The 121,896-nt window shown below is 38.7% G+C and overlaps 2 protein-coding genes and 1 long non-coding RNA gene across 4 annotated transcripts; all 3 read right to left on the bottom strand.

Annotated features, from left to right (window-relative positions):
* Positions 1-4,432: 4,432 nt before the first annotated feature.
* On the bottom strand, positions 4,433-83,473 carry LOC128517964 (uncharacterized). Of its 2 annotated transcripts, XR_008357547.1 has the most exons (5): positions 83,281-83,473; positions 57,630-57,711; positions 45,424-45,521; positions 22,025-22,136; positions 4,433-4,574 (listed from the first exon to the last, which is right to left on the bottom strand). It is a non-coding gene; the product is annotated as an uncharacterized LOC128517964 (long non-coding RNA). The 2 variants fall into 2 exon arrangements; XR_008357546.1 differs by lacking the exons at positions 4,433-4,574; positions 22,025-22,136 and adding an exon at positions 42,506-43,235.
* A 3,794-nt stretch (positions 83,474-87,267) lies between these two features.
* Positions 87,268-89,416, bottom strand: mycb (MYC proto-oncogene, bHLH transcription factor b). Its single transcript, XM_053505535.1, has 3 exons — positions 89,239-89,416; positions 88,387-89,029; positions 87,268-88,131 (listed from the first exon to the last, which is right to left on the bottom strand). The coding sequence occupies exons 2-3, from the start codon at positions 89,018-89,020 to the stop codon at positions 87,587-87,589; spliced, it is 1,179 nt and encodes a 392-aa protein (XP_053361510.1). The 5' UTR covers positions 89,021-89,029; positions 89,239-89,416; the 3' UTR covers positions 87,268-87,586.
* Positions 89,417-97,602: 8,186 nt separating this feature from the next.
* ankhb (ANKH inorganic pyrophosphate transport regulator b) lies at positions 97,603-120,009 on the bottom strand. The gene is made up of 12 exons (XM_053509980.1): positions 119,629-120,009; positions 115,237-115,453; positions 111,520-111,638; positions 111,007-111,090; positions 110,644-110,814; positions 109,491-109,625; positions 107,376-107,468; positions 106,669-106,764; positions 104,382-104,511; positions 101,060-101,183; positions 99,414-99,513; positions 97,603-97,950 (listed from the first exon to the last, which is right to left on the bottom strand). The coding sequence occupies exons 1-12, from the start codon at positions 119,923-119,925 to the stop codon at positions 97,819-97,821; spliced, it is 1,698 nt and encodes a 565-aa protein (XP_053365955.1). The 5' UTR covers positions 119,926-120,009; the 3' UTR covers positions 97,603-97,818.
* Between the last annotated feature and the right edge of the window lie 1,887 nt (positions 120,010-121,896).

The raw sequence follows: 121,896 nt of genomic DNA, 5'->3' as shown, positions 1-121,896 counted from the left end.
TGCGTAAGGCTGCAAATGCCTAAAAAAAAAAATAAAAAAAATAAAAAAAATAAAAAAGTTTTTCCATGTAAAAACTTCAGCAGCAACCTCATTTCCACTCTAATTTGTTCCAACCACTCTGCATCACCAGTATACTAATCACCAGCCTAATCATCTTAAGTTAGATGTATTTTTATGACTGAATAATTTATAGGTCACAGTGTGGTTTAACAAACACAAAAAATATATATATATTTGAAACTGGTCAAGTACACGGACAGTGAAGGCTAAAACAGCCCTTCTGGGGGCCTGGCAAACTAAAAATACAAGAAAGTCTTTGGACATAAAATATTAAGAAATGTGTGGCTATTTTTGATTCAAATGATTAAGCAAACACTCATTCCCACCAGCACAGAAAGTATTATTTCCTTTTATTCGACCATATACAAAGGGAATACATCTGACTTGACCACAAACAGAAACAAAGTCTACGAGTAACTGACCTCCACTTCAAGTAGTAGTGGGTCAAAGAAAACACTGGGTGACTTGACTGTGACCCAAGTCTCTTTCTCCTAGTCTCTAATTCTGGCTTCCCAAAGCTAAATCACTTTCATCTGGTGTAACAGAGTCTCTGAGCAATCTTGTACTCAGTTTATCAAACACATAAGCACATAGCAGACTCTTGGCCAGATGTTACGTAAGCCTCTCGGGTTTACAGGGTCGTTTTAGTCTGTCTCGCTTTTGGAGATGATAGTTGGTTAGTCCTGGGAGAATATTTAAAAATCCTTAAACTTAAAGCGCTTGTGAAAATTCTCTAATCTGATTGGTGAGTTTAAAATCACAGCAGGTCAATACTAACAATACTATCAACTGTTGATTGACTTGTGGGACACCTTATTCCAACATCATAATAAATCTAGTTTAAAAGGTGTAAACGCAAAAGTTGTTTTAAGGATATGTTTAGTTAACTTTTATGTAGAGAGTCCCTTGTCTCAGCGCTTTGTAAGAGTTAGTAGTACGTTTTCTGCACAGCAGACACATTTTCTAGGCGACATCACAAGTCGTGATATGAGATCTTGTCTTGGAGATAGCTATAATTATTTTAAAAGTATAATGTCTCTCATGAATAAATAAATTATAGGTAAATTTAAACTATATATAACACAATTTGTTCCTGGGTAGTATGCATTATTTTTTTAATTGCTTGTGTCCTCCATTACTCTTCAAATCTTTCTTTTGGAACTTGGAAAATGAAATTTAAAAATGAATCTATTTTCTATGTTAAACTTGACAACTTTTTCATTTTTTCACCTGGCACATTTTCATTTACATAGGTCTTAATTAAACAACATACGAATTAAGATGTCCATGTATTTATACTACGGTTGTACAAAAAAAATGTACAGAATCAGGTAATTTTTCAAAATGTAATGTTAAACTTTTACATATATAAATATATGCGTTCAAATATAGCCTCCCATCATGTTTTCATTATACACCCCTTGGTAGCTTAGTTTCTTGACGCCATCTATGATAAAGTCAAATATTTTACGTGCTACAAAATTCTAGAAAGTCCTTGAAAAATCCTGTAAATTCTGATACTCTGCACTGAATCTATCTGAACATTCTAGAAAATGGACCAATTTGAATAGTTCATTAAGCATGTCACAAAAGCAAAGTTTAAAAATTTTCATTTACTTACAGCAATTGGGAAATACATAACACTTTCTGCCCAGGAACCAAAATAATAATAAACATTTTGTAACTTTAGTACTACTGTAGTGAGTCAGAGAAATACTTTACAGGAGACACCCGGATATTGGAAAATAATCAACTTCAGGTAGGAACAGTGACAGAGGCCACATTGTACCACTCATGCAATAATTATTTTAATAGGACAGCTTATAAGTCTCATCACAAACAATAGAAATGCAATTATAAGTCAATTTGACAACAGGCACAAGTTAATAAAAAAGAATAATAATCTTAAAAGTAAAGGCTTCTCATATGCTCAGTAAAAGGTTCTTGGTGCAAACTTCATCAGCAGCCCATCCCACTCATTGCTTAACTACTTAGAATTTTATAGAGCCATGTTTCGACTTGCATACTGTGCATACCTAGTATGTGGGAATTTTAACAATATGCAGTGTACGGTTTATACTCCGTGTGTAGGTGTGAAGTTTTTTTGAAAATAAAATCATCATCAGCCTGACCAGGGGAGGAGAAAAAAAGAAATTAATTTATATTTTTAAGATTGCTATAATGTACTGTAGAAGCAAAGTTTTACAGATTTACTGCGTAACTACATTAAAACAGGTAGTAAAGATAAACAAACCTTTGTTTTTAAATATAGAAGTATATGACCAATAAACTAACTTGTTAAAAGTAACATGGTACCAACAGGATGATGCATTTCCATTAGTTTAAATACATCTTCCATCCATTTCTGTGATAATATTCAGGCAGAAGACTGTAAAGCAAAGTCAGTTCATACCCGGATAGACTGCATATTCTATATTCCTGGCTGTAATGTGGCAGCTGCACATCCATGCCTTGTAATACTAGATGCGGAAGCATGCAAAGGGATATATGTTCATCTATAAGATATGTGATATAAGATCTGTTTATCTCCCTCACTTCCAAGAATTTCACAGCACCTGCATGACCATCATTGATTCTATTCTTGACTTGGTCTACTCCAGTTCAAATTCCAAGTAAGTATAATGAAACCAGTGCATTCTAATCCAATGCTGAAAATTATCCTCACCAAAGGACAACCCAAAGCACTAGGAGAAGCAAAGTAAAAGCACAGCTTCAAATGTCTTAAAGGTGCTGAATGGGCACTCATCAGTTGAAAGGCTTCAAAATTCAGCTCGATTCGTCCTCCATTCTTCAGGCAAAAGTGAAAAGAGCCATGAAATGGAACTGGCCGCATGCATGCCTGGTTGCCTTGGTGAATTACCGATAGCATCAAACAGAGTTTTGTCAGGGACTCTGAAGGGGATTTCACACACACACAAAAGAACTATAGACACGCACTGGCATCGGAGTAGGAACGGCAACGTTTCCCAAAGTTTCAGCCATTTTGGGTTTTTAGAACACATTTAGAACGAGAGGCCATCAGAAAACAGGATGTGTCTTCAGTCTGAGAAGTTAAACCTTCCATGGGCTAAGTCAGGCACAGAAGCAGTGACCTTGTCTAAACGGCTATAGACAATTAGCAACCCTGCTACCCATAATTACTGCTAATCACTTCACCTTTGACCCCCCGTAATTGCTTCCTATCAATCCGTGTTGCTGACACGGTCAAGCAGTAAGGGGTGAAACATTCTATTGACCCACTGCTCCAAACCAAACAGCGCTAACACTATTACTCCCAAAGACTGACCCCATTGATTTCAGCTCTGGAGAAAAGTGTAGTCAAAAAAACTGAGTATTCTTTTGTTACACATCTGAAAAGCACTGCATTGATAATATAGTCCATATGTGGAAGGTGGTGAAGCCTAAAAGAAAAGATCATGCAATCCAATATTACATTGTTCTGGCCATCTTCTGACTTACACCATGTGTATCCAAAAAAATAAAAAATAAAAATGCGTAACTGATTACCTAACCTATTTTCTCAGATAACTAATGACACCTTGGCAGATACTGTACATGAAAAGCTCACATCTACTGTAAGCAGGACAGTGTTATTCCCCACTAATATCTGGGTAGAAAAAAAGCAAGCCAGCTAGTAACATTGCTTAGTAAATAAATCCAAACTTGAATCCAAACTTTTGACTGGTACAGAATATATAAATATTACTTACATCTTGAGTAAAAATTTTATTGTGTCTAGTAACATACTAAAACTTTTAAAATAATCTTTTCATGTCACATTAATAGAACTACCGCAATATCTATCAACTCACTATATCTAGTATTCTTTACATGGCTGAAGCTAATCTACAGTATAATGAATCGCCTCAAATAATTTAAATATCTTTGGTGCAAAAACAATATACCCTGGCATGGTGGTGGCAGCATTATGCAATTGGGCATCTTAAGCTAGGACTGGGGCTCTAGTCATTATAGAGGGATTCATGGATAGCTACAAATACTGTACCAATCTATTTTGGCACCAAGCTTAAAGGCCTCTTTAGAATGGTTGAAAATTTATAAAGTTTTCAGCAATCGAACCACAACTTTTTACAGGACACTCCATTACAATTTGATAGATCCAGAATAAAGCCACCAATCTATGATCTGCTTAGTTGGTACACCCTTTCCCAAAAACAGACTAAATTCTGTTACAAGGTGTATTGCTTTTTACTTAAATTTTGTTTTGTTGGTTACTATATTACATTTAAAGTGCAAATATACTGTATGTGCCATGACTTATTTTGTTTACAATTTTCACATTAAAACAGTCTGCAATATTTACCCAAGTGTGCAGATTTTTATAGCCAATATATATGCTTGCGCAAACAGAAAAGCTGTTCAATCATAAAAAAGATTCAATCATACCTTGTGGAAAAATCTTCATTCTTTTTCTTGAAGATGGAAAGATTCGAGGAAACGCTCCTTTGTGTCTCATGCAGAGGTGTTCATAGCTGCAAGCGATAAAATGCAGACAATGTTCAGACGACTTCTCATTCACAGCTCAGTTATGGCAAACTATGTCATGTTTTATACATAGATATAACGTTTTCTCTTAAAACCTTGTCTCCCCCTACCTAATTGTTATTCGGTGAAACCAAGTCAAGTAGAATATCAATCATTTTCCTACTGTAGCAAACTACTAAATACAAATGAAACAATTACTGTGTATTTTTAAGTACTGAATATCATGTAATTGAATGTATTTGCAGTAGTAGTATTTCTTTTTCAATAAATGTGGCGCTAAAGGTACACATTTGGTGGATAGAAATCACGAACATTGTTGTTCTTCAGAACGAGAGCTTTAAAGCCTGGTTTTCCACATACGTATTATGGATTCTTATTTAAACCTGTGTATAAGATGCCCTTATCCCACTATATAGTCACAACTGTATACCGTTTCCCTCAGCTGGAATGTACTGTATAACCATTCAGAAAATGTATAACTAGATTGCCTATAACCTCTGATGCCCATGCATTTACGAGCAAAGTTGCAATGCATGGTTAGCTTTAGTATTGTACTGGCAAATGATTACCTTTAAGTATAATCAAAATACAGTTGTTGTAATAGTAGCAAAGTGCACTGGTTAAATCCAACAATACAATAACGCATTAACCAATGTGAAGTCAAGGGGAGACAAACCATCATTACTGAAAATGGCTCTCTTTTGGATAGGTTTAATGATGCGTAAAATAATGTTGCAAGGGTTTATATGCTGTAGTGGTAAAAAATAATGAAAAACACAAAGCAAAATTACCTCCATATATAACTTTCTATCATCTATAGTAGTCCCGCAAAGGTAAGTATCCTATCGATTTGTCACTATCCAGGATTTATTTTCCTTTTGCGAATGTAGTCAAGACAGCACGTAAAGGTCTACAGAGCGTTCCATTATTAAAGAGCAGGTTATAGAATCATTAGACAGGCCTAATGTGCTACTCATTACATATTAACACCACTCAATGCAGCTAGGGTAGAGACCGAGTTAAACTGTCTCACGGTGCCCATGGAGATCTTGTACTGTAAAACACACGGTCCAGACATTTACAGGTCAGGCAGGATACAGAAGGTGTGCATTGTCCTACTCTGAGAGGTTTCGATAAGAGAAAACCATCGATTAGAATCCAAAAGTCACACCTGCCCTGGGGTGTGCCTGTTGTCCCCAGAAAAAACAAAAAACAATAGAAGAACAAAGCCTAAGATGATATTTTGGAGGTTGTTGTACACTGGTTTTCATTGCCGGCGCTCTGTTATTTGTCACGGTTGAATGCGAGTCCCCTCCACATCCCGCTCTGTTTGGCACAGAGAGAAGGAATCCTGACGTCGTGCTAATTAAACGGGGAGCCTTGCAATATTTTTAGCCGGGGCGGCCTTGATACAACTGCACGCTTTTGTTCAGGGTGCACGAGCAGAGTTCGAAACCCTCGTTAGGTGCCCTCGCCGCGGCGCACTCACACAATGCCGTCCCTGTCTCTGGCCTCCTGAGCGGCGGCTTTGTGGATGAGGCGCTGAGCAATAAACCCAGCAGCCCTAGGCACGCTGCCTAAGGCACTGATGCGGTTTTGGTCCTAGCCAAGAGTCTCCTAAAAATATATCAGCAGTCTTTCCCACTGTCTTAGTCTTTCTTCCTTTTCCTCATACCACTTCTTCCTTTGTATCTTCCTTCTCTTTTCGTCCTCATCCTTCCCTTTTTCACTTACATAATATGGTGAAGCATGAATTGGTCATAAATGAAACAGACAGGAGGGGGAACGATTGTGTATGTGGGTACTTGCACAGACATAGACGCTGGAAAAAACAGATACTATCTTTGTAGCACTCATAGGCTTCAGAGAAGTGAAAAAGGCCCTGCATGCGCTGTGTCAGGAAAGCGTGACAAGGGAATAATCCAACATTTGGTAAGAGCCCACATGTGGTGGTCTGTGAACACTCCTCAAAAGTGAAGTAAATGCTGTTTTTTTTTCTCACTCTTTAAAAATCTACATCTGCATATCAAGATTTGGATTTAAACTTTATTTATGATGGCGTTACTGGTAATCAGGGTATTCTGTAACCAGACAATATAAAACCAATAAAACATTTCTTGCTTATCCACATTCTATATCCATAGACGGTCCAGAAAGCATTCGCATGACCTCGTAGAAAACTTTAAAACTTGGGTCTGAATTCTGGTTCATAAATCAGAATTCACTGATGTGCATGTCTGTTTGGGCCGTAAAAGTGCCGGACGCTGTAAAAACTCCCATTGTGTCTGTATTTCCTTTGTTATTTTAGTGTCTGGAGGCTCTCTGCAATAGCTGCCTTACTGATCTAGAATGAGAGTCTAAGCCTGACTGCGAGCTCTGCAGGGAAACAATAAAATGTCTTTACACACAAATTAGCAAGGATGAAGAGCTTTGTTAATGATTTTGAAGTCACAAACCCTTACGTCAGTAACCGTTTGTGACGAAGCTCAAGTCTTGTCAAAAGACAGAATGCTGGATATTTAAAATAAAAAGTGTTATTAGAAAGCTGTCCCTACTTCTGTTATTCATTAAATAGCACGGAACCAAAAATACACTCACTGACCAGACCTCTCGATGAACTCTACCACGAGTGAGAGGAAAAACTATCAATTAAATCATTATCAGAACTGTGATATGACTCCATTGCTCCCATCTGTCAAAAGTGCTCCTCCTCTGTGGCTTTAACTGGCTGAAACACGACCATCTGAAACCAATGAAGGCGGCCTGCAGCGCGCCGTACTATTAAGAGCCGACCACATAACTTGCAATGTGCAGAACAATGGGTGAGAGGGTGGTCCAGATAAATACAGAGCACTGTTTCAGGTTAAGCTGGCCTAAAAAAATGCAGAAGAGGGGTTGGCTGAACCGTTCCTCCGACTGTACGTTACCACTAACCCACTAGCGCTGCTGAAAGATGAAAGGCTAGGGTAGTGACTATTTTTGAGAGTCAAAATGCACCCCTAAATTTGGAACTGTTTGGACAACTGTGCCAAGCCGGCATTAGCTAGCACTTTTGGTGCCCTTTGCAGTTTTATTCTTTTCCAGGATTCCTGAGGTTTTCTTTCCAGTTTTAAAACCTTTTCCACATTTTAGCTGGAATCTTTGCTTGGAGTGCTGATCAGAAACCCAGCCAGGAACATGCAAGACCATTAAAATATATATTACAAATTCTATTCTATATGGATGATTTATTTACCAGAAGAAAAAAAAAACACTTTTTAATTAACTTAGCAAGATGCCATAATGAGGCAAGCAACATCTGTGAAAGTCTCAACCAAGTCCGAAGAAGAGCTCTACACCACAAGGTTAAGCACTTTCACTTTCATGTGGGTCTCAATCCCTTAAAAGAGCATATGAATATTACAAACAATAACTGCATTATGTCTGGGATGACCTCTCTATAGGGGTGACGGGTCACTTTCATATGATGTGTTTCCTACTATCTACTACATATGGTACATGCATTATGTCCTCCCACCATAGGTGTGATTGACACAGAAAATACAAGCGTGGGAAGGCAAAGAGCATTCGAAGGAAATGGCTGATTAGCACTGTCCTTGTGACCTCTCTTTGGTCTAGCACTGATGGCAAGTATGCTCGCCCTGTCCAGATGGATCAGCATGAGGAACTCATGCTTCTCACCAGGATAAAGAGCTCCAGCAGCTCTGCATTGTACTCACAAAGTAAGAGGCACAGACTGATGGAACCTCAAAAAGCCCATACACACATCCTTACTCCTTGCAAGAGTCAGGAATGCTATCGAGGAAGTTTCTATAAGCGACATCTAAGTTAAGGCTTTTTGAGGCCTCCCAAAAACCCCTGGCAACAGTGATACCTAGATGTCAAAAGCATTTAAGAAATCTGTGGGTGGAGACAGTAAGTGGCATCTGAGTATCTGAGTCACTGCTGGGAAACCTTTGTGCACACTGTTAAACTTTCATCAGTAAGGCCATTATAATCCATCTATAATCCTCGCCTCAGGTGTTTTCAGATGCCTAGCCCTTTAGAGACTAGTCTCAGGGTACTCTGGGAACCGTGCCCGGACCTCCCAGCCAACAGGATAGGAAACAACCAGGGGTCTGTCTGTCTGTCACAGGGTTAACCCTGAACTCCCACAGCAGCAGCCTGCTGAGAGGGCCGCTGACCTTAGTGTAGCAGGAAAGCAATGATGATGGAAGTAACAGGAGATTCCCAGCCACAACTCCCTTCTCTCACCCCCAGATCTGTTCGGGATATGCAGGAAGCAAAAAAAGCAAAAAAACAAAACTGTGGTTTTGAGAATTACATCAGAGGCGGAGCAGCACACAGTTAAAGGACGACCGTTACGCTGGGCCAGGAGCTGCGCATGCCGAAGCTACGACAAAGCCCGCGAGCTCTCAAACAGTCAGTCATTCAGGCTCCTGTATTACGCAATGCCGAACAAGGCACGCCCTTAGTAAACTCGCACTTGGTGGATTGTGAGGGGGAAAAAGCTTCCTATTCCCATGTGAACACACTGATAGTAACATTTCTTTGCTTTAGGACAAAGCGTTCTTCTCTGAAACGCTGAGTCATGTTGATACATGCAGAAATGTGGAAATGCTGAGGTGTCTATGGTGGAGGCGCGGACCAAGAGGCAACATTCTTTCAACAAGGCTTTAACTGTTGTACCTGAGGAGTATTGCAACATAGAGAAATAGACGATATAACAAAATTAAAAAGCTCGTCGTAGGAATAATAGTGCAAAACAATGTCAGATCTCGATACAGAGCAAGTAATCTACTTATTGATGTATTACATGCTTGTTATACATGATGTGGGCTTGATATCAACAGCGGTAGACGGTTACTCAGCAAACAAGCAGATTCAACAACCAGAAAACTAAATGGTCTCATTTCATATTACATAACCATTTTCATTTCATATGCAGGCCATTTTAACTTAAAGCTCCTTACGGTAATACGACACACCTCGATACTCCAAAACGAGCGATTCGTGCTGAGGCATGATACAGTATGGCTGATGATCGAAGGAGATTTTTACTAGGTGGGTTCATTAGCTTTCCTGCGGTTAAATATACTGTGTTAAAAAGTAGAGTGAGCAAGATGGGACAACCGAACACCCCTCGTACATCTCACAGCTGACTTTTTATTTCATTTTTTTATTATTGGTCAAGGTATATGCTATATTGAAAAAGTTTGTTAGCAAAGGATAATCCTTTTATATAATTATATATTTGTTCATTTTCAGTATTAGAGCACTTATCTAGCTGGCTCACGACACACTATTACATTATCTACTTTCTAGCTCCGATGATCAGGTTTCCAGATGATCAAACATTGAAACGGGGGGCTTTTAGTTGCCTGGGGGGATAGCTTGAAGATATATAATTCGATCAATAATGGATAAGAATTGAGTTTTATCTAATAACCTTTTAACAAGAGATCACTACTTGTGTATTAGCACTACATCCAGCTTTGTCAAACCTGAATGGAATCTTTTTATTATTATTATTATTATTATTCCTCTCCCTTTCACAACACACTACATAAGACGGGTTGCTATTCTGCCTTTGCACAAGATGCATGTCTAATTGCCAGAGGCAATAACAGCCTAAAACGAAATAATTACTCATGTGAAATTAATGCTTCACACTTCCTTGGGAAACAGAAATTCTAAGCAGGCTCTTGTAAAAAGACTTGCCTTTCTGTTCGTCAGCCTCACAAATATTAAACGTTTTTTCTCCTGAACATGCCTGTTGACCTTCAACCTATATCCAATAACCATTAATCGTTCCCTCTAGGCACATTTCAAAGCAGAGCTAATAAGTACTGAAAGGAAAGGGGAAAAAAAAAAAACCACCACTGGTGTGTATGTAAGTATTGGTATCTAGAGCAAACAGAGACAGGATCTGAGGCTGGTTATTTAAACATTGCCACTTCTCATTCTGTTTGATGCACGTTTGATATCAACCGCTGAGTCACAGGAAAGCACAAGGACATTTTCACAAATATTTGTTTTCTCTTCATGACCTGTGTGGAGCTTAGCCTGGCCATATACCACTGCAACTATACTAGCAGCATGGTGGTATAGCACCTCCAGGATAGAGGGGTTTAATTCACGTTTCGTTTCTGTGTGCATGGAGTTTGCATGTTCTCCCAGTGCATGGCGGGTTTCCCTCCGGGTACTCCAGTTTCCTTCCACAGCTCAAAAACGTGCAGATTAAACTAACTGGCGTTTCGCCTAGTGTGTGAATGAGTGTACTGTATGCGCTTGAGTGCCCTGTGATGGATTGGCACCCTGTCCAAGGTGTATCCTGCCTAGTGCCCAGAGCCACCTGGGATAGGCTCGAGGTCTTCCACGATCCTGTCCAGGATAAGCAGTACAGTATGTCCCCAACATACGAACGAGCTTGTTCTTGTTCGTAAGTCCAACAAACATTGTCTAGGTACTAGGATACTAACACAATTAGCTGTACGCTGTATAAAACTAACAGGTTTCATGATCTGGTCAAAAGATCTTAAATTTAAAGCCACAACAATATTTCACATTAATACATTTAAAACTTTGACAAGTACCAAGGTTGCATACTTCAAGCAAGAAAATCGAGACCAAAGCACCGTGAAAATTTTATCATTGGAGAAAGGGGGGCGGGGATGAACTTAATATCAAAGTTTAAAAAACATCTAAGCAAGTATCAAGTGTGTGTCAAGTGATTCATCTGCCATTTGTTATTGAACCTCTATTGCACTATATTAAAAATGTTTGCAAACTAAAACATAACAGACTTGTGCTGGCTTCTGTTTATAAGAATGAGCAGCAGGTGAAGGAATTGGGAACTCTCAGATCTTCAGGTGGGACAGTTTATTACTCAGTCTTTCACCTGTTGGGCACTGAAGATTAACCAAAATGCAAATAAAAGTGGAAACCCCCTGTGCGCTTCTGTACAGCGTGTACTGTTTAAATTCGCAGGTGCCAAGATGTTCAGATTAATTGTGCCTGAAAATTCAAGCCTGCTCCGTTTTATTATCTCACGGCAAACACTTTCACACTCCAGTCTCCCATGGCAACCGTGCCACACTTATCTAATTTGAGGCTGTCTTCTGAAAGCTTTTTTTTTTTTTTAAAGAAAGAAAAACTTTGGGGTAACAGGCAAACCGCATGCCTGTGTCGTGTTTTTTTTTTTTTTTTTTTTGTCAAATGCTGTATTGTTATTTATAATGTGTAGTCAGCAAATGTGCATGAATAAATTTACCCTCCATCTTCATCCCAGCAGCGGCACACCTGCTGATAACACATTTGTGTGAAAAGATCCAACACTGTTTCCTTTTCAGTCTTTCAATATGACCCACTTTCTAGGCAAAGTCAGACCGATCTTTATCACACCTGCTTCTGCTGGAAGACTGGAAGCTTGAAATGATGGTCATGCTGGTGGATGGGGGAGCATGTGACAGAGCTAGAGCGACACGGTTACATCGTACCGCACTCGACCACATGGTGTCCTTAGTAACCTTCAAGAAGTATCTTCGGGTGCACTTATCACGAGGACATATGCTTTCTAGAAAAGACAGGTACATCTGCATATTGCTGTACAATATTCTTTTTATACGACAGTTAATTCCGGTCTACTGATTTAATTGCATCAAGAGTGCTCACATTTACTCTAGCCACACTGGGCCATTTCACAATTTGCACTGTATGTCATATTTGCCATATAAAATTCCACTTCCTAGTGCAACTCCCAAATTCCTAGGACCTACAAGAATGTTCGTGACATCATGGTCTGAAATTTCAGGTACTCGATTTTAATGTCTTGTTTAAAAAAACCACATAAAAGCGACATTGCTGACTACAGCTTTGTTCCTACTCTGAATCACGACCGTTCAGAATGACTACATGTGCAATGAATAGCATAACCTGACAATTAAATCTGCCGTCTATCAGTTTATACTGTATACACCTTTCTGTATTTTTATTTACTTATGCATAATCATACAATCAATAACAATAGATCGCCGTTCATTTAATTCTAGTTTTGCTTCTTTCAATTGCATTGCTAGAGATAACTGATGAATCATTACGAGGCAGAAATGAAAGATTAAAAGTAACACGAATGATTCGAGACAGACGGTCCGTCATCACAGAATCATTTCTAGACACAGTGCCAATTTAATTCATAACTGAATCGATTTAAAGTGGGCCGCCATCATCTTTTTTTTTTAATATTGGGTACGAGGCAAGAGCTAGAGCATTAGATAACGGTTTAAAAGTACACATTTTGCACACGCACTTACACGCATCCATGAGTTTGAGTAAACACATACAGGCATTAAGCTCCAAAACCCAAGTCATGTGTGAACATTCTTAGATCTACACACAGAGAGCTTAAACACAGTCAATGGTTTCTTATAGTAGCTGGCAAGTGCAGATGAACATGTCTGGCACGTCACTTCTAAAGCTTCTGTAGGCAGTTCCTGATCTCAGCCAGTGATTCCCAGCCTCTCCCTCTCAATTAACAAAGGATGCGGAGAAAACTAATGAAACATCACAGGCTCATTACTGAAAAGCTGTGCAAGTCTGAAGCATTCAGTCGTCAGTCGGACATCGTCATGGTGACCACACATGTGCACACACGTGCGCGCACACACAGTCTATCCACAGAGCAGCTGGTGGACGGGAAACCGGCTCTGTTAGAGTCAAGGGCCGTGCGCCTGCCACAGCAAGTGAATAGAAGGAAATTTGTCGCCAGTGGGAAACCAGAATCAATTGACTTTTATTTCACGCACAACAAACCCTTGTATCGGGGCGCTGGGTAGAGGACTTGTAGCAGCAAACGTTGGTGGTGTGTTTCCAGCGTTGGCAATGCAGCTGTCAGATGTTTAGTCTCCTCGCTCTGTTTGTTATGCTTTCATAGCTGAGCGGGTCAACATGGCCTTGTGTTAGAAAATTTCCTTAAGTCCATTACATGTAATCGCCAGGTACAGTAAGCGGCAGGCATCTGTGAACCAAAACAGTAATGTTTCCTCGAGAGGTTTGCAATCGCAACTCCTTAGTAATAGCACTAGTGAGTGAAAGGGAAAAAGGGAAAGGAAAGGAACTAGACTTGCATCGTCTGCAATATGGTCAAGACTGCAATGGTCAAAACATAAACATACTTTAAAAAAAAGTTTTTATTTATAATAATAATAAAATTTAGCAAAGAAATCGAAAAGGCAAACTTTAATAGTATGAAGCCTTTCAAAATACAGGAGTGCGCTGCTTTCAAGAGCGCTCGCAAACATAAGACAGTTCTCATCAGCCAGATTCGACCAGTAATTACAGTAAGTCTTCATTACCAAATAATGAATTCTTGGAAGCACTGCTTCAGCTTAAATCTCACTACAACTGAGCTCACCTGGTTGTGTCATTTTTAGCTCCTAAAAATTTGATATGGCTCCTAAATATTTATAATATATATATAAGGCCCTGTAAGGCCTTTTTTTGGTACAGTAACTGCAAATGACAAATTCAAGCTGATCGAGGAGCAACTCAAAGAGCTGTCTCAGAGAAAGGAGGCAATTGATGAGGATGCCCTTTAATCCTCCTGAGGGCCCTTTTCAGTGTGCTATGACAGCAGCAGCATTTTCAGGGCTTGTAAAACCTTAAAGCGTTCATCGCTGAGGTTTAAGCATTGACTGGATGGAACTTTCGCTGCACACTTCGTGTTCTGTGCCGAGCCTGTCTGGACGCCTCAAATAAATACATAAAATAAGGTGACGAGCTGCAGGCATGAACCCAATGACTCTTACATTGTCTGCCGCGTTTATGTCACAGTACAATCACTGGGAAGCACATACATACAGACAACTGCCTGCCAAGTGATAAATCTCCAAGATTAGAGATTGGGTGACAGCCCAAAGTCTGGCCAATGCTGCCATTGAATAGAATGCAATAAATTACAATTATTATTATTAAACTGGCTAGCACATATCTAGATGGATTTTCACCATTCTTACAAGCAGAATGCTTCGCACAATACTTCTACATTATGGAACACTAGTCTTCCACAGTTGCTTTGTGGAGATGCCTATAATGCTGAATCTTGTCTCTGGAGCAATACATCACTCAGAATAACAACTCACTCTTATGATGATGAATATGGAGATGACATTTTTATTGAATGCCTGATCCTGCTCAGCAGGCAGGGGGAAAGAAGAGAACCGTATTAGCAGTTCCATAAAGAGACTGCTCTTTGACACAGTTAAGGGGCTCACAACGGCAGAAGCAGGAAAGACGCCATTAGTCACTGTAAGCTGCTGCTAGAGGGGCGTCTGAGGGATGATAGATTGTTTGTATATCAAATATTAGATTATAAAACAGTCACACTAAAGTTACTAAGCAAAATGGACTATGAGGGACTTCCCCAAACTGTGGCCACAAATTTGAAAGAACCCAGTTGCCTAGACTTTCTTTTTATTGGGATTGAGAGGCACGGACATGTTCCCTTTGCAACATAGCTTGCCAGAGTTGGAATGGAAGAACTTGACCACAACCAATGCTTATTATAACAGCAAAGGCGGACTAAATCAATCTGGTCCATATACTGCAAATGGGTTTCATTTATATAGTACATGTCTCATAACCAAGGCTGTATTGCAAATGCACAGAACACCACAGAATTGGATTCACTGAACTAAAGAGCAAGAGAACATGGGTATACTGCAGCACAGAAGGCCAAGCAGTCTCGAAATCTCTAAGGATCATGGCACCAATCCAGCTGACACACTTGAGCCTTAGCCACTAGACACGCTTCATAAGTGGAAGATCACAGGCAGGAGAAATCTGCCGCTCAAGCTTGTGCTTGGAGCTCGGACACAAACCGACAACAACGTTTGAGAAGTGAAGAGCGGAGAAAAGAAAAGAGAGAAGAAGAGGTGGACAGTTTTCTCAAAGTTTTACATGCCACACATCTACAGTGAAACTTGCTCCTACTGTACCTGCTCATTTCAGTATTCAAAAACAGTTTCCTTATCACAGTGGTGCTACAGATGAGAGATTTATCTTCTACAGTATAATGGACAACTGGCAGAAAGCTGGTCAAGGAAAACTCTCTCATTAACACTTGTTACTGCGGCTGGGTTATTTGGGTGGCTCTGAAGTCTAGAGACATCTGGTCTCTTTATGTTATGTTTGCAGGGAAAGTTGCAGATAATCATTCAAGGTGGACTTAAAAACTTCAAAAGTGGGATTTGTCTCCGCTCCTGCTTGTAGTTTAAATGGACATGATATCAAGACACTGCCTTGGTTGGAGGCTTCTTTCAGTATGGTTTACGGAAATAAAAAAAATCCCTGTTTGCACAACATACAGACAAGGCAATGGAAATGATTTTTATTTTTCCACAGGATTGTTCTGTTTACTCTCAATGAAAGCACGGGGAGCTTTCAGTCAGCTATAAGGTGGTTTGGGTGCAATCCTTTTCAAGGATGCCAAATAGTTGGCTCCTGATAGAACTGTATCTAGAAATGTCTAAGAACTACTTCCAAGATTAGATCTCAAAGGTAGCCTGGCATTATCAGGGTGTCCCCCAAAAGTATGCTGGAATCTGTGGCTAATAATAGTAAAGACTTAAAAATAAGGAAAACTCAGAAGCATGAATAAATGAAAAGATTTAGGCACAATGCTTACAGGTAAGTGATTGAATAAACCAGGTTCAGGAAAATAAAATATTCAAGTGATCAAAGGAACTGCTGCAAACCAAAGAAATTAATAAATATATTAAAGGGTCTGTTTCACCCAGCAACAATCCATGAGGGTCTACAGAGCTATTAAATAAGAATGGATGCGAGAAGACAAAATCGTGTGAATATTTGAAGCTAAACCATCCTACATTTGGCTGAATATGATCTCCAGGGGAGCCTGGTCCCATGGGAGCCAACCTTTCCATCTGTGCGAAACTGGGTAGTAGGACAGGCTTGGGCTTGCCCTTTCTCTTGTAACTGATGAGAGCAGCATTCTAACAGAGGGACATGATGCGAGATGTGGGAGATAATACTAATCCTGCTCTCATTCTACAGATAGAAAACCTTTAAATTGGCCTTCAAAGCTTGCCCTCTTGCAGTCCCAAGTGTGAATGAAGCAAACATCTGACCCAATTCCATGTACAGTATGCTGTAGAGTTTTTATCGGATTGCAAAAAAAATTCTCTTGAAGTTTAGTAAAGAAGTGAATGATGCATGCTTCACTTCAAAGTCACACTAACGTTCACGCCTGCATGTAATAACTCTTAGGACACAGCGTGCCAGTCCGGTTGGTCTATCAAGGATGCAAAAATTCAACCTTGGCTACAACTTCCATGTTTCCAAGTTCTAACTCAAGGCCAGTCAAGGCCATCTCTCACTGACAAATACAAGGCATCTCAAGGTTATCACCATCAAAGGAGGCCTAGAGATCTTCTGAAATATTGTATCTAACGATGGAAACATGAATATTCTGCCTGAGTACCTGCCACCCACTGTGCCACAAGAAACCAGGCTCACATGTACAGATTGCCATTGACAATGACTATAGCCGGAATTGTTTTAATTCTTACCCTTATATCACATGTGCTACACTAATGTTTATGAATGTGTAAAATATTCATTGTAATACTCAATTTAACACATTCCTATAGGATGTTACAGAGCCAATTTCCATAGCCTTGTTTCAGATTTCTCTTGACATGAAAGCACTCCTTCTAACTGGAAAATCTTTAAATTGGCTGTTCATAATTCATTGCATACTCTCTCTTTTGCTAGTATACCACTGATGTTTGCTTTCCACTGCAGGGTTATATAATGCATGTGCGGGCCCTGAATCTGGCCCAGTTCCATTGCAACACAGGCCTCTCTATACACTGCCTTTCTCTCTCCGCTCTCTCTCCACAGCTGCCTCCCTCATTTGCCCCCCCCTCCTAACAGCAGCTGACTCTCTGCATGCCCCCTCAGCGTTCCTAATGAGCGGCTTTTGGGCAAGATTTGCGGCTTTCACTCTCCTGCTCTCCCTGGCTTTCAGTGGCTTTCCTCACAAGCCATTTGTTTCTGTTTTCTTGGCGGCAGGAAAGTGTGAGTCCAGCTGACGCACACCTGCTTAGTGGCCATGAACAGGACAGCTTTAGAGTCAGAAACATATCTCCTTTTTTTTTTTTTTTTTTTTTACCCGCTCCACAGGCCTCCTCAGTCCAGGCCATAAGGAATAGAAATCTTTTCAATAGATGCATCAAAAACCACTAGCGGAAGTATGCATTTGAGCCTGAAAGCGCGGCAAAGAAATGACACATGTACAACAAAACTAGCCCATTCCCCAAATGGCATAGTTCAGTTTACTAATGATGTTAATCAGATGATTACAGAATATTAATTTGTTCACAAACCATTTCCAACACACAGTACTCTGCAGAAGTCTTGAGCCACCCCTCAGTTTCTGTTGCCTCCAAAAAGCAAGACTTTCCTTTTTCATCTAGTCTTGAGGAATAGTCCTCCAGTCTTCCAGAAAGACTTTTTTGTCTCTCATCTTTAGTCCAGTCCCCTGTACCTCAGCAGATCCAGAGAAATATTTATTTGTTAAGCCACACAGTGACCTATGAATCATTCAGGCATGAAAAAAGCAGCGAACTTAAGGCATGAACCAGTGAGAAACGTGTCCAGATGAATGACAGATGATGAGTGTTTAGTATAGTGGTGATGCTGGATGGTTGGAAGAGGGAAGTAGGGAAATGAGGTCGCTGCTGAGGTTGTTACAAAATTTTAAAAGAAGAAGAAAAAGAAGTTGTATCTTTAGACACTTTGCAGCCTGTCACAGTCAAACATTTGTTCCTATATATATTTAAAACGTAATACCAAAACATCTTAACCTCTTCTTCCAAACTGTTAAGTAAAACAATTGCTCATACAGACATTCCAAGTCATTTACTTTTTTCATTACTTAACCAAACATAAATCAGAAACAAAATTGGTGTGTTACAAATAAATAAATAAATAAAAATTGGATGCCTAAAACAGTAAGAGGAGTATTTATACACCCACAAAGTGTTCTGAATGTTTTATGCATTGCACTTGTCCTACTGGACATAACACAAGCTGAGCTGTTGTCCAAATGGGCTTTCATGGTCTGATTGATGAAGAGTAGCCATCACATGGGGCCAATTCACCCTGTCTCCTCTGCAGGACATCAACCACCAAAAGCGCAAACAATGTCTATGTAAAACCATTCCTAGAAAAACTGCCAACACAGCAATAGACCCCATTTATTCAACACTAATAATGCTCATAAATCACTTTTCTAAATGAAAAGGGAGCTGTACAAGCACCATAAGACCAGGGTGAAACAAAATTTAACATTCAGATCTTAGAGAAAAAAATGTAAATAAATAAATAAAAATTGGTGCAATGACTTGGTATAATTTCACTTCAGTTATGGTACATTTATTTGGCTAATAAAATGCATGGTAACTTTATTTCCACCTTATATAGCCAATGACAATGCAGCTATTTAAAGTGTAGGACAAGCACTGGTGTGCAGATCGACCTGTCAACTCTGAGAAACAGCTGGATTTGATGGAGTAGAGACCCCCAGCTGGGTATGCAGAAGGGGAAAAAGTGTAACAGGAGAGAGGGAGAGAATTGAGAGATTCAGCAGGAAACAGCTGAAGCAGAAGGCAGGGTGATCCATCACATTGACTAACTGGCCCAGGTGCTCTACATCCTGCAGAGATGTAGGCTTAAGAATGGGCTCCTGTACTTTAGGGCAGAAAAGCCCCTGGGGCACGGTTGTCTTTCAGTTCCCACTTCACACATCCTTGGCTGGCTGTTCAAACATGGTGGACTATTAAGGAATCTGTGATGACAGCAAGGACAATGTTGACCTCTCATGTCCACTCTTGATTGCTTCATCCCATAGGTACACAAATGAAGACACTAGAGCAGACAACCTTCAGAACACAAGAAGTCCTAAACACTTTTGGCTAATAAATCTTCGTTATTGCTCCCTCTGGGATGCGAGAGACCTCCTTATTACTAGGCATTCTGTATCCCTGAACTCTCTGCGTATAATGAGCGAACGGTTGCTTATGCTAACATGCTTACACACAGAAACACACAAGCACACTGTCTAGACAGATCTATTGATTATGCCATTTCTCATCATGTCACTGTCAGAAGTTGACCTTACTTTCTGAAACCGGAGTTGACACAGACAGACCTGGAAAAGTCATGGAAAATGAAAATTATCATATATATTTTTTAATTCAACATCTTGGGTTTTAATAACAATGATCGCTAGTGTGTTTGTACATAATGAGTCGTGGGTGCCAAGTGTGTGCGTCCAACTTCATACAATCACCTTACAACTTTACCGGGCTACAAAACCTAAAGTTTTACTATAAACTGTTCAGTTATCTTTCTGGAGCAGGTCAATACGCTGTGGACTTGGGTGTCTGTGCGCACTGTGCGGCAGCAAGAATGTTTTTTTAGCGTGGACACTAAAGAGTTAAACAGTTAAACAGCTGCTTTTCCTGGTAGCAAGTTAATCTGCAGAACAGAGGTTTTGACTGTGACTTTATCCACACAGCACATGGGCAAGTGTCAATGAGCTAAACATGTAGCAATTTTACAAAGCGAGCATAGGAAGAAAAAAAAAAAAACAGCTTTAATAAAAAATAAATCCAACACAACAATGTTTAAAAGGAATGATATGAAGCCAAATAAAAATAAACGTATTGAAGCACACAAAGAAAACGTATTATTATTACTGCTATTATAAATCATAGTCTTATAGTAATGTTTTTTTATGGTTAATAGTACAGAAGGTTCCTTTCATAGAGGAAGTCTTTAACACAGAAATATTCAAATACCAATATTTCATTTCATCTCATTGCTAAAATCAAAAGATATTCTAACTCATCTTAAATGCACATGTATCAGTTCCCAGTGACCACCCCTATGTCTAGAAGATCCATTTAAGTGTACGTTGGAATTTTAAAGCGTTTAATCATCAAATCTTCACAGCTGTTCGTATAATCTTGCCAGAAAGTGTTTTTTATTTTTTTTATTATAAAATAGACATTTCAATTTGGCGGATAATCAAACCCACATGAATCAGTTCCCACTGACCTTCGTCACTCTTACAACAAAGATTAATGATTTTTTCCATAGAATTTTAGAAGCAGTAAATGCTTTTCAATGCAGAGAATAAATCACTGGCTATCTGGTAACATCCCAACAGGTGACATCTTGTCCAGCTCACCATTATTAGACCAGAAGGAGAAATAAAGCATGCAAAATTTTAATTTAAATAGTGCAAGTCTGAGCAAAGAGAGAAATGCAATATATAATTAGCTTTTTAAATAGTTTACTTTGCACCATTAATGAAACGGTCATCAATATTCAAAGAATAACTGCAATTACAGCTATTTCCTCTGCAGAAAGTACGTACACTAATGATTAGAAAATCAATTGTTATTATTAAGTCTTAAAATTTTGTTATGAATTTCTGAAGAAGTCACAAAATTTTTGTTGACTCATGTTTTTTTGTTAGTAAGGGGTGCACGATTACCAGATTTGCCATAAGGGTTGCTTTGTTGCTTTATACAAGACAGATTTCCCAATTTCCTAACGCAACTAAATACAACTTTGCTAATTTACAGAATAATTATAATCTGAAGTACAGCGCAGAACATTCTCTCACGGCTCCTCACACCCAATGTTGTGAAAGAAAGAATGAATGAATAACTGGAAAAGATGAATAAATGCAAATTAGGAAAAAACATTAAAGAGCACTGCAACCCAAAAGGATGTTTTAACTAAAAACACACTTAAACAAAATTATTACTGCTGTGCTCTGTTAATACGCGTGCAGTTCTTTGTTAACACAAAGAAAAATAGATAAACGTAAAAAAAAAATAAAAAAAAAAAATACCATGCAACACAGAAGCAGCTGCATGCTTTGGCTTCGATCCATGAATACAGAAAAAGCTCAGGGCACCAACTATATACACACATTTTGTTTATCTGATATTTATGGGCTGATTGTGAAGATGTACGTTATTTTCATAAAAAATTCTTCACATTAATGTTTAATATAAACAAGAAAATGCAAGTGAAAGCAAACAAGCATTTAAACAATGTCAAGGGTTAAAATAGTGTTATGAATAGCAAATTTATGGGCATCAAGTATATACTTATCAAGTATTTTAATTTCACTAAACCTTAAGATTATATAGCAAAAAGTCTGTGAACACCTGGCGATCCCTGCTTTTCAAACATCTCATTCTAGAATTCGGCTTTGCCTGCTGTACCTCTACTCTTTTGGGAAGGGGTTTCACTAAATTCTGAAAATCTTTTCGCCCATTCAAGCATTAAAGCAGTTGGGTGAGGACATCTGGTATGCAGTTGGCACTTTACTTACGTCCAAAGACGGTCAGTGGGGTTCAAGTCAGGGTCAATGGGATTCCTTCTCTTCAACCTTGGCAGGATGTGTCCTTCATGGACCTCGCTTTGTGCACAGGGGCACGGTCCTGCTGGAACAGGTTCGGGAATGTTTCTTTTATTGAAGTAAATTTGTACTGTAAGAGCATACAAAATCATTGCAGGCAATTGTGCAGTCAGGTGTCCACAAATATTTGGCCATATAGTGTAATTGTAATACTCTTTAGCTTAAGCAAATTAGTTTGTGGTATAACCATAACACTGCTCCGGAAATGTGGAAAGCCAGCTGGCCCAAGCAACAATCACTTTATTCATTAGTCAGAGGTGTTGCATCAAACATTTCCTAATTTCATAACTAAATCAACTTTAAAGAGAGAGTATTTTTTACTCTATAATTGAGAACTATGGTAAATTTTAGACCATCCGCAGAAAGAGCAGGTAATAGCACAAATGAAGGTTTGACACACTTAAAGATCTCTTACAATCACCAGCCTGGTTCCTGATCTGGATTCCAAATCATACTGAAAATATTACCAATTTAAATGTGGTATCTTTAGATGATGTTAAAGCATTTTGCACCATCAATTAGGATCCCAACGCATCATGTTACGAATTCAGTATAAACTGATATTACTTTAAGCAAAACAAAAATAGGTGGGAATTCATTACACTATTTTCTGCAGTCAGAAAAAACATAAAACCGAGCTAAAGAAGCTGTCCCTGAGCTTCTAGGAAATCGTTTTGTTAAATGCATTAGGTAGTCGGTAAGCATTCTGCATCATGGGGGGGGGGTTGGTGCTGATTCAGCAGGAGCCGTCTAGCCAACTGAAAGAGGCTGCGCAGAACCGAGTGTCAGCACATCAGCACATTCTGCTGTGGAAAAGGGGTGGTATTAGGACTGTGGACGGAACGCAAAACTGGTTGGCTTATCATAAACCATCATAAATGCCATGCTAAGTTTAGCCAGTTCCATTATCCCATGGGCAGGGCCGAAGAAATGTTGCTTCGGTAACCTAATACAAAATGTGGTAATATTAAGAAAGTAATAAAGACAGATAAATTGTAAACGTGTTTATGATCGTTTCAATGCTGGACCTCAACAAGCAATGCAAAACAGAGCTGGGCCTGATGGAGACATCCATCAACCAGTGACACACACAATGTTCAGCCAGTGACAGCTGTGTGTAGCCAAGACAAGAATAATGAAAGTGAAATTAGTGCAGCGTTGCAGCAGCTGAGTCAGCTTACTGCCCCTCAACATATGATCAATGTGAATGAGCATTTATTGCAGTCCTCAGACGACTCCCAGGAGGCTGTGCTCCTTTAGGGACGACGGCTACCGCTGTAGAGAGTGATGTACCGATCCAATGGGAATTATCATTGGGGGGAAAAAAAATAAAAAAGTGAAGACGAGTCAGAAGAAGGTGACGCTAAGTGAAGGAATGATGGAGTGGCTTGTGCTGTTCAACCTTGTGTAACCTTTGTTGTCAACAGTCACTATGAATCAATATCAGGAGTCTGGGTTTGTTCACCTGAGAACTCAGCCATTTCTGGAATAGTGTCTCCATTGTGTGTGTGCAATAGTGTACAGTGTGGTTCAGGACATTGCATGTTGCAAGGTTAATAACCTGGATATACACCATTCAGCCATAACATCATGACCACCCGTCTAATACTGAGTAGGTCTTCCTTCCGCCACCAAAACACTGGAACCAACATTAACCTTCCCACAATTTGAGTTATAGTAGCTCTTTTTTTGGGATATGACTACACGGGCCAGCCTTCGCTCCCAAAGTGCATGAGTGAGCCATGAACCTGTCGCCAACTCACTGGTTTCCCTTCCTTGGACAACTTTTGGGTTATCCTGACTAGTGGCAAGCGGGAACATTCCACTAGAGCTGCAGTTTTGGAGTTGCTCTTATCCAGATCCTTACTCTTTCTTATTTTTTCTGCTTCCAACACATCGACTTCAGGGATAAAAATATCCACCCACTTCCAGCTGCCATTGTAACAAGATATTGTAACGTTAGCTACTGTGACAAGGGCCCAATTGTGATGGCTAGACAGCAAGCTCTTGCGTGATGTTCCCTGGTCACGATCTGCAGTGGTCAGGACCTACCGAAATTTTTCCATGCAAAGAAAACCAATGAATCAGCGGAAAGGTCATGGGTGGCCAAGACTCACTGATGCACAAGGGGTGTAAAGGCTGGCCTGTGTTGTCCGACCCAATAGAAGAGCTACTGCAGCGGAAATTGCTAAAAAGTTTTTTGCACTCTGACAGAATTTACATATATAGATTCATTTTTGGTAAAGGTTACTACTAAGGAACTGCTCTATGCTTGAGCAGCCTCCTATTGGTAATGTTTACACGTGCATCCATAGGAAAGATTGCATACAACTTTTCCCCCCAGTACACTGGTGTACATTTAGTTCCATCTAAAGCTTAAATCTGAAAACAATTTCCTGACTTGAAAGGAATGAAATAAAAACAGTGCTTATATTTTACCATCTGGGATATATTCCCTTTTTTTTTTTTTCAGTATCCCTTTTATATGCTTGCGAGTCTTTTACAAGGCTGCTGTACAAGAGGAAGAATAAGGGAGGGGAAACCTGGGGTTGAAATGTCTTGTTTAATTACATAATGGCTTCTGAGGTCTACTGGAACCTCAGGAGCTCCAGTTCCATGCCAAGGTGCCGGGCCCCCACCTGCCAAACAAAGCAGGAACTTTCTGACTCAATAATGTCACAGTTTTTGTGGTGTGAAATGTATATATGCAATATAATATACTGAGTCTGCTAAAGACTACAGTATCTGGTGCTTTCTTAGCTAATACTTTCCCACTACATGGCAGCCATTAGCGTGCAAGCCATTAGAAAAAAAATGGCATTAAAAATTCACCAGTGACATCACTGTATCTGGAGAATTCCCAATAAAGGAGTTTGGGGATGAAAGCCCAGCTAAACGGAAGAGGAGAATATACTTTAATACAGAGGTCAAAGGTGTAATCATCTGATCTGATCAATAATTAACCAAGGTCACCTTTAATGGCATAGTCCTATGTATTATTCATACATGTTGCATCTACTATCAGGTTCAGGGGTAAGACCAGGGCGCTAAAGTGAAGGAGGGATGATGGGAAGACCAGAGACGGGATTTAACTATAGCCTGTCTGTGCTATTTGAACAGAGGATTTGATTTGTAAATATCAAAGTAAAGCACGGAAATACTAGAAAATACTCCTGCCACTTAAAGAGTTAACATGGACTATGATTCCGTTTAGGTATAAAGATCGCCGGTAATAACGAGTTGAACTATCATTTAGTCATTCAGCGCTGATTACAGAGAATTTGGTTACATAAGAACAGTACAATGCTAAGGATGACTGCCAGCAATCCAGCACAGAGGGAGTGTACAAGACAGAGTGAACTCAAGTTTATTCATGAGCGGGAGCAGGCGCTTAGCTCCCACGTGGCAGGAGGGGGAATTCCTAGTTTCCACACACGCGCGTGAGGTAAGTGATGCAACTGCGAGCAATCCAGAAGGATCAAGGCTGCCCATGCCGTCGCATATGGAGAAAAAGGACAAAGCCTTGGCTCTGTCAACAGGCTGAACTCATTGACACCCTAACCCAAGCAAATCATATTTCTCCGTCTTCCCCTATGCAGTTTTACCTCATACCCATCGTTTGCAACACAGTGTTAACTTCACGTAACGTAACAATGCTACAGACCCCAAAGGAGAAGTAACGCATATACTTTACACTTATACTGCCACAAACTTTAACAACTATGTTAGGCAGCGATAAAACCATTTCTGTATCAGTGTGCCAGCTGCTTCTTTTTTTCTTCTTCTTCTTTTTTTTTTTTTTATACACGTGGTGTTTTCTAGGAACTGAATATCTGTTTCATATGCTAATGGCTCAAGAGCTTATCTGAAAGCTTCAAGCGAGCAGATGGGACAAGACACGCATTCATCTGTTCATGTACCACTCAAACACTTCAGTGACTGGATGTTTTAAATGAGGAACCAATTACAGGAATACAATCAGTGAACCTTGTACAGAAGGGTCATCATAATAACAATAATAATAATAATTATACCCCTTTTTATAAGGCAGAAGTTACATCACAGTTTTTCAGATATATAAACATAAAACAATTCAGTTTTATGAAATACAGCCAGTCCTAAACAGCTGCTGTACTAAACATCTGCTTATGGTCGGCCTTGGCGACCATTTGTAAAACTGGGAACGGACTACTCTGACGTCTAGCCTTATCTTCTCGCTATCGCACAGCCACTACACTTTCACATGTAACGCATTCCGCCCGAGTCCAAATTTGGACAGTCCGCCAACTTCAAACGGACGAATATTTTTGAACCTGCGGCCAAATATTTGCCGACATTGAGGTGCCTGTGTCCTTTGTGGAGTGTTTGCTTGCCAGTTTTCCAGAACTGGCTTTTCTCAGAGCCCTGGGACACGTGCACTTGGCCTAGGGCCTTTAGATAACGCCTGGAGAGAGTGACAGGGAGAGAGAAAAAGAAAGGGTAAGAGAGAAAAAGAACAAAAAAAAAAAAAATGGAAAATGAGTCCAAAGGCCACTTTTAAAATCTACAGTGGCCCTGTGGGTCTGACAAATTTCCACACACCATAAACACACTCGGTACTGAAAACTGCCTGCACGTGTCAACATACACCAAATGACCCACAGCAAACACACACATGTGCACGCCTGAATGCAAACCCATATGTAAACCTCAGTGTGTGTGTGTAGCCATTCATCAAGGAGCAGCGGATCTCTTGACAGCTGCCCTCAGGGATAGAGCGTGGCTTATGATATTCTTCCTGATATTGATTTGTAAAATGTAAGCTGTGGCAAAGAGAGTAGCTGATCTTGCTCTAAAACCATATAGAGTATCGGTGTAAGAAGCACTCAACAAGATGACACAATGAGAAAGATAAAAGACTAAAGAGATTCGTTAGGTGACCATTCACCCCATTACACTGACCATGACCCTGCTATGCACTCTCTCTCAAAAAAGGAGAAGCCCTTCATTCAGAGACATTCAATCATTAAACAGTAGTATATAGTATATACCATTCTTTTAAATTGGAATGATTATAATCCTTTAACAATGTATAATCCAAAAGACTGTTTAAAAAAAAAAAGTGACCATACATAAATTCTTCAGTTTAACAAAATGACGCTATCTGTATCTGTTTAGTGCTCCAGATATTTATATCTGTGCAATTACTGTTCACTTCTGCATTCCTATCAGTTTACAGGGCATTATCTGTTCACTCAGTATGCGGTTACATCCCTAGTGTGTAATACTGAACCTTGGTTTGTTTACAAGTTATAAAGGCACCAGGTCTCCTATGAACTGTCATGTTACGGTGTGATACATGAGCAAAGAGCACTATGGCAGGACTGAGAAACACCAAAGTGTAGCCAGATTGGCCGTGCCTTTAGATGAGCTACTTTCTTATTAGTGAAACTGCAGGAACGGTCCTAATATCCCACAAACCTCTAGGTCTCACATTAATCTCAGCAGCATCGCTGCAATCCCAGGTGCTTGTTCCAGTGCAATTCAATTAACCCGAGCCTCCCTGAGCTGCCTTCATTAAAGCCCTAATCCTGAACATCCCTTGTAGATACCTTTACTTTAGGTTTAGTCATGCAAATAACACTTTATTATAACTGTTATAATATGAACTAAAAGAAACAGATATTGGAAGAGGAAACAACTAACTGAATTAATCAGCAGTTATTTATTTCAGTAGTGATGAAAGGGCAAACCGATCAATTTAGGGAAGAGATAATGATGAGGCTTGTATTTAAATGGCAACAAGTGACTTGCAAGTCTGGCGATGAAACAGATTATATCAGTGTTGGGTCAGGTTGTTGCTTAATAATGTTCCATGGTTACTGTTACACAGTACCTTTTTACCAGCACAAGCCAAATAACAGTTTCTTTGTCAATTTTTTAAACTACAATACTTTTGGGGTTGTCAGATTAAACTATTCCATAATTCTATCTCAAGGGAAGAAAAAAGAAAAAAAAAAAAAAAAGTACCCTTCACAACATTAGAAATTACAAGAAGCAAATCTGCACAATCATTTACACCATGTGACACTCCCAATTCTGCCTAAAAACTCATTTAGAGAATCTGTTAAACCTCGTTTCCTTTGACTCAGGTCTGTGTCGTTAGTTGAGTTTACGTCATGTCAACCAGTTTTCAGGTCATGGACTTCTGTTCAGTTCTTTGGCTCATGCTGGTAATAAAGTACAATATGAGCAGTAAACCTGGAACATTATTGAGCAACGACCTGACCTAACGCTATCAGATCAAGCAGCAATAGCGGCCATGCAGTGTCACTTACTCACACATGACAAATACCAAGAAGACTTGATAAGAACGTGGGTTTTGGTGTGAAACGATGACCGTTTATGAGGTCAAAAATATAAAAAATAAAAATAAACAACAGTAAAAATGATCAGAAATACCATGGAAATACCAGCTAAGTGTTTTAGATTGACTCAGGAGAGGTGTGGATTGACTGTGTGATGCATTTGACTGAGGCATCAGACTTGGTGCCTAGTCTCAGCACCTTCCATTGCTGGCTTTGCCATACGGTACATCTAGATTCAGCTGAGTTTATTTGATGTTGTTGTTGTTGTTTTGGTGTACCATCACTGATCCGTATTCATCCGGGATTTGACGCAAGTGTTGTCCTATACACTGATGACATAAGCTTGAACAGATGAAAAAAAAGCAATCTACACACACACACACACACACACACACACACACACACAAACATACCAGTATGGGGACGCGTGTAACCACTGGGATTATTCTTTTCAAAAACAATAAGCACTTCTATACTGACCTACATTACAATGGACAGCCAACCCACCCTTCCTGTTCTGACATTGATACCATGACAAGCTAGGGCTAAAACCTGAACGACTTCCAGAGCTTAGAAAAACACTGACACAAAACCAGTAAGCACAGGATGAGGAAAGGGTTTGTAATAGATGCGTAACACAATGTCACTATCTGCATCTGTTCCTGTTCAGTGCTCCGAATAGATCACAAATCTCTGTATTTGTTTTCGGAGTTAAACCTCGAAGTGGCCTGGTGTAAACAAGGAGTATTTCTGCTTTGTTCTCTTCTTAAACCGTATCACATCGCCTCCACTAACAAACCCTTATGTGTAAACAAACAGTCCGGTTCTGTCCGTTACTCAACCTCAGCTACATCACTCCGGTACATATTTATTCCCAAAGCAGTAGAGAGGAGAAAAAAAAAAAAAAAGGGGGAAAAAAAGATTACCTAAAAATTACTTCCCAGATGCTTTGTCATGCCGATAAAACAGTAACCTACTGTAGTGGTGATAGATAGCTTTAGTTCTGTTGATTATTTTCATATGCAGAATGTTTTAGTGAACTTTGCAGAAAAATAAGCACGTCAATATGGATGGTGAAGGTAATAAGGATTTTAATTTGCAGAAGTTTGATTTGTTATCATAACGCGATTGCTTCAGACGGTGTAGAAATATGTGATTCCTGTGGCTTTTGCTCGCGTTAGCTCATTTAGTGCTTGTGCTATTGCAATAGAGACGATACTATGGAATATGCCGTGCTTTACACCTCATAAAATGACGTGCGGTTAACGTTTCAAGCTTTCTAAGTAAAAGCTAACTAACAGTTCAGAGGTTAAATCACAAATAGCATAAAACAGAAAGCTAGTGCGCTATATAGGTTAAAATCCCTGGTTCCACACGGCAAGTAGTGCCCTTGTTCAGGGGTTATGAGGAGGGATTTGGGATTCAGCCTTGTGCAAGAAGCTAGGCAGTTTTGTAGCTTGTAAGCTGTGAACAGCACATCAAGGATGTTTCGGAGGCAGTTCAGAATAACTTCGAGGCAGTTACTAAGAAGACAAAGCATTGATTAATGAGAACACGATCGTAAGGTGTGTTTTCTTGCTGAAAGTGCTTCGTGACTGGTTTTGTTTGTGGGTTTTGGCACTGCCATACAGTAATTAACACCACTTTTGCCAGAAGTGGGCAGGACGTTGTTACCTCAGGTGTAAAAATGTTTAAATGCATTGCTTACTGACATTCTGGTCTTTCTTTGACTTATAAGCTTATCTGACTGCTCACTTTTGTGTCATGTTCTTTTGAGCTCTGCAATTTAATCAATTATGCAATTTAATCAGTCATTTATTGATCGATTAAATTAATCGATTACTTGTTTTTGACTGAGAAATGTTAAAATCTCCTTTGAAATATACCACGGTTTCTATCGCAAAATGCCCTTATCCTCCATATTTGGTCAAATTATAAATTTTTCTTCTACTTTTACGTTAATGGACTAGACTGGAGTTTGGCACAAAAGATCGGCAAGGGAAAAAAAGGGGATGCGACATTACAACAAACAAAACGTTGCACAGCATTTCAATGCATATTAAATACATTTAGCAGTTATAATACGTTAAAACCTGTAGGAAATACAGCTGCTTGAGACAAATAAGAACATAAACATTAATTCTACTGAATCGAATTGAACTGAATTGACAAGCAACCTGCGGTTGAATGGAATCCCAGCCCTGATGCACATGTCGAGTCTCAGCCAGATGCTGCGTGAACATTCTAAATCAATCAACTAACTAACGATGTGCTTCCTGATCGTATCTGCATATATCTCAGTTTAGAACACACTCTGTTTACTCTGAGTAATGTATTTGTAAACGGTTACATCAATTGTTAACACTAAGGGGTGTAGCTGTGTACTGCTGTAGAGATCTGAATAGGGAGGAGAGCAAACAAAAGAAGCTTTAACATAATTAATGACAAAATTTAGCCCTGAAGGAAACTGCTCCACTTTGAAATCTGCTTGCGTGCCGGTCTCAGCCGAGTTATACACAACATCCGTGCTAAACCTGAAACAAGGTAATGCCTTTAATGTAATGATCTGCGTAAACACAGCTACTCGTGATTAGTAACTTGGGTATGTAATGAGGAATAGGAGGTCGGGGTGAAGAGAGATGAAATATGAACATGTACTGAAAATAGTGTCAATGTTATCAAACTAATTCAGTGCAAAGGTGGAGATCATCGATTAACATGAGTGAATGGGAACAACAGCTAATGGCTAGAAAATAGGACAATTCAAAATGGTTGTCATTTTATAGTGAGTTCAGGTTCCCTTTTCTAAAAAAAAGATTATATAAATAAATAAAAGCAATCTTTGGCAATTATATATGAAATAAAAATAATTGAAGGCTGTGAAAACTCTTCCCCAACATCTCTACTGGTGTAGTTAGTCTCTGCACTAGTCTGCACTATAATTGAAATAAAAGCAAACAAAAAAATAGAGATCATTAAACAATCGTCAATGCTTTTTTTTGCCTTAAGTACTCAGACTTTGGTTTGCTGAATACATACCTAGATCTATTCCAGTGCTTTATTCACAATTCCCAACACCACTGGTGGACATACAGAAAGAAGCAGCGGTTAGTTCTAGAGGGAAAAAAATTAATAAATAAAACTACCCACATGTCTCCAGAGAGAGAATCCAGGAGTAGGCTTTGCTCTGTAACTAATGCTCTTTGTCTATTTGGAATCGTCTCAGGAGCTAAAATTGTAATCCTCCGCTGTGTGCTAGCGCTGACCCAAAATGCTCGGCTGGCCCAGAATATTTCATCACTGTGACACGGTGCACCACAGCAGAGCTTTTCCAGCTGTGCTGCACGAGTTTCACACAAACGCAGGTGGGGAACGTTTCCAGCAAGCACTTAGCCAGAGTTTGTGTTGGGCGACCATGTGCTTACTCTGCAAGATTACGGCGGAGCGAGATAATCAAATCGATTTCGATGACGTTTAAGATGTATACCTCCACATCGGACACCCCTGTAAAATGAGATTGTGATAACTTTGGCGCCTTATGCACATTTGTCAGATGAAAAATTTGGCTGAACATGACTAAAAAAAGTTAAATTAAAATTTAAGCCAGCAAATGTATAAACCATATTTAAAATAATAATAATAATAATAAAATGTAATAAATATTACACAACAGTCTAACACTGCCTATATATTAGCTCAGCCTGGATTTTGTTGCTATGACGATGCAGTGTGATGTAGTAAAACTGTGAGAACGAGTAGCTCGAGGAGTATGTATGTGAGAGAGGGTCCAGTGAGAGAGGGTCCAGTGAGAGAGGGTCCAGTTGAACAACTTGTGCAGTCTTTTTTTTCTCTCTCAGCCTCTCTCTCTCTATTCCAAGAAAAGCACTCTAAGAATTCGAGGCGTCCTCCTTCTAAAGAGTCTCCGTATGGTGGAATGCTAATTACAAAAGCTGATTTACTAAAAACAACATCTTAAATAGGCAGAAAACCAAATAAGGGTTCGAGCACGTCTGAACGGACAGCTTTGTGGAAACCAAGATACTGACACAGCAACCGTGACAAAAAAAACTCTACTCTCCCACAAAGACGTAACGAACAGTAAGTGGTCAACGTTAAGTGTGTGACTGCATGCTCACCTCATATAGAACACTTACCCAGGTTTAGCTAATGAACAAGACCAAGGAAAGAAAGAGAAAACAGGGACAGAGGCGCATGTGTTTCTACGGTTTATTGATAAACACAGCAAAGTGAAAAACTTTCCACAAAGGTCAGAGTAGCTGAACCAAACACACAATTGCTTCTTTACTAGAAACGCAGCTGTTAGCACGCTGTACTGTAGGTATACTGAAGACAATCTAGAAACTACATTTTGTGTCTATTGTTTTTAAATCCAGGGAAGCTTAACATCATGAGATCTTCATAATCAGAAAAAGCAGAGAACCATAGGTAGCAAAGGCCCTAGACTCGGACTTAACGATACAGAAAGCGTGATAAGTAAACACAGCAACACCAAAATTTAAGAAAGCAAACTAATTAGTTAGTAAAATGGAACAGGTTATCACAATCAGACAACAGATTAATCAGGAAGATAAGAACAGGGACATGACCAGAATAAAAACTAAAGGGGGAAATCCATGCAGCAGCATGATCTAAAATGGAAACGAATTTATTTAAAAAAAAAAAAAAATTCTGAACAATTTCAGAATTTCAATTTCTGTGGACTAGTGCACTGTTTAGTGCAGTGCACAAAACGCAGTGATCCTTATAACTTACACAATAAACAAATCACGCATTCAAGAGTACTGTAGGTCTGACCGATTTAATTATTTATTTTTTTAAACTCAATTACATATCAGTACATATGTGACAATAAAACTGACATAAGGGTATTTGGAAAAAAAAGGTAGGTAAAAAAAGATGCGATTCTATTCAGAATGATTAATCTGGGGGATTGGCGCTTGATCATTAATGGACTTGGTTTATATCTAGCTTTAGTTTAGATCTGCATCATGGTGGTTAGAAAGGTCTACAAGGTTAGCCTGGGCATTGGGTTATAGGGCAATTGGGGAAATTGTGGTTACTCTGCTGTGAGGAGCCATGACAAACTGTCAGTGCTCTCTTTAGTCATGTTCTAAATGCTACTACCACTAACGCTACTGCTATTAATGCTGATACTACTACTACTACTATTACTACTACTACTATTACAACCTGTACTATTGCCCCTACCACTGCTACTGTACAACTACTACTACTGCTGCCATTAACACTTCTACCATTGCTACTGCTGCAATTGCTGCACTATTACTACTACAGTATTACCACTTGTACCAGTGATAACACTAATACTTGTATAACTGCTTCTGCTATTACTACTACTACTACTTATAAAAATAACAACAACAGGAATTATAACAACAACAACAGACCACTGGACAGGGTGGGACAGGACTGAAAAGTTATACAGTAGTAAATTTTACAGCTCTTAAGTACTTACTACATTTCTGAATTTACATGTTATCATCTTCTGTAAAAATAAAAGAAAGGTTTTGCCTGTACATTGGTTAAATCTCGCTCTTTCAAAAATATCTTGACGTTTCATACATTGAAGGGCCCAAATCCAGTCTCAGAAAATTGTCTCGGTCTGTCCAGCCAGATTTTGTCACAGCATCACGCAAAACTGGCTGAACAGAATTTAATGAAACGTTGGCAGTGCTACGGTATTTGCCTGAAGTTAAGCCTGCGCTATGAATGAAGTCAGAGGGGTAAATGTTGTACAGAGGGGAAGCCGTGAGTTTTGGCAGCGTACAGCGGGTGTCAATTACATCCAGTATGTGCATGAAGTTTAACCTGCACCATAAGTGAAAATAAAGTCTTGACTCTAAAAGAGGTTATGAACAGCTATGTGCCGGATTTAATGATCTACTTTAAAATGAGCTTCTAATAAGCTACTTTTTCTGTAGAATTAGCTGAAATAACAGCGCTAAAGTGGTATAAGTCTATTTTAATGCGCTGGAGTCGTTTTAAGACTAAAGGTAATCTTTATCCAATCTACTTTTTTTTTTTTAAATCCTCATCTGTGATTCACTCTCCGATTACCTAACAGGGAGTGTACTGTACTTGGCTGACGATGAAAGAAGTACAACTTAGTGTAAACAAGGTTAACATACTCAACCTTACAAAGTTGTATTTTTAAAAGTTTTAGTTTAAGTTTTATTGAGTTCTGCTGAACAGAAAGACAGGCGCGTATACATGGAAATAATAATCTTCCTGATTACATTAAGGCTGATCAGCTTTACCATTTCTACAAACTCTTTTCATATCTACCACCGGTATTTACGTTAGTTATTATTACATCCAATTTCCAGTCGATACATCTGTTGTTGTGTCATCGGATCAGACTTCATGTGTCCTGTGTAGTGTTTAGGTTTGGAAGAAAGAAATGTGACCTTGTTTTTTCACCTTGATATTCAAGAGGTCTATGGAGCTCATGTTTACTCAAAACAAATCAACAATACAAATGGTGCGTTCAAGCATGACCAAAAAACAACCCTGTTGGACCCAAAAGGAACACGGTATGGCCAACCAGAAGCCAAAATAAGGTAATTTTTCACTACTGGAGGAACAAAGGACCAAGTTAAACTCTGTAAAAATGCCTTGTACCTAACGAGTCAGTGTTTTTATCTGTGAACGCCGTGCACACTGCAGGGTGTGAAGACGGTCCGAGTTTGGGCATACACAAAGAAACATAATATTTAAATACGAATGAGAAGGACGCGAGTTTTGTTTGTCTCCTGAAGGTGGACGTTATTTAACAGATTGTCGGCTGGCTGGACTGATAGCAGAGAGATCAGCATTTGCGGTATCCCGAGATCGTCTGTTCAGGAGGAGCCACCAAGATTCTGTTCTCTGTAAACAGCGTGGACCGTTGCTCATGCTTCAGCTGAGTCAGAACCCCCTGTGCCCTGTGCTGGAGATTAGAGCACATCCTGAGAACACTATCTCAGCACAGCAGCTTAGTGCTGGACAGAGATACCACATCTGGTCTCAAACCTTTCTGTAATCAAGCTGGGCTGTTCTACGCTCAGCTCACCTGCAGTCATACAGCGTGCACAGTCACTAAAGCAGGGGTGAACAAATACATTTATTGTTCTTAGACATTAATTACAATAATGTAAAAGTCCAAGATTAAATGATGTACCGTAACAATCCGCATGACTGAATTTATTGAGCCTTTAGCTAACCTAACTTCAAAGGGTGGGGGAGGGGGGGGGGATCCCTCAGCATCAAAATCCAATCACAGGCTAATGCAAAAGCCCCAAATGTTCAAAATAGGAAGTTCCAAGTATAGAAAATAAAATACACAAGTCTATCTTAATGAAAAGTAAAGGTGTAAAAAGCAGTCATCACTATTTCCTCTGTAAACAACCCATGTCACTTCATACTTAATTACTTTAAAAGCTGTCACAAAGGCAGGCCGACCTGTCCCATTACTGCTTTCGCGTTGCGTCATATATTGTAGTGTAACATTTCTTTGGCTAAATGATGGGTTTCTAGAAAAAGCAAGGTTTTTTTTGGCAGCTTTCTCTGCAGAGGTGTAAAACGGCAGAACACACAGGAAACAGCCCCCTAAGGTCACCTCTCACTCGATACTCTCATAGGCTGAGAGGGTTGAGGTTTCCCGTAAAGGGGGGCCCAGCAAAGAAGAAAGAGGATCTGAGCATTTCATTGCTTTCATAACCCCTCCCACTGGTTCAGAAAGGATGAGAAAACTGTTACAAATAACGTAAAAAAAACACTTCATTTAAAATAATACTCTCTATTACTCTACATCAAACAAATGGTTAGAGTAGGGTAGAAGTATGACTTTCACTTCTTTTTAAATTGTGGCTATTCATGTTCATCCTGTCTAACTGCAGCTTTCATGATCAGTAGGAGTATTAAAAAAAAAAAAACATCTGATTAGACAAGATGCGATTCCTCTCTTCTTATGAATGGACGGTATAAGAAAAGCTACTATATCTGCTACTATACTAGCACACATCTGAACCCAATGACTTGTTGCTAGCAGATGTAGCATGGGGAAGTTTGCTTCACACAGGAAATAAAAAGCCTATTTCTGTTCTGGTAAGATGGCCTTGGCTTAAATGAAATGATTTTTTAAATTTTTTTTTATTTGTCCACTCTTCTATCAGACAAAACATGCATTACAGGTATAAGAATTAATAATCTGAATAGTCTTTTTCAAACTGTGGCGGTAGGTGGATTACTTAAACATACATTAAAACACTATTTGAAAATATTCATCCATATACAGTACCGCTTCCATATATGCATGTCCTTCATAAAAAGTTTAGCAACATGGCAGAGTTGATTATAGATATAGAGCAACACTTAAAGCGTTGCACAGTGCTAGTGTATTTTACATTCAACCTCGTTTAGAAGAGTTGGTGGAGCAACGATCCAATAACTTATATATATATATATATATACACACATACATACACACACACACACACACACATTATATATATATAATAATAATAATTCAAGAATACTGGCTCCCTATTTAGAACCATCAATGAATAGTTTCTTCCATTAATGAATAAGTTGGATGAATATAAAAATATATTTAAATACTAAAACATTTATTTAAAAATATTACTTTCCAGCATTTAAATCAACTAGCACTAGTACAAAACCAAAAGCAACACCAAATGGGTGACATTTAAATAACCTGTCACTTCATGTGATTCACGAAAACCTAAGGTCACGGTATTTGTTTGATGATTTTTTTTTTTAACTGGTTCTGTATACTTCCATAATGCATATTGTGGCGTAAATGTCTCAATGTATAGGCAAAAACTTATTACGAAGTATAAATTATAGCAAATGCTTAAACTGACTGCAGAGATGATTTCCTCCTTTCATATGCAATGGTTTTTCTGGGAAGTTATGTTTGTCGAGTTACCTGGGAATTTGCACATCAACTTCTGTTTCAAACTCGAAAGAAGCCATTAGGCAACTACAGGGGACACGTGCTTAACTCTAGAATCACTTTTTAGTTCTTGTGTCCGACAGCTTAGCAGGTTGCGCAACAATCGTTCAAAGTGGCTGATAACCTCAAATGAAAAACCAGAAAAGAAAAAAAAAAAAAAAAAAAGGGTACATCACTATATGATAAATATTAGTTAAATAAAATGTAAACAAATACAACAAAATTATTTAAGTAAGATTAACACATACTATTCAATGAACTGTTTAGCAAACACGACATTATACTACATTTTTTGTGAATACATGAAAATTACACTTAAACAACAATTACATAACATAAGTTATAAGTGATCTGTTTCTGTCTTGTATTGAGCACTATAGTAATTAAATCAAATATCAAATAACTCAATCAGATTTAAGTCAGATTCGAGGTCTATTATTATACGATCTTCTATCGTCAGTTCCAAAGCCATGTTGGATATGTTATTTTAAAAGATTTTAAATTTCATACAAGAAAAAAATGCCCTTATGACCAAATTTTGAAACACCCTGTATCTACTGTATACTATAAAAATATACCTTTACTTATATACATAATTTATATTTAGTATACATATTTTGCGCACATATACATATATATATATATATATATATATATATATATATATATATATATATATACAGTGGTGTGAAAAACTATTTGCTCCCTTCCTGATTTCTTATTCTTTTGCATGTTTGTCACACTTAAATGTTTCTGATCATCAAACACATTTAACTATTAGTCAAAGATAACACAAGTAAACACAAAATGCAGTTTTTAAATGATGGTTTTTATTATTTAGGGAGAAAAAAAATCCAAACCTACATGGCCCTGTGTGAAAAAGTAATTGCCCCCTGAACCTAATAACTGGTTGGGCCACCCTTAGCAGCAATAACTGCAATCAAGTGTTTGCGATAACTTGCAACGAGTCTTTTACAGCGCTCTGGAGGAATTTTGGCCCACTCATCTTTGCAGAATTGTTGTAATTCAGCTTTATTTGAGGGTTTTCTAGCATGAACTGCCTTTTTAAGGTCATGCCACAACATCTCAATAGGATTCAGGTCAGGACTTTGACTGGGCCACTCCAAAGTCTTCATTTTGTTTTTCTTCAGCCATTCAGAGGTGGATTTGCTGGTGTGTTTTGGGTCATTGTCCTGCTGCAGCACCCAAGATCGCTTCAGCTTGAGTTGACGAACAGATGGCCGGACATTCTCCTTCAGGATTTTTTGGTAGACAGTAGAATTCATGGTTCCATCTATCACAGCAAGCCTTCCAGGTCCTGAAGCAGCAAAACAACCCCAGACCATCACACTACCACCCCCATATTTTACTGTTGGTATGGTGTTCTTTTTCTGAAATGCTGTGTTACTTTTACGCCAGATGTAACGGGACACGCACCTTCCAAAAAGTTCAACTTTTGTCTCGTCGGTCCACAAGGTATTTTCCCAAAAGTCTTGGCAATCATTGAGATGTTTTTTAGCAAAATTGAGACGAGCCTTGATGTTCTTTTTGCTTAAGTGGTTTGCGCCTTGGAAATCTGCCATGCAGGCCGTTTTTGCCCAGTCTCTTTCTTTTGGTGGAGTCGTGAACACTGACCTTAATTGAGGCAAGTGAGGCCTGCAGTTCTTTAGATGTTGTCCTGGGGTCTTTTGTGGCCTCTCGGATGAGTTGTCTCTGCGCTCTTGGGGTAATTTTGGTCGGCCGGCCACTCCTGGGAAGGTTCACCACTGTTCCATGTTTTTGCCATTTGTGGATAATGGCTCTCACTGTGGTTCGCTGGAGTCCCAAGGCTTTGGAAATGGCTTTATAACCTTTACCAGCCTGATAGATCTCAATTACTTTTGTTCTCATTTTTTTCTGAATTTCTTTGGATCTTGGCATAATGTCTAGCTTTTGAGGTGCTTTTGGTCTACTTCTCTGTGTCAGGTAGCTCCTATTTAAGTGATTTTTTGATTGAAACAGGTGTGGCAGTAATCAGGCCTGGGGGTGACTACAGAAATTGAACTTTTAACTGTGATAAACCACAGTTAAGTTATTTTTTAACAAGGGGGGCAATTACTTTTTCACACAGGGCCATGTAGATTTGGAGTTTTTTTTCTCCCTTAATAACATAATCTTCATTTAAAAACTGCATTTTGTGTTCAATTATGTTATCTTTGACTAATAGTTAACGGTTTTTGATGAGCAGAAACATTTAAGTGTGACAAACATGCAAAAGAATAAGAAATCAGGAAGGGGGCAAATAGTTTTTCACACCACTGTATATAAAGTAATTTTAACAGGCAGCCCAGTGGTTAAGATGGTAGACTACTAATCAGAAGGTCATAGGTTCAAACCCCAGCACCACAAGCTGCTAGTGTTGTGCTCTCAACCCTCAACTGCTGAGAAAAACAATGACAAATGTACAGCAAGTTGGTCACCACCAAATGGCATACATCTTATTGTAAAGTTTGTTTGTGCGGAGTTGAATCCAAAGTTTTAGGGTCGATTATTTTAACATTTCAGTTCCTGAAATCAGCGGATCCAATATTTGAGATCGACATCAAAAGCAGAATGGAGATATGATGACTTGACCCTACTTTACAATACTACAAAATGCACACACTTAATGACACAGATGTGTTTTAAAGCGAGAAAACTAATCAGCTATTTATTTGAGACTTGATTGTGTAACAGACTGGAGCTGATCTCTGATCCATATGGATCTCTCGCCATAGTTCAGCACACTGCAGCAAGTTTAAAGATCATAGTGCAAAATTACATTTTCCTGCCGTTGTGCGGCGTTATATTTGGGCTAATATCACAATGTATTTTATTCGCATATAGATATTATACTTTAATTTTACAACTAACAATTGTTTTTATGATTGTATTTAAAACATTGAACTTATTGTTTTCATTAAGAACAACAGGCAGAAGCTACGTGTTGTTTATCACTGTAAGTAATACATGGGATGTAAAATGTGATTTCTGTGACCAAAAATCCGCAAGTTTTGTGATCCGTTACACTCCTACTGTATAACATGTTCAGTCTGCCACAAAACAATCTGACTTGTTCAAAGAAGCACAATAAAGTGGAAACTATATACAATAAATAATTATCATAAATGTGCACAACTAAAAAAAAAAAAAAAAAAAAAAAAAAGTGTTATGATTCAAAAGAACAGAAGATCAGTTAATATGCATATCATCCGGTTCACCACGGTTCTGGTGTTTTCACAGGTTGGCCACAGGCAAAGGATTAAAATTCACAATATTACTCAGATGATGACACACAAGATTGGTCATACAGCCTACACTGTATTGTAATGTAAAACCTTCCCATACTTTGAAATTCACTTTTAAAAAAACTTTTAAAGAAAGTTTTTTGTAACTGATTCTCTGTAATGTGCTCCACCATTTCCGCCAAAAAGAATTTTTTATAAGCCATGTGACATCACAACTCATTCATAACACAACCTGACTAACTGAAAATGAAATTTGTTGACAAATGTTTGTTTGATTAAGTTTTTCCCCCCAAATAGCCGTTTCAATCCTATTTAAAAGAAATCAGATGTGACTTGTTTTGAACCCTTGCGATGGGTTGGCAGTCCATCCAGAGTGTATCCCTCCTAGTGCCCAAAGTCTCCCTGGGATAGTCTCTCTCCAGGCCCCCCCTGTACACCCTGTACAGACAGGATAAAGCGGGATAGACGATGAGCGAGTGAATGAATGTCAACTGAAGTTTGGTGGCGATCAGAAAAGATTCCAATACAGTGAAACGATAAGATATTACAGGCAATTCAATTATAAGAAATCTTCAGAGATTTTTCTAGTAAATGGTCAAATTTATTTTGAAATACAAAACAAGGCTTTTTACACTGGAACAAGTTGAAGCAGTTTGAAAATCCTTTAGAGGCCCGTTTAAAAAACATCCACTTAAATGCATAAAAAAACCTTTAGGCATGTAGGCATGCATTTATTCGTTATTCATTTATTTATTTACTTATTTATTTACATATCTGTTTGTTCACCATATTTTCTTATTTACTTTTCAGTGATTTATTTATTTCACTTACTTATTAATTAATTTATTTACTTACATTTGTTTGTCTATTTAATTAGTTTACCAATTAGTTTCTTTATGCGATTGTTTATTTGTCTATTTGTTTACCCTATTTATTTATTAATCCATTTGTTTATTTATCTTTCACTTTGATCTGATTTTAGGAAATGATTTGCTAATGATCACTAAACCGGGGTTCATTAATACACCTGACTTAAAGTTGTCACATCCTCTGATTAAAAAACGGAAACAAATCCTACACGCTGCTTCAAACCATTGAGGGCATGCTCAAAAACAAAAGTGTTAGCTTGGGGATTTGCTATGACTCAGTCTGTTTGACAGTATATCTGCATGGGTTGAGTATCAACCTGGTCAGTGATAAGTTTTACTGCACTCGTAAAGAGTTGATCATAAACAAAGACACAAAACAAACCACCATAATCTTATCTTTCCACCATCAGCATGACGGTGCCAGAGCGGCACACGCACTCATAACACAACAAAAAGAAGCCAGACTGTACTTTTTTTTTTTTTATATACTTATTTTATTTTCCATGTAGAAATTTATATTTATTCTAACAGCCTAACAGGATGCACAGGCAGTAATAGAGGGTTAAGGTGTTAGCAGACTTACTTAATTTAATAATAAATAAACACCTTGTTGATAAGGGTAACTGGGCGTTCCTTCAAGAAAAATAACACCTGTGCTGAATACAGTTTAACAATATGTTCATTCTCAGCTTTATGACTATACTTAACTTTTATGCGATTATACTATATCCTTAAATCATCTGAAACTGGGTTAATGTTTCACATTTATCTCAAGGTTGTCGTTTGCTCATGTTTGTTGTTTTGGTGTACATGGTCTCAGAACACAGCCTTTATATGAACATTTATTATTATTATTTTTTTTTAAACTTTTTACTTACTTTTTTTTTTATCAAAAATGAATTTATTACTTTCGCTAACATGGAAGATAACATTTATTATATAAATATAAAACATGGAAACATAAAAAGTGTCGCCAAAAACGTGTAAACAGAACATTATCAAATAATTAACTAATGGCCTACATGCACACCTTTTAACAACCGATAAAGACAATTCTGCATGTTTATTTTGGCACAAAAAAGGATTTGCTAAGGGTTAATTAACCAATTAAAAAGTTTCTAACAGTGTGTGCTCATAAAAAAAAACATGGCACAGAGGGAACACAACAGAACCAAAGGATGATTACTGATAAATCACTTGTATCTGTAATATAAATTACAGTACACAGTTTATGTGTATACAGTATGTATGTGCTCATGTGCATATAGAATTGCTATAAGCACTTATACCATTAAAGTTAAATGAACAGTGCAAAATCTCTATTGACAAATTGACAGTTTTAAACACTTTTTATAACAACATCTGGCACTGCACTCATCTGTTCGTTCTAATCAAGAGGGTAGTGTTATGTAATTCTGGTTATAACGCATCCTGGACAAATTCAGAGCAAGTAATTATTACAGCACATCATTAATTACATTTAGATCCTTATACTCATCCTTATGCGGGTTAAGCGTAGTGTGAGCTTAGTTTAGAGATTAGTGTCTGTGAAACATATTCACACCGAACTGGGGTTCCCTCCAGACTGCACTCCCGCCTCGCACCCAGTGTTCCCTGCAGTCATTGATCAGGATAATGCAGCTCCTGAAGATGAATGAACAAATATTCTCAGACATAACATGTTGCGCAGTGGATTGTTTCTTGTGGTTTTCCACAGACAATAATCGCCTTTTTAACATCCTTAACTGCCGAGAGCAGTCACCTTGTCCGGACTCGCTGAGAACTGCAAACTCACTATTACTTTACTGCAGCTACTAAATACTATGATTAAGTATGAAGAAATGATTTTTGGATGTGTACGGTTCTCCGGGTTCAAAAGCTCAGGATTTATGTACAGGCCAATTTAATAAAGTCAACATTAAACAACAGCTATAAATTAATATTTCAGTTTTTTTTTTTTATTTCCAAACATATACTGATGCTGGTTTGAAAAAACAAAAGTTGAAAACATTCTTCAATTTATTTAGATGGACGTCTTGCTTGGTTACTTCCCCTTCATGTCAAGTTTTACCAATGAATACGCAAACTGTGTTATTTTAATATTAGCTGGCTAACTGGTAATGTCACATAACAGAAAAAAAACAAAAAACAGGAGCATAAATGTGTAACAGATGTGTTACACATATCTTTGCCTGGCTGTGCAGACGTCTGTTAATAGGTCGTAGTAGTGTAGTTTGTGGGGGCTGTGAGGATTAATTTGGCAATGGTGGTGGCATTATGTCTCCTACTGCGGTCAAGTAAGTTTCATATTCAAACAGTCGAGCATTTGTAGTAAATTTGGCATGACCTATATGGGAAATTATTCTAAGACTTTATTTTAACGGGACATTCAGACAGGGACCAACTGAGCCCAACATTTTACTCCCAATACCAAGTCACCAAGTCTTTTCTTGATTTTAAACATACTGTATTTTACACAAACACTATGCTAGGTACAAACATACGACTTACTGCATGTAGGGACTGTCCTAAAAATGTGGAAAAATCTAAATGTGTAAAAGGTGTAGTTGTTACTTCATAAGCGCTATGACAGCAAGCAGCATAATTGGACACATTTAGTATACAACACCTAATACACTAATAACTAACCATAATTATTCATCGTTTATTTTTTTGTCAAAGATAAAATAAATAGCTAAAATCAGATACATTTAACGTATAAGAGGGGCTAAATTGTGCTATAACATTATATACTGTAGGGCGTATCATGTTTTGTTCTTATGGAAGCGTTAACTGGTTTCTGGTTGGAGTATTTTGTGTTGTCTTGTGCGTAAATGGCCCCAACAATGGTTCAGGGGTTTCCACCACGCTCAAAGCTCAAACCTGCCCACCAGACTGTGTCAGTGGGTTAAACACACACACAGCCCTGACATGCAACATGCAACAACCAATGGTTGCCATTCATAAACAAAAACCCCTCAAACGAAGGGAGGATGTGGCATACGCTGCTTGAAGTGGAATATGAACTTGTTATACATGGCAGGAAATCACAACGTCCTCCTACTCCGCTTCACGGCTAAAAAGCCCATAGATGAGTCAGTGAGCAAAATATACCGTCATTTCTCCACAAGGTTGTTCTCTTTAGGTGGGAGTGATCAAGAACCGTTTTAATATTTGAGCAACAATCAATGTGATTCCCCTCCTCATTAAAGCGTAACCGATTGCAGCTTTAAACTTTCACTTTAGCTCAGTGGAAATTCAACTGTGGCGCTCACACTTGAGATGTTACGTAAAAAATCTCCCAAAGACATTTGAATAAATTAAAAAAAAATTTTATGCATTTGCTGGAATAGATGTTTATACACCATCTGTACTGTGCTGCTTTGATGTATTGCTTTTAACTTAGCTAAAATGAAGGTCAAAAAAAAAAAAAATCTTTACGGACGATGGTTCTCAGGGTGGACTCCAGGGTCTGTGAAGATTCAGTGATCAATTGGTTTAGTTTACACCAATAAAGCACTTGTAATGATTAAACGTGATATATATATATATTTTTTTTTTTTAACGCAAGACTTTCTATTGGTAGAAAGATCTAAAATTAAATGCCCTGTACGCTGAATTTAAGGGCAATAACATAATTGTACACAAATAATGATCATGAAGGTGTCTGCGAGTTGTGTTTAACTTTTAAAACATCGCTGGGAAAAATTATTTTAAAAAATTAAATTAAGAGATTTAAGAGAGTTCAATCAAGGTGAACATCACAATGCTGAATTAAAGCTACTATTCGACTATTAGCGTAGGAGTGTTTACGCATGAATGTTTTTACTACCTGGATCTTTGCTGAGCCGTTAGCACAAGGAGACGTGATTTCAAGCATGGATGACAGTCTGACCCAGAAATTCCAGAAAAATCACTGTTGGCACTATGCTGGAAAGGGAAAAAAAAAACAACAACATGCCAAGCGTGTTAAAGAATTAAATATATATATATATTATAAAAATTAAAAAAATATTAGACACGAGTAAAGTAGAAAAAAAAATAATGAGCAAAAAATTGAAATTTAGCTTTCTTCAAATCTCTATTAATATACGATCAATAGTGCGTTTTCACATTCAGACTTGAGAATAATCAAACAAAAGCTTCCTGTGTAAAGCAGTGATTTAAAGAGTTCTCAAATTGCAAAAAAATTCTCGCCTGGAAATAAAGAAAACCTTTTTTTCCAGTAAAACAGACGTGTAAAAAGTGTAAGCCACACTGAGACGCTGTTTGAGACTTTGCCAGAGAAATAACCACATGCCTGCTTGCTCATTACACAAAACAACATCAAGAGAAATAAAGCCGTCAAAGCTGTAACTTTTTCATTCACTTTTCTTTTTTTTTTTTTTTTATTTACATCAGACTAATTGTGGACACGTAACCTGGTCCGAGAAATAACATCATGGATGGGATACCGGTTTATCATTGAGGGTAAATTCATATACATTTTTATGCACTCTAATGTATATCGATAAAGGTTTTCGATGTCAAACATTTCGAACCAGAAAGAAGAGGAGTCCAGTCGCCATGACTTGTCGCCAAGTTGTACATATCCACACACTCATTTACCAGGGCTGGTTTCAGCATAACTGATCTACCTACTGGTATGTTTTTGAGAGGTGGGAGGGGACCAGAGGTCATAGGACAAAAAAAAACAAAAAAACACCACCACAGACTCTGAGCAACTTGCTCAAAAAGTCCACACAGTCAATAACCTGAGCTAGTTTGAAATTTAAAAACAGACGAGGTTTGTGCTTTAGCTGAGGCAACGTGTTTGTTTCTTGATGTAGTGAAAGCCTGGCATATTAGGACATGGCGTGTGTGTGTATAGAACCTCTGCTTTGTGTGCATGTAGTTACAGTCTCATATGTAATCCTGTCTCGCGCAAAAAGTTTTAACCTTCATCCAAACCGTCCAAGTGGCTCACAAACCGTTAGTGGTTAATATTATGCTGGCCCTCTTACTCGCATTCATGGCCAAAAAATAAATAAAATAAAAAAAAACATACTAATACCTAACAGGACACATGACTATGCTATCTATAAGCATATTTACACTCTGAGAACGTACCTGACTTCTGTTCACTTTTTGAGGCAAGTGAACTCGAAAGTGCAGCTAAACAAATAATGCACTAACAAACAAGCTGTAGGCCACCAAAACTTAAACATACTCAAGCTGCGCATTATGCATTTTAGTATTTGACTTCACACCAAACAATGTTCAATGCATGATGTCAGCGTTATACTATAAACAACACTGCGAATTGCTACCTACACATACTAACCCAAAAAGCTAGGGTTTTTTTTTTTTTTTTTTTTTAAAGTGGTCACTAAAGGAAGTTACGATCTGACTTTAGGGTTTCAAGTCTGTCTGCGCTGTATGATTCAGAACAAGCTGGCATCGACCCACCTGTGGCACAAAATGTCACAGTCGTATAACAAAGCCCAAAAACAACCAAAGAAAAAAGAAAAAAAAAATTACCTTCATGGATTTACTGTTCATGTAGGTATTAAAAAAAGAGGTCATTCAAATGGGGTCAAGTAATTTGGCATAACGTCAGAACATCAAATGATGAAAAACACAATGAGAAATCAGTTGATTAATATAGTATACAGTATAAGCAGACATTGTGTTTTGATATACGTTTTTGTAGTCTTCCAGTGAACAAATCAGCTAAAAAAAAAACAATAAATAAAAATAAATAAATACAAACTTCCACACAAACAAGCAAGCATTCATACTCGAGGCATCACGGTCAGACAGAAGAAGTGCACACGGACGTCTGGACTCATGGCTCCTCAAGTTTTTAACCCGAGCGTGTAAGAAAACATTTCCGTATGACGAACAGGAAGGAAGTAATTGACAAGAAATCTGACTGCAGATATTTGACCTTCTTGTGGCCTTAATACTCACTCAAGTCTTATCAATTCATCTTACTTACATTATTGAATCTGTATAAACCCTACAATCATTCAACAACTTGTTCCTGAGACATACTGTATTACTATGAGGATCTCTTCCACATGTGATGACTAATCTCAGCTGAGTGTTGCCCAACATCTTGGTGAAATTCGAACACAATCATTTCTGTATTAGCGCACTTACCTTCCTAAATACGAAGGGGGTTCAAGTCAAACCGTGAAGAAAATTCTCCTCATGAATGAAGGCGTAATACTGATCGACACTGACAGAAGACTTCAAGCACAGTACGGTGATGAGACTCTTAACCGCAGTGAAAGATTTGAATGGTGCAAACGTTTTAAAAAATATAGTCATAAATGCCGATGCCAGCCGAGGTAGCTTGAACCCACTGCAGTCGCTCCTATCAGCATCCACAGTGAGTGGAACGCCTGATCCTTGTGGATAAGACACACCTGTATGGAGGAGTTGGACGCACAATCATTTACAAACACTACTTGGAAATTATTGCCACATCTCCAGGACAGACCTAGCTCCAAGCTCTTTCTACACGTTTGCACTACGAACGGAGTTCCTGGGAGGCTGGTGTTTCAGACATCAAGCAGGCAATCTGGTCATGGCTCTGGCCTACTCAGAAAACTTTCCACCTTGATGGTATTCAAGCACCAGTGAAACACTGGGATAAGTGCATTAGCATAGCAGGAGATGATGTAGAAAAATGGTTGGAGTTTTTACTCTCGGCCTGTCCCTGTCTGACTTTAGCGCCCCTCATATCGCTAACGTAGATCATTTTGAACCTAGAATTTTGAGTTTCTTGGTAACCAAGTCATTACCCAGGAGCTTTTACTTAAATGTATCATTAGCCCATGGCACCACTTGTATTGTGTGTGTGGGTGGGTGTCCAGAAAACACACAGTGAAGCTCACAACGTCTTCAGTCCACATGCTAACAAGAGTACCATGAGCCTTCACATTCACATCCAAGAAGTTACTGAGAGCAGGCCAACATTCCACAAGCATCGACAGCGCGCAGGATGCTGTAGTGTAAGATCTGGGAGGGTTGCCCTGCACTCGGCTCGGGGCCAAATAGCATGAGGCAGGCCGTGACAGTTCCACAGTTTCAGAACAGAACATGTTCTTTAATCCTTTGTCTCACCTGATGATGTTAAGACTGAACTGACGCAATATATCATTAAGAAAAAGACAGGCAAATCTTTCAACCACAAAACTCGAGCAGTGAGAGGAATGCGGTGAGATTCGCCAGCAGGCCCGTCTGTCATTAAACAACGTTCTTAATGCTTTTTGTTAGATATGTATATCTTTACCTTCATCATCATGGTACTTCTCACTTTTCATTTCAAGCAGACACACGTTTCACTCCGGTGTCTGAAGACAAAAAGGAAGTGTCTAGCAACTGTCTGGCAAGTGTAACGCCACATTCATCACTGCTTCAAATCCCACATGACAGGGTGGCCCACCAGCAGTGAAGTAATTAGTTTTAATTTAGTAGCGGTGCCCATGCTTGTAGTTGCTTTTGTTGGTCATTAGCAAGTTGCATGACAATAACCGGTGCTAGGATCTCAGTAACTTTTGCAAAAACCTCAGGAACGCTGATTTTCTGAACTCATTGTAAAGAATGTCTGCATTTCATTGTACTGCGTTTTATACTCGGCCAACGCTCGGTTTCATGGGAGCCTGAGCTTCCTGTAGTGTGTTTTTTGTTATACTTAAGAAAATGTGCTAAAGCCCTTTCCCTACAGGATGTAACAGAATCTTGTTATAGCAAAATCTTGGACTTTTTTTTTTTTGTGGTCATTTTAAGAGATGGTAAAACATACCGTAATCTTCAGTCTGTAAAAATGACTAAAATGACTGATTCAGTTACCCCACCACAGCACGTCAAACTAGCCCCATCTGAATAGGGCTGAACAAATCCTACATGTTTAATCACGGAGAAATGAATGGAATCACTTGTACTAATGTTTATATATTAAGCCAAGATTTAATTCATTCTAAAAACGACTGCTTTAGTGAATCCAAAAGCACTCATGAGCAGAAACAGCTGAATGATAAACACAGACGTCCAGACTAGCTGCTTCACTGAGCAGGGTGCTGGAGCTACGCCAACGCAGCAAGAGCCAGGACTGGATAAAAATAGGCAAAATAGATAGCTTAAATGACCAAGTGGCCACATTCATCCAGAGGAAGTCGAATGGGTCATTGCTGGAGATGCGGCTCTGCAAACACTGATCAGTATCATCTGCTAGAGCTTCAGCGGTTTAGCCAAAACTTTTTTTTTCCCTTTCAGTCTCTTTCACAGACACACACAGAGCAAGTGGATCGTATTAGAACCACATTCTTCTCATCAGCATTCCACTCTAAACTGGGACGAGTGTAAAAGTAGTTCTTTGAAAAGTAAAGACAGCTGGACTAGAACATTCAGACAATGGCATAAAAAAAATTGCCATAGAAAAGACAAAAAAAATAAATAGGTGAGGGGAAGGTGAGCTGCCCTGGGAATATGTTGTGCAGTAGATGGATGACTGTGTGTAAAATATGGGGCTTGTTAGTAGCCCATGGCCATCTGAAGGGCTAGGATTCTGATCCTGCTCTCAGTGCATTTTAAATAAACCCACTATGGAAAGTTAAATTGTGGGTGTTTTAAGAAAGAAAAAATCTGCACATTCTTTATCACCCAGTTTATCTGCTACGACAGCAAAATGAAGAAGGAAGTGGGCTCAGAGAGAGAATGTAGCAGAATTCACTTATCACTAATGTCGGCTTGACAAACTAGCTGAACACTTCTGTTAGATCAAAACTAAAATGATAATTACAAACCTAATTCGTGCGAAAAAAATCTTTCTAAAATCAAATTAAAATCAAATAAACAAAATTTGTTCCAGTTCTCCATATTAATGTAATGATCACTTCAGTAACCGAGTCAACGCTCTGTGACTGCAGTCTGCATAATCACAAGATTGCAGATTATGACTTGACAGCATGTAGAAAAAGAAGCTGATGTGCTGTGAAAAAATATGCACTGCCTGTCCAAAAAAAGAAAAAGTCCCCACCTGGTTTTAACTAAGCAAATAGGTAAGAGCCTGCCATTGGATAATTACTGCAGTGATTAATACGTTTCAGCTGGTATTTCTTAAAAAAGCATGTCAGAAGACCATATCCTGTGGTCGGAGCAAAGGTGTTACTCTGTCTCACAATGAAAGAAGATAACTAGAAAGGCAAAGAAAACAACTAAGGAGATTGCTAAAACTACAAAAGTCGGGTTACGAACTGTGAAACACTTTATTAAAGTCTAGCAAGATAGTGGCGCCTTCTAGGAAGTAATGTGGTCAGAAAAGCATCCTGCATGAGCTTGGCACAGTAGAAGACGTAGTAAACGCTTAGTGAAATCAAATCGTAAAAACACAACGGTAGAACTCGCAGCTATATTTAACAGTGAAAGTAAGTGTTTCCACATGCACAGTGCAAAGACAACTCAAGGGATTGGGACTAAACAGCTGTGCGGCCTTAAGACAACTTATTAGTGAGGCTTGGGGGAAAAAAAACAAGACTTCAATCTGCTAGGGAGCATAAAGAATGGACTGTGAAGCCATGGAAAAAGGTCATGTGGTCTGATGAGTCCAGATTTACCCTGTTCCAGAGTGATTGGTGCATCAGGGTAAGAAGAGAGGTGGATGAAGTGATAAACAGTCATGCCCAGTACCAACCGCACAAGCCATGTTCCCAAAAAATTAGGTCAGCTGACACAATCTGAACATACTGAATGACCAGGATTCTTCCCAGACGGCTTATTTTAAGGTGACAATGACAGGATTCATCAGGGGCAAATTGTGAAAGAGTGGTTTAGGGAGCACAAGATATCATCATCACACATGGATTTTTTCAGACCTTAATGCTATTGAGAATCTCTGGAAAGTGCTGGAGAGGACTTTACGCAGCGGTTCAACTCTCCCATCATCAATACAAGGTCTTGGAGAGAAACAAATGGGACTAATAAAATAAACAAGCTTGGAATGTAGGTCCAGTATGAAATTAACTCAGAAATAATAACAAAAATTACTTATCTTTCTAAAGAAGAAGCAAAATGCAGAAATAAAGCAAGGACTGGAATAACCTGTTTTTCAAAAAACTTATTTCTGCATTATCTACTGTACATCTATTAACTGTGCTTTAGCTTTACTCCTGATTTTAGGTGTATATTAAAAGTTTTTTTTCTCTGCAGTATAAATATTGTTTTGTTAATCAGTTTTTTTCTTGTTTAAAAGATGAGTTTCCAAAGGACATTTAGCAGTAGTGGCTCAGTGGCGAAGGCTCAGGAATATTGATCAGATCTAGCCGCCATGTTTCAATTTAGAATTAAAGATACGATTTGATTCAAACTGTAGATAAGCCCAGTGGTGTTTTCGCTGGATGTAGATAAGCAATATTTGTGAGTATCAGCGCTATGTTCAAATCACTTTGCCATCCTAGAAACTCATTTACAAAAGGTTTTTATTTACACACCAGTTGACAATAATGAATTTATTTAGAATTGTAAATATCTAAATTAGCAGCATCTTGGCTGACCCTGTGCTCTGATCCCAGCTAAGATATATGAAGGAAGACATTTCACTGCACTTTAAGACTTAATCCTTTTGTGTACATCATTAATGAACAGGCCCGGTCTTAAAGGTCCGGTCTAATAAAGACAATGAACAGTGTGTATACACAATGACCTACAAATCATTACTTAGTGAAAGTGCTAGAGAGAGGGAAAGTCAATAAAAGTCTGAGCAGTGACACATGAGAACTAGTTCACCTGGACATGAGACTTAGACACTCCCTTTCCCTCTGACTGAGTACACAGTTACATATTAATGCTGTACCTGATTATAGCCACTATCACGAGCCATACCGAGAGAGTGATAATGAAGGGAACACTGTGTCCATGTGCAATAAACACCTCCGGAGACTTCAAACAAAATTACACAGCCTGATGATTTAAACATGTGAAAAAGAGGTCACGGGACCTTTACTGGTGCCGTTCCTAGCCACCTGCTCGGTCATGTCGCTCAGTAATGGTGAGCACATTCTCTTCTCTAATTCCATTTTCAGGCCCGACTGAGATCCGGTTACTGACGCATGCTTTTTCCGCACACAGTTCACATGAGAGGTCCTTCTCAGTCAGCTGGGTTTATGAGTGAACTCTGAAGAATGCAACTAAAGGGCAGACGATTGTGTTGAGCGACGGCCTTGTGATTGATCACAAGCGCGCAAAACCATGCCAAGTCCACACTCTGCTTAGTCACTTGTGCTTGCACTTAAGCCTTGAACTCATTAAGATTAAATAACTTATCTAGCGCATGAAAAAAAGGAATCAAATACAACTGGGTCATGTTTTTATAAGAAAATAAGTCATGGCCGGTGTAACGAGGCCCGATGCAAAGCAGAGGTAATTATTTTCCTATTAAAAACTTGATCCTCTGTGCTTAATTCTCCTTTTATAACCACAGCAATATAAGAATAATTACTAATAATTACTAAAACATACTTATTTTAAAGACTGGACAATATAAAGATGTACTCTTTCCCAACCACTTTTTTTTTTTTTACATGAATTAATGTAAACCTTAATTTGAACATTTGATAAAGTAATTATAATCCGTTTTTTTATTACTACTTAAAATAAATATTTTTTTCAGCCTTAAAATAGATTTTACTGGATGTTAAATAAATATAATCAAACTCTGTTTTAGTCAGGTTCTTTTAAAAAACAGCACTGTTTTGGCGTGTATTCTGCATATTGCATGCTTTATCACTTAATAATAAATAACACAAAAATAAAGGGGGTTGATGTCAACAAGAAACATCAGTTTTCGCCGTCAGAACCCTGCTTACAATTAGAAAGCGCCAACACTGGAGACTTCATCTAACAATTTAAACCTACGGAGCTCCAAAGTGACCACATTATTATTATTTTTTTTCTCTAGTTTGTTCACTCAACCCATAATGTCTTGAAAGCACAAATGAACAAAAAATGCCTAGGAATTGTATCTCTTTTGCACAAATGAACCAAAATGCATGGAAAACTGTATTTGTGTGCAGGAATTAGCTAAAACGTGGGAGTGAATTGTATCTTGGATGGTTCCCTCTACGTGCCGCCCCGCACATCGGGCAACGAATATACATCCGCTGTTTATGTGACCGTTATTTACAGGATCGGGTTGCCAGCTCTGAGCAACTGGAGGTAAAGGATCAAACAGTGACAGCCCGGCAACGTTGACGATTAAACCTCCTGGTTCACAGTCCAACACCTTACCCACTGAGCCACCTCTGACCCTGAATTATATCTTGGGCAAATTAACCAAAAAGTGTTCATGAACTGCATCTTCTTCTTTACACAACCAAAATTTGTAAACAAATTGTATAGTTTGCACGCGCAGTGTTGCCAACTTAGTGACTTTGTCGCTATATTTAGCATGTATTCAGACCCCTCTAGCAAACTGATTTTTTTAGCGACTTTTTCTGGTGTTACTGAAGACTTTGAGACTTTGATGTGTCTGTATATTTTGTATATGATATATAAGAAAAAACTAAACAAAAAAAAAAACTAACTCAGCCAAAGTGTCCCTTTTGGGTCACTTTAGACGGTCCCAAGCCAGGATAAAGGAGAAGGGTTGGAATGACGACATAAACAAAAATCTTTAAAGGTCCCACACATCCCATTTTTCATTAAATGTTAATATGATTCTTTAGGGTCCTAATGAAAAGTTTGTAATATACTTTAATTAAAAATTCTCAAAATTTTGTGTTGTGTAAAAAAAACACTACTTTTAACTGGTAAAAACTAGCTCTGTTTTCAGCAGTTTCAGTGCATGGTCCTTTAAATGCTTATGATCTCTGCTCAGTTCTGAGCCAGTTCTGGGGGGGCGTGTCTTCACAACACTCGTGTGGTATAGCCACGGGAGTGCAGTCCAGTGCGGGCAATGCTTTGGACTGCATGACCCACAAAGCATTGCCCACAACGCAGTGCTTCGCAGCAAAACCAGCTTTATATTGACCTGCGTTTATAAAGCAGTCTAGTGAAAAAATATTAGCGCAAACATGAATGCATTTAGGTAAATCGGCGGGGACGTTAGCTTTAAAAACTAAATTCAGCCACTGTGTCCTCAGCGGCTCAGATGTCAGTGGTGAATGACGACTGCTGTGTTCGCTATTACACACAAAAACTGTACAACACACTTGCTTAGGCGACATTTTGCTCCAGCGGCGAAAAACAATGGCCGACAGCTTCTTCTCACTCGGGGCGGGTCTTTGCTAAAACACCGATGTCAATCAACTATAGTAGGAGCGGCCTCTTGTGGCGTCACATCGACAGGCATTTGCGATTGGCCTGATTTCAGACGGGGCATGTTATTGTAATAAATGAAAAGAAAATCACTGGGCGGCTCTTTATCATTGTAGAGTGGTTGTGTACGCACTCTCCTAACACACAGTTCAGTCCAAACAGCTTGAAAAAGTGCATTTAGGCCCGTATGACCCCTTTAATATAATAAAAACCTTTCTACATGCACTGTGTAAAGTTAACTGAGACTTGTTATATCATTGCTCTTTTGTTTTGTTTTTTTATTTTGTGTGATTTAATTCAAAATAAATAAAATTATTTATATACGAGCAGGATACTTGACAGAAAAAAAGTTCATTTGTATAGTTCTAAACGTATTTAGGATGTTTTTTTAACCTACTCATTTTTAGTTATGACATTATGTAAATTACGCAAAGACATCATTTAGCAACTTCTAGCGACTTTTAGGACAGCCAACGGCTACTTTCCTTACTGAAGAGTTGGCAACACTACGCGTGCAACTTAACCAAAACGTGCCCCTGAATTGTATCTCAGGCACAGAAATTAACTAACACCTGTGAACAAACTGTATGTCTGACAAGGATATGATCGAGTAAAACAAGCAAATGAAGTTAAATGCAAGTGTGGAGTTCTATAGAAAACCAACTCCTTAGAGAGGACTTTCCACATCAATAGTTACAATAATGCGAAGCATCTTTCCTATGCAAAGCCTCCAAATAATTTTTTTAAATTTAGAAACGAGAACACATTTGAGTTTATTAATACAAATCCTGCACTTATGCGGTTGGATAAAATGAATCAAAACCTCCTGACCACTCAGAATCAAAGCATTGTAGTACAACTACACTGTAGTGTAATCATTTTTATTATTCACACTAATTCCTCTTTTCTTAGGCATCATACTCAACAGAACATTATAATATTTGGTTGTACCTTCCCAAACCTTACAACGCTCTAAACATGCCTTGGGCCGACATAAACGTTTACTGGCGCCCCGTAAATCAGGCATGAAGATGAACAGCAAACAACGGGCCCCCAAGGAAGACATCCAAAGTACACTTCCAACCCTTCAGAGCATTCGAGTCTTAAATACGAGCACCGGATCTGAGAGAGCAGCTACTTCATTTGAATTTTAGCATTGTAAAACAGCAGCACTGAGAACGGCGCTGTTCTACTACGGTCTTTCCGCAGCCAGAAGGAATGTTTAAAACATGAATGAATGGCTGAGTGCTGTCTATTTTTAAATTCGTAGTAAGACTGGGTTTTCTCTTTCCAGCGTGAAAAGACAGCGAGTCTCAGGTGTCTATGCTCTGTTGGAAACTCCTATACTCTATTCAAATGATGCGGGGTGTGTGTTACAAATGTGACCGTGACTCAGAGCGGGAGGGGTGCGGTGGGGGGTTTGTGTTGTGCAGCGGTAGGGTTTGGGGGGGGTCCCCTGATGAAGGAAAGGGTGAGTAAGAGTTAGCAACTGTCAGCGCAAAATCCCCAACACGATTATGTGCTGCCCGCTGAAGTGTGCCGAAAAAAAAGAACAGAACAAAGCACTAAAGCATGAAGTAACCGCAGATTGAAGGCAGAGGAGCATCTTTCTTTCTTTTTATTACACACACTTTTTATTATTGTATTATAATATAGGCGTGTTTGCTTTTTAAATATCAATACGGTAAAACAAGACAACAGTAGATGATGTGCCTTAAAAATATTACATAATAATTCAGCCTTTTGTCTTGAGAGTCATCAGGCTTAGTTCTCACCTTTGATTGCACATCTAAGAGAGATAAACATTTCCTGGGTGGAGAGATTGCTCTTTTATCTTCTGCTCTACTATGAGAACTTCCTGTTGACTGTGTACCTCTTTCTGAACCTCATTTCAAATCAGTGAAGAGCCGGGTTTGGCAAAACGAAACCAAAGTATCAATAATGTAACAAACTACATGTAATTTAAGATACGTTTCTGTTAAATATATTACAGACATTATGATGTCATTAAACGTTTTAAAAATGTTTGACAATTTTGTAAGAGTCTTTGTCCCATTTATAGTCTTTCCTACAGTATTTGCTCACCTGGAATTTCCCACCCACCATCCAGCTCTCACCAACAGGTAAGAAGCTGTGAAGTATAACATGCTATGCCAGTCTACTGAATATAGGGCAAACGACACGTGGTGGTGCAACACACACGGTGGGGGGGGGGGATTAGGTGCTGTCCTCCCTCTTCCGCATTTGTGATCTTACATGATGCACGTGATCGGCTGTGATTGACAAGCGAGTGCGTGTTTGGCCACGGATGGCTGCTGCGTCGTTGGGATTCGGGCTCTCCATCTCTGGGCATAAGGTATAAAGCTTTCCTGTTTGTTTTATTATTTTTTTTTTAAATAAATTGAATTACTGACTGGAAGCCAAGATTTTGCAACATTTCTGACTGTCTTACAATCTGTCTTATTTTTTTTTCAGGCAGTTTGTGACAAAGTTATGTACAGGATATCATATGACATGTCATGCCGTTGAAAATATTTTTTTTGAGAATCACAATATGAAACTTGATAGGAGTCCATACTGAAGGACGCACAAACTAGAGCAAAGGCACCATCACGAGTATGAAAATGAAAACACCCGAGTCAGTCTTGTAATTAGGCTAATCTGAGAGTTCAGACCACTCAGGCAAATGCATTTTTGTCCACTGAGAATGGAGTGGTCTCAGAGAACCTCATTTACCTCAATCAAACTCCAGCCCTGTTCCAATTCCGCCTCGTGTGGAGTAATAGGATCATGTAATGGTCGCTCTCAGGAGGTGCCGCTGTAGAAAGGAAAGAGGCGGGTGTATTAGTTATGCATGCCTGGCCTGCACTTTGTGTTCATCTTATGACACTGACGTTCCATGACATGCAGTTTAAAAGCAAGAGTCTCAGATGACTGAGCTGAAAGTGTTGAAATAAAGAACAAAAACCCAAGTTAAAATCCCCGAGCAGGTTTAGTTGAAAGGAGACAATGGTTTTTTTTGTTTTTTTTTTTACTCATCTGCTGAGTGATTAGCGGTTGCTTGTTTTTTGCATGAAACCAAACGCCCCAAATCTAAAAATTACATGAATTCTGTAGAATAAGATATCCTACGTGACCAATCGGGTGGTCCCGGTGGACAAGCTGATTCATTTTCACATCACATTTTGTATAGACCTACAGTAGATGTGCATCTGCCTCGAAGTAAATACATCCCAAAAAGAAAACAAACGCGCTAATGAAGTGCAGAGCGTCATTCAAGACGCTTTTGAAATCTGGGACAAGCTATTAAATTACATCTAGGAAGCATTTTTAAATTGCGATTTCTGTTAAATGCAAACGCCACGCTGAATACATTGCTTGAAAACCAAAATTGCCAAATTGCCCTCTTGTAGTTTGCCGGGTATTTTATTAAAGAATGCAGAAGTTCTGCTTAGTGACTGACTCATGGGCCATAGTCTGGCATTCAATAATTTTACTATGATTCATGTACAAGATAAAAAATATATAATTGAACTAAACAGTGCTGATGCTCAAAAAAAAAAAAAAAAAGGAAGCACACCCAAAAACAGAGTGCATAAATATATACGCTTCCTTCTTATTGACATTAATCACTGTTGCTTAGCTCGGACATGCTGATGTCTACTGTTCTGTTTGTGGCGACTGTGCAGACAGTTAATGGATCAACTTGAGGAATGGAATCAATTAGAATTCCTGCTCCATCATCATTATCACTGGTACAATAAACGGGATACTTTCGGGAGTTATTGATCCCCATTTCCAATTAAATCAGTCAGATCAGCTATGGTGACATATCAAGCTTTTATAATTAACAGCTGATAAAGCTTTGCTCTTCCTGATGACCAAACGAGCAAGACATAAGAATTGGCATTTCTTAAGACTGCTTCCTGCTCTGCTTGAAAATCCAGAAAGGGATCGGAATATGTGTGTCTGCCTCAACTTGCAGACAGTGGCACGAAAATCCACTGAGAAAAAGTTGGCATCTCCACACTTAGAGAAAGTACATGCAGATTTTTTTTTTAATTCACAGCAAATAAACTAATCACAAATATGACACAAACACATTTGTTTACTATCTGAACATTCATGAAGCATGAGTTCAAATTGAATTATTTAAAAAAAAAAATATGGCATCATTTGGTTTATTTACTATAATAAAGGATTGGCTTATATGTAGAACTGAAAACACACTTGGTGTGTGATTCATTAATCTTACGTACAGAGATAAAAAAAAAAAGTAAATAAACGTCCACAACCTTTTTTCGAGGTGTACTGACAAAAAATCCCAAGCATGACGAATACAGTCACAAAAATAATAACATAGGTGGGAAAAAAAGGAAAGAAATTCAGGATGCAATCTAAATATCAATCATATGTCACATTTTCGATGATGTTTGCTTCACTTCCTTAAGCTGGATCAGTTCTTTACTAGAGTCTGCTTGGAACAGGGTTGAGAACTTTGCGAGGCTGTATACAGGCAAACACGTTGTTTTCACCTTCCCAAACGCACCACACCAAAAAGGTCAATTCAACTACACCTTAATGTAAGGTTTCTCAAATATCCACCTGACTGCACTAATATGTTCATGTACAGTTAATGTGCACTGTTACGTAATACACTTGATAAAATCATCTCATGAAAGCACATTAATGTACAGTTTTGCAATTATTAATTTGACTAAATTTTAATTAAATCCCAGCATTTTATACGGTACATAGGAATGCATGTGCACTCTTTCATAAACTATGGTTTCCTGAGTAATTTTAAATTTAACCATAGCCATGTAAATATTCTTGCATGCCTAGTTTGTTAGTACGTTTTCAAAATCTGAACAAATCAGCTAATTTCTTTATGATAAAGTAGAAAGTAAAATTATTCTATCTGATCTGCCTGCCTGTCTGATGCACCTGATCTGCCCACGATGCATGATTTTAGTCTGTTCGTCAGTCATCTGAGTCTTGCACCATTTCTCCTCATCATTATAGAAAAGGCCAAAAGACCACATGTTCTGCTGTCAACACCTATATCCTCTGTGCCGGCTTTCCTCCAGAACAGTAGCAGGCCCTTGATGACAGAACTTAAGAACAGGAATAAGTAAAGAGGGGAAGCAGGAAAAAGGCGGAAATGAACGTGACCCGCTTGTTGTGAGTCACGTCTATGGTTTCAACCAGAACCCTTTTCAAACAGTAAAACATTTATGAAAACAGAACGCAACATTGTTTTGGGCATTCGCACCACAACAATACGCCCTTTCTCTTCATGTGGCTGGTGGTGAAGCAGATGTGTGGAGATCTGCCAGTTTTACTCGTTTATTAAGCCCAAAGCTCTGGAGGACTGTGTAATCACATCTAGTTAACATTATCATGCCAAAAAAATTATTTAACCAAAGAGCACTGTGGGACAAATTTTACATGCAAAGAAACATGAAAATCTTCCAATTGGAAACGAGCTGCCATTTTTTGAGAAAACATCTTGCATGATCGATTAATTATTTTTAGAAATTCAAAAAAAATTACTTTTCCCAGGAGTCTTCTGGGTGTTCTGCAGCTGTGGAAGCCCATAAATCAGCACTGAACAGCTTCATGGACTTCTAGGTAAAACAACGGAAACCCCCCCCGAGGCTTTGTCTTGTCCTCAAAGGTGTCCGTTTTCTCAGATAACTGTGCCTGCCTTTAACGGAATGTGGGATGGCTGTGTTGTGAAACAAGAGCTACAGTAGGTGCACCCCAATCTGCTCGACAAAAGCACAGACAAAACCACAACCGTTAAAGATAAGTACAACATTTTTAAACTATTGCTAGGGCAATCAGATCCTGCCATTGATTCCAGAAAGACTGATCCTGACTGAAGACTGAAATTTGCAATGCAAATTTTAACGGCAATGAGGACCTGGTACGTAAAACACAACAGGCACGCCGAGACTTGATCCAGGCAGGAAATCTTAACTGTTACTCAAGTAAGCTAGTTCTCATAAATTTCCCACAAATTCCTACTTTAGGGCAAAAGGACACTGAGCACAACGTCTGAAAGAGGCATGGAACATGATTTCGTTGTTACAGTGGGTCGTATTTGGGGAATCTGGAAAAATAACTGCTAAATATACATATCCATACATAAGTGAATTCCAGAACATCATTTCACAATTTTTTTCGTGATAATTGTCCATGTGAATTAATCAGGTGGTTAAATGGAGCAAATGAAAACATCAAGAAACACAAGTGGTATGAAAAGCCTAAATCAACATGAATGTTGCAGTTAAAAGTATTCTAACTCAGACATGAACAGTAAAGCGAATTTCTCAAAATAACTAGCTTTTTAAAAAAAAAAATAGCAAAAAGAAGGTGGCACCGGGTCAAATTGTCACAGAATAATGTGTATACACACTCACACACACCTACCTAAAGTAGGTTTGCAAATAATAAAGATCCTGACTGTGTTCAAAGTTTTACAATTTAATTTATTTAGAAAAATCTGCAATGACAACGCCACAACCACCAAGTCTATTCCCTCGTTACTAATTTTTCATGCCTAAAATATCAAAATATGGAAGCTGGTGACAAAACTGAGCTCTTCAGATAATCTTCAGATATTTGACCTTGCTGACCCTGTTTGGATTAAATCCAAAAATGTAAACACAGTCCAGCCGCTGGTTATAATGATATTTCCATAAAAATCCTACAAAACCCCTCAACCACATATTCTTCACGTTATACTAATACACTTGGAGAGACGCAATGACTAACCAAAAACACACAGAAAAGAAAAAGTACCCCAGTCAATAAAACTTTCTTTGAGCTAAGGACCGAATTTTATGTTAGGTTTCAGATCTCTATATATGCAGTCATTGCAAGTCTAAAAAAAATAAAATTAAATAAGCTATTTTAACTACTAAAACATGTGGGCAATTTATACTTTGATAACCTTGTATATTTCCTTGTGTTTGTATACAATACAAACAACAATCTTTAATGAATCTACAATTGCACGCTACTGGACTGTGAATGAATGTAAAAGGACTATGATTGCTCTTGTCATACCGGGCTCTCAGTTCTGGTATTTTACATGCTCTCACCTTGGACTGCTGCGGATCTTTTTAATTTGCGTTGCGTCTCTCAGTGGCGCTTCACATTACTGCTTGTTATTAGTGTCATGGTTTCGGAAAAAGAGAGACAAACTGGTTTTAAGCTTTAAACATATATTCACCTGTCCATTCATCTTTAAAGGTCCAGTTTTCATTGTGTACTTTTATTTCCTTGGTTTAATCCACGCTTGGTTGTACTTTTATTTAATGTTTCTTCCACACACTCTGTCCATACATGATAAACTATTACCTTTAACTGGCTCTGAAAAAAAAGTGCTAGATTATTGGTTTATTAATTATTCTTATTCATCAGAAAACCATCAGGGTCCAGACAGAATCGTCAACAAGGAACCGGAACCGCTGGGAATTTTTTTTATTTTAGTGAAGCCTAATGTTTGACATTGTTCAACTACTCAAAGTCCTTCCGATGGCCAATACTACTTTAATGTAACTTATTCAAAAAAGGGGAAACAGCCAGGTCTGTAAAGCTTGGCCAGCATTTATCGATATTTAAAGCTTATAAGTCCATAACTCTAGGGTTTTTGTTATTTAAAAAATAAATAAATAAATAAGTCTTGTAATATAGGTATATTTCATTCAATGTTTTATATTACTACTATCATTTTTAACAAAATGTTTACATACTGTAGCTTTAGAGCATTGATAATCACTCGTTGTGTAATCATTTAGTTTCTCTCTCTGTTCCTGTCGTTTAAACCTGTTTTAGTGTACACTTTTTTTTTTTCATAACTCGGCACCCATATAAACGAGGGCTCTTTTTTTGTTTCCTGCGATTTAAATAAATTAAATTTGATTAACTGAAAACATTTTACTATGTGCCTGAGGTGGAATACTCTTTGCCTATGATTACAGTTAAGAAATTCTTTGCTAATGGAAAAACTCTCATTCATCATCTCTAACAAGTAGGGCAGAAACACTCTGGCAAACATCTCTATTTTAACTGTAAACGCGGAGCAGGCCCATCCATGTTCTCACACTCGCTAAGAAAAACAAATCTGTCTCATTTACATTAGTCGGTGATTCCCCCCACAAGAAACCCGTGTCCGACACTGAGAAGTAGCAACACGGCTGCATGAAATGTTTCCTCTCAGGATTAACAGTGAGCCTGCTGTTCTGAACACAAAGATCTATAGCATGATGAACTCGATGAACTCACGGGCTTCCATCTGTGAAGACCCTCCTTCTGTACCGCCTCTCGTCTCAGGCCCTGCCTCCAGCCCCGGGGCTCAGCTGACTGCCATATGCTGACAGCTTCCGTCAGCTGAGTCGCTACACTCGCTAAGTCAGACTGCAGAAAAAGTCGAGTGCCTGAAATTTCTAAAACAGCCTGAATGGTAGTGAAATTCAAAGCAGCAAAACAAGTACAGTGAAAAGAATCACCAAGTCAAATCTAAATAACTCGATTTTTTTCCCCCACCCCCATTTCCACCACACTATAACGGATTCACGTCAGCGTCTTTGGAGGAAACTCATCATATCGCACTAGCAGTAGTGTGGTTTGAGTTCCTCTGCAGAGAAATCAGGCCAAGTGATGCAGCCAACAATCCTGTTACTCTGAACCAAAACAAAGCCACAAACTTAGACACTTGTCTAAGCCTATCAACACTGGACAATGAGGGCTCTTTTGTTCCCCTTTAAAATATTACACAGCACCTCTAGTTCATGAAAAGTGCTCTACAATAAAGAGCTCATTCATATCTCCTTGAAGGAGCGCCTTAAAATATATACACGTACAAGGTGACCCGTTCACAATATGCCTATGTGACTATGATATATAGCCAATACAAATGTTAAATGTGCTTTCTCCTCATTGAGTGGCTTCAGGATGGAAAGATGGGAGAGAGGCCAGGCTGGCGCCTGAGGGGAGAGAAGGGGAGAAGACAGGAGAGAAGAGGGGGAGAGGGGGAAAACTACTCTGACAGAAAGACCTTATCGTGACATATCGTTGCAGCTGACTTAAAGGCTTGGGAAAGGCGATCTGTTCACACACACTCACCTCTGCGCCTTTTCTGAGGCAGCAGTCCAAGCTGTGGTCACAGTTGCGTGAATGTGTGCAAGTCTTTAAACTTAGCTCCTATATGTGAAGGCACTCAGAGGATTGGTTTCCATGAATGGACCATGTGTGCATGCACGTAATGAGCGTGGAAAGAATAAATCTCATCTTTACTTCTTCAACTAGTTAACGTTTGGAACTATATCCATGTCTGGAAGAAAATATTACAAAGACATTTCATTCATTAACACAAAAAGGCCATAAATCGCATTCCTCCCAGTGCAATTGAGTGCACGCCCATTTACGTACATCCACTTGTGCAAAATCTCAACACACCTAGCTGTCATTACCTGAAATGCAACACAAAAAAGGGGGTCAAAAATCACAGCTTTTTTCAGCTCTGCAGAAATAAACAGGATAAATGACAACTATGTTCTTTGCCACTCATAAGCAATAAAACTAAATCTGTAGGATTCACCATAGTTGCTGTTTAAAAGTAAGTCGAGGTGATTATGCTGAAGGTGATTTCCGCTGCTCGTGCAAAAGGCTTCATAGGTTCTACAAAATGGCCTGCAAGAAAACAGCACAAAGCCAATCACACGGACTTGCCACTCATCTGCAAAGACCCAGAAAAACCTTTAGACAAATTTGTTTTAAAAGTCTCTTGATAACATCTACAGATACACACAGGGGCTGGATTATAATGGCTAAAATGGTAATTATTGTTATTCTGAAGTTTAGGAATGGGCAAAAATAGTAATGACTAAACTGTACTGCACTTAATTTTATATCAAAAGAAAACATTGTAAAATCACCTTACTTTCATCAAACTAGCCGTAACTAGTTACAAAGACGCAAAAGTCCAGACCTCGAGAGTTTGAAAAGGTTTAGTTTTTCGCCTGTCCAGATGCCAAATTTCATTAGAAAACATCGATGTGAGACACCGAATGTGTTGGCAGAATCTAGTCCACTATGTGGGAAAAGTACACTGAATTCCAAGTCCCAATCAGCAGTGATGATGTGACCTAAGAGTAAGTGAAAAGGAATGCTGTAGTTTTGCACATGGACTTAATCATCAGCCATTATCTTTGGCAATTTGCAAAACATTAATTATTGTTAATCTGCCTGCTAGTTGCAGTAGAATTAGCTGACAGGGTAAAGGTAAAAACACCTTATGTGGCTACGAGTAAACACTTAATATTTGCTTTTTAGGAGACTTATGCATTAAGTTGTACTGTATAACCTTTATACTTTAACATACCATGAGCATTAATTATTGGATAGTGTAGGAACAGCATAGGTTTATGTAACGTAATTTAGATGTCAACACTTAATTTATTTTGTAAACCAAAATACTTACTGTAACATGGTAAAATTAAATAGTCCAACTCGAGTCACATTAAATGGACAAATGATATGTGGACCTCACTACAATTTTTGGGCCTGAATAAACAGTCGATTCCAGCCAAGCTTCAAATGAATAAACCCTTAAGTAAACAAATAAATAATAATTTTTAAAAAATCCCACATTTTCTTTGTAATTTGGTCTTGGCTAATTCCCAGCTCTCCTCTAACATGCAACAACTTCCAAATTTTTAACTTGCAAACTTTTCATACTGCTGCACATGCTGGGAAGAAAGTGCTATCTGCCCTCTTCCATTACATGAGCTCACAGATGCCCACCATCGATAAATGCAGCTGTGATTGGCAGAGAACACACAACACGCCACCCCTTCTGGACACAAAAGTGTGTGGGACCATCATGATTCAAAATTGTGTCCTCTGAATGACATAAAAGAAAAACATGGTTTAGTTATGTTAATTGCATTTCACATTAACTAAGCTACACCACAGAGCCCCGCCAAAGATTTTGCACCAAAGGTTTGCTTATATGCATGACTTTACCAAAGCGTTACCCCAAATGGTTAGAAGCACAACTGGCCAGACATAGAACTGTCTTGCATTATGATTTGCTTTCACTGAAAATTAACGGCCGAGCCCAAACCAGTTCTAGCATTGCAATTCGCTATTACACAAAAAGTCCATAAAAGATGATTTAGTGTTGGATAAGTGTTGGAATGAAAGGACCTGCAGAAAGACATGCCATAGCCTCACTGAACACCTTTTAGATAAATACAAATGCCTGCAAGCCAGCCTTCTTATGCCCAATGTCAGTACCTGACCTCACTAATGACCTTGGTGCTGAATGTGCAAATCTATTTTCCATGTTCCAAAAAGTAGTGGAAAGTCTTCCTAGAAGACTGGAGTTTATTATAGCTTAGTAGGGGGTCCGAGTCGATATTAATAACCACGGTCTTGACCTGGGTGTTCATTAAGCACATCTGACTAGGATGATCTGGTGGCCCCAATCAATGCCTTCCTGATTAGTAAATTATTTTGATGACGCAATATAGGCCAAAGCTAAGACTAAGCAATGCTGGTAAACTACGTCCAAGACATATGTTGCCTGCCACCCACTGCAGCTGTTCCAGATAACTACAATGGGTGGGATGTTCCTAGAACACACTGCTCTCAGTTCCAAGCATGGGCATTACACCCATACTGAAATGCTGGGCAAAAGAGATACGTCTTCCTATCAGCTATCACCCTACATTACATAAATAGATTTAGAAAAAACCTCAGCACACCCACGTGCACATTTATGTCCCCCAGAGATAAAAACCCAATAGGAGCCCTCCACAGATCCCACGCTACAGCTGAGTTTCATAAATTAGTCGTTGACTAGAGAGACGTAGCAACAGGTGTGTGGTCAGCCTCGCTGCTTGAGTATTACTCATACGCTGAGCTAGAAAGATCAAAATGATCACATAAGCATTTCAGATACTTTGCTATTGGCAGGATTGAATGGTATGTTCCCCCACGATACCCCCAACCCAGCCCGCGGAAGCTTACGCACCCCATGCCCCACAAATGCTAAGTTGATAACGGTGTGCTCTTTACACCCTTTAGACCTCAGTGACCCCATGCACAAGAAAACTCTCCAGCTGCAGCCATATATCCACTGCTATTAATTCCCAGAGGCAGGCATTATATAGCAATAATACGGGGACACCGTGGGTATTCCAGTTAACCTGTCAACCAAAATCCAGAATAATTGGCATCTTTATTAAGGATGGGTAAGAAAAGTTACGGAAAATTATTTTTTATTTTAAATATATATATATAGCTTACATTTTAGCTCAGGAAACTGGGATGGCATGTCAAAAGCCTGACGAGAAAGGACCACCTATAAGCATCTTGGCACCATCCGTGGCACTAAAGAAATACCCTTAACATTTGAAATGTCAAGGATTTTAGAAAACAGTTCACCCCTGTCAATCCTAGACTCCAATGGAAACTAGTCTTTCCACTGCAGTAGGACATATGATTCGTAGAAACCATTTTTTTAAACTTAGGAGTTAGAAACCAAGGAAAATTTGGAAACAAGGTTCTTGAGACAGAGCAGCAAATCTGATGCAGTTTCAATTGTATGAGCCCCAAAAAGAAGTGGATTGAAGGTCAATTTTGGAAATATAGTAGAACTTGAGACATCACCCTAATGGCAGCCTGATGTCATTTTTGTCTTTTAATCAACTTTGTTAGCATTCGTTGGTGCTGTGCATAGACCACAGATCCCTGAAACCAGAAACAAGATTTCAAACAGCTCCCTCACAGAAGGATCAATAGCTGCGGACTGAAGTGATTGTCCCAATGCAACCGTTAACGACCATGTCCGCAATAGGCAAGATAATCGTAACACTGCCATGAGAATGTTATAACAGGATCTGCTTTAAGTTTGTGGACACCGAGCTATTACCTGCCCATTGAGCTAGCGTTAGTGGATCAGGCAGTCATGTCAGCGGGGTCGAGGTCAGGGCTTTGTTCAGGGCTTTGTTCTTCACACCAGTCTGGGAACACCATGAGTTCAAAAAGCATACTTTGTGCAGCAACAGTGTCATGATGGATCATATGGTCTCTTAGTTTCAGTAAATGCTTTATTAAAGGTCTAGACTATAATTTGACATCAGCATTAAATCGAATATCACTGAAATGACTCAGTGTTGCACAATAATATGCAATTATACACTTTTAAACCAAAACACAGAAGAACAGTGACACTGTGGAAATAAAGCAGCACTCCAAAGAAGTTTAAAGCTCAGTCTGTGTAAAATAAATGTAATAAATAGGGTGGTATGCTGGGATCCCTTGGTCATATTCAGCAGTATTCTTTTGCTGTTTTCTTTTATTTGCTATTGATATTCATGTTCAGTTTAATAAAAAGGAGTGTTGATTTTCCCGCCAACCAGTCTACTGTACTTCACTGCTCCCAGACCATTCATCTCATTTCTAAAACATCCAGTGGCTAATCCAATTGTTGGGATATTTTGGCATTTTAAGAAAAAGAGCTGAAAACCACACTCATCGTAAAGCCAATAAGACTTCCCTCATACGAAAAGATTATTGTTCTGGTCTTAAGGAAAAATATACGTTTTTCAGTATTCACTCAACAATAAAGCCAGTCATGTTACTCTGCAATGAAAAGGCTTTAGTCTTAAATGCAGTGTACAGCAGCCAGATCAGCACATTGTTCAAGCCAAAGTCAAAACTGGAGACGGCTTACGGTAAATGTGTGTTAAAACACACACACCGGGGGCAGGGCCTTTTGAGTAAAGTCTGGCTTGCAGTGAACTCCAGTGACTTACAGCACTCCATTTGTGCAGGGAGTCTGATTTAACCGAGACAGATGACATTTATTCAAAACTTACAAGGTTTCTACTTTTCCTCGCCAACCACACAGCTTCTCGCTCATGCTCCTTGGCATTCACGACACGTTCCAGGACACTCGCCAAAAGCAAAGCATTTAAAGAGAGACGGTGGGAGGAAAAAAAAAAAGACCAATGAAAAAAAGGAACGCTTTGACAAGAAAGAAAGATGCAGCGGGAACCAAATGAGATGACTCGCACTGCAATGACCAAAATCAGCATGAGACCTTATTGCCCCGTCTGCCGAGCACATGGAGTAATGGAGAAGTAGAGCGAGGGTTAGAGAAGTATTTTAAGACATCTGGCAGCAGCATCACTGTGTACATTACAGACTGCAGATCCAGAATAGCCACAGCAGCTCTCAACTCTGTCCTAGTTTGGACTCTTTGGTGGAACGCTGTATGCTAATGAGACACGAGCTCTCCTCCTCATAAAATGTCATGGCAGGCCACATGAGACATGAGCGGCACAGAACCAGTTGTACTGCTGTGGTCGTAAATTCCATGTGTGAAAATACACACTGACTCAGCACAGAGAGAGAGAGAAGGAAAAAAATGTAGGCCAGACAGCAGGCAGGAAGAGGATAAAGGGAGATAAAAGTAAATCACTGTGTCATGCTTCAAGAAAGGGATGGAGAGAGAGAGAGCATAATGCCTATAATAAGGCATGAGAAGAGAGAGGAAACATTTTCCAAGGAATATGAAGCTGTTGCCATTTCACACCAAGTCCTATAAGTCAAAGTCTGAAGCTCATGGAAAGAAGAAGGAAGAAGAAAAAAAAGGCAGTAATGGAGAATGTGATTTCTCAATTATTTCACTTCAAAACAAACAGGATGGTTTTAAATAGATTTTAAACCATGGAAGTGCCTCGTACAGAGCTTTATATTCCTCGTGAAAATGTTCTCACTATAATTATATGCATCCCTTTCCCTCCGTCCCATTCTGAACATGACGGTACATCGTGAAGAAAATGATGGAATGAAAAACTTCCTGACTTTTAGATAGAGATGAGTGATAAATTTTATCACAATGCCAATTCATGTTGGGTTTTATGTCGATAAAGTTTTGATAATTATTACTTGACATGTAGAGGTCTAACAGCCGATCACATAGCAGGCATAAACGAATGACGAGAGCTTATCAGTCTGCAGTTTTGGGCTTTTGGGGTCAATAGTACACACCCATTTCCTACACAAAGCGTTATTTATGTTGGGAGGTGAACTGGGCAGAAAGGCATGAAAGTGACGGTGAAAGACAACTTGCACTTTCCTTCACAAATTGGAAATTGTTGACAATACAACGTGTGGTCCGTATGATGCGCACACGTGTATATGCACGATTAAGTTGTGGCTCATAGCCAGTCGCCAGAGGGTGAGTGTTATAACCATACGTCATTGTTTAATTAATGTTACATCATCTGAATTTTTTTTTCTTTCTTGTTAGCTATTTCAAAAAAATATTTTGCTGCCTTTTCTGTTCTTGACAATAACGCTTATTTATTGCTATAAATACCCGATTGCTCAGGTTGGGGGCAGACCCAAGTAAATACTACGTGCTAATAACCCCAAAGTGTACTCCTGCCCAAATTATAAACTGCACATCATTTCCCGTGATAATAGTGCATACGAGGAATGACAAGAAAACAGCAAATGGAACAGGTATAAAGTTCATTTGCAGCATCGATACGCAATGCAACAATACAAACAGCGTACAGACGGAGATGGAACTGTTGAGAAAATAGGACAGATCAGCTCAATTGTATGATTTTTAAGTTTGGTGTCATTTTACTTCACAGATTCAGACTCTAAAAAAAAAAAAGCTATGCTTTTTACCATTTTATTAATTAATAAGCCAGAAAAAGGGGCTCCTGAGTGACTCAGCACTAAAACATTAGCCATAGATTCTAAGTTTGATTCCTGACGATGCTGAACAGATCAAGATCTGATGTTGAAGCAAGCAAAACTGGCTGTGCAACTCACTTATATCACTCCTTTGCCAATCACAGATGGAGAAAAAACGATGTGGTTGGCTGGCTTCGGTTGTCTCGGAAGAATCGCGTGTTAGACTTCACCCTTCATGCTGGTAGTTGTCGTGCGAGAAGCTGGAGTGGAGGTGAAAATTCAGTTAAGCTCTTATCTTTATATGGCTGCATTATGATTCCCTAAATTGGCTTGGTCTTGCCTGAGTAAGGATCCCCCAGTGGATTAAAAAAAAAATAAAATTGAAAAAACTGCAATCCTGCCAAAAGTTAAATGTTTTTTTATTATTATTATTACTTCCCTGGCAGTAAAGGCCTGTTAAAGTACTCAGGGTTTCCACCACTTACTGTAACAAAGAAAGCTCGAAGCAGAAAATTCCAGCTCAGCTTCTATCATTCACAAAACTTTCATCAGTCTTATTCACATTGACAAAATTTATTTAACCTGATTAAAATCGTTCCGATTAGAGATTCTCACTTAAGAGTTTATATGGGAGATGAACGGATAATACGTGCTTTTACATGCACAAAGATAAGATATTTAATCAGAATGTAACTTTTTTGATATACACGAAGTTGTTCTGCCTGCTGTGAAGTGTTTAATCTGCCAGGAATTTAGATTTTATTTATTTATTTATTTTTTACTTTAAGGTTAGGATAAAAATTCAGTCTCATCTATAAATAGTTATATATTTTTTATTACGTATGATCTGGTGAGCCAAGCAGTACCCCTTTCTCAGCCAGAGACACAGAGGATAAAACTAAATACATTTGGGAGAGAGATTTGCCCTCACTGAGCTTACTAGAAACTCATCATATCATCTTATGTTATGTACGGCAAAACATACGTAGAAAGAATATACCCATTCCGAAAAAAAATCAGATTAAGTGTTTACATGGCTGATATTTAAGTTGAATATATCAAAGGTTTACACAGCACCCCACTCACTTAGATTAAAAATTAATTCTTATTGTACCAGACTGCTCAGTTGAGATGTTTACACAATGCATATTTATTTCTGAATGCACTCCAGGGTCCTTAATATTAGGGAATGTTAGGATAAGGGTACACTTAACAGTACACCGTTAAGGAAAGAGTAAGGGTACACTAAAAAAAAAACAAAAAAAAAAACTTGGTTTTAGTTTTTTTGGTTAAAGCTTAGTTTAATCATAACGCTAATTTATATTACATCACAAACATCTGTCGGTGCACTATTCCAAAATAAATTAATAAATAAGCTTCAGAGCTGCTACAGTCCCTTTCACAAAGCCTAACCATGGTGGGAATAGTGCGCCATTATTGCACCTTGACATTCCACGGAAGTGGAATTTAGGAGAGTACCAGTTGTGGAAACAGAGGTAGTGACGGAATAAAATCAACTCTGTGTAAAAAAAAAAAAAGAAAAGGATAAGCCCCACCGCTCCACCCCCATTGTGGGACAGGGTCTGACTTTTTCCCCACAAACATGTGCAACAGCCTCTGAGAGATTTAATTATTTTTTTTTTAAAACAGTAAACAGTTACCAGATAAGCTGCAAGAACATGCATTAAGAACAATTAAGTAAAGTATGAACTGAGATTGAGGCTCATCAACAGTGCAGCATTCAACATTTCCTTATCAAATTATGATAATGTTTTAAAGTAATAATTTACAGTACTTGGTTAAGTTTAGTATTAACAGGTATATTAAGGTGTGAAACACTCTTTTCTGAGAAATCTCACTTCCTACATTATGTCTGGTTACAAAAATTCAGTCTTGGCCATGACTGGTTAGGTGGCCACAGCTGTATGGCTAGCAAAAGCAACTCAGCGATCAGTTCACACAGCTACAGTGGAACCTTGTATTACGAGCAGAATTTGTTCCAGAAACGGGCTCGTATTCCAAAACACTGGTAAACCAAAAAGAGAGAAAGACTGTGTGTGTGTCTGTTAAGGCAAAACACACAGTGTTGTAGTAAACAGTACATGCGTGAACAGATGTTGATTATACCAGTAAGAGACGCACACTAAGACCCAGCAAGGGAGACGATTACCCACAATTCCGCAGCACAAGAGAGAAAAACTGTTGGCTCAGTTGTGATAACGTGACGCTCGGCGTCAAAACAAGAGGCGCATGTGTGATACATGATATTCGGTACTCGTAAACCAAGACTTGTTTGGTTTAAAAAAAAAAAAATTTAATTGATGCTCGTCTTGCGGAACGCTTGCAAACCGTGTTACCCGCAATTCGAGGTTTCACTGTATATAAAAAGAGGTTGCTTGATGCCAGATTTACACAGACTTACACTGTTATAGCACATTATTAGTGGTCCTACACTTACTGTATTTTTGCTTCTGTAACAGCCAAATTAGTGCAGCCAAAAGAATAATGGGTCTGTGTGTACTCTCATGATGTTTTAGTTTTTTGGGGGGTTGCTACTTTGTCTCTGTCAAATTGGCAGGAGACAGCATCTGATGACACTGTTTTGGAAGTCCCTTAAGTTGGAAAATATCCTGCAAGATATCCAATTAGAACTACCACTGAGCATGAACTCTTCTAAAGTTAAGATTATGGCAAGTAACCACCTCATTTAATCTCAACAAACCAGCTGACACAAACATGCAACCATGGAGTTGTGTCATGGGCATAAATAAAACACCAATTTGTAAAGTAGTTACACCTGGTGAACATGGCTCTTTAAAAATAATCATGATCTGATCAGCTAAGAGCTGCTAAAAACATGCCACAGCAGTAAAATAGCTTTAATAGAAATTTTGCATGAATTAAACAATTAATTCTAATAAATAATGTTCAATTTAATATCTATTTACTGTGGTAATAGGGAAGCTGGAGAAGCACTCCCAAGCCATGTGTCCTGCATGACTAACTCATTATGTGTTACCAGATGTTCAAGTGCACCATCATAATGTGGTCACAACAAGCTGCCCTGGTAAATAATTTTATAAGATTTATAAAGCTCCAAATAAATCTTTCCCAAAAACTTAACTATTTAAGAGAAAGTATGCAAGTAGGTGTTACACTAATTTAATCATAATTACATCATAACACTGACATTATAAACCACAGAAGAAGTGTCCACTCCCCTGACTTTTAAGCTAACATCAACTTCCGTAAACATTGTCTCTGGCTCTCACTCTGAGTTGCAACACTTTGGGAATTCAGAAGGATTGCAGCTTCCATTATAAGGCCTTAAAGCTATGAAAGGCGCACTAAAATCATTAACAGCAGGCTTTGATTCCAGACAGCAAGAGTTAGAGAATTACAGTTGTTAATCCCATGAGTTTTGGGGTAAGTGACGCCAAATGTACCACCCCTTTGCAGGATAAAGTCAGCGTATGCATTTGCCAAGGCAAAAGACATGTGCCATCTGGCTCGAAGAGTCCTGTGCAACACCATGCTTCAGGAAAACTCCAAGTCCTCTGGCAAAGGCTACTGGAGCCTGACTTTCCCCAGAGGTAAATCAGCTGCTACAGAAAAACATCTCTCTGGGTATAACACAATGACCGACCATCTGCCCATCAGCCCTGAAACAGCTCACTAACAGAAATAGAAGTCTGCTCCACCCAAGGGCAAATTTGATGGAGATTCACAAGGAGGCCCATGCAAGGGGTTCCTGTTCATTGAGGAAAGAAACAGAAAGGAAGAAAAAACAAGGAAGATTGAACCTGCATGTGCACGATTATCTCACCATTTAGATATATGACAATACATAATACGACACAGTCCTCTTATAAATCTTTTTTTTTTTTTTATTCAGCTAAGTGAAAATACATTTTAAAAGCAGAGACTCTTTTCAAAACACCATGTGGCACAGTGCCATCTCTGCCTCCATATACATTCAGTCTCCTTCTCTATGCTGCAGAAGAGCAGACAAAATGGCTCCCAACACAGGATGTCCTCATTTTATCAGTTTAGATCCATTAGTGATGTGATCTGTCATAATTGATCTGGTTCACTCTCTCTTTTGAAGCATCCGGCCTCAACTCTCCAGAGTGCCTAATTGAGATAGGAGCTCTGTGTTTAGGAAACGATTGCAAACTCAAGCTTCGTTCAAGTTCCTCCGGGCAAGAATAATGAGCGCAGTCTCCTGGTTCCTCTTGCTGCATTTGAAATGGAATAACACCATTATGACGACAACATTCGCCCGAAGCAGCACTGAGGTGGGTCCGTATCAGGGGCCAAAGAGGACATGGGATGTCATTTGTTTATTAGTGGAAGTCTAGACAACGTCAGGAATAATATTTTTATGGTAGCGGCACAAATCAAGCTCTTGGAATGAAGGTTAAATATTTTAGAATATATTAACAAAAAGTCTTATAGACAAAGTGAAACTGCGAGTTCATTAATAATTTATTGGTCTTTCATTTGAATTTGGCTTTAGTCTTTATCTGGCTTTACCTAATAAAAAACAAATGTTGGGCAATAAAGGAACCATATATCCTACTTGCATTGCCAAGTATTGGATAGATAGAGAAATAGTGAGATGGTCGGGTGTGTGTGTGTGTGTGTGTGTGTGTGGAGGATTGATTCAGTACAAATCTAAATTGAGATTCTTTTATGTGCCGACTTATGCATCTCCTCACTGTTTCCAAAATCGCTATTTATTACAATTATAATAGAACCATATAATATGGTTGATCAGCCGTTTTTCAGCTTGATCGGACACAACCACTCATGTTGGACATAACTGATTTTGTGACGAGAACATGACCTTCTAAATGGTTAAACAAAATTTTTTGTGCTGTTTCATTATCAAAAATGCATGCATTAAAAAGCCTTTGATCAGCCTTTTTTTTTTTTTTTAATTCTGTGAGCAAATTAGTCTGAAACCCATTCATTAGACACGCTTACACCAGCCTCAGAACACCATGAGGACTAATTAGCCTTGAAATATGGGCACACACACCAGCGTGCTCACAAGTGCTCAACTTACTTAAGACCTACGAGGCATTTGAGGCTGGAAAATATCACCACTTCTTTATAATCGTACAGATGGTACACTCTAAACTATTCACACATTGCCATCCCATGTGGTAGAAATAAATTTGTTGTGAAGTTTGTTTGGAAAAAATTATGATGGAGGATGTCAAAGGATATTGATGTGCAGTTCAGTAAAAATAAATAAATAATATTTTTATACATAAACGTAATTTTCTTATTAAATTTTATTTTATTTAAAAAATAATACATTTTGTTTAATATAATTTGAAGTTAAATGTTAAATTCGTTCATTTGAAATTGTTTAAATGCTGCATTTGATTTTTCAAGTGAGAAAACTAATAAAACTAATAAGTTTAGTGTCATTTACATTTAATTACTCAAAAGTTAAATTTAGTTGTGAAGTTTATAAGGTATAAACTAAGTTATGACAAATTTTTCTGTAAGAAAATTTGGGGAAAAAATTATATTGAATCAAGTTATTTATAAAATTCTGATACTTCTAGAAATGCAATATTAATATTATATTATTTGATGATATCAAATTGGGATGTGACTGGTGATTCCCATTCCTAATAGTCAGATAAACAGAGGTAACATTGGCATATTGACAGTTTGGCAACAACTAGTGTATTTGACCAAACAACAATCGAAAGATCTGTTAGCAGATTAAGTTTATGCCAGTATTTCCTGACATGGCCCGTAACCCTCACACCCAACCTCGGTACCTCAAGACTTCAAGGAACTCTCACTTTCTGTCACAGAAAATGTTTATAAGTATTTTTACATTAAAAAACTCAAATGTATGCATTGGGTAGCATTACAAGTATTAGTTAACTCTAATCAGTCAATTAGTTGACTCTTGATTAGGAATACCACTAAATATTTGTTTCTGCAAAAAAGACTAAATTATGTTTTGATTGAATCAGCCGACAATTAAATGTTAAATATAAAAAAAAATTCAACCCTGTGAAATGACAATTAAATACCGGCCATGTGGACATCGATCAGCCGAGTTATAAGAAAATTCTACAAAAGTTGTTATACTAAGCTTTAAATCTCACTGTGCACTCATGTGGCATCACCCAGAAATCAATCTGAATTTTCATAACTCACACTGCCACCCAACAGTTCCTGACTGTATAGCTAAGAACAGTATTTGCCCTCCCATACACTGGAAGAGTAAATCATACATAAAATTTTTTTGACATGAGTCACAAAATCCTGTAAGTAAGCACAGATCGTTAACACGGTCATGACCCTATAATTCGCTCATAAATCAGATGATTCATTTCATTCCCCTCCTTGGCTCAAACTGTAGGACCTTCTTAGGAGGTTCTGCACCAGTGCGCCGACACTGCATTGACACAACCCAAGAAAAATTAAAACCAGTGGTAGAGCAGGTCTACTTCTTTTTAAAGCTGTATCTGTCCAAAGAAGCTTTGTGCCAGTCGGCTGATCCGAACTGTTTCCCGTTGGGCTTGCACTCCTCGAGCGTGCGCGAGATCAGCAGGAGACCATTTGGTACGTTTCAACGTAACTCTGACTACCTGAAGTGAGAACTTTCATTTCCTTAATGGTTTGTTTGCTGGTCAACCACAGTGTTTCTAGGCTACAAACAACATGCCTGAGAGTAGACGTGTTTGTCATCGTAAATGTCATTTGTATATTCAAAACAATGGTACCTTTTGCATAGTTACAGATATTTAAAAGGTAAAAATGGTGAAAAAATCTATAATATTATAATAAATACACACACATACATTATTAAATGCAGTCAAAGAATGTATATAATGTTCAGCCGACCTGTAGGACTTGTAGCTGTAGTATTATATTTCACATTTGCGACATGACCGGCATGTTAAATAATTCAGACTTTCCTGTTTTGGGTTTAAGCGTTGCATACGAGTCTTAGAGACCATGAGACTTCATTGGCCAGCTCCTACTCTCGCTCTCTCACAAACACACACACCGTACAAATTAGACATCACACGGATCCAGGTCCAGGATGCAATGTCCAGGTCTAAGCAATAGCAACATCTAAAATTACACCTGATGAAAAGAGCAACCTCCTGGCTACTTCATTCAACGTGCAGAAGAGACAGTGCACTTTAAATGACAGGAACCCGTGGCGATGGTATCACTTTCTCCAGATGGCGACCTAACTCCTGTCCTTTACGTACATGGCGGGTCAGAGCAATTCAGCCTCCTCTGGGGAGCTGCAGGGTTTCTACAAAGGAAGGCCGCTCTTTGCAAGGACTCACTCGGACTTACTCACCGAGAGCACATAAAAAGAAAGAGCAACGTACATCTCAGCTGAAAAGCTGTTGTTATTCAGTACGATGACCGGCATGTGTGTCATAACCAGACCAACAATACAATCCGGATGATTCATAAGGCATAATTGAGCTTTTCCTTTTTCTGGTGATTAAAAATGAAGCATAACTTTTGAAACATTTTTTTCTCTGGCCACAACAGATGTTGGTAAACAGTGCTGGCGTTTGAATGAATGGCTTCATAAGCATGTGACTCAGACGTTTACCCGCAAGGGAGTCGGATACTGGAGCTTGTTTGGGATTAAATAACAGTGATACATCCTGTGACACTGCACTGTTGTGTCACAAAGATCTACAGAAATGGGTGAACTCAATCCAGCAGACACTGTTCAAAGCTTACTGCTATTATTTAGCAGTTTCTTTTCTTCTTTTACACTCATCCCATAGGAACACAAAAGGAACAGACAAAAGTGACTCAGACGGAGCTCAAGCAAATAACATGACCATCCTTAATATCTTCTACACGTTCATAAAAAAGGGGAGAGGATAATTTTCTGTAACTACATGACTAATTAAAATCACAGGTGTCTATTATATGTGTTAATATAGTAGAGATTCTATAGTGATGCTACACACACAATCTAAAGGTTTGCTTAAGTCTGACTTTAACATCCACCCCAAGTGATCGGATGACAAGTGGACAGCTGAGACGCGCAGCCGCCCGGCAGTGGTATTACGAATACGTCTTGAGTGACCGCTTGTGATCGGATTTCATATATCGTTTCGGCTTTAGAAAACCAGTAACACGCGACTGTTACATCAGTCTTACGCTACACTTTCTACGGACAGAAATTACCTGCTTTAAATAAGGGGTTGGCTAAATGAGAGAATGAGAGGACGATTCAAGCGATGAAAAGCAGCCGTTGGTGTCTCTGCCATTACAGCACTGTCTTTATCCAAATAAATGTCCGGCGCAATCACTGCGTTAATCACTGGATACATTTTCAGCTAGGGCAATTACATAGTCAAACAGTTGTTTCTTTGTTGGTACTGTATCTGAGACACATTGACAGGGCATTCGCTTTTACACTACTGGTCAAACGCATCCCAGACCACTTCCCTAATGTGGTTTGAGTCATCGGATCCGGTTCAAACATGTACTAAGAGCACTGACTAATGGTGTACTGGGACTCATGTTACTTGCATACATACATATATACTGTATGTGTGTATATATATATATTTATTTATTTATTTATTTATACACACATAGTATATACAACAAGAAGCAAGTAAGGGAGGGTAAGGGAGGTAAAGGAAAATGGTTTAGAGTATGAATCAAACTTATAACCAGGTTATATAATAATTATAATAATTATTATTATTTTTATTATTAACAACAAAAAGCTGTCCACAGCTTCTAATACACTTCAAGAGAGTCCATCCTGTATCAAGCAAAGAAAATAGTAATGTTGCATAAATTGTGTTAACAACTGTTTAATGCATTATTAAATACCTGGAAGGATAGCGTTGCACTGTCAACTTTGCAAAATAAATTAGAACATGAACAACCAGGATTAGAGTCCATATAAACACAAAGTGAAGTGGTGAAGTGGCATGATCTAGAAATAATAATAATAATAATAATATTAATAATCAAATGACGAATCACAGCTTTGTATAATAGTAAGAGCGGTTCCACATCCGGAGATAAGAACTCACAGCATTAGGACTGAACAGCTGTGTGGCCATAAGAAAACCACTTGTTAGTGAGAACATTTTAATTTCCTAGGAAGCATAAAGATTTTGCTATTTGGAACAATGGAAAAAGGTCATGTGGTCTGATCAGTCCAGACTTACCCATTTACAAAGTAATGGGTGTGTAAAAAGAAGGAAAGCGTATTAAGTGATGCACGCATCATGCATAGTGGCTACTGTACAAACCTCTGGGGTTGCAGTACATTCAGTGCATTAACTCTTTCTTACCTTATGGTAAAAGTCATATTTCAGAACTCAAATTGTGAAATAAATGCTGGGACAATGAAGATACCAAGCTGTAAATATGGGTAGCGTGTGTGACTTTTCTTTTTCTTTTCTTTTTTTTGGCTGGGCAGTGTATAAATCCTTAAAGAAGCATGATGAGTCATTGTTTAATTAATAAACTAAGCACTGACAAATCAACGTAATATGAGGAAACATTTTAGGAAGTGCTGTTATTAAGAAATAATCAACTTTGAGGTATTAGCAGAAACTCTGCAATGCACCACTTAATTCCACCACTGTTTATTTTCAATAACAGCAAGCCCCATCGCGTTTTACTTCATCTATAAGGCACATATATCGTAAAGCACTAATTTTACAAAGCAGGAAGTGGATACAGTTAAACTGCACGTTAAAGAATTTTAAGCTTACACTTTTACTAGCTTTTGCTCACGAGCCTTTGAAAGTCGATGAGTCAGGTAATATGTGCAAATAAATACGCCTATTTACAAAGCAAGTGCTCGCTACAGCACCTATTAACAGAAGAGCGAGAGGAAGAGTTTATTTAAGACTAACCAAGCGGACTGCCCATAACTTTTTTTTTTTTTTTTACAATGATTTTCACTTTTCTTAACTTGGAGTAGGATTCTCTAAGCTTTGGTAAGAACATCTGCAATATATTACATTCTAGTAAATGTTATTAAGTGGATTGATCTGAAGGTAAGTGACAGAGTGAAAGAGAAAAAGAGCAAGGAATGTCAGGCTTCTTCAGGTCATTCACCCTGTAAGAAAGCAGGTTGCCTAGTCTCTTGTGGCCTCGCTCCAGGGTTTTCTCAGGACACAGAAGGACAAGGCTATCTTCACTCAAGACTATATTTCTTCACTCAGACTGTTCTGACATTTTTTGACTTTTAAAAAATTAATTTCCTATGAAGCAGAAAATCAACATAGAAATTTTATGCATTCTGAAGGCAAATTCTTAAGGTAAAAATTTGCACTTCAATATAAATTTTCCCATAAGGAATAATGTTAATTCCAATTTCCAACCACTCAAAAATATCACAAAAAAACTATATTACAAAAAATTAGCAGAAAAATCACATAGCTTTTGAAAGCACACCGATGGCAATGTTGGTATTGTGGAATCACTTATTTGTAACAGCTTTCATTAAGTTAGAGAACTAATTTTAAATTTATAAACTCGCATCATTCTTGGCTTTCCTGCAGGTGGTGAACTCTGAACTATTCACACTTTTCCTGGGTGAATTATTTGTCAAGTTTGTTGAGAAATAAATACTGTACATCAGATGAAAAAGATACATGTTGCTCAGCTAAACGTTAAACACTTACAGTATATTTGTATTTGTAGTTACTTTGTGTTTTTTTAAATGCTACACATGGTTTTTAAAAGAGGCTGAAAATTACAGGCTACATTCAATTACCGGTTAAACGATTAAATTGCAACAAAATTGGGAAAAATCTAAATCAAGATATTTATAAAATCATGATACTCATAGAATCACAATTTTAATTAAATCGGCACCTAGGTATCGTGAAAATATATCGGTAGATGACTGCTGATTCCCACCCCTAAAGAGCAATATTTAAAAGTAGATTTGGCAATCAGGTCGCGAGTAACACAATCCTGTATAATTACTATATATCAAACCAAACAGCTGAGAGAGGTATAATCTCCCCCATCTCCACAGAGCCTGAATCATTAGGCTCGATGCTCATATCATTTCAATTCGACATCCGCGCTCATCTAATCAAAGCTAAAGCAACCATGCCGCTGCCAAAATCAGTTCCGTCTGCTCCAGCAGCTGCCAAAAGCTCCCCGAGGTGTCCCTCAGACAGTAAATGATGATGTCTGCACTTGCTACAAGCAGCATAGTGACAGGATTATTCAGACTCGACATAGTCGTCTGCACCATGCGCTCTGCTGACCCTAGTTCACCTTGAATGACCTTTTCTTACGCTTGACTTGCTTAAGACCTTGACCCTGCCTGGATGTTCAGACGATGCAGACAAGCCACAATGGCTTTTACACAGTGTATATGACAAGCGATGAAGCGACAATAGAGAGGTTTCCTCCATTTTATGTACATTTTTTATAACATGGTGCAAAAAACTAGATCAAATGTTTCCTTGGAGACATCCAAGGGCATGTGTGGTCTGATCTTTCTTCAGTTCTCCATCCCTACATGCAATTACTGTAGTCCATGTTTACTGCTTGACGTAAAACGATGCAAGACAAACCATATATCTTGTGTTATGTTAAAAGTGTAGGCCTTACAAAGAAAAAAAACCCTGTAGGAAGGGGGTAGCTTACTTTGCCAGTGAAGAAGCTATTAACACATGCATGAAAAACACCCAATCTTAAGTGCTTAATTTAATTGGTGTTTAATTACGGAGCATTAGAAGCTATTCACAGCTACCACGATTTCCCAATGGAACTTGACCCACATGCGTCAAGAGGTACGAGCAACTCGTGTGCCTGCTTGTGTAAACATGTGCTCAAGTAAGAGATGTACAGCGTCAAGAAAAGGGAAGGCGATGAGTCTTGAGTCTTCATTTATTGGGGACCCCACTTTGTCACGGTTCATCAAAGCTTGGGGCGAAGGCGGCGTCATGCGTCGCATTATTAGGAAGAAGCAGGCCGCAGGTCGTGACCTGTACAGAAGGACTCGGGTTTTTAAATCCTCCGTAAAGCTCTCGGCAGCGGCGTAGTTAATTATAGCCTATCTTCTGGAGATAATTTATAAGGTCAATGCTCACACAGACACATGTCATAAAGGGCTGCGGGTGACAGCCATAGCTGAAGCAGCTGGAGATTATTATCACATGGAGACACGTCTTTAGTTCAGTTTATGACCTCTATCTCCTATTTATGACTTTGTGAATATTGCTCTGGGTTTGTGGTAAAATGGCTGCATGAATTCTACAAACATTTCCACAAGCAACTGTTAAAAAAAATAAAAATAAAAATGAATATATGAGCATATGTTTCATAAATAAACAATGCAGTACCATGAAATGGGAGATTTGCAACATGATGCAAACAAAAAACAAACAAACAAGCATTTCTAAAAGGGGCTACATGCTAACTGGTCAAAAAAATCTCCCAAACTGTTTAAAAGACTTTTTTCCCCCTTATTGCACAGACTAAGCCTATTTACAGCAAGCCTACACAAACCCGGCACGAGCACACAGGACGTTTATTTATGTCTTATGTGTTTGTGTTTAGCTATTAAAAAAAGAAAAGCAAAAGACGTCGCTTTAAAAAAAAAAACAAAAAAAACAGAATTAAAACTCACCGTTTTTATCCTCGTCTGGTATGAAACACGACCCCGTGGCCGTGTTTCCGGTGTTAAAACGCGTTTTGCGTGGCCCATTTAGCCCCAGGCGATGGGCTGTGTTAATTAGCAGCCCTGCTAAATCTCGTCCAAAGTCGTCCATGTGCTCCTCGACACACACACACACAAACGCGCGCGCGCGCACACGCGGCCACAGGCGCATACACACGCGCGCGCACAGCACGCGCACAGCAGCAGCAGTGCCTCTCGGTGACACCCGGTGACGTCATGGCTACAGAAAGATGTACAGTGGAAACGGTGAGCTTCACACTGACTTCACAAGTCCTCGTTTCTCCTAGGCTAGATTTTAAAATTAAGCTTTTTTTGGGGGGGGCAGAAAGACATAATAATAATAATTATTATTATTATAAGACATAATAATAATAATAATTATTATTATTATTATTATTATACAATATCATTATATGATAATAAAAATAATTATTATTATTGTGGCAGCACCTTGGCTTTAGTTGTTAGCACTGCAGCCTCTCACCTCCAGGGTCCGGGTTCAATTCCCACCCTGGGTCTGTGCGCACAGAATTCGCATGTTCTTCCCATGCTTGGTGGGCTTCCTCCTGGTGCCCCGGTTTCATCCCACAGTTCTAAGACATACAGAATTGGCTAACTGGCATGTAGTGTGTATGTGTGTGTGCCCTGCAAAGGATTGGCAAGGATTGGCAGTCCAGGATCAACTCCACCAAATGCCCTAAGTCTTATGTGATTTGCTCCAGGCCACACGCAACCCTATATACAGAATAAAGCGTTATAGACGATGAGTGATTATTATTATTATTATAATAATTGTTCTGACATTACTGTAACCCAGTCCAGTATCAAATGTAGAACATTTCATCATTGTTCATTCATTCACCGGCTGTACTGCTTATTCTGTACAGGGTCACAGGAGCCTATCCCTGGAGAATTCAGGCACAAGGCAGGGTACTCGCTGGACAGGATGCCTATCAATCGCAGGGCACACATGCACACACACTGCAGGCAATTTGGGAATGCTAGTAAACAAAATCTGCATGTCTTTGGACTGTGGGACAAAACCAGGGTACCCAGATAAAAACGCAAAAAGACGCAAAAAAATCACTTTTATTAAGCTAGCAAAGAAGTTAACTGTTCCCCAGCCACACCAACCATAACTAACCAACACTGATCAAACTATTTTACCAGACCGATATTCATTGTTTGTATGCATAAGACCGGAATTCTTTAGTTCATAATTAAGCTAGTGCTAGCTCACTCATTAACTCCCTCACCCAGGAGACTCGGCATGCACACACACTCATTCACATACTACAGGCAATTTGGAACCTCTAATCAACCTACGCCGCATGTCTTTGGACTGTGGGAGGAAACCGGAGTACCCGGAGGAAACCCACCAACCACAGGGAGAACACGCAAATCCACACACACTGACCTGAAGGCGGAAATGCCTCAAGCCTAGACGTCCGAGGCCACAGTGCAAACCACTACGCCACACATGTGGCATGTGTGGGCTATTGATAATAAATGTATTATTAATTAGCATACACCTATGTTGATTGTGTGTCTTTTATGTTTCAAAGGAATCCTATTTTGCCCCGCCCATGTATTATTTGGGTCTAACCTGGACCACTATTGTAAAATGTCTGACTTGGCCCTTAGTGGGCCCTTTGTCCTGTTTTTGGTAAAACAAGACAACAGGCTTTTTCGGGGCTTGTGAAAGAATCACATAACCACATGGGTATTACCCCAATACACTGTATGGCCAAAGGTTCCTGGACACCTGACTACTCTCAGAAACCTAACCCATAAGTGTATCTGGAACATCCAATTTCAGATTTAGTCTCCACTTTTTGTTCTGGGAAAGCTTTCCACTAGATTTTGGTGTATGGCTGTACAAAACAGGCACTGATCTTGGGGAAGGAGACCTTGAGTGGACTTGGGGTGCAGCATCTCAGTCGTGTTAGGCTCACTGCGCGCTCAAGTTTTTTCCACTCCAAATTTGGCAAACCATGTCTCTACGGAGCTCACTTATAATTCATGCAGACTTAATGAACCATATTTAGGTCATGCTTTCTCACGTCATGGTAGCATGATAGGTATTCTGACCAAATCTCTTGAGTAGCTTATTGAAAATTATAATGTAGCTGTATGGGGCTATACAGGTTTCACAAAGGTAGTTGATTAGTGTGCTTTTCCCACTGTTTCTCAGAGACTTGTCACCTTGATTTTTGCCTTTATATATCAAAAACTCTGGATCAAGCTCCTGAGTCCAATTTAAAATCTTGGTACAGGTTGGTAAGGTATGTATAAGAAACATGCATATACCTGTAATGTAAATATCCTTAGACTTTTCGTGCATTACGAAATCTTACATGGTCACTCTAACTTGTTAGAACTTTAGTTTATTGGCTAAGACTAAGTGCTTTAATGCTTATTTAGCCATCCAGTGAGACAAATGGCCAGGAAAGTGTTTTTTTACACTGGTGATAGAAGTTGTAAGGCTTTTGGCCTTTAAAAGGTTCACTTTATGACAGCACAGCTTGTGTTTTGCTCATGTCTAATAAACTTTTTAAGCAAAACCTTCTAGTTAATTTGACAAGCTTTGATTTTTATAGCATTAACAGGTCGACTTTCAGTACAGGCAGAAACAGGACTTGATAAATGTTAACTCATCACATGAAATAATTAATTATTTGACCTACTTTATCATTTCTTTTAACAACCTTAACTCATGTACGTGTTAAATCTGTGCATCACTTCTGCACTGAAATCTTTGAAAAAATAAATTCAGCCTCATTGGAGACATACGAATTAACAGGTTCACATCTTGCAAATGCAAAGTAGTAGTCTTTAAAACTATAGTCTCATTCACACAAATGGAAAACATGGGTACCATGGCTATGCCTCATTGTCTGGAAATCAAATCTAAACACACTATGGGCTAATGACTGATGTAAAACTTTTGCCAGATTTTCAGTAGGACATTTGTAGGTATTGCAAGTCATAAACAGCCGTGTGACGTTTTAAAGTCTAAGACCAGGATCATTTTTCTAACTCATTAAAGGCAGTTACGGGAGACTATTAGTACACTATAAATGACCAGAGGATGGGTTGGTGCTCAGGCCAAGTCAAACCTGTCCAAGCAACTACAAGTGACCATCCGATTCAAAACAAATCCGTCCTAACTGCAGCAATGACTATGGATAATTCTGGGTGGGTCACTGGTGCTTAAATCCAATTACTCCTTTCGAACATAAAAAGATTTGAGGTCCTTTAACTTGGTTACACATTGCATAATAGAATTTATAATATGATCAAGTAAAAGCACATCTAAGTCACTTTGATTTGTTCACAATAGGACTCATGCTTGGATTTTTATTGGTCTTTAAAAGTACAGCATTGTAACAAACTGCTACTCAAGCCCTTATCAAGAACAAATTTAAGGGTTTGGGGCATGGTGAATACATCTTTAAGTGTACTAAGCACTTCAAGATAAAAAACCAATTAGAATATGGACTACAGCATGGCATTTTAAAAGGCCTTAAGAGTCAGAATACAATTCCTGGACACCAATCCAATGACCCCCAGATTCATGACGGATGTTAATCATGACTGACTGTGACCCCAAAAGTCAGACCCAGTCCAACCTTACAGTACCCATTCTACTCAGCCTCCCACCACTTCATGCGAGTTTACTCCAAACAGCACATGATATGACAGCAAGTCAAGATGCCAAGATTAGTAACAGTTTGATTTCTACAATAGCAATCCATGATTGACAGCCTTGAATCAAGTGAACAATGACTCAACTTCCATTTAAAGGGGACTCCGGGTAATCGCACAAGAATAACCTCAAGAAGACTAAGCATGGTATACAGACATGGCTTCAAGTGCCTTTTAGTATCAAATGATTTTTTTTTTTTTTTTGAAAAAAGACTAAGCAAGACATACTTAATCAAATGCAATTTATAAAGAAATGTATTTATGATTGACAAATTACAGTATCTTAATATATCTGGAAATATGTACAAAAATTACAAAATAACCCAAAAAGCATTAAGTTAAGACCAACAGTGAGGGAAACTGCTGTCCATTTGCTAAATATAAAATTAAATACAAACAGTCCGAGACCAAGCCAAACGAGGCAGTGTAAATACATTAAGGTCAAGTTCTGCAGCCATGATGGGGTGCAAGAGTTCAAGTCCTATTAGTGCAGCACCATCAAAGTCAAACAACTCAAGGGCTTTAAAAAGTCCCAGTCCAGAGCGGCTCAGGAGCTGCTCAGCATTTCTAGTCTCCTTTTTAAGTGCTCACACTTCTTTCTGAGCTGCTCTTTCGAGTGCAGGAGCTTTCGCTCTTCAGTCTGCAGGCCCTCAATGAACTCCGTTGCCTTTTTTAAGATGACCACCTTGGCTGCCTTCTCGTTGTTCGCCACGGCCGGGACCTCGTCGCGCAGCGCGAAGAAGCTCAGCTTGAGCTCGTTGCGCCGCTGCCGCTCGAGCACGTTGTGAGTCCGACGCTTGTCGTTATCCTCAGAGTCTGACGCTTTAGGACTCGTGCACTTGCGGCTCGCGCTGATATGTCTGTGCGCCCGCGAGCCGCTGCCGTTGTCGAAGCGGAGCCGTTTGACAGCCGGCTGCTCCGTCCTCGTGCACGGCTGTGCTGCGTAGTTGTGCTGCTGGCTGGTCACGTGACACCGCTTTAGTACAACCGGGCTCGAGTCGCATTTCTTCGCCGATTTCCTTTTATCTACCGTCACGACGTCGATTTCCTCCTCGTCCTCTTCCTCATCGTCCTCTTCAACCTCGTCGTCATCTGTAGAAACAAAAAGGGAGGAAAGGGATACGTTAAATCCCAAGTCTAAATCAAAGCCACACCCACTCCAGTAAACGCCTGAAATTCCGTTTATTCAGTCCAGACAAGCAGCAGACCAGACCACGCCCCCTTAATCAAGCACTAAAGCGTTAACGGTTTAACGTTACACTGCACGATCAAATATAATAACCGTTAAACGTTCGATTTTCTTTTTAAATTATAACACCAGTGTGTAATCATGTCGTAAAGACTTACCGGACTCACTGTCGCTACTACTGCTGCCGCTGTTGGGTGGAGTGTCCATTAGAGAGCTCTCACACTCCTTACTAAACTTCACACACTCAGAAAGCGGGTAAGGAAAGACCACAGAAGGATCGATACACTCCGAAACGGAGTTCATGTTAACGTCCTGTAAGTAGCCGGCGTTTGAGACGGAGTCCTCGGGGCTCTCGGGTTTGGGAGTCGAGGCTCTCCGGGCCGCCCTGAGAGACGCTAGGCGCTCCGAGACCACCCTCTCCAGCTTCGCCGCAGCCGAGAAGCCGCTCCACATGCAGTCCTGGATGATGATGGACTTGAGGAAGGACTGCGACGAATCCGAGTCGCAAATGAAGCTCTGGTTCACCGCGTCGTCCCCGAGAAACTCGGTGACCATCTCGAGCTGATCCGCGGTAGACGGGAACGAACTGGAGAAGGACGAGCGCCGGCTCGGTGACAGAGGAGGAGTGGGCAGGAGCTCGAACTTCTTCCAGATGTCCTCACTGGGAGCCGGCGGCTGGCCCTGCTGCTGCTGCGCCGTGTAGAAGTCCTCCTCCTCCGTGTCGAAGTAAAAGTAGGGCTGGTACGAGTCGTAGTCATAGTCGTAGTTCTTGCTGGCCACGTTCAGCGGCATGGTGCCTGCCTTCAAGGGAAAAAAAAGAAGAGTGTGAGTTAAAAAATAAATAAAAAGTCAGGATCATCTTTACACTACCACTGACTAAGTGTCTTAATTTAGTTTGCATGCACAGTTGAAATGGTCAGAAGGTCATTCATTGACAGCTTGTCAAACAGTTAATAAACACTGAACTAGCTAAATGTCATGCAATTATAGCGTTGAAGTGATGTCCTCACCGGTGCAGTGTCTGAAGAGAAACACGAAGGAAAAAAAATATTCACACAGCGTCCAAGTTGAGTGAAAATAATAATCCCGGGGCTTTAAACTTCACCGCACCGGTCTGTTCCTAGCGAACTTCTGTTCGACACTCAGCGCGCTGTGATTTCTCCTGCCGGTCACCATTCACTGTGAAACTCCCACAAGCCGGCGCCTTTTAATCCTGCACAGGATTTCTCAGTGTATCACTACGCCACACACTGCCGTTTCCCGCCAAATGATCATGGCGTAGTAAAGCAAAATAAGAAGCAAACCGAGCGTTCTGTCCTCCTTATTGAGCCATATTAATCACCAAACGATATCGGACAAAGTCTTTTGATTTGTGTAATCATATAGTTTCATTAAAACCCTGTTATAGACGGAACTACTTTGTTTCGCGGAGGATCGAGTGCGTGTTCCGAGTGGGCGGAGTTTCGAGAAAACTACAGGTTGTGTGGCCGGGCGCAGTGACAGCGATGCTGACTCAAACAGACAAACCTGTGACTCAAACAGACAAACCTGTGACTCAAACAGACAAACCTGTTACTCAAACACTGACCTGACAAAAAAAATCTGATGTTTTTAAATGAATATATAATATATAAGTTTATAATATAAATATGCTCATATTACATATTTAAGATACGAAAATTCAAAACTAGCTGTTTTAATTAGATTTAAAAAGAATCATATTTACATAATTGACTATATCATAAACATGGTGGGATTTAAAATTGCTTTAAAGCCTGACATCATCATGGGTACTTTACCTCAACATACCCTACAATTTAGGTTCAAGGAGAGCGATGTCCGTGTGAACAGTGGTTTGGATCGCCCTCTACTGGAGAAACTCACTACTCTTTGTATATTCACTCACTTATGGTCTATACCGCTTTATTCTGTCTGCAGGGTCGCAGGGTGGGCCTGGAGCCAATCTCAGGAGGGCACAAGGCAGGGTACATCCTGGACAGGGTGCCAATCTATTACAGGACACATACAATACAGGCAATTTAGGAGCGGCAATTAAAATCTGCATGTCTTTGGACTGTGGTAAGAAACTGGAGTACCTGGAGGAAACCCACCAAGCACGGGGAGAAGATACCAACTCCATGCACTCAGACCCGAGGCATGAATCGAACCCTGACCCTGGAGATGCTAGGCGATGGCACTAACCACTAAGGCACCATGCTGCCTTATTGTATACTGCACTTTAAAAAAACATGAACAGTGGAGGTGCTTTTATCATATCAGTATATTTGTAATATTTTAAAATGAATTATTTATTAATGAAAACTTATATAATGAATACATTTCCTGTAATTTCTTTTGGTAACATACTCTAACCATATTAATCTTATTCATTCAGCAGTAGCTTTGTTTTGTGGTAAGCAATGCAGGGGACTATTTACACATACAGTACATTCATATCCACATAAATTCTTGATTTTAGGAGGGACAAAGAAAATCAGAGACCCTGAAGAAAACCAAAATAAACAATAAACTCATGTTCCATTCTCATTTTTATTAATTTCATTCTCATTATTATTATTATTATAAGTAGTAGTAGTATTTATTATTATTTTAAAATTATTGTTAGCAGTATTACTAGTAGTATTATTTTATTTCATTCATTTATAAAAAATATATATATATTTGATCAAGTTGTCTTTGCCCAATGTCTATTGCTATTATCTTGGCACAGTGTTTAACCTTCCGTGTAGGGTCTGCATCAAAAGTGTTATTTTATAAAACAATACAAATACTTAACAAAAAAATATATAATTATGACCAAATAGTGAAAGTGAATAAATTGTGTGCTTTAGTGATTTAGAGGTGGTGGAGCTTTATTTACATAAGTAATGTGACATTATCAGTAAGATATTAAGTGGCGTAGTGGATAGTACTGTGGCCCCGGTCCTCCAGGGTCAAGGGTTTGAGTCCCACGTCTGGTCTGTTTAAGAGGAGTTCTTGCTGATCGGCTCTGGCAATTAAATGATATAAAATACGACATCTGATTCTTTCCTGGCATAGATATACTCAATAAAAACGTTTCTCCCAAGGGTTTTTTGGATGGTTGATAATCAAACACACACACACACACACACACACACACATATATATATATATATATATATATTTATATACAGTATATAATCCACCCTACTATTACAATGATTTACATAGCTACGGAACTGTTAGACTGGATCTGAGCTTCACTTGCAGTTCATATTAACCAAACCTTTTATCTCTTGCACTCCTCACTGATTTCACCACTGCCTTTAAGGAAACCCCCACAGATCAATTCTGATGGCTTCCGCTGGCTTTAAATCCCCTGACTAATCCAGCCAATCAGGACAGAGGGAGTCTCTGCGTGCCTGTTAGTCATATTGCCTGCCAATTTAGAAAGCTCCCTTGGTGTGTAACAGAATGTAACGCAATATCAATGCATTATAACAAACACACTGTGTTTTAAATTAAGCTAAGATTGATTTAAACAGGAAATGCAATATTTTTAAGGCACCTCGCTAACACTCAAGGTATGTATTAGTACTGGGATGGTGGTAATTTTGTGTGTAGGAGCATTCATTCATACAACTCATCTTTAGAGCTCAACTGTACAAAAGGGATTAAATCAGTAACACACATGTACAATCTAAGTGAGACCGGTTATGAACCTGATTAATGTATATAAAGGTGAGGAAAGTATGATTAACGTTAGAGCTAGAATTCACACACACTTCTGACACTGACAGTGATGGCATTTCAACCTCCAGTTTTTTCAGTGTTTTTCAGGGTGAAATATTAATAGTGTTCATATTCAATTAAAATAAATTAATAAATAAATTAATTAATTAATACATTTCCAGTTTGGATTACACTCACATTAGTTTAAATCCAAATACAACTACGGCTTTGGGAATTTAGAGTACTAAACAGGCACGGATATAAAATTTTAACATCAAGGGTTAAAGGGCAGCATTCCTGTTTCAGGTGTAACCTTTTTTAAGCACAACCCAGATATTGCTCCAAATTTCCAAATGGTATGACCTAGCCTGTTTTATACTTGCAAATAGATTTTCTCAGACTTTTCTCCCTAAGCATTCTTCTAGGAAGTAGAATTATCCCTTGGCAGTGCTATCAAGTGTTTAGGGTTCCCTTAAGCGTGCCTTGACGTAGAGCCATGTTTAGGCATGAGAAGAGCCAGCTGGGTGAGGGAGAGCCTGAGGGAGGTAGGAGTGTGTTGCACTATGAGCGATCTATTAAAGGGTTTTGTCTCAGGGCCAACTGGGCAGAAGGGGAAAAGCCTTGACCCTCACTGCAACTGGATTCTACCTAAGGCCATGTTCAGATTTTAGTGCCATCTGTGAAAGATTCTTTTAGTATATTTCTTTCTGGTCTAGTATCTGGGTAGTAGCAGCCAGCTCTGAAAGTATTTGGAAATCATAATGAAACCCCTTGGATGATATTTTAACTTTTGAAACCTGAATGTCCTCATATAAAGACGTGAGAGGTTTCCTAACTTCATTGTCCTTATATTTCCTTATGCAAACATATGAGGACTGTTAGGTATAAATCAGTTTGAAGACAATAATTAAGTTCACAGTTATCAGGCACTGATAGAGAGAGGCAGCGAGAAGAAAATTAAATGTTAAAGACAGAGTCCGGGCCTCAGGAAGAATTTTGTCAATTTTGTTACTTGTTTTTTTATTATAAGATTATTTACTCTATTTAGTCTATACATATTTTACGATTTGTAAGCTTTATATTTTCTTTCTCTGTCAGCACATTATTTTGCAAATTTTAAGCATTCACTTTGAGTAAGGAGCAAAATTTCTTAGAAAGTCACACTGGATGAATTAAAGGAAGCTTGGCAGTTATTTTATTGGACCGTTTTAGGATACTAGAAAACCAGCAGATGGCCCACTGCAGGTTAATTAAGATGCAATGCACAATATGAATAAAAACCGTGATGGGTTCCCTGAGTGAACCTGATTTATAGCGGCTCAACCTGATTAGATATAAAAATGACTTACTGGCAGTTTGACACTTTCACTGATTCATAAAATATTCTGTCAGATTTCTTTGTGTCTGAATTCTGAAAAACAGCCAAAGGTGAGTCTTTCGGCCAATAATACAAAGTATTGAAAGTTGTTTAACAATTCTAGATATAAATATCAGGAAGTAAAAAAAAAACGTCTGATCCATCGTCTCATATTTGTCTTTAGATCTCAAACCCAAATGGTTTAAGTTAAAATGAGCCTTGGTGCCTGAATACTTTTAGAGAAGACTGTGCATTGGCATCTATTAATTAAGAAAATATTGTATATTGTCTGTTTGTAAAAAGCACGCTGTATAAGAAGCTATAAAACCTTGCTAGCTAAATGCGATTTTTTTTTACTACGGTGAATGCCATATTGATCATGTTCTTGAATAGCTATATGCCAAAGCAAAATGCACATAATCCTAACCAGTTCAGTTTGTAATCAGATACCAGTTGCCTATGATGTTCCTGCATTTAAACGCGTTACAGCAGATTGAGTGGACAGCTGTAAAATATTTAAACAGCTCAATAAAAAATACATTAATGCAGATAATTGCCTAACAGATAGACCTTACTAAATCAATCAGCTATTATTTTTCCACCAAAGTAAAAAAGCCTGACTGATGATGATGAAGATCATGATGAAGCTTGTGTTTAAACACTGCAAGTGAATATTACCCAAGGTGAAGAAACTGAGACAGAAGGGGATGATGCAAACCACCATAGTGATACTTTATCTCATCTGTAAATTTAATATACTTTAAAACTATTTCAGTAATGCTGTTTTTTCTTTAAGTAGATTAGTTTAGGGTTATTTTTTCAGTGCAACTAGAATGGAATCTTTAAATCCAATTTTCCCCTGCCTTGGAGTTGCTATATTTGTGATTGATAAATGAACAAATAAGACACCAAATTCAGGTTTGTAATGCATGTAGTGTTTAGAATTACGTATACGATGATGTCAAAATATGACCATGATAAAGGTTTCCATTGATCTAACTTACAGTCGGAAAGCTAACTTGTAAATGATTAGCTAACATATATAATGTATATATTTCTATATATGAATAGCTTTGTTCACATTACATAACTTGACCCTGTTTTTCAAAAACAATTTGGTCAAACAGAGCAAACAGGGAACACGTTCTCGTTTGGTTGATATCAGTATAAATAGCAGTGATTGACCCCTATCATCTGGTGGCTGTGACACTCAACTCCCAGCTGAGAAGTACTCCTGACAAGACTATTACCAAAATTCTTAATTTGTTTGACAAATTGTTTTTGACATTGGTTAAAAATGTATTAACTGTATATAAAGGCGGCCTTTAAAAGAAATGAGAGCGATACTATGCAGCTACGATGGTTACTCCAGGTTGGGATAGATCTCCAGGCCACATGCCCAGTAAAGATTCACACCCATTACATCTGCTGATCTGTTCAACAGGATCAGGGTCATTGCAAAACCTCAGCCACTCACTAGAGGGCAGTGTTGCACTACAATGAGTATTAAAACACGTTTCAAATACCAAATAGGACACAAGAATATTTGGTTATGGTTGGGAGAAGAAATGCAATATTTGGAGCTATTTGTGAGCTATTTGTAAGAATTGGACATTATGTTTCATTATACAGGGTGTCCCGAAGGTCTACAGTTTTTAGCAGAATGTAACTTTATTTACAATAAATCGTGCACATCGTTGCTTTCTAACCATGCTCAGGCAGTTGAGGCTCTGAGGTGCTAATCAGAAGGTTGAGGGTTCGAGCCCTGGCAAAGCCATGTTGCTGCTGTTTGGCCCCCTTAACCCCAGGCCCATGTAAAGTACTCAGTCACTGGCATCCTCAGTGCCAGTCACAAACCTGTGCATACAACATATAACCTGTGCCAATGAGATTTTCAGCCCTGGTCCTTGAGGAACCACTTTTTAGTATTTTACTGTTCCAGATTTTTAATACTGATTTAACTAATCAGCCTGAATTGAACACTGTGCAGGACAGGGGGGTCATCTCAGACAGGGGTTGGGAACCTGCTATATATGATCCCATTTCTTTGTAAACACTCAGTTATCTCTCTAAATCACAATGAACTCAAAATGAACATCTAGTGTTACGTATGTACAGAACTGCATTTCGAATTTCACCACTTTCTTTCACTTATCAGCTTTACCACTTTATCCTGTATTCAGGGTCATGGAGGGCCTGGAGCCTATCTCAGGAGACTTGGGGCACGAGGTGGGGTACACCCTGGATAGGGTTCCTATCCACACCCTCACACAGTATGGGCAATTTAGGAATGGAAATTAGCCTAATCTGCAAACTGGACTCTGGGAGGAAACCCACCAAGTACAGGGAGAACATGAAAACACCATGCACACAAAGCCGGGAATCGAACCATGACCCTGTTGGTAAAATGGTTGGACAGTGCTCATTTTGATTTGTTCCTTTAAATTATCTTTGTACCATAAATGCCATGAGTCATATGAATTAATTAAATGTATTATTCTTTGTCAAAGGCTCAACTAACAAAAAAATGTAAAATAAAAGTGAAGAATTTTGGAAGACATTTTGCTTTGTGAATAGAGACCAGCGAGACACCCTTTATTCACTATGATGTATTTTAAGTCCATTTTTATTAGTCTCCACTCTTTTTCTCCCCAAAAAACTATTTGCTGGTACACTCCTACTTAAGACCTATATGTAGAAAGAACAGAATGAAAACTCTTGAACCACATTGTCACCCTTTAATCACTGTGGAATAAACTGCCCTCATTGCCTGAACTGGCAAGGTCTGAACTGAAGGTCTACTGTGCATTTCCTCTGCTTCGGATCAAGCAGTAATACAAAAGGAGCATGACCGGACATTGCTCGTCGTCATCACAAACAAAATCATATATAAATTAATGCTGTAGATTTTATAAATACTTGTGCAGAAACTTATAGTACAATACAATAGTATAGGACAGTGCAGGGATGATCAATTGGAATTTATGGTGCTTAATTAATATACTGATCTCAATAATGTACATTCTGAAAAATAAACGCCCAAATTAAATCTTTTTTTTTTGTTAAATACTGCAACGGACATGAGAATGAAAAAACAAACAAACAAAACAAAAAAACAGCAATATTTTCTTTCTCATTCCTACTACATACAGATTTCACGTCACTCATACAAAAAGGTACCGGAGTTTATACACCTATGACATTGCATATTAAAAAATAGTGCCTCTAAAATGGCCTGAAAATTTCAACCTCCTGTCACTCTAAATCCATTTTCTTAATTATCTAGTCATATTATTAATCTAATACACTCTCAAATCCGATACAAAAAAAATCATTTCTACACAGAGATGTATATACAGTTATGGCCAAAATTGTTGGCACCCCTGAAATTTTGACAGAAAATCAAGTTTTTCTCGCAGGATTAAAAGTATTGCATTAATACATGTTGCATGAAAAGTCCAGATTGAAATCCCATTGAACACCTGTGGAGAGATCTTAAAATTGCTGTTGGGAAAAGGTGCCCTTCCAATATGAGAGACCTGGAGCAGGATGCAAAGGAAGAAAGCTTCAAAATTCCAGGTGAGAGGTGTAAAAAGCTTATTGATGGTTATAGAAAGCGACTGGTTTTAGTTTTTTTTTTTTTCAAAGGGTGTGCAACCAAATATTATGTTGAGGGTGCCAATAATTGAGTTTTGTGTGACATTATGTCAAATGAGCTTTTTTCCCCTCCCTTTTTTTGTTTTGTTCCAATACACACAAAGAGAATAAACATGTGTATAGCAAAACGTGTTAATGCAATACTTTTCTGTGAAAAATATTTGATTTTCTAAAAAATTTCAGGGGTGCCAACAATTTTGGCCATGACTGTGTGTGAGTGTGTGTGTGTGTGTGTGTGTGTGTGTGTGTTTGCGCATCTATATATATTAATTTTGTTTTAAAGAAGATAAAAGGTCTCAGCTGTGCAGCGACATTCCGATTCAGATGTCCATGCTCCTGAATCTTTATTTCCTACAGTGTATGGAAAATTAAAAAGAACAGCCAAAGATACTTATATTCCAAGAAGGTGAAATTAGTGTGTGTAGTATTTTAGTATTTTCTTTCCATTTCAGGGTTCATAAACATTAAAGACGACAGCACAGAAGAGTTCAGCGCATAGAAGAAAAGCAGTTAGCATACGACATCGCTTTGGTACAGATCGGTCCCTTCAATGTCCTCAACGCAGAGGTTTCCGATGACAACTGGAAAACATCTGCTAAGACATACTTGTGTGTGTTTGAACAATGTTTAATATAATAGACATATCTGTCTGTCATGATTTCTAACTACAGCTCCCTTTCCAAGCATCCTCCATGTGCACATTGCAAAGGGGGAAAGAGCAGCAACAAGGGGCAGTAAGCAATTAAAACTCTGCCCTACAAAGCGAAAGATCCCTGGGTCCCCCCTCAACACGTTCTCCTATGAGCACTGAACATAACCAGGAGGATTGCGTATGAGGCTGACGTCTCATGAAAGCTCAAGGTCACTCTTCTTCCTCGTCCTCCTCTCTCAGTTCGACGACGTCGTTTATCCGGCGGCTGGACCGCACCTCGTTCATGGGGGCCGAGTCCTCCCCCTCGATGGTGACCTCCCCATCGCAATCTTTCTTTTTTTTCTGGGAAGAAAAGCGTGAAATCTACTTTTAAAACTGACAACTTACATCCATCAACTATTTTTACATTGTAGCTCACAATCATAAAAATCCCCTTAAAGTTTATTGGCACCCTTGATGAAAATCTATTCATCCATCCATCTAGGAACCTCTGTAGTCCAACTAGGGATCAGGGAGGTGGTGCAAATGGTCACCATTATATTTATTCCCAGTTTCACATCTGGGTAGGACACAGGTATTCGAACACTATGAACAATTTGGTAACTCCAATTAGCCTAATTTGCATGTTTTTGGACTGTGGGATGAAACCAGAGTACAGGGAGAAAACCCACCAAGCATGGAGAGAACATGCAAACTCCATGCACAGAGACCCCAAGGCGAAAATCGAACCTGGACACTGGAGGTACAGGACATGTACTTCATTAGGTAGACCTGTTCAACTGAATTTTAATTCAAATATATAATCAGCCGATGACATAGGCATGTAGACATGGTCTACAACATTTGGGTATGTGGACATGGTCAAAAAGTTCTACTAAAGTCCAAACTCAACATTGGAAATCTCAGAGGAGAATGGCCAGACTGGATTCAGCTGATAGAAAGGCAACATACAAAGTAACATCTATTCATCCAAGAGTATCTCTAATTGCACAACACATCCAGCCTTGAAGCAGATGATCCTGAATTATCAAACTTTCAAGGTTTCTAACCATTTATAGCTACAATTACCGTTATGAAACATTCACAAAACTATTTAGTTCCTTTTATCTGAACTAAATCCTTTTTGGAATCTTCACCACCTCAAAGATGATAGATATTTGAAATAAAACTAAATATTCGATCAGATTATTACTAGTCATAAACAATGACTTATTATTAAATTAACATTTATTGAACATTATTAACGTTACAGCTGAAACTACAGTCCGAGCTGCCATACCAGAGAATTAAATCAACAGCTTCTGACTTATTTATATAATTTAAATCAACAATGCTGTAAAAGAACGCTCTGCTTTAGAAACCTTTTCACAAAAATGTACTGTTGTCTCGATCCAGATTGGCCTTTTTTTTTTTTTTACCTCTTTTATTAACAACACGTTTATATCTGCAGAACTGCCACCCAGTCACTGTCTTTTTTTGCACCATTCTAAGTAAACTTGAGGCCGTTGAGTTTAAACTCCAGGAGATCAGCAGCTACAGAAATCCTTAAACCAACCTGTCTGTCTTACTTTCCTCTTATTTCACATCCACTCAGATCTACTCAAGAGAAATGACTGTCTGTGTCAAGTCAAATTAATCTAATGACCTTATAATTACAGATCTGCACCCAGAGTGACATAAGAGCCGTCTCAGTGAGTAGATCAAATACAATGAATATAACATTAGAGTCATAATAAATCACAGTACTTTTACATTGGACACTTGAGCACATTTGAAGGTGAAATGTAGATCTGGTTGTCCCTCACCTGTTTCCAGGAGACGTAGCAGGCCGCAATCGCTACCATCGTGGACTCTCCAAGAAAGCCGGCTAAGAGAGATCCAACCCCTAGGGTAGCTCCATGCACCCTGAAGTACATGTGCACAGCTTGAAGTTACCGACAGGATTACGACTGGAAACTCTTAAATATTAAGATTTGTAATATTAAATATTAATAAAGGGTGCAAATATTAAATCAAGAATCACGAAAGCCGAAAGAATACGAAAGCTGCGGCACTGAGATTGTTGAATAAGAGCCAAAAATTTCACAAAGAATCTTTGAGATTATTAAGTGGGCATACATTTTCTTTAAAGGAGGACAAAATTAATATACGTTTAAATACCTTCCTCCTTAAAGGTATATCAGTTCTACCTAAATATTTGGTTTATACTGATTGGTGAAGAAAACTGTTGTAATGCCCTTTTTATTTTTATTTTATTTACACAGTTTTTTAGTAATTTACACTGACTGGTGATTAAACTACTAGTGCAATTTCTTATAATTTGTTATGGAACAGTTGTCATTTAAACATACAGTACAAATTAAAAGTTTGCACACATGCTCTAATTCAATATTTTTTGCTTTGTGATTTATTTTCTACATTCCAGAACAATACTGGAGATTTTAAAACTATGACAACAACAACAATCAATAGTTATTTATTATTAGAATTTTTTAGGGGGATTTTTCCCTTATTTCCCCATAATTTAGATGTAGCCAATTCCCACCTGTCACTAGGGGGCTCCTACATTATGGCTGCTACTGTACCAGTCAGGAAGGGCTGAAGACTGCATCTTTTCGAACTGCTCGCTCATGCACCATAATACACTTTACTATTCCACTGAGCTCACAGACACCTGATTGGCTCTAAAGCCGTGATTGATGTGAGAGCGCTACTGTACGTGCCACCCCGCTGAGACAGCTAGGCCAATTAGCTCTCTCCAGGACTTCGGCTGTGTAAAGCTACTCCATCACCTGGGAATTGAACTAGCGATCTAGTGGGGAGGCTATCAATAGTTATTTTAAAACATGAAGGTCAGCGGTTCTGAAATAGTTCTTGCAAGAACAGTATTGTAAAGTGCATTTGCAAAACTCCTAAAGCACCATGATAAAACTGGCTCTGATGAAGTCCATCCCAGGAAAGCAAGACCAAAACTTACTTCTGCTGCAGAGGAGTGCATTTTACCAGCCTCAGAAATTAAGAACCACTTAACAAACATCACCTCATATTAGAGGCGTTATGAAGGCTTTACAGAGCATAAGTAGCAGACACATCTCAAGATCAACTGTTCAAAGGCGATTATTGTATATTTTGGACGCCTTCAGCATTGCTTTACAATGTAGAAAGGAATAAAAATCTTTAAAAACCATGGAATTAGGATTTTTTAGATTAGATGGGAAGTCTAACCCTAACCTCAAAGTTGGAGTTCATCTCTTATATTTCTAGCAGATTTAATGCTTCACAGTGATCAGAACCATTTTGCACTTATATTCTCTTTGTATTATTGGTCTGCATCCTCGTGCCTATGTTGATATCCAGCAAAACATCTACACCTCGTGTGTGATATTGCTTAATTGCTTCATAAAGAAATAGTACAGAACAAAGCCAGACAGAGGCAGGAGTTGACACTCACCCCATGTAGGGCAGCACGATGAGGCTGGTGATGAGCACGATGATCCGCAGGACAGAACTCGGAGCCAGGACGAAGGTTTTCTTCAGGGTCATCAGCCAGCCGGTGAGGTGAGCACGCACCGTTACTTTTCAAACAACAAAGGTAAAACCAGGTCAGACTGAACTGTAAAATGAGCTAGAATAAGATTTATTAGACTGATGTGGTGTAGAATAAACACCATAATCAGGATGTATGTTACTAACTGGTCTTGTAGAAATTTGCAGAAAGTTGTTTAGGAAGCTGGTTTTACATCATCTACTGTTCATAAGTTTAAATATGATGAGGTACAAAAATGTTCATTAATCAAAAAAAAAACAAAAAAAACACCTGCAGATTCTTGCATTTATTCATTATCAGCCAATAATTCTTTAGCAGCACAATTTATAAAACTATGCAGATTCACATCAAGAACTTAATTTCTTAAAGAACTTAATAATTTAAAATCATGTGATTTTTGTAACTTTAACCATGACCTAGTTTTTGGTGCCAGATTTGAATCTCATGGAATTCTTGCACACAACAGTCTCTGGAGTATACACATGCACACACATACACACAAAACATCCTGTCATCAAATAACCATTATTTACATCCACAGTGAGCAGAAAAGCATCTTACAATACACAACATATTGGGACTTGACAATACGATTAAAAACAAACAGCCACAATAAATGCAGAATTCTTTCTACCAATATTTAACTGTGCAGTTTAGTGTTATAACCCTGTGTCCACTGTCTTTTCAGATTTCTATTCTATGCTGACAGGAGTAAAATCTTATGTGGTCTTCTGCTTCTGTAGCACATCTGATTCTAAGTTTGATGTTTTGTGCATATACTGTACAGTACAAATGCTTTTCTGCTCACCACGTTGAAAAGTGTAGTTGTTTGAGTGACCATAGCCTTCTTGTCAGCATGAACTGGTCTGATCTCCAACATCAATTATCAGCGCACCATTCTGTGTCGAGACTTTTGTGCATGAAAATCCCTGGCAATTAGCAGTTCCTGGAATACTAAAAATGGCCTGTCTAGATTCAACATCCACATTACATGAGATCACATTTTCCCCCGTTCTTATGTTTGATGTGAATGTTACCTTGATGTGCATGGTTGAAGATTAAATGCACTGCACCGCTGCCACATGCTTGGATCATTACAAGAACACACACGCGTACAGGTCTTTATTCATCTGTCTCAAGTTTCCTTCCTATGCTGATATCCCTTAGCCATGCAATGCGTTTTTATACAACAGTACAATTACTAACATGAATTCAGACATGTATGTTGCAAGGGATTTTCTACCATAACCATTTCATGTAATAATATTTATTCTGGATTAGTTTGTCCACTGTGGCATCAGGTAAACTGGATAAAATGCCATCAACCAAATGAGACAAATGATCCCCAAACTCTCACCATTTACACCCCTATGAGAATTAGATTAATTTGAATGTTTAGTAATAAACAATAAAAAATATTTTTACTTGTGAATGTAAAATGTCCAGTACTATGCAAATCTTTTGAGTCACCCTATTTTCTTTATACTGTATGTTGCTTCCAAAAAGCCAGACTTTCTTTTATTTTTTCATTCATTCCTTTGGTGTTGCCTGCCTTTTGTTCTGTCCAATAATATTTGGGGAGGCCAATTCATGATTGTTAGTGTTCCATCGCGTCTTTTCTATCGAGCTTTGACTGCATTGCCGGTGTGTTTAAACTATTTCTTTAAACTACGTTAAAAAAAAAATTTAAAGGAATTTTTTAAAGGAAAAACATGAAGAAATAAAAGGTGGCTCAAGTCTTTTAGACAATACTGTCTTAAGACTGTACCAAACTCCTGTTGCATTCTATATTGTAATTTTAATTTTAAAACATATCTTTTTAATTTTAAATTAATGCAGCACTGACATCTCAGTCCATCACAGTCTTATGAACTCTATGCAACGCTACCACAAAGCTTCCATTTTGGAGAAACCTTCCAAACATCTATTTTCTATAGCAGTGGTTCCCAACCCCCGGGCCACAGACCAGAACCAGTCCATGGATCAAATGGTACCGGGTGACACAATAAATAATTATATATTTCCGTTTTATGTATTATCTGAGTCTGAATGATATTTAATTTTTAAAAACCTTTTCTTTTGAGAAATGACCGGTTAGGTCTTGCGCACCATTACGAGAGCCGCTGCAAAGATTTCTCACTGCTGGCAGCACATTTCAGTGACGAGGAATGGGTCGCAAAACTGGCTTACACCTCCCCTCCCGGGGCCGCATTAAAATAGTCAAGCATTGACCGGTCCACGGTGATAAAAAGGTTGGGGACAACTGTTCTAAAACATCACTCTACACAACCTGTCTGTTACTCATACTGTAGTTACCAAGTACGATCATCTTTTTTCCCCACTAAAGAGTTTCCTATAAGTTGTTATCCATCATCCTTGATCTGTATTACTGTATCCTTCATAGTGTTGTGGTAGGCCTGGAGTCTATCTCAGGGAACGTAGAGCACAAGGTGGGATACACCTTTGATGAGGTGCCAAACCATCACAGGGCAAAAGCACAGGCAGTTATACACACACACCCATTTATTCACTCTGGGCAATTTGGAAGTGGAGAATCAAACTACATGGTTCGTTTTGGGACTGTGGGAGGAAACTGGAGTACCTCGAGAAAACATACCATACACAGGGGAGAACATGCACTCCCACACTCCCAGGGTGGAGACTAGATTCAAACCCTCAAGCCAGGAGGTGCACAGTGACAGTGCGAACCACTAAGCCACTTGTACTAAGCACTTGTTATAGTCCTTAATGATGACATTCGTCTTGTTTTGGGGTCTGTGACTGTGCTCGGTTCAATATCTATTTTTCAGTATTTTTCAGAATGTTAGTTGCCTCAAGCAGATGTTGGCTGATAAGTTGGTTTTACCATCACTCTTTTATGTCTCTGCTGATTTGTTCTCACACTGCACAATACAGTCTGAGAGAAAAGCGCTTTTATTTCTCTCTCACTGCTTTATCTGCTGTTAAATGCCCTATGCCCCGTTCTCATGAAAACTCTATAAAAGTGTGACCGTATTCGTTGCTCCTTACAGTACAGCTCCTTTGACAGCAGCTTAAAGTTTACTGCTCAACCTTCACCGAATTACACAACTCCGTGACTCATGAATTTCTGCATGTGTAAAGTGACACAGCTGCTCGGAAGACAAAATCCTGGGGTTCTCTGCTAGAATCTACAGTTTAAATGTCCATGAGTGTGTGTGCATCGAAGGTATGTTCGGCGCTTTACCTGGTATAGGAAAGAAAGAAAAGATCCGTAATGGGGCAACACAGAGCTCAGCAAAGGCATGGTCCACGCCGATGATGTCCACCAGGATCCCCTCAGAGATGTGTGGTGTCCAGAAAACCACGAAACAGAGCTGTACAAAGATGACAATAAAACGCTAAGAACTTTTTGCCATTAGCATGGAACAAACTTTTATTAGCAGGGCATTTATTGTTAGTACAATTTCCTTTGACGAAATGCCACATGACTTTCCAGTCACATGAACCTGCTGTTCCATAATGATGCCATGCACAGGAAAAAACCTTCAATCCTATTCTAGATGCTGCACTTCAGTTATTTAGTCATTCTTTCTCTCTTTTTCCCCCCCTATTCATCACTAGTAAACTGTTTATTTATTCATTTATTTATAGTCAGGGTTGTGGTAGATCCGGAGACGCTGGCTAGTAGCATAGCTGGGAGGGTTTTCAGGTTTTTAAATATTTTATAGCAGTTCCAAATGCATACTCGTAGGCGTTTAATATAACACACATACCTCACAGCTGATTACGTACACGGCAAATAACATGTTTTGTTCAGTAATTGTGCTATAATGATGATCTTCATGATAATTTCACATTTAACTGCCTTAAATGTTAAAAGATCGCACCACTTTGTGTTTTAAAGCATTTTATTAGCCAGCAGCAGTTATGATGAAAAACAGGATTATGTGATGTCATGCTGTTTAAAAACGCTTACTAAACGAAATTACATATAAATATTTTTGGACAAAATAGTTCAAGTGTAGTATTTACAAAAAGACTCCACATCTAACATTTAATCAAACCAGTAATCATTTATGTGCATATACAGTCTAAACAAATCAAATCTAAATGTTTTTCTACCACTAATAAAACCTACTACACCACGACCTGGTTGTGTGTGTATATATATATATATATATATATATATATATATATATATATATATATACATATATACACATACATACATACACACACACACACACACACACACACACAATATGAAATATATATATATATATATATATATATATATATATATATAATTGAATTATGTAAACTGAATTAAAGGAATGGGAACACATGTTTTACTGTGACAAGCTGAAAAGTGCTTAAAGATACGATAAAAAAATTTGTTGTTTATGTAACAACCTCAGCAGCGACCTCATTTCCCCTCTCGTCTCTTCCAACCACTCAGCATTCACAATCACCAGTATTCTAATCAGCGGCCTGATCATCTGTCATCATCTGCACCTGTTTCTCACTGGTTAGTATTTTAAGTTAGATGATTTATATCCTTGAATGATCTCTAAGTTACTGTGTGGCTTAACAAACAAAAAAGCATTCCTCTAAAACAGATCAGGTACAGGTACAGTATACGATATACATTGAAAGTTTAAGAAAGTCTGGCTCTTTGGGAACTAAAAATGAAATGAGGGGTGGGTCAAGACTTTTTCATAGTAAAAAAAAAAAAACACTGTTTGTATTTCTCAAATAAAATTCTGACAATAGTTTGTTATACTGAAACCATGCGTACAACAAAGATAGTGGCATAATGGTAACTTTTGTACTAAAATATAAATGCTTATTAAATGAAAAGAAAAATGAAAAGAAATTTTACTTCTTATTGTGTCTAAAAAGTCAGTAACTCGATATCTATTTCTTGTTCATGTAACTTTCATCAAAGGAATATCGGTTATACTAAATATGATCTTGGCAATGATTATTCAATTACCATAGTGATATTCAGAATAACAGCACTCATGCTTTTTTTTTGCACTATAGCTTAAATGTAGACAGTCATCATTTTAAGTTGGTGATGTGTTGCATTTCTACTTATATTGTTGCTTACAAAGGTAGTAATTGCAGAAGATAAGCACCATTATGGTCGGGATATCTTTCCCTGAACAGGCCTCTATCCTAAATTCCATCTCTTCATTTTTATTTATCCATAAATATTACACTGTCAAATGGGAGTGGAGTGCCATAGACATGCTGGTGCCTACAAAAGCAGTATAATGTACTAAAAAACCTATAATTAGAATGGATTTAAGTCAGAGATGTGACTAAAATGATTTAGTATAGAATTATTTATTATCTATATATAAACATCTTTATGGTTTAAGAGCAGGCGCAGAGTGACTGCACTGGTTTTATGCAGAAATAATTTACAAAGCATAGCTTTTTGACTTGTAACATTAGATTCACACAGAAGCCCCAATAAGGGCGGCAGGAAGATCAGATGCAGGCGAGGGTGAAGCAGCACTTACTGTTATCGACAGAGCCATACAGACAAACGTGAAACGTTTGATATGTGACTTGGTGACCGTCGTGCCACAGTTGACCAATTTATTGCTCGGGTTGTTCTGGGAAAGGGAAAGAAAGTTATAAAAACAAAAAGGTTTTAATTGTGAAAAATAGTCATTTATTATAATACAGGCTCAATTCTTAATAGGTGCAGTTAATAGGATCCTTTTTGCCTGTGATGTGTCGTGTATCCGAGTTTGCTGAGGCAGCATGACACAGATGCGGGAGATCAGTCAAGAAAACGTAGCACAAAGCTCGGGAGAAGATAACAATCATAAACGTCAGGATGCCTTTCCCAACGTAGGCCTCTGTCCTAATTCCTCTGCCTTCTCTGTGTTGTTTATCTGTAAATATTACACTGTGGAATGGCATTGGAGCGCCATAGACATGCTGGTGCCTACTAGAGGTGGAGACTTGGAAAATTACACTTCACGTGCAATTTTCATGGTAAACAGGTGTTTTCTGGAGGTGGAAATTGTCACTGGAACGAATTTCTCCGCCTACTCAAATGCTAAACTGGTGCTTTAGTTAAGCATGATGAATTACAACAAGGGCATGAAATAGTGTGACAGGTATTGAGCCTTTTACAGAGCCAGTGGTTCTAATTCAGATGACTGTACATATGCTGTTTTACATTTTGTATCTTATAAATGGAACAAAGCAGCCTTACCTTGTCGAAGGCAGGGTAGATAACACGAAGTTCAGTCAGCCAGCCATATGGCATGTGGCCCACAGGATATGTGGCTGTCAAAACCGCAACTGCCTAAAAATAATACATATAAAAGAATGCTCTAGTTAAGATATGTCATAATTAAACTTTTAAACTAAAACTTCAGGGTGGCCAGCATCATAATTTTTATACCCCGTTTTTAACAAGGCTAGATGTGTAAAAAGAAAAAAAAAAAGCCACTTTTTTTGAAGGTGATGCATCTTGTTAAACTGCAAATAATCAGAAATAAATGTAATTAATTTTAAACAAAAGAATAAGAGCGTAATTAGCCAAAAGAAAGCAGGTTACTGGCTGTATTAATGGTCACAATCATAAAAAGTAACAATAAAAAAAATTATAATTTTTTGAAAATATCACAAATCAGAACGGCATTTCATTACATTATAGTAGCTTCCCCATGCAGAAAGAAAAATTTGATCACCTTTTTTAATCTCTAATTTTTTTTAGGCCATTTTAATTACAATTTCCGGACCTGTAAATCACAATTCAGATTAAAGATAATCTAAAGATACCTTTAATACAATAGTTCAGATCACTGGTGTTATATAGTAATTACAGAAATAAAATGCCTGAAAGCACTCAGCTGCTACCCTGCGTCATAATGCGTCAACATTACATGTGTCATTAAATTAACACAAAGATGTAAAGCAAAGTTTGGAAGCTAAAACAGTCTGAAAGTGTGAAAATCAAGCTGCATTTCTAACAGTAAAAAAAAAAACCCTGTATATAATAGACCTTGACCTTGCAAACTTGATTATAAAAAGGGTGTAAACAAATTCCACTGAAAGTTTCACTATTTATTGGTTTGAGCTTTGGCTTACGTGAACATTCTGTAAATGTCTATTTAGCCCGGAATTTTAACAACTTGAAAAAAGTTTGGTTTACACCTGTATATCTAAATTATCAATATTAATACAGCATTAGTGATCATAACAGGACATAGAGTGAATGGAACAGTCTAAGCAATAGCTCTAAAAATGACAAATGTTCATGATCACACTTTAATAACTGAGTCCTTGTATGAAAATATATGCAGTGGTATTTATTATGAAAATTTATTATGAAAATTATATGTAAATATGAATTAGAGGCTCAGATGTGGTTCTTTCTTAGCTTTTCTTGAGTCAGAGGTTCATTTGTGGACAAGACATAGATAGACACGATGCCCATCACATATGCTTGAGGTTTCTGCTTCAAGTATATTTAATTACTGCATTGCTGTGCCGAAAAAAACAAAACAAAAAAAAAAACATTCATTGGAACTGATTTAAGAACTACAAAACCTGATCGGATAGTGGTAAACTGCAATAAAAGTGTGTTTAAAAAAAAGACAAATTGAATAAATGACTATGATCAGAGATCACATAAGTACTTGGTGAAGAAATATACAGTAGAAATAATTATGTTATATAGTGTAAGTAAAGAAATTTCCATACACACACAACGTGATGGGAACTCACAAAATTGGGACTAATCATCTAAGAAAAAAAGGCCTCAGTTTTCTAGGCACCATAAAGTTTGGACTTTGACACAATGGAAAAAGATCATGTGATCTAATGAGTTCAGACTGACCCTATACCAGAGTGATGAGTGTGTCAGGGTAAGAAGGGAAGCACATGAAGTGATATAGTGTCCACTGTACAAACCTCTTTAGGCAGTGTTATGATCTGGGGTTGCTTCAGTGGTCAGGTCTAGGCTTAACAACATTATGTGGCAATAAAATTAAGTCAGCTGATGACCTGAATGTCCTGGATAACCAGGATAGACCAGCAAGAACATTTATTCCTTTCCTCTGAATTTTTATTTAGATCCAAGATGACAATATCTCATAGAACGCTTTCATCATTTTGGCAAACTACTTCCACACCTACATAAATTAGCATTAATGGGCGTTTCATTTAAACTAGGCAGACTGGAGTGTGTCATGTGCATTTGCCATGTAAATAAAGTACCAATGGACAACAGCTGGTTTCAATTCCTCTTTAATCAAGTACTCTTTGTTGTAATTTAATATTCATCATATGCGTGTGCACACAAGTGTGTGAAATCACTGACCTCAGTGGCTGCAGAGGTGCCTTTCAGGTCACGGGAAACAAACAGGTTGACGATGGGTCTGCTGATCCGCTGTGTGGCTAATATGAGGGCCAGAGGCCACCAGAAATTCAGCATCTTTTTAATCGTGGCATCTCCCTACACACACAGACACAAAACAAATAAAGGTCCTACAGAAATGCATTTGCACAATCATCCAGAGTTATCATGTGCATCTGTGAGCTCATGCTTTCCTCTTATCCATAACGGCGTGTGAGCAACAGCTTGATAAGATGCATTCGTTCGCTTCACATGCCTCAGAGAAAGCCCGTGTTAACCTACACCAGGCATCATTAAGTGGCGGACCCAGACCTAGTGACTGTTCTATTTGGACCTTGATGCTTTCCTGATAAGTTAGAGAATTAATATAATTGTGAGTTCAATTCCCAGGTGATGCTGTAACCTCTCGCAGCCGGAGGTCTAGAGAGAGCAGATTGGCCGAGCTCTCTCAGAGGGGAGGGATGAGAGGTACTTAGTGCTCCCACATCAATCACGGCTCTGCAGCCAATTAGGGGCGTCTGTAGCCAATTAGGGGCGTCTGTGAGCTCACGCAAGCAGAAGGAGCGGATAGCGCTGTCATCCATGTGTGTTACGCCGCCCAAGCAGTTCGACAAGATGTGATCGGCTGGCGTCATGTGGTTCGGAGGAAACATGTTATAGTCTTCGGCCCTCCGAGTGGTATTAGTAGCCTTAATGTGGGAGGCCCCTAGTGACGGGGAGGAATTGGACACGACTAAATTAGGGAGAAAATCAGGGGGAAAATCCCCCCCCCCCCCCAAAAAAAAAAAAAAAAGCAGTAACATGACAAAACATTGTTTGTACAAACATATCCGCAGTGATACATGGAGTGTAAAATACCCAAACTGCGAGTACAGAATGGCAGAACCTAAATTTTACTTCAGTACCCCTGACCTACACCCTCCTTGTTTGCTAGGGAGAGCTTGTCTGCTAAGAGTGCCCTAAATGGTGGGAATTGGAAATGAATCTCTAAATTAGAGAAAAAAAATCAGGGGGAACAAAACACGGTTACAAAGCCTGTGTGCGTAACATTTGTCCTTAGTGTCCATTCTTTAGGTCAGTGTGCGTATAAGCAATAATAAGGTCAAGAGCTACACACCCCAACCTCAGGGCCGCTGGAGTCCGGGATGTTGTCGTGAATGTTTCGGTAGTAGCCCAGTCCAACGATGGTGAACCGCACCAGAGCTCCCATGTACAGAGACAAGATGGGAATCAGCAATGGCTCCACACACTCCAGATGACTGTGCAGTAAGATAGCCACGAAAACAATCTGGAAGGGAAAAAAAATAAATAAATAATGAAGTAGTTAATGAGGCTTCTGTGCAACAAACCAATGACCCATAAAACAATTAACGAATGAGGTCAAACTGAGTGTAGTGGTAAATATATCAATAAAACTGCAAACTGCCTGAGTGAATTAACATTTAGCGGGTGGAAAGTGACAATGAATGACTGCCTTTACCTGAGCTACGACGTCAGAGATCGAGGCGCAGCCAACCAGGAAACTGCGCTTGTGCTTTAGTAAGATTCCAGCATGGGTCCAGGCCTGGAAATACACACATTTCCAAGAACTCAAGTCATGGTTGATTACCCCTCGAATTCAAACAGGTTGCTCTAATATTAGCACCAGGATATAACGGTGAGCTGCTGCAAAATTGTCCCAAAGGACACCGTGCCATTTGGAAGCTATACAACATGTACAGCATGGACACAAACAGAAGGATACTGCTGGGCCTCCAGAACAGAACAGGAGGTGAAGATTGGCACTGCAAGCACAAATACATCTCCACAAACACTCACACGCACACACACGCGCACACACATGCGCACACGCACACACACAAATATACACACTCCATCTGTCCTGAAAAAAAAAAAGGCATGCCAGTTCTAATGGTCTGTGGCATGACTGCCAGCAATGTGAGAATTGTCAGTGTTTGATAGGAGATGGAGAAAGGACAGTGAAACTGCTCACCATGGCATCCAGAAGAGGAAACGCAGCCAGGTAGAGAAAAGCCTTCCTGGTCTTATTGCCCACTGAGTCGTCCACATGATGCAGTTTGTTGATGATGTAGTAGCCGAGGTCTGTGAAGGCTGGGCCCGACATAAAATAAAAATATACTCATGGACAAAAGAAATTATACACATGTAATATTATACAGATATTTGTATAAAAAGTTATGAAAACTCAATGTCGTTTGCCTTCTTACATTAAAAAAAAAAAAACTCTGGTCATGCTAGTATGGATAACCTAACTTACATCTTCTTGAGAGGCGCCATAGATTAAATTTGCCTGTGATTATAGTGGTAGCTCAGCATATGAACACCTCACCTCCAAATTTTTTTTTTTGCTTTGAGAACTTAAATTTTGCAAGAAATTTGCATAGAAAACATTTTCGCCATTTGAGTGAACAATCCATGCCGAACTGAAGAGCCATTAACTTTTTTTTTTTACATTTTATACAAGATTTAGTGTAGACATAGCCCAATGGATGCCAAGAATGTAAGCAAGGACAGTAGCAAGAAGAAAACTGAACCACTTTCAGTTTCTTTTTGAAAGCAGGTTGTACCAAGAGAAATCATAAATTAAGGTTAAGTGAGGTTTAATGTACATTTACATGTCTTTTTTTAATGTTTTGATGGTTTTTATATATAAAAAAAAGGATTATAGTGTTATAAATTGGTAATATTGGTAATTTTTGGGTGGCTAGAACGGATTATCTGCATCTACATTATTTCCTATAGAAAAATGCGTTTCATAATATGAAGTTTTGCCTTGGGAACTCCTCCAGCAAGGATTAGATTTGTATGCTGATTTGGTACCGCTGTATATCCAGCTGACACGTCTTGATATAAAAGTAAGGAATACAATCTACTGTAATTGTGCATTTTAGTTTTACACTCTAATGCCCCATGTAGACAATGCTGGCAGACATTCCCAGATGGTTTGGAGTTGCTAGGAATAACATTTTCAGACTATAGGACAGATTCAACAACTGTTGTCAAGGTCCAATGCCCAAACAAGAGAGATTAATTAATTCAAGACAGACTACTTCGATGGCATCATTTCAGAAATTGTACAGAAAATGCAGCCACTGCTGCTGCCGGTACTCCAGGGTCCCACATAATAAGTCGTCATTCAATGACATTTGCCTGCACCTGGAATTGCTGGACAAGCAAGAATGTGTTGACTCATTGTCAACGTTGTCTGATTTTTAAACTTCTGGTGCTGTTGGACATAGATTTTTTTAACCTTTTTAATTGATAAAAAAAAAAATTGTTTATTGATTCTCTTGTCCATGAGTATACATCAATCAGCAATTTTGGCTCGTAAAAAATTCTACAAATAGATACCACTTGTAGAATGAATCTACATTATTAACATTATTCTATTATATCAGTACAATATTACTGCAAAATTTTATGAAAACCAGACCACCACAGCCAGAACATTTCTTTCTAGGACCATGGGCATTAATAAAAGAGTTGGTCTCTACTGTACTTTTCTGAGAGGAATTTCCACTAGATTCTGAACCGTGGCTGTGGGGTTTGGTGTTTATTCAGCTACATGAACATTAGGTCACTAATGGTAAAATAAGGCACACAGTCAGTTTTCTAGACTTCACACATGTGTTCATGAAAGTTACTCAAATATTTCTATATCAGCCGTAAATTATTTAAAAATATATTTTTATATTACAACCCATATATTTGGGTTATAACCAATATATTTTATATTTTTATATATTTAAATTACAACCCAGAGTGCACAGAGGTAAATTCATGGTAGAACAGGTTTGGACATGAAAGGAAATCATAAAGCTACAGCATACAAATATATCCTATTTCTGCTTGCAAGGTTTTCAGAAGAGTCACATGTGCACATACCTTTGGCTTTAGAGTGTAGATAATTACAGTAGTGGCATGTATAGTAAAGGTATACTACACACTACAGACCCCTCTCATTCCCTCCCTCATTCAGTCCTCTTCCTAATTTTATTCTTCTGTTTCACTTATTTGCATCCTGTAGCCTTTTTTAAAATTTCTATTAACCTATCTTTTTAAATTGTTTTTTTCTCCCAAAAATTTATCCCTAGATTGTGTGACTACTCTAGTAGTATTAATACTAAAGACGTATAACCAAGTGATAATGCAACGTTCACCCTCTACTAAATTATCTGAACATTCACAGGATCTGAACAAGAACATGAAGGCACACTGCCAAAGCTTTAACAGTGTGGGTTGTTATCCTGTCATCATCATATTATATTTTATGAGATAGTTGCCATCTTGAGCCCCATAATAATTCAAGTTTTTGTTTTTTTTGGTCTCAGCATCATCAACTAGCTGTATTTCGGTACATGGGCGAGACCGCTGCAACCTGTGGAGCACCAAGTAGGAGGACAGCAGCGTTTTAATGGCTATTTAACTACAGTGTCTAAGTAATGCCATTTTTCCATCTTTGTATCTCTTTCTGTAAAAGTTAGTGCACTTTGGAAGAGATCCATCCATGCAAAAGGAACACACTGAGTAGGTGTAAAGCTAGCAGAAATTCTCAGTGTCAACACAGCGGATGGAAGCACAACCCGTGAAGAGTGTTCTTTTTTGAGCCATTATCACCAAGTGCTGTGTACATATGAAAATTACAACCCAGTGCACATCTGGCATCAAAGCTGAGGTCAAAGACGTTTTTGTCGGTAATGCTGAGAGGCCAAAAAAGGCTAAGTAATGGTCTCTAATGTAAATAAATAATTGTACCTAGTAAACAACCACTGTGTCAATGTCTTTCAGTAAAATCCTTTTTACTTTTGGGGTTATCCAAAGTATGAAACTTAGTTTCTGCCTAAGATACAGGTTGGAGTTCAGGCAAACCTGCAGTTTTCTACAATATATAGGCAGAAATAATTTACATGACTGTCCCTGTGCTGTGTATCAGGCTTTAGCATTTTTGTGCTAACTGCTATTTAGCCTGTGCTGAAGGTCTTGTGCTAACTACTATTTAGCCTGTGCTAAAGGTCTTGTGCTAACTGCTATTTAGCCTGTGCTAAAGGTCTTGTGCCAAGGATCTTGTGCTAACTGCTATTTAGCCTGTGCTGAAGGTCTTGTGCTAACTGCTATTTAGCCTGTGCTAAAGGTCTTGTGCTAACTGCTATTTAGCCTGTGCTGAAGGTCTTGTGCTAACTGCTATTTAGCCTGTGCTGAAGGTCTTGTGCTAACTGCTATTTAGCCTGTGCTGAAGGTCTTGTGCTAACTGCTTGTTAAGCTGTTTCTCTATTCAAAATCCTAAAAAAAATATATATTTTTAACGTTTCAGCAACATCGCATCACCTTCTTTATCAAAATCAGTCACATGACCGATGTTGGTCTTATGACAGCATTTGGAGATGTTAATATTCTTGGTCAAGTAGTCCCGAGTCCTTCTCCAACTTCTGACCAACATCGGACATGTGACCATTTTTGCTGAACAAGGCGATGCAACGTTGCTGGGACCTCTAACCTAAGTAAGTTTTGAGTAGAACTTAGCTTGAAGTAGAACTAGATGAATCCAAGATTAGATAATCCTTTTGAATACAACTTCATTTCTATAAGACATTCTTCTTTATGACCCATATTTATAAACTATCAAACAGACACACATTTTTGATGATTGTTACTTGTCAGTGTGCATTCTGGCATACGCCCTCACACTAACCTATTAGTGTGTGGAGGATGATGGCTACAGTCCCAGCAGTGACCATGCACAAGACCGCTTTGGTTCGGTCGCGTTTGCTGTTGACGAACACCAATCCCACATTCTTGAAATCGCTCATAGGCCCAGTGAAGAACTTCATCAGGGAATAGGCCAGACCGTAACTGGCCAGCATTTCCACAGCATCCTTTTTGACTGTTGCGATCCCTCTGTTTAAAGCCTGCAAGTACACAAGAACAAACCCAAATCAATTTCTCAGCTATTTATTTATTTATTTATTTATTTATTTTTTAGCAGGCAAAATACTATACACCCACTCAATCTCCTGTGAGCAGGTGCTTTGCCCTGAGCTACAATTCTGTGTTTAAATGTCCTAATAAGAATCAAATTCAGTCTCATAAAAGAGAATTAAAAATATAATCCACTACATTAGTATCAGTTAACACCGTCATTCACAGACCTCTTAGTAAGAGCGTAATCCTTAGATTACCATCAGTGTCACTAAAAAAGATCTGGTTACCAAAAGACAAAGTCTAAACACTTTAAACAACAACCTGTCTTGGAAAATGAATAATGTCACATGATGTCTAAGGAATCTGTAATCGCAGAGGCTTGGACGTAGTTTCTTAAAGGGAAGTGTCAGATTTGTAGTCTGTTTTGATGAAAGACCCCTTGGTAAATCCTAATCAGCATCATCACAGCTGATATATAACCAAACTGCACCACTTTTTCTGTAAGGCGTGGCATGATGGGACGAACCAGCAGGTTTAAATTTTTTTACTGTGGTTTGCAATTTACCGAAACTATCCCCTCTTGGAGAGAGAAATAGTTAGATATTATGTAACAGTTAAATGTAGAAAATGTGCTGAAATAGAAAAGGATGTATTCTGTCAGCTGATGGAAAATGCTGATGGTGATTTACTCATAACCTCACTGTCTGCAGATCTTCCTCTTTCCTCAGGATCACAACACTTTTTTTAGGCACCTCGTAATCAGCAAGCACCATTTTCCAACCACAAATTATGTTTTACCGATGCATATCCTGTGCTTTATATATATATGGACTTTTAGACCAGAGCATTGTTGAACTCACACGGAAGTAAAGATGTTGGTTAATTTTTTTTTATAATTACAGTGGCTTTGACAGCTGTTTTAGCTGTAATTTAAATAGGTTTATCTCAATACCTTCATTCTGATACGTTATCGTTTCTATAAAAACAGCTTGTTAAAAGGGCAGGGGTGGATCAAATGGTTAAGGCTCTGGTTTACTGACGGTCGGGGGTTCAATCCCGAGCACTGCCAAGTTGAGCCCTTTGGGCGGACCTTATCTGCTCTGGCGGTGGAGTATCCTGGCTGACCCTGTGCTCTGACCCAAGATTCCTTACTGGGATATGCAAAAATTAAATTTTACTGTGCTGTAAGTTACATGTGACAAATAATTGATTCTTAATTAAATTGACCAAAAAGAATTGTGACATTTATTGCAGAAGTCTACGGTCTCACATAATACACTGTGTCTAAAACACAATGAATGAACAGAAGATAAAACATAACAGTAAATATTATTATAAACTTTTTTTTCAATCTTTCACATTTGTTACTAAGTAAAAAAAAAAATTGTAATTGACTATAATATATGAGAAAGAAGGCCAGACCACCCCAACACAGATTATTTTCTTGCATCACAACCCATTGTGTTTTATTCCCCTTACAAACGTACCATCAGATCAAGGCCATGGCTCTATTTGGATAATTTAGTTTATTTTGTTCTGAATTTAAAGCTTAAACTGCAGCCTAACAGCAATCCATCTTGCTTTTTTGATAAAGGTGACCTGATTATGGGACAGATGGTGGATGCCTGACATCATCTCCCCCACCCATGTCCTTTCTTCATGTCACCAGTGCAGGAAAGGAGCAAAGACATAAATATCAATGTGCACTTCTGTTAGGACTGAGGACTCACTGATTACAATGCAAAATGGAACATCTAGTTCACAAAAACCATGTGAAGACTTTCCAATGCCATCATTTTACGACATCTTGTTTTGACAGGTTATAAACTAAATCCTTCAGTTTGGGAAAAACACAGAGGAAAAGACCACACAGATCATTTATGCATTTAAGCTCTAACGAGACAAACAGTAATGAAATTTCAGATGCCTCTCAATAATGAATCTAAGGTTACACTGCTTATCTTCTCATGTTCTCGTGTGTGGGTGTGTCACAAATTCAGTTTCTAAATGCCTTACAGCAGTGTTCAGAAAGATAACAGATGTCAGTTACTGAGTGCGGACTCTTTAGTCTATTCCTCGATTTTGATGTAGGTGTAAGCCCTATACAACTACGATAAATTAAGCTTTTAAATAACTGTTTTTATGTGTTTATCATAATTTAAAACCATTTATTTTTTACTCAACCTACATGGTTTACTTCAGTGGAAATTCTACTCTTAATTTAGATATGTTGATATGTGAATAATATTTTTGTTTAATCCCCTACCCTAGTGTAAGCGAAAACAGTGAAGACAACTGACCTTCCAATACGAAGAAATGTACGCATTTTAAATGTATTTTTGCTAATTATTTATCACTGGCTGTCACATGTCTCCGCCTTTGCATTTACAATTTCAGGCCACACAAACATACATTACTCTTTCTTTTTACAAGCTTTCAGGGAAAATCTGTTGTTATAAAACAAACTGTGGTCAAATTGCCTAAGAAACTCTCGGCTGATTCACAACAATGGGTGCTGTGCTTTACTATACAGCACTAAAATCATTAAATTACATAGAATGTCCATGCCAAATCTACCTCTTGCTATAAAAAAAAAAAAAACACAAAAATGACCTGACTCATCTGTTTTAAAGTTCATAGAGACAACCGCTAATTTGCATTGGTTTTTGAAAACATTTCAGAATGTGTGCTTTTCCAGGATGTTTGACATCTGAAACAGAGCGGTAAAAACAGCGTACGTCCTGTGCAAACACACGCATCGTTGGTAATAGATGAAACCCCTGAAGACAGACACGTCAGAGCAACTCCTGACACGTTCCAAAAAATACAGCACAACTAATAATCGTTTTCTCTGACTAGCCACATACACAAGCAAGAATGATTCAAAGTGCAGTTTACCAGATAAGAATGAATATTTCAACAGCATGCAAGTCAAATCTATATGCAAACGTCACATGTAAATTGTATAACCACATGTTTGAGAAATGGTTCTGTCAGGGTGTCAATAAATCACAGCAGTAATGATTAAACAAACACAGCTTAACACACAATGCAACATAATGAAAGAAAAATCTATGAATCTCTCTAGTCCAACTAGGCTACAAAGAGGACCAATGGTGAGTACCTGGAGGAAAGCCAAACAAGTGGAGAACATGCAAACTCCATGCACACGGACCCTTGGGCAGGAATCGAACCCAGACCCTGGACAGTGCTAACCACTAAGCCACCGAATGAAACACGCACTGAATTATTTTTCCATGTAGACATCAACATTACAGTATATAGCTTTATGAAAAGAGGTTGAATACAGCAACCTGGGTCTGGTTCAGCTCGAGGTCACAGCCCGCTGCAAAACAACACACATGCATTCATCACACTCTTATTCACACACCATTGTTTGGGCTGATAGAGGATGCACCGGGTAACACATCGGGTGACACACAGACCATCATCATCAGATGCAGCAGTGTATGCTGTTCTACGTTCATATGTTCTGTCAAGCCTGTATTCTGATTCTAATCACAATTCGCAGATCTTACTCACTCTCATTGTTTATACCGCTTTATCCTGTGTACAGGGCCGGGGTGCTGGATTCTATCCCAGCAGACTTGAGACACAAGGCGGGGTACACCTTGGACAGGGTGCTGATCCATCACAGGACACACACACACACACACACACACACTACAGGGCAATTTGCATGTCTTTGGAAGGAAACAGAGTACCTGGAGGAAACCCAGGAAACAGGGGGAGAACATGCAAACTCCATGCACACAGATCCAGTGATGGGAATCGAACCCGGATCCTGGAGGTGCAAGGCAACAGTGCTATCCACTGCACTGCTGAATTCACAGATCTGTCACAATTTATTAGATTATACACCATGCAGGATCTTTATTGAGGCTGTCAAAGTCGAGCAGCAATACATCTTGGCCTTTTTTTTTTTTTTGCATTGACACTACGCAGGAAATGCCTGGTCCGTACACATACAGTAAAGAGAGAGAGAGAGATAAAGAGAGAGAGAGAGAGATCTGCTGTAAATGCACATAGAGAATTAGGCTGATCCTGCTTAAGGCAGATAATCATGATGAAATGCGTTCTAGCTCTTAATGCTTGATCCAATGAGAAATGTCGCAGTGATGCATGTCGTTGCGCTACTTGCCTGCTCGCCGAGGTCGATGGCGATGTTGGTGATGGCCAGCGGGATGAGGAACCGCACCAGGGGCCAGTAGTGCGCGAGAGCCGGGAGCGTCACCATGTCTCCGCGCGCATCCGAGAGCACAAGAAGACCGGCGACAAGACGAGTGCGCTTTTCTAGCGGCGCTTCAGGCCCGTCCCTGGCCTCCCACACGTCAACAACAACACCACCACCAGCGAGGGCATCGTCAACAGTGATGCAGCGCGTGGGAACAGAGCAGGCTCGCCAGAAATTTCGGCTGACCTCTTCTCCATTGTTCATCCATCATCAGGAGGTGGAGCGAATAATAAAAAAAAACATATATATCAGTGTGTGCGCTTCAATCAGGGTGCGCGTCTCTCTCTCTCTCTCTCTCTCTCTCAGAGTCAGGTCAGGGTGTATCGTGTATGAGAGCCGCGCTGCAGTAGATGGCGTTACCCGATTCTGTAGAATCATCAAAGCGTTCCCTTTAACGGCACGTGGGACTGGGCGCGCGCAAGCCCCGCCCCATTGTATGCGTCATTCACGCGAGCGCGCGTAAAACAAATCTCTCTTATAATGCACAAGGTTTTATATTCTGTAAACACTGCGCTGTTGCCTAAACACTGCTCTGCGTGACAATCTGTGGGAACCATTAAACCTCTCTCACTCTCTCTCTCTTTTTTAAAGGTAGCTCATTTGTTGCTATTTATAATACAGATTTAAATATATGAAAGGTTCACTCATCGTCTATACTGCTGTATCCTATATACAAGTGTGTGTGTGTGTGGGGGGGGGGGGGGGGAGGGGGGATAGGGTGCCAATCCATTGTATAGATACAACTGTCAGCATGATGGCATAGTCGTTAGCACTAACGCTTTGCACCTCCAGGGTTTGGGTCTGATTCCCACCTCGGGTCAGTGTGCATGGAGTTTGCATGTTCTCCCCGTGCCTGATGGGTTTCCTCCTGTTTTCTCCCACAGTCCAAAGACATTGCAGAACAGGCTAATCAGTGTTCAAAAATTTCCCTTAATGTGCGAATGCGTGATAAATGTTGACCAGAGGTTCTACTACGATTGTAAAAAAATAGGAATAAATAAAGTGGCCACCATTGGCCTCCACAGTCCGTAGTTAAACTCAAGAGGTTCCTGGATGGAAAGATGAAACTTGCCCATAGTGTGTATGAAGGTAGTGTGTAACAAACAGGCATCAAGCTGGCAACCGACCAATTAAGTAACTGCCACAGAAACAACAGATATATTTCCAGGGTGGGGAGTATTCATTACCCAATGTGGACGGCCAATATTTCAGAACAAAATAGCTATTTAATACCTGGGAGACAAGGTATTTCTGTAATCACTTCATGTTGCTCCCGGATCAGCTTCTCTTGTATTCTCTCTCTCTCTCTCTCTCTCTCTCTGAGAGAAGCCTCAAAACATAAAATTCCTAAAGACTATACCATAGAGAAAAAACCTACCACTGTCTTTTACGAATTCATTGCACAGGATAGTCTTCTAAATGTTAAATAACACTCTGTAAACATTTTAATTAACAGCAAAAGGAGCGCATAAAAATAACGTTATAAAATATCAATAAAAATATTTACTGCCAGAAACATTTCTAGCTATTGAAAAGATTGTCACTCATGCTTATTAATTCTTACAGTAATGGTATTAAGACAAAAGTTAAATTCAAATTAAATTCAAGTTAAATATATATATAGTAAAAGTATAGTAATAATTAAAGTATAAGTAAAAGTCCTGCCACATATTTGTCCCATGCATCACCTTTACCCAGGTAGGCTAGAACTTATTAATGAGATGACTGATTTCTGACAGGTACAATTATAATTAGTAAGGCTTTCTTTCTTATTCATATACTGTTAACATCTACTCTTTGTTTGTTCATTTAATGTGAAAATTAACCTATGCCCTTTGGCAATACTGTTTCTTATTATGTTTGTACCAGAGAATTCTATTTTAACTGAATTGAATTGAGGGATCGCAAGTTTACCTTGATTTTTCTGCTTGTAATAGGCCAGAAGGTTAGATTTTTTTTAATAACTGGAATGTCTCTTGGCATCAGGGCGCATGTATCTTTCAACTTTGCGTGCGGCGATGAATCCCTCCCTACTCCCTTCCCTCTGACACTGATTCCAAGTAAAGTCCCGCTCTGCAGGTTTTGTCTAAAGTGACAAAAATATTTATATATGTATATATGTATGTAGAGTCTGTATATATCTAGGTATATTGTCTGGTCCACAGAACATCCAAT

Source organism: Clarias gariepinus, chromosome 1, assembly GCF_024256425.1.
Source record: "Clarias gariepinus isolate MV-2021 ecotype Netherlands chromosome 1, CGAR_prim_01v2, whole genome shotgun sequence".
Classification (NCBI taxonomy): domain Eukaryota; kingdom Metazoa; phylum Chordata; class Actinopteri; order Siluriformes; family Clariidae; genus Clarias; species Clarias gariepinus.
Note: the sequence above shows the minus strand (reverse complement) of the source record. Positions and strands in the feature narration are given on the sequence as shown.

What these genes read in the sequence shown, in the direction of transcription:
- mycb (XM_053505535.1), bottom strand. Translation starts at nt 89,020, where the DNA reads ATGCCGCTGAACGTGGCCAGCAAGAACTACGACTATGACTACGACTCG. An exon ending in TAGTAGCGACAGTGAGTCCG is followed by an intron (nt 88,132 to 88,386) that starts GTAAGTCTTTAC and finishes TTGTTTCTACAG; the next exon opens with ATGACGACGAGGTTGAAGAG.
- ankhb (XM_053509980.1), bottom strand. Translation starts at nt 119,925, where the DNA reads ATGAACAATGGAGAAGAGGTCAGCCGAAATTTCTGGCGAGCCTGCTCT. An exon ending in TCTACCCTGCCTTCGACAAG is followed by an intron (nt 106,765 to 107,375) that starts GTAAGGCTGCTT and finishes TCCCTTTCCCAG; the next exon opens with AACAACCCGAGCAATAAATT. An exon ending in GCTACGTCTCCTGGAAACAG is followed by an intron (nt 97,951 to 99,413) that starts GTGAGGGACAAC and finishes TTTTCTTCCCAG; the next exon opens with AAAAAAAAGAAAGATTGCGA.